This window comes from Lacerta agilis, chromosome 13 (genome assembly GCF_009819535.1).
Source record: "Lacerta agilis isolate rLacAgi1 chromosome 13, rLacAgi1.pri, whole genome shotgun sequence".
NCBI lineage: Eukaryota > Metazoa > Chordata > Lepidosauria > Squamata > Lacertidae > Lacerta > Lacerta agilis.
The window spans coordinates 34867318-34983101 of NC_046324.1; the positions used below are offsets into that span (position 1 = coordinate 34867318).

At 45.5% G+C, this 115784-nt stretch overlaps 1 protein-coding gene across 2 annotated transcripts; it reads left to right on the plus strand.

Annotated features, from left to right (window-relative positions):
* Positions 1 to 3304: 3304 nt before the first annotated feature.
* CAPN15 (calpain 15) lies at positions 3305 to 62601 on the plus strand. Of its 2 annotated transcripts, none has more exons than XM_033168030.1 (12): positions 3305 to 3465; positions 41704 to 43165; positions 47989 to 48197; positions 51383 to 51566; positions 52488 to 52711; positions 54356 to 54481; positions 56005 to 56157; positions 57303 to 57464; positions 58903 to 59132; positions 59965 to 60131; positions 60919 to 61097; positions 61989 to 62601. In XM_033168030.1, the coding sequence occupies exons 2-12, from the start codon at positions 41726 to 41728 to the stop codon at positions 62164 to 62166; spliced, it is 3252 nt and encodes a 1083-aa protein (XP_033023921.1). In that variant the 5' UTR covers positions 3305 to 3465; positions 41704 to 41725; the 3' UTR covers positions 62167 to 62601. The 2 variants fall into 2 exon arrangements, with proteins under 2 accessions (XP_033023921.1, XP_033023922.1); XM_033168031.1 differs by lacking the exon at positions 3305 to 3465 and adding an exon at positions 31748 to 31953 and having other exon boundaries at positions 61989 to 62166.
* The last annotated feature ends 53183 nt before the right edge of the window (positions 62602 to 115784 follow it).

Consider the following 115784-nt stretch of genomic DNA (forward strand, 5'->3'; position numbering starts at 1 on the left):
GGGGATGGACTTGGGGCATGCTGTGGAAGGACAGTCAAGAGGGTGGGTGAGTTGTAAGGGGAGGAGATTTGGTCAAGTGTGGGGGAAGCGCAAAGGGGCAGGCAGGTGGGTGAGCAGGGGTGGTAGCCACTAGTAAATAATGTAGTGATGAAATAAGTTGGGAGAATAGAGGTTGAGAGAGCTATAGCTTTGTCTGTGGGTAGACAGGTGTTTGATTCTAGCCCTCACATATTCAGGTCCAGCGCCCTGGTGGCAAGATGTTGTGACTCATTTCCCAGGCCCATATTTGCCAAAACTCATACTAGTCCATGAGCTCCCTCTGATGGCAGTAGAAGTGGAAGGAGCAGATATTGCCATGCACATGCTGGGAGGGAAGCAGCCTGGAGGGGAGAGATTTCTGGGAGCATCATCATATTATAGGCTGTTGTGAACAGTAAAGAAAAGCAGAACTAGAACTTGTTTTTAAATGAAACCCATTTAATGCACACAATTGTGGTGTCAGCCATCTATCGGACTGGCACTTGTTATATGGACTGAAGAGTGGGAATTACTATATACCAAGTTCCCTTTGGGAACAGCCTTGGCGTTGAAAATCTTCCATGTGAGCAGCTTTGTATCAACCCCTTTCATTGCAAAGAGCCGCTATTGCTTGAACATTTCTCTTATTTATAGCTCATTTCTTACCACAGCTCATTTCTGCCTCTCTCTCCAAATCCTGGTGGGTAACTGAATAAGCTCAACAGTGGCATTTTTTCTTCTCTTCCTCATTTCTTTATTTTTACTGTACTAATTGTTGGCTTGCTCTTTTCCCTTCCAACACAAATCTTGACACTAAAGGTTTTCTCCCCCGCCCCCACATAAGAAAAGGCACCTGCCTATTCTCACATACCTATTTAATCCCTGATGCTGCCCTTATTTTCAGAAAGTTTGACTCACTAAGGTGTGAGTCAGGAAAATAGAAGCAATGTGGGCCTGCTTGAAATGCTTACTTATGTGGCTAAGCTAGGTGGTTGGTGGCAGTTTTATACATTAGCCAGGCACCAGGCATGTTTTGCTACTGGTGCGGGTCCAATTGTGAACATGTGGAGATCTCTGGATGCCTGGTTGGCAACGGACATCTCCATCTGGCAGGCCTCTCCAGCTTTCTTAAGCAGATAATCAGGAGAGCTTATTTATTGCATTTATCTCTGACCTTTTTGCTCCAAGGAGTACATGGTGAGCTTCATGACTCAGTCGGTGTTTGAACCCTGATCTCCCAGGTCCTAGTCTAACACACTAACCACTACACCAAGCTGGCTTCATAGAGTACTTCTGCTATGGGGCAGCTCTATAAATTGAGTACCGGTAGGTAAATAAATGTGAGGAAAGCAAAATGTCACTTAGAGAAGGGTCTGAAATATTTTCCTTGAAGCTTGAATTTGTTTTCTTCTGGATTGTTTTATTTGGTAATTTAATGTGTTGTAAACCGCTTTGAGATTTTTCCTTTAAAATATAAAGCAGTATAGAAATTAACAACAACAACAACAAATTTCACTGGAAAAAGGTGCCCACACATTCTGTTGCGGCAACCATAACCTCAGTTTAAGGTGCCATTTGGCAATTAGTTTCTAACACTGGTTGGTGGCAAACCTGGGTATAGGAACTTGGGCTGCTGCTGCAAAGCAAGTATTGTGTATGTTGATGCCACCAAATTTCCAAGCGGCCATGGAGTAGTAGTAACACTGAACTTCAGTGGTGGCTGCTAGAGGTTTGAGAAGCCCTGAATCTGCTGAAAGTGTTCTGCACTTTCCCAACTCCTTTCAGCTTCCAGCCTGACTCTTAAATACATGTGCAAATCTGAGATTGTTAAAGTGAATCCAGATGTTTTTGTCCTGCCTGTTAGCCATGATCCAGCTGAGCTGGTCCATACAACTCTTGGAAGGGAAGGAAGGAAGCAGCAGATGGAGTGCACTCTCTTCCATAATGCTGTTGTGCTTCCTTCCATCCATCCATGGTGGTGAAAGGACAGGTCAAGCCATTATTTTTTTTCGGTGTGGTCAAGCTTCATCTTCCATTTGGGTCTGCTCATGAGCAACAAGCTCATCCTGCCTTTAGGGGAATATGTACTGCATAGGATGAGTGGTGTAGCAGGCATGAATTAATGAGATTGAGTCTTGCTATATGCATGTGCATTTTATAGCTACAGGTATATAGAATCATAGAGTTGGAAGGTCCACAAGGATTATCTAGTCCAACCCCCTGCAATGCAGGAATGTTTCACTCAGCTTGGGAATTGAACCCACGGCTCTTGAGATTAAGAGTCTCATGCTCTACCAACTGAACTATCCCCCAGGGCATATGCATGCTCACAAGATGTTGGAGAAAGACCATTCTACTCATTATCCATCATATGTGAGACATTTTGTTATTTCTAAGTGCAGGCCCTTTACTGCTTGCAATATTTATATAAATGCTACCGGAAAATTGGCATTTAGTTCCCCATATTACTTAATACTAGACCACCAGACCTCCTTATATTTGATTGGCTACCCCAGTGGTTTTCAAACTTTCTTCTTTCAGGAAACATTTTCCAAACTGTCTAGGTCTGCTGAGGAACCACAGTACATCTACCCCTGAGTGTTTCAGAGGATTCTGGGAGTGGGATGGGTTGTTGTTTTTAGGGTGTCTTCCATTCACACTGGTTAGGCTTGCTAAGGGCCATGTGAGTTTGCCCACCATTTTCTTGCTACTGTGCTGTTTTTCAGGGAGGTTTGTCTGCCATTACTGACCTTCCCACTGAGTTTCCCCTGTATACATCTAACACAGTTTGAAGCACAGTTTGAAAACCTCTGGGCTACCCTGTTCTCACATGCAAACAGAAGAAAGAATGGTTAAATTGGCCAACAAAACTTGGGAATAGGCCCTTTATATTATGTAGCCACAGTAGCATCTTCCATTCTCTTCCTCTGACCCCTCACACATTTAAGTTTGTATAGACTGGCTTCCTTTGAATGAAGTGTGCCATGTTGGTAGGCTAGGGTACCACCTCTGTTATTAACAGGCTTTTAGAAATGTCACTTCATTGGTTTAAATCATACCTTATTTCTTTCTCTCTCTCTCTCCTCTCCCTTTCCTCTTGTTTTGTGTTCTTCTTTTTCTTTTTTCAATCAGCACCAGCTTTCCTTTCTCCAGTGTTGGGAACTTTTACGCCAGTCCATGCTGCAACTCCTCACCCTTGCGGGCCGACTGCTCATGCCTCTGGCTTGGACCTAACCTATAAATCTTGGCCCAGCCAGAGTTGAGGGGAGCTATGGGCAGCTCAGCCTCATCACTGGCCGCCGAGACGGAGTCGGACCATGGTTTCACTGGCCCAACCTACCCAGGGCACCTGGCTGCAAGTTGGTATAGGAGTAGCCACAGTGGCCCTGTATGGGAAAGTGCCCTTATAACACGGCAGCATCAGCACGTGAATCACCGGGCACGAAGGTAAGAAAGCAAGGGAAAGAGCTTGATCTCATGCCTCTCAGCTCGGTTTGAAACCTAGGATTGTATACCTTGGGGTCTTATAGGCTCTATCCATGGTCCAGTTGAAGCCACACCAAAATTTCCACTAACTTCATCTTAGCTAGCTTTGAATAATTGCCATACTTGTATCGACAAGAAGCAAAACCTATCTTTTGTTCATTGACCAATATCCATGATGTCATTTCCCCGCAAAGCAAAAATAAACAATTCCTTTCAACATTGAGACAGTGGGGCAACTGAATTAATAATGTCACATCCTCAACTCGCTGCTTTCACAGACACAAAAACTGCAAGTTGTGTGGAGCGTTTTGACACCTGTCCTCCAGTACTGAAGTAGTCATTAGCTGAAATTTTAGTAAAGCCCACCCTGAAGGGGAATTTATCCACATCAATCAAGTCAATTTTTCAGCTCATGGCCTGGGAACTAATTCTTGCCTCTTAGGTCAGTGTTTTTCAACCACTGTTCCGTGGCACACTAGTGTGCCGCGAGATGTTGCCTGGTGTGCCGTGGGAAAAATTGAAAAATTCAAGAGAATTACTTTATATATAGTCAATATAGGCACAGAGTTAAAATTTTTAACATTTTCTAATGGTGGTGTGCCTCGTGATTTTTTTCATGAAACAAGTGTGCCTTTGCCCAGAAAAGGTTGAAAAACACTGTCTTAGGTTTCAGATCCCCATTTTCTCTAGCAGACAGCCCAGACTGAGGTACCCTGTGTTGGAGAACACCTTCTCCAGGTCTAGATTTGGATAATGCCACCTGTCATACCCAAGGCTAACAGAATTTATCTTCAGATTGGAAAGGATATACTTAGAAGGTCCCCATAAACTACTAATATCTAGAGGTGTTGTTTTCATGACAAATGTTCCTGACAAGGCAGAATTGTGGTGAGTTAACTCTCAAGATTTTACCCCTTGTGAAACCTACTAATCAAACTGCTGGCTAATAATAATTTAAAAATGCTTGTTCACCTCATCACTCCCTCCAATGAAGGTTTGCCTTCATGGTTAGGGGCTTTTTTTTGAGGTTGAGAGGTATGTCGAAAGCATCTAACAGTGTGCTGCCCGAGGAGCCTTGGCTGTTGAAAGCTGCCATGTTGTGTGTGCTAAGAATATTGGAGCCTCTGATTAATGCTTGCTTTTTATAGCTTTTCTTCCTGCTTGTTGAATGACTGTGTGCCTTCCTTAGCCTGTATGGAGACTGCCATCTGTTTAAAAACAGCAGCTTGCTTCTGTCTCTGAGTTGCTTGGGTTGAAAAACATTTGCTTTGTGCTGTGTGTGTATGCCTTATGCCTGTTGCTTGTGGTCTCTTCCCTGTTGATGCAAACTCCAAGGATTTTGCTGCTTGCATCTTCTCTAGAACAGGCTTGGGGGAGTGTCTTTGGCAAATTAATCCCACAGTTTTGCACTTTACAGCTTGGTCTTGAATTTTCTGCCAGTGTTTCAGTGGTTGCAACTCTGGCATGTTTTGTATCATGTAACCAGCATGTTGGTAATATTAAGAGGAAGTTTTGTATAACTGCTGCTAGTTCCCTGTTATGTGCCTTTTGTATTGCTTTCCTTTTTTACTGGGCTTTTAAAACTTCCTGTGATGAAGAGAAAGAAGCAGGACACAGAGGAAGTGACAAGTCCTACAGAAATACACTTTTGAAGACTGAGAACTGAGATGGGAAAAGCATAGAGCATAGCCAACGGGGTAGCAAATAGCAATAAGTTTTAGCAAGAATCCAGGAGTTTTGTCCTTTGTTTGTACAACCACTTTGGATTCCATGGGTAGCTTTTGCTAGCAATTCCAAATATCAAGTTTTGTGTGCTTAAAAACTTGTATGCTGATGTAGGGCATTGTGGGACACTGCAGTTTTGATTTAAAACTGCTACCTGCTTGGCTTTGACAGTGGCAACAGTGTGAATGCTGCCTATAAATGCATCTAAGACTAGTTTACTTGTGGGTGAGGTGTTTTCCACAACTTCTGGGGAGAGAAAAAGCTTATTTGTCTGAGTATTGTATCAAAGCAGAACTATTGATGTAACATGAATTTTGCATGCTGTAACATGAATTTTCCATGCATCTTACCTGCACAAGTTCAGGCCAACTATCACAGGGAGGTTTAATTGATTTTTAGCCTTCATGGTGGCTTGCTTGTTCATTTATTATGATTTGATCTTGCCCTTCTTTGAAGGATCATGGTGGACACTGTGTACAGTATTGTTTTCATAGAGAGCCAGTGTGGTGGTGTGGCTTGAGTGTCAAGCTAGGAGTATGGAGACCCAGGTTTAGTTCCCAACTTTGCCATAAAATTCACTGGGTGAATTTGGAACAGTCCATGTCTGAACCTACTTCATAGTGTAGCTGAGAAAATATATGTCACGGGGGGAAATGGTTTCTCTCCTCATAGTTTGAAAATATGGCATCTATTTGTTCAGTACTAGTAGGAATACACAAATTCCTTTTGAGGCAGAAAACAGAAGTAAGGAGAAAGACAATAGGCTTTATATTAGCAAGGCTGGAGATCAGTTTTAGGGGGCAATAGGTACAGAGTCGTTAGAAGTCAGTTTGGGCAATATTAGCTTGTAGTTGAAAGTTAAGTACTGTATATTCTGGTGTATAAGACTACTTTTTAATCCAGGAAAATCTTCTCAAAAGTCAGGGGTCGTCTTATACGCCGGGTGGAGAATCTGCAGTCGCGTATATCTCAAACTCTATATTTTAACTGGAAAAGTTGGGGGTCGTGTTATACGCCCAGTCGTCTTATACGCCGGAAAATACGGTACTCCTCTTCCAAAGTTAAGTTCCATATTCAGGTGGTAGAATATCATTTTTTCAATTGATGGTGTATATTTATGTTTTAAATAAAAATAAATGATAAATAATTGGGTGAGTTCAGTTTGCATTTCAAGGCAGCTGAGATGGTGGTATGGAGTACTTCTTTATGGCTTAATCAAGATCTATAAGCAATGACTCAAGTTTTTAAAAGCCAAGCAGAAACAGTTTTCCTTTCAACTTTTGTTAACCTGGCTTTTGAATTACTACTGTGCAAGTCAGCCTGAGGCCAGAGATATACTTGGCTATTCCTGTGAATCTCTTATGATTCAGGCCACCTCCAGGAGTTATTCTGCAAGTCTAGAAAAGACGTTTCTAATCATTGTTTTTCCAAGGATTCATTAGAACAGTGTTGTGCAATGATTTCCAGGCAGAGCTTGATAAGGGAGAAGATATTCTCCATTTTGTGTTAGACTAGGATAATGCAGACGTCGGGAGGCATCTTGCTTCAGCACAGAGACTGCACTGGAAGCCAATCATGAGCCAGGGGGCAATAGCTAATTTGCATACTCATTGCTACATCATTTGCATGGGCGTGGCATTATCCTTGGCCCCTCTGTTGGGGCACTGTGTTGATCAGCTGATACGGCTCATCCAAAACATGGTCTGAGACTAGAAGTGGTTGCTAAAATATGTTTTCCTGTAGACAGAACACTGTCTGATTAACTTAGGCTACAGTAGAAGATGCCTCTTATTCATTGTAGTGTTTTCCTGTAACTAGTCTGAGGCACTCTGAGCAGCATATGTGTTGTTATATCTCTCCCCTTTTAGACTTAGGTGGAAATGTGCAAGCTCCACCTTTAAACGGTTTTGTTTGGAATTCTGCATGCAGGCAAAAAGAGGTCTCTTTCAGAAAATAATGTCTTGGAATATGTGGGTGTAAATTTAATCCCCTATCTCAAGAACAGATACTCTCAGGAGGCTGTGGACTCTCCTTCATTGGCTGGCCATCTGTTATGGATGCTTTAGAATAGAATAGAATAAATCTTTATTGTCGTTGTCCCCTTGCGGGAAACAACGAAATTCCTCGTTTGCTTTATCAACTTCAGTTGAGATTCCTGCATTGCAGGGCATTGGACTAGATGACCCTCTGAATCCTTTCCGATTCTACGATTCTATGAAAATGAGGGGATGCCCATACTGAGGGGGTGTGGTGGTCTTAAGTGATGATTTACCACTGGTTCCTGTGAGCTGTAATACTCCTATGACACCAGGTTGCTTTTGGCTGTCTCTGTTGACTAGTGGAGTCTTCATGTCAAAGAGAAGTGCAAGACTCTTCAAATATTTTCTTGGCTGTTTGCTTTGATACCATTATGAATGTTAAATGTAAAATTGGAGAAGTGGAATCTCTTTAGTGTTCTGACATCTCTTGGTGTGGGGCAGTGATTCCTACATTGTATGCCCAAGTTCATTGGTATACCATGAGAAGACTGAAGAGTACATGGAACAAAATAAGACATCGTGTTGGATGCAGCCACCACTGGGCCCCTCAAGGTGAGGAGCCTCTGTGCAGCACTGGTTTCCCTGATGCAGCCTGTGCTGCAGCTCATGGGCATGTGAGCATCCCAGATGAATCAGTGCTGCCAGGAAAGCATGGTGCCATGCTGAACCTGACATACAGGACAAAGGGAGAGGGCAGCATGCCAAGAGAGCAAGTATTATTAGCCAAGCTATTCTGCTATTGCAAGGAAGATGCCTGCCCATTGGCCTGCAGAATGATTAAAGAAGATAGACACTCTGCTTCCACAATACTTTTTTTCTTTCCTTTTTCTTTTTGGAGTAAGATATGCCTCCAGTTTTAATTCAGAAAGAACCAAGCACCTGTGCTCCCGGTATCAAATTAAGTAGAATAGTCTTCCTGTTGAGTCAGAAGTCGTGCCTTTCTTGTACTCCTGCTCTGAAACTGCCATGTTCACACATGAAATACCTGAATTGCCTACTGAAAAATCTCATTAAATAGATGTAAAATAAATCATCACCAGTCAAACAATGCAATGAACTTGGACACCTACTGTGGCCTCCCAGTTTTTTAACCTCTTGTAGCCTTAGTCTTAAAACTTCTGGAACCGTAAGAGCCATAAACTGTTTTTAAAAAATTTAAAAAATTGTTGTTCCCATTCTGCTCTGCCCTATTTTAAAAAGCTCTTCTGTTGGTGAGAGGGACTATTTCCATGTTTTTCATTTCAGCCACCTTGGCTCTGGTACTCTTCATGCATGGCTAAATATCTGGCTTCTATAAAGGTGCTTTGCCTATATCTTTAGTCTCTCTGAGCAAATTGTTTTGCACCTTCGCCTGACTTTTAATCTGTTTATTTTAAATAGCATGAAGCCAGGTACGTGCTCCAAGGCAGGTAGGGCCCTTGTGGAACCCATCAGGAATATGTGTTTCCCTTCCTTCCCCTAAAAGCTTTGGAGTACTCAAGTGAATCTGTCTGCATATGGGCAATGCCAGCCAAGATGTAAGCATGCGTAGGGGGATTTTGCAAATCCCTTGGGATATGCTGTAATTGGCAAATGGCCTCTGCATCTCCCTGCAAAGAACTGGATGAACCCAGGGGGTAGAGAGTGATTTGAATCAAGTTTGACATAGTATGTACCCAGGCTGTGCTGAGTAATCCTGCAATTTTTGATGCTCCAAATGAAAAAACAAAAACAAAATAAGTCTTCAGATCTAACACTAAGATCACATGGAGAACTGGACAGGTCTAGAAGGTCTCACTTTAGCCCACAATGAGCATGTAGTGTAACCAGGAAGCTCCTGCAGCCAGTCGGAAGCCGCAGAAGCCCCATCAGACATTCGGCTTCCAAAAATAGTTTGCGATCTGGAATGCTCACTTCCAGGTTTGCGGTGTTCAGGAGCCAAAATGTTAGAGAACTAAGCAGTTTAAGAACCAAAGTACGACTGTAATAATAATAATAATAGTAAACAAACCATTGCTTTCATCTGTGAATCACAGCAGTGTCAATTACATGGTTGGTTGGCCTCTTGATCAGCAAACCTTTACTCTTTTAAAGCTGTCAAGTTTCTTTGAAGTTGATAAAACTTTGGGGTAGCCCTCAATACTTGAACAAACCTGAGACTTTGAGACTGCACAGAGTTCCTACACAGTAAACTGTTCTTATCTCTCAGTAATCTTCTGAAATAGGTATCTAAAAGTGTGGAAAATGAGATTAAGAGTGGGAACCAGTGTGGTGTAGTGTAGAGGCTGGAATGCCACACTATGACCAAGGAAGTTCCAGGTACAAATCCTGGCTGAGCTGTGAAGCTCACTGGGGTCAGTAAATACCTCTTGGTCTCAAGCCAGTCTTCTATACCTTGGTGCTCTCCTGGTGATTTTAGACTACAGCTCCCATCAACCTCAGCCAGAATGGCAAATGGACAGGGTGTTGTATTCTATCAGCATCTGTAGGGCACCGGGTTGGAGAAATCCAGTCTCAGCTATCTCACAGAGTTACTATGTTGATAATGTAGAGGGGATGGGATGATGAGATGTATTTATGCTGTCTTGCGCTCCTTAGAAGAAGGTCAAAAAATACAATGATCTTCATCTTTCCTGAGGCTTTGTTGGGGCAGCAGTCTGAGGTAGCCTAGCAATCTGGGGCCATGAGGCAGCTCAGTACAAGTCCATGAGCAATCACGACCAGAAAGAGCAATCCAGGAAGTGGCACCATAAAGCAAGCTGGGAGTCAGGACCAGAGAGAGAGATACCAGAACTACAGGACCTCCAAAAAGGTCTGGTAGCACTGGAATCACTTGCAAGTGTATTGCATAACTATGTTTGACATTTGAGCTTATCACATTGTTCCTTGCTGTCAACTTTGGTAACTGTGGCTAATTTTCAGCTTAAATGGACATTTGACAACGTGTTTCTTGTTGCCATGGGTACTCTGTTGCTCAGAGAGCTGGAAAGTGAACCAGGCACATGTGGAAACCCAACATTTGAGAGATAGCAATTTGGCCACCCAGTATGCAAGATGTGGGTGTCTGAAGCAATGAGTGATGCACTTCTGCTTAATTTTAATCATTGGCTTTAAAAGTTTCCCAGTTCTTGAGAATGTGGCTATTTTTAACATAAAGCTGGGGAAGTTTCCTGAAGAGAAAGTGCTAATGATATGGCTCACAGGGATAGTCAGAGGTAACATGTGCTAGTGACTGATGTTGACTTGATAGTCTTGGAAAACAGAAAGTTGTAGTTCTGTCCACTGATGGGAGAATATTGTAGGAACTGATACCTTCTCAATTGGCACTGAGCGTGTTTACACAGCTTTTATTTAGAGGTACTGCTCCAGTGCATTTGAATTTTCCACCTGCTTTGCATATCTAATATAATTCAGGCATTTCTGTGTGTTTCCTTGATTGCTTTTCTGGTGTACGTATGTTTACAAACTGCTGAGTAAGAGGAAAGGTTAGTACTTTGCACTCTGCTTATTAGAGGGGATCGCTAGAGCATCTGTATGCTATGTTCCTGGGTTGAAGCAAAATCATAGTGCTTGCCTAGGGGTTGGGGTGAGCTTTCAGTTGTCAGAGCTATCTCATATCAAGTTGTCTTGAGAGAAATAAGCCTAGTCTGAAATGAGACAGAGCAAGACACCCTTGTTGCTCAGGTCTGTGATCCAGACTGACCTTGCACTTTTAAAAGTGACTAATCTGACTGGCTTCCCTATAGGTCCTTCATTTCGTCACTGCTGAGTAGGTGGGTGGCTTGTAGGCTGACTCCCCACCTGACTTCTATCAGTCTTCAGATTCATTATAAGCTTTGAACCCTGAAACTGATTCCCCCCCCCGCTTCTTTTTTTCTTGGTCCATCCCCTTTGAAGCACAGAGGATGACCTGGACCAGGAGACTCCATTCCCCTACCTGGTTCTCCCATATCAGAAGTCATGGCTATTTCAGGCTCCTCAGATACAGAAGATTCACTCTGGGGTAGCTCTCTTCATCCCCATGCCATAAGACTCAACAGGTGCAGAGCAAGGCAACAGGTACTTAAAAGGCAGGGATGGGGAACCTGTGGCCACTGATATTTTGGGCTCCAGCTCCCATCAAACCCAGGTAGCATGGCCAAGGATGATGGAAGTTGTAGTCTAGCAATGTCTGGAGGGCCTCAGATTCCCCATCTCTGCTTTAAGGACACCGACAGCTCTTCAGGTGAAATGGGGTCAACTACTCTGGGACTATACTACCCCATATATCCCATAATGCAGCCATAGACCACTTTCTTGGGAGGTATACAACAAAAAAGACCTCTTCCTAGGACATTTTCTATGTTCCTTGTTATGTATTCCACAGCACTGTGCCGGGATTATGAGAAGCTGCCATATCTGCATACTATATGGCTTCCAATTTAAGTGCTTTAGCCGCAGTAGACTTCACAATTTCAGCAGCAGTACTTTTATTAGAATATGATTTAGGTAGTGTTAGAAGGAGGCAGCAGTTGTTTTGAGCATCCTTGGAGACAGTGCAGGTTGTCCTGTATTTGAAGAAGCGCCTTAGCTTTCTTTGCCTTTTCTTTCTCTTCGCGAGTAGTGATATCTGTTTCATTGTTGCTCTGTGTGTCTTTTTACAGGCCTCATTGCTTGTGCATCTTTAATGCTGAAGGCCAAAAGGGACTAAGATATACATGAAGGTCAAGGATTCTGTGCCAAATTCTCATTATAGCTTTTTCTAAGGGCTCTTTTTGTTGGTTTTTTAAACAGCACCAGCAGCCTCAGCTATATAGTGCATTGCATCTGCTAAATTCTGCATGGTATGCAAGATGCATAACTGACTTAGTCAGTAATGAAAGCCTAAGTAAAAGGGGCATCTGTTATAGAACCGGCTCTGCCTGTTCAAACTGTTTCTGCAAGCATTCAGACCACACAAAGTTCTTTGGGCATGACCATTTACCACAGGATTAAAGTAAAATTAATTTTCTGTTCTTAAGTCATACAGGCTTGGGTGGCCTGATTGCTCTGAGACTCAAGGAGGTCTCTGACCAAGGTAGTTAATTGGATTGCAAACACCCTAATTTGGCCCAGTGAAAGATTCCATCTTTTATCTCTTTTGCACCTCGTGTGCTTTAGCAGAAGCAATGTCCCAGTTGGTTCACATAATTATCTCTGTACCCTAATCCAAAAGCTTCACTTGTATAATTTTATTCTTGCAACAACCCTGTTGGTTAGGCTGCAGGCTCATATACAAAAATGAGATTCAGAGAATGTTTTCTCAGGTTCCAGAATACTTCAGCTTGCTATGCTTGCTGACTTATCTCTAATTGTCTGCAGGTAGCTGTAATTTCTCTGTGGAGTTTTGAATCCCATCCAGTAGAGATGATCCTGCTGCTGTTTTCATGACCCCTTATCCCAAGTGCAGGGAACACCCACCCACTGGCGGAAGAAGAGGGGGGGGAGCGAGCGCATTGCCCCCGGCAGTGTGATCCTGGTGGGGTTCCATCGTGGCTGTCCCCCCTGCCACACCCTGACAGGCGGCGCACCACGCCCCAGAACGCGGGCTATGCCCCTGCAGGTGGCCCACCCTGCCCCGGGAAGCACGCCAACCCCGCCCCTGCCTGCTCTCCGCCACTGAAGCTCCACCACTGCACCCGCCCACCCCAGATGTTGCTAAATTGCAACTCCCATCGGCCCCAGCAAGCATGGCCAGGGATGATGAGAGTCATTATGTTTCAGTGAAAGGTTCCTTGTACCTGCCTTGTCCAGAGAGGATGAGGAGGGCTCCAGGTTTTTACTCTTGCCAAGGATATCTGATTCTCCCCAACTCCAACTTCAGGAAGCAGTTACTCCAGGATAACTGTTCCTGTAGGTAGTATCTGGGGGCTGGTTCATAGACTTAACACACGTGGAGGAATGGGGGAGCTGGACTTGTGTGCATAGTCAAAAGGAAGTACTTTTTCATACAATGCATGCCCTTTGCTACCAAGAGAGGCAGCAATGGCCCCCAACTTGGGAGGGCTTTAAAAGAGGATTACGGTACAAAAATTCATGTAGGATAAGGGTAACAATGGCTACTAACTCTTAATAGCTTTGTTCTGCCTCCACTGTTTGAAATAGTATGCTTCTGAATACCAGTTGTTGTGGCAAGGGTTCCTTCCCTTCTATTAAGCATGATTGGTCACTACATGTGCATACGTACATGCACACTTGTAGGATCTGTTCCCACCCTACCCATATGTGCCAAGAAGTGCTCTTGGCATGTGAGCTGCCCTCTTTGAGCATCCTCCCATCCCTTCCTGCTTGGGCTAATCAGAGCGGGGTGGTAGACAGCAGTGTCTAGTACGCTGGGCATGGCATAGCAATGCAAGGCTCTGGGAAGCAGGGAGGTAGTGACAGGCTCAGGTGCTCAGCATCTCTCTGCTGAGACTATAGAGTGAGAAGGTAAGGAAGAAAGTGGCTGCAATTTGGGAGGCCACAGAAGTGGATTGATAGGGATGGGGAAGAGAAAGCAGCAATGGGGGGTTGCTGCAAAATGAGGTGGGAAGGGGATCTTCCATGTGACACTTTAAAAATGCTTCACGATTATTTGACTGGCCAGATTACAAAAATGTTTTGATCCCCTGGTGTCCACCCCGTATTACTTTCTTAGTGTGTGTCTGCTATGTGCTTTGAGGGTACGTCTTCCCTTTACTTTGTGTAAGCAAACTCTTTTTTAGAATAAGGGATAGTAGCCATCCCTTCTTACATTGGATGCTTGGCACCATCTGAATTCTGATCAACCACAGTTAGATTTTAATGGGCAAGTAGCCTCATGCCCCCTTCCCTGGTGCTAATTCATATGCTCCTGATGAACAGAGAAAGCAAGTTGTTGTCAAGCCAAACCCACAGGCAGTGATGCTCTTCCTGCCTTCTTTTAGTGAGAGGTTGATGGGCTCCATGGAGATCTTCTTCAGTCTTGCCTGAGGGCGTGCTTTCCATACAATGTGGCCTGGGGGTTAGTGGAGACAAATTAGAGAGCTCCTCATTCGCAAAAGCTCTCTGAATCCTCATGTTCTCTGAAGGGAATAAGAGAAGGAAGTGAAAAATGCAGGCAATGATGACACTATAATGCTGCTTACTGTTAGCCTCTTTAGATTTTTATATTCAATTTCCATCAGTTTCCCGTGGGCTAGAAAATGTATTTTGCATTCCTAGGCGCCAGTAGCCCATTTGGCTGGGGGGGGGGGCAGCATCATATTTCTTGGCTGTGGGTGTCTGGGATTTCCCCATCTTTTCCTCCTTTGTGTAGACCCTACAATTCCCGCTCCCTGGCTTTCAAGTATAAAATCGCCTTATGGAGAGGTGCCCCAGAGGAGCTAACTTCCCCTTTTAAAATATTGGCAATATCCCATCTGTGTTTTCTATACACAGCCATATGTAACTCGTGTAGCTGGTAGAACTAGGCCAGCTTCAGTGCCTGACTTGTATGCTGCCGTCCCTCTGCCAGCAAAATAAATGTTTCCCATTCAGCTGGCACTGGATCAAGCAACTAAAGAGAAGTCCTTATTAACTACTCTGGAAAAATAAGCCTCTTTCATTTGCATCACAGGCCTTTAGTGTTCCAAGTGAACATAACACACATCCAGATAGCCTCTGCATCCACGCTTAGGGCCCTTTTGAAGTCTTTGCTCTTTGTAGAGCAGAGAACAAGCTGACAGTTTACCTGGATCCCAAACACCTGCCTGATCCCAAGCAGAGAAGCAGCTGCTCTTCTATATTGATGTATGTTACAGCTTCCCAGCTGCAGCACTGCGGCTGTCTGGCCATGCTGAGACGTCTGTAGCTCCCACTAGCTAAACCTCCTTATTAGTTGCCACCAGATTGTGCAAGGTGCAATAATCCCGTACAAACAAACACACCATCTGCTGGCTAAACAGTCATAACCTGTGGCTAACAAAATAGGCAGTGCAGCTTGTCACTGTGCATTGATTGGGAATTTCTGTTGAACTTGTGGAGCTCCCCCCACCCCACCCCCAGTTAATAGCTCTCTGCAAGATGCAAAACTGCACTAATAACTGGTTTTTGTATTTGTCTCTAGAGATAGTCAGGACTGAAAGTACATTGATTTGAAGCAAATAATGTTTTTGATATGAAGGTGTATAAAGCAACCCTGGGACATATAAGACTTGATTGTTATAAGGCTTAAGGGAGCTGCCTTGGCACTCAGTGGAACTATGGTCAAAGAATATAGTTTTCCATGTTTCCCTTGACAATAATGTTGGCAAAGTCCATGAATATCTGGTTCAGAATGGTCATGTACTCAGCTTGTAATGTTTAGAGGCACTACAGATCAAAGTCTTTCCCCCAAGAAGCTTTTCTCTAGCTCTGAATGTCAAAATGTGGTGCTTCAAATGACCAGTCAGCTTTCAGTCTGAACAGGCTGCTTTGTAGGAGGTGCATGTGCAAAAGTGTGTTCAGTGTGAGAGAATCTTTCATTCAACAGCTAAGCAAATTGTGCAGAAATTGAAAGTGGATTGTTTGCACAGGTCTGTCTGAGCTGCGATTAGTGCCCAAGACGTTGACAAAAAGAATTGATGACATTTTGAGGGGTGGTTGAAAATGATAAGACAATACAATAATGTGCAGCAAATGTTATGAGCTGCGAGAGAACTCTCAGAGAAAGGTGGCCTTTTTCAAAAGAGTCATCTGAAAAAGCTCATAAATAATTCTGAGCTGGTTCCAAATTGAGTGAAAGGGGTGGTGGTTTAGGCATTACTGGTCTCCCTGTATGCAAAACTAGGCATAATCTGACTGCTGACAAAGAACCCAGACACACTCAGCCATTTCTAATAAAAATAACAAATATTAAAAGCAAATATATGAACACTTGCTTAGTGGTTATGGTGATATGTGTGAAACATGCAGGATTTACTTGTCAAAGGCCCCATGTTCATAGTGAGGAACTTTTCGGTTGCAACCCACAATTCATTTCCTGAGCTGAACCACTTCCACTTGCTCAACATAACTTCCCCCCTCTCTCCTTTCTTTGTGCATCCCCCCCCCCAAAAAAAAACCATTTCCTCTGAGGGTTATGCAAACTTCTGGAACAGATTGGGGGCTGGGTGTGGGAAGAGAGGAAGTTTTGTGTGGGTGGAAGTTGTTCTACCCTCCCACATAAATCCTGTTGCTGTTTTCCTCTCCTGGGGGAAGGACTGTAACTCATTGGTAGAACAAATGCAGAAGATGCCAGGTTCAGTCCCTGGCATCTTCATGTAGAGCTGGGAAAGACTCTTGTCTGAGACACTAGAGAGCCACTGTCAGTTGGTATAGACTGTACTCAGCTAGAGGGACCAGTGATCTGACTTGCTTATGAGGCAGCTTCCTATGCTGCTGCTCCTACCACCTCACCATACCTTGTAACGATTAAAAAAAAAATCAACACCAATCATGAGTTTAGAATAAGCACATCTGTATGCTGGTGAAGTCCATGTGAAACATACAGGCCTGTATATAGAGCTTCTTGGAACAGTGAATCAAATCTGTCTTGTATAATCTTCATTTTACTGCTCTTCATACCCAAGGGCCCAATTTTACTTTAATAACAAGCTCTCCATAATTTATATACTCTCTTCGGCTTTATAAAAATGTGGGCAAAAGAACTAGCACAGAATTTGCATAGTTTAGCCTTAATTTTCATTGTGTGGCCATAATTTTTGATACTGAAGTCGTGGTTTACTTCTCATGGGAGTGGGTGCATTTCTTGTGTAGCCAAATGTCTGCCTTGCCTTGAAATCTGTTTGCCTTGGGACTGTCAAGAGGCAAGGACTCCTATGCATGGGGGAAACAAAATGATTCCCTCGACCCTGAAACTTGAGTTTCTGGGAATGCATTTGGGAATCCCTGCACAAGCAGAGCATTTTCTTTCTCACACACATATAATAAGGACCCCCTCTGTTTAGCTCTGGCAGATAGATGTAGTATAGTGTATATTACAGTACTTAAGCAGATGATAAAAAAAACCTGCAGAAACCTGCTCCGCTGCTATTGATTTATTGGATAGTAACAAAATAAATATGAGTGCAAATGTAAAATTTTGTATTGCTGACATTCTTAGGCATAGTTCTGTTCAGATGGACTTTAGGGCTGTAGTAGAGAGATGAGCAGGCTTGAAAGACTGTAAATCAATGACATGATACCTTTCCAGAGGTAACATCTGTATTTTAAAAGATTGCATTAATAATGTTTCTGGGACTGCAGTGTTCCTCAGGTGCTGGTAAGATCTCATTTGGAGTAAAGCTCCCACCACCTTCACATTTGGAGGCACCAGCATTGAAGAGGGATATTGGAAGCTTTGAAGCAAAGGAGAGGTACAAAGATAGTAGCAGAGTCTAGAAGTCACACATACCAAGCAAAGTACACTACTTTTAGCACACACAAAAATACCGAAGGGAAACATGTTGATTTTCACATTTTGTTTTTAAAAGGTAAGACATGAGAGAGCCATTATTTACCCATGTCTACTAGAATAGCAACACTGGATTTAAACTGTAGACGTGTAGATTTTAAGTTAAACGTTAGGGAAGCCTTTCCAAATATAAAAAGAACTGCCTGTTTATTCATTCTGTTATTGAAGGGATTTCTTTCCCACTCTTCAGCTTTAACAAGCCCTCAAGGTGGCTTATAAGAGCAATAAAAGCAAATAAAATAGGATTAATTAAAACAGGCAATAAAAATGCAAATGAGAAGCACCAGCAACCAGGAATTGCAAATGCTATTAAAAGCATGGGCAAACTGGATGGACATATCCTGGTGTCTGAATGATGGCAATGTCAGTACTAGGAGAAATTTCCTAGGGAGGGAATTCCACAACTGGGGTGCCATAGCAGAAAAGGCCCTCTCTGCTGCTCCTGCAACTCGTTCCACCTCTTGAGGGAGGTACCTGGAGAAGGACCTCAAATTAAGGTTTTAATTGATAGACAGGTTCATGTAGGAGAAGGCTGTTCTTAAGGATTTTGTTTATGCTGACGTTTTGAAAGTGTGGATGGGCAAATATCAAGTCAAGAATGGCTTAGCTATAGGATAGCCTATTTTAAAGTAGCAGCATAGACTAAGGCATCGGGGGGGGGGAGCTTTTAAGTTCCTAGATATTGTGATGCTTGTCGTTCCTTCTTCCCTATATTCTGTGTTCACCCATAGGCTGGCACCAGTGCCCATGGTTTGCAGACACTTTCCGTGGTAGGATAGCAAGGTCACAGTGGATGACAGCACCCATCTGTCTAGCAAAGCTTTAAGTCTTTTGTTGGCTCTCCATATGTGACCTGTAGGCCTACAGCAGCTCATCACTTGGTCTCTCCCCCCCCCCACCGTTCCAAGCACATGTACTGGCTTGTGCCAAGATTACAAAAGATTTGTTTGCAAGAGGCTGTGCCTGCAACCAGAGTTGTGACCTGCATTTAATCCTTACCACTACTGTATTGCTGACCTTGTCTGTGTTCTGCACATGGGGAAAGGTTAATTGTGTGCTTAATGGCTAGGGAAAGAATTCGAGAAAGTTGTGAGTGGTCTAGGCATTCTCCAAAGTACATTTGTTGCAGAATTCATAAACAGCTGCAGAACAGTTCTCCCAGCTGATGGCTGGAAATGCAGCTGTCTGAGGAAGGGCATATAAAGTGTGAAGGGAGTTGATAAGAAAGGGAGTCTACTTTTCTGTTATCAAGGGTTTCACCTATTGCCAGAATCATCATACTTCTCAATGTAGAATGCCAGCTGTCTGGATAATGGGCAGCAGGTGGATGGATGGTTGGTGTCTGTAATGCTGCATTATTTTTGGGGAGAACCTTTTGGAGATTTGTGAGCAGTGGGGAGGAATGACTCACCTGCCCATCATTTAGGCACCTCAAGCTGTCCTCACAGCTTGGCCAGAGCAGCATCTGCAATTCTGAGCTGAATTTCCATTTCTCCTTGCTTAGCTCGCAGTTTGAGCATCCCTTAACCTAGGCAGTGTTTTTTTTTTTTTACATTCTTGTGCTGGCTCTTAAAGTACTGGTATCTGATAACGGTGCTATTCCTGGAGCTGCTGTGAAGGGACATTTTGCTGGCACTGGGGAGGGCATAAGCTGCTACTCAGAGGCTGTACTTAAGCCTCTCTAAGAAATGAAGGTAGGCAGGAGGAAGGTAAACAAAATAATTTTGTCTTACGTAGTGTTCAAACTGGAGAGAAGAAAACCCCATGAAGAGAGCAACAAAGAGTGCCACTCTGGATAAAATTGTCCTAACCTCATAGGGCACAGGTTGCCTCCAGGTGCCCTAGACTCTGAGCATTTTCTTTCTTTCTTTTTAAAAGTAATTCTTTAGCCCTCTTCAAAAGAATGTTATGGGACAAAATGTGCAGATACCTTCTAAGCAATTTCTTTGAAATCAGTGGGGTTTTCCTAGTACTGAGGAATACTCTGTTATTAGACAGCCACAGCCTCTCTGTGTTTGTGTGTGTATAAGAGAGGGATGTGGTGTCTTATCTCCACAACAACCAACAGGACGTAGGTGACTTCCCATAGTAAGATTACCAGGGGTGGTTACCTCTCTTAATTTTGTGTTCTCCTACACTTCCCAGGTCAATCATTATGTATTATGCTATGCCCCTTCCATGGCAGCCATCTTGTGACTGGTGCCCCCAGAGCACTCTCAAAATTCAAAATGTGCCCACTATTCAAAAAGGCCCCTCTTGCAGGACTTTCCTGGAACACCCTGGCTGTTGATTTGCTCCAGAGTCAAAAGTGTGTAAGCCTATCACTTACCTATTAGGACAACAGTTCATGATGGGTGTTCACATATCTGAACAGATATAGCATGGCAGGTGGAAGTGGTGTTACAACTTTCTGTTCACATGTTGTGTATTTGAGAATATTTTAAATGGATTAATTGCTCCCTTGATCCAATATGCACACGTCTTCCCCAGTCAGAATGGTTAAAATGAGGTAAAAGACAGCCAGTGCAATGTAGTGGTTGGAGTGTCAGACTACAGTGGGGAGACCTTGGTTCAAATCCCCAGTCAGTTGTGGAACTTAGGGGGCAACCTGGGGGACGGGAGACTACCTTAAGCTCTTAAGAAAGGCAGGATATAAATGTAATAAATATTAAAACCATCTGTTCCTTTCACTCATCCCCTTTCATTCCACAACTATGTGTAATGTGGATTTGAATGGACATTTCTCATTATGGGTGGGAAAATCAGAGAGTTGTGCTGTTTGTAGTTACTCTGCATTTTAAAAGCCACTGGCAAAATTGTGTGATCTTGTGTGGGTGGGCCTACCTGCCACATGCAGCTTTAGCTCTGTCGTGATATTGATGCCTGTAGATCATAAATTGATGATCCTAGTGCTGGCTTGAAATGGGCCGGGGTGTGTGTGATCTTAGTTCAGGGGCCTCTGGTTCGAGTAGCTCCTGGCTGACAGACACTGGCTCAGGCTGGTGTTGGAGCCAGAGTCTGGGTTCAGCACCACCGTGGCTTCTGCTCCTGGCCTGCTGATTGCTCCTCCTCTGTGTGCCCTGGTCATGACACTACCCAAACATGAATATGCCCAGCCTCGAATATGCCCAGCCTCTTTGCCATGGCAGCTTCCAAAGTGAGAGACAAGTGCATGCTGAGATTTGGAGGCTGAAGTGCAGCGGTTGGCTGTACTCTTGAGATGTATGTAGCGGAGGTGTGAGTGATCCAAGCAGACAGCTCTGCTGACCCATTTCCCCCTCTGCTCTTCCTCTTGACTTTATTTACTAGCGCTACAGATTGCAGTGTAGACCCCAGCTGAATAACAATCTAGGCAGCCAGTCGCTGGCAAAAAAAAACCCTTCATCCTTTACAAGCCAGGGTTTACCCCTCTAGGTTTGGCAAGTGGATAACTAGATTCTTCAGGGAACCAGACATCTGTACCGGCTGCCTGTTTTGTGGGTGCTTCAACTTGGGAAAGATCTTACCTGAACTAGCTCCATTTCACCCAGAATTCTAGACTCTTTTCCCAGAAGCCTTCTTCATATGCACATTTGAGCCTGGTTTATATGTTATACTCATCATGTGGAAAATAGCCACATGTAAGCCAGGCTCTGAAAGCTGAGGATTCTGTGTTATCCCACATGCAAGCAAGGGGGACTATAGAGCCATTGATTGCTTTTCTCCATCTGCTGTTTATCTCAGGCTATCCTATCCCTCCCTTAGTGACTAATTGCCCCTAGGTGTTGAAGTGGGGCAGAGCAAAGATAATTAGCTTCTTTTTGCCTTATTAATCAGAAATATAGGAGTTCTTGAAGTGTAATCGCATTTGGTCTGAAACTGGAAAACCTAGAGTGACACATCATTCAAGTCCTTATTTGTACTTTCTGTCTTAAATTGAACTGGTTTTCCACACTAGCTTTTGCTGCAAAACAGGTTGGATTTTCACTACACAGATGCTGAGATTTGGAATGGCTCCACTTTGTGCCTGTATAGAAGCTCCAATGAGCTTTCAAGCTGCCACTCTTAACTGTTTCTATGTCTAGGAAAGACCATGGTCCCAAACAGCTTGTCAGTCAGTGTGGACAGTACTGAGCTAAATGGATCAATGGTCTGATTCTGTGCAGGGGAAGGGCTTGGGAGAAGTTACAGCATGCTTTCTGCTTTATTTGGTTGGCATAAAAGTATTGGGCTACTATTGCTTTCAAACTTGGGTGCTGCAAGAAGGTGGCTAGCTTATTGTGGCTTGAGTTTTCATAGGGAGGGTTGGAATATATCCAAAACTTCCAGTGGGACATTTGCAAATCAAAGCCCCTTGGCTCAAAGCCACTGTCCGCAGTGCTAAAATATGCTTGGAGGTTGATTCTAGCCCATTGAACACATGGAGGCACTGAAGCAGTTCAGTGTTCTGCTCTTTGAGAACTCTCTTCCCTTAATTGCACTAATAAACCATATGTCAGGGTTGCTTAAAAAATAAATAAATAAGAGTTAGAGAGGCTGCTTAGGAGGCTAGGAAACTTCACTGCCTGTGGAAAAATGAGCTATCAAAGGAGTTTGGGGGGGGCAGTGGGGGAGCAAATTTAAAGCATTCTTTGTGAATTAAGGATTTCAAACTTCTGCTCTTCCACCTGGAGCCGTTCTGAAGTGTGTGAAGGTCTCTGGTGCCTCTGTGTTCGTGCTAGGAACACAGGATATAAACCTAGGAAGCTACCATATACTGAGTCAGAGCATTGGTCCATCTAGCTCAGTGTTGTCTACACAAAATGGCAGCAGCTCTCCAGAGTTTCTGACCCAGGGGTTTCTCTCAGCCCTGCCTGGAGATGCGGAAGATTGAAATTCGGACCTTCTGCGGATATGGCAGATGATGTACCACTGAGCCATGACTTTTTCCCAAGAGACTCCCCCCTGGTATCAGAAAAGTTTGTCCTGGAGAAGCTCAGTCATTCATTCAAAATGTGCAATTTTCATTGCACAGCCAATGAAATCTGTTTTGGCCAACATTGTCCTCTTACCTCATCAAGAAAAGCCAATGAGATGCTGCTGGACCCAGGAGATATTACCCTTTCCCATTGCTGCTGCCTCTGAGCATTGTGTCATACTGTACAAAGGCAGAGAGAAAAGAACCACAAGAAGCTTGGCAAGGGGATAGGGAAGAGGTGTTCTTTACCAATATGTATTGCATAGCTTAATTAAAAAAAGAAAGAAAACACTTTGGAGAAATAGAAACTGTTCGGTTGAATACTTTCTGTTGGGATGAGTATCTAAAATTAGCACGAGAAATTAAAATGCTCTTACAATTGGCCTTCAGCCGTTTTTCAGAATTTTCCAAAAATATTTAGATGCAAGTGTGTGTGTGTGTGTGAGTGTGTGTGTGTGTGTATTTACAGTGGGCAGTGTTAGAAGCCTGGTTCACATTCATATTAGCCAGCAGCACATAAATTGTCTTGTCTTGAGTCAAGGTGCGGAAATCACCCCAATTATAATTTACAGAATCTCGACTTCATTTAGGTCTGAAATGCCCCAGAGGGTAGCAAAACCAGGTCCAAAGTGGGACAAAAACAGCATGCCAGACTCAGTCTAACAAATCACATTTTAAAAGGCATAGCAAAGGCAATAGTTTGCATGGTGGCTACAGGAACTCATACTTTTAATAACAAATGGTAGAGATCTGCAACTAGTATGGTATTAGTTGCTTTGCATTACTTCTTTGATTTGGTAGCAGTGAGATGAAATGTACGTAAAAGAAGCTTGAGCTAAAACAAAAGACATGCCGTTAAAAAAGCTTGCACTACAGAAGCAGTGAGCAAAGTGACTAGTTGTGCTGCTGACATACCAGTAGTGGTGGTTAAATGACCTGGCTTCCCCTCAGCACCTTTCTGTATGCCTCTTGATTCTAAATGCCGAAGACTCAACATGCTAAATCCACTTGACTCTTCTCTGCACATTGCATGTTGTTGTTGTTTTTTAAACCTCGGTTAAAGCATTGTGAAGCTTCTCTTGGAAGTTAAATCTGGCAGTTAAATTATAAAATATGTATATGAGGTAAACAAGCGTAGTAATATGTCCTTTAAGAAAAAGTGCTTGGTATCAGAAACTAAAAGCCTGAACTTAACACTTAAACCCTTACAACACTCAAAGGGTTAATTGAATTGGAGTTCTCTAAACATAATACTCTGGTGGGTGAGACCAACCATTCACTAAACAGTGGTGAGATTTCCATATGCCCTGTTTACTTTCATGTTTTGTTTTGGGGATGTTTAACCTTGTTCCTTTGAGGCTACTCTGACATGTCCAGCATTTGGTTCCGTTATTTAGTTGGTAGGTTCTTTATGGGTACATCTTTTTTGGACTTATGGTCACCTGTGCCACCTTCTTGTCGTTCTTAGAACACAAGGTGAGTTGCATCAGGCTCGTAGCATTTTTGTTGGTTCTTCAGATGTGGCACTGTCAAATTAGGACCTTCTCTCCCCTATTATTAATGCAGGTGCCATTCATGGGACTCTTTGTCAAGGCCATCCTTCTCATTAGTATCCAAGTCCTGTACTTCAGTTGTCTTATCAGCAGGTGCCAGAGTCCTTAACCCAAACAACCTTTGTTGTTGCACTGAAGCTTCTCAGTGTGCAAGGTCAAGGCACATCAAGCCATACTTTGTTCTTGTTTAGCTTTCACAGCTTTTTAGTTCCAAGGCTCATGAATATAATCTGAGTCTGAGGTCTAAAATATGAATCTGACGGCATCTGAAATATGAATCCAGGGCAGGAATGGGGAGTCTGTAGTCTCCCAGATATTGTGGACTACAGCTGCCATTAGCCCCAGCCAGCATGGCCAGTGGTCGCAGATGATGGGAGTTGTTATTTGAAAGGCCACAGGTTTCTTATCTTGGCCTAATGTCTTTATGCATGTGAGTCTGGGATCTTAAATATGAGCTTTTGACAATCTTAGGACCAAAGTGATCATACAATTTACCGGTAACCTTTTCAGGACTGGATTGACAAACATGCAATGTACTTTTTTTTTTAATTAAAAAAGTATCAAAGCTCAGTTAGATAAGGAATATATGAGCCCTCTTCCTTGCCTTTATATTCAGGATTATTCACATGCTATCTCATGTTCAATGTAAGTATATAATGCAATAACTGGAGAGAGAATACTACATTTTGCATTGCACGTTGTTCCCTGTTCACCTCTTTGAAGGCTACACATTCTACGTGGATCTCCCATAAGGACTTGCTTTCTGCTCAAAACTGCCTGCCTTATATGATGATGATGATGATGATGATGATAATAAGAATAAGAATAAGAATAATAATTTATTATTTGTACCCCACCCATCTGGCTGGGTCTCCCCAGCCACTCTGGGCGGCTTCCACCAAACATTAAAATACATTTAAAATATCACAGTTTAAAAACTTCCCTGAACCTAAATATGAAGTTAGGTGAGGACCCAGTGTGCTGGAAAAATGGGTTTGACCGTTTTAAAATCCCCATATAGTTATACACTGTGGGCCTGAAACCTCTGAATGGCAAAATCCGGTTTCCTACGTGTTGATCCTTGGGCAGTAAATGCTTCCTAGGAACAATCTCATTTGGCTTTCTCTCTTGTCTCAAATCCCAGTGCCAACTGTGGCTTGTTCTTCCAAATTGTCCCTTTGGAGCGCAGACATTTACTAAATAGCTCTGTGAAGTAACTGAAAGGAGAGATCATTAAAATAGGTTTGGTTTCCTTCTTGCCTGCCGAGAAATAGTGGCCCACTCCTTTGCAAGTTGCCTGTTACAGCTAGCGCTAAACTAGCCTTAGCAATTTTTTCCCCCTAGAGAGCGATGCAATTGCTGTCAGATTTAGCCATTTGCTGTAGAGAATAACTTTCCCACTGCCTGGTGGGTGGAGGAATGATCTTTCATTTCTGCAGTGTCTGTAACAGCTGCATGTCCCTTCATCCCACCTCCCTCCCACAGGCAAGGCAGAGGCTTTCAGCTGGTTTTAAGCATGGCAACAGGCTGCACTCTGCACTCCTGCTGTTGAAGCAGCTAATTTTGTATGTGCTTGCATTTGCCCTAAGATACTTTCAGGAGCAGGAGGGGGAAAGGGAGGAGAGGGCGAAGGGGAGACTGTGAGCAGGGCCGTCTTAAGTAAATCCGGTGCCCTGGCGCGAAGATCCCTCCAGTGCCCCTCACGCTCTGCTGGGCAGGGCCAGTTGCAGCGGGCAGCTGGAGGGCGCGGCAGGCGGGGATGCTGAACTCGCGCTCTGCTGGGCAGGGCCAGGCGTGGCAGGCAGCTGGACGGCGCAGAGGGGCGGGTGGGGACGCTGCCAGCTGTGCTCCGCCTCCACTTGCTTGGCCGAAGCGGCGGCACGGCGCTGCTGTCCAGGGAGCCCTGGCTGCAGCACCGACGGGAGGCTCGTCGACGGCCTCCCTGTGTCCACAGCCCGAGAAAAGGTGGGCGAGAGCCGGCGGGGCTGGAGGGCACAGGCGCCCTCCTCAGGCCCTTGCGCCGGTAGCCTCAATGGCTAAGACGTCCCTGACTGTGAGGTTAATGGAGAACACTCCAAACAGTCAACTCCCCTCTGAGCTTTTCCAGAGTCTAGAAAACCAGACAGCTGTTTCAGTTATTCTCTCCCCTGGCACACAATTCATGCTTGTCCTTGGAAGACTGATGGTGCTCTGGTTTTGGTGGTGTCCTCTGACAAATGGTGTAGGATATAATAAGGGACAAAATCTTATTGTGTACTGTGGTATTAGATGGGACATTTTTGTTTACTGTAGCAAAGAGAAGAAGCCAGGATGCTATCTAAGCAGCTATTGTGGAATCTGAACTTTCACTTTCTTTGAACAGCAGACGGGTGCCATATCACAAAATCACTCTTGAATCTCTCTTCTGTTTCAAGAAGAGATTTGCTGTGCTGCATCAAAGAAATGCAATGCCAGAGCCTCCCTAGGCAGTGCGAATAATGCACTCAAAAAGTTTTGAGATACATTCAGTTGATGGCAATTTTAAAGGTTTGCAATGATTTGTATTTTTGGGGACTGTGTTTCTACTACCGATAAAATAACCCTTGCAGGTAGCCATAATGAAAACTGAGCTATAAAATAACATTTTGCAAGTAGCCCTCCTGTCCCATTTAAAAAAAATAAAACCCAAAAGTGACTCTAGATTAATATCTGCATTGAGCAAAAGTGAGAAAACTTTCAGGTTCCACAGAATTCATCAGGCTGGATGTTATGCTGGAAACAAAAAGCATGGGGGAGAAAGTAAAATATCTTAAGGTCCTCAAGTGATAATCTTTTGGAGGTCCCGAGCAACAAAGACGTTAGGTTGGCCTCAACTAGGGCCAGGGCCTTCTCAATATTGGCCCCGACTTGGTGGAACAGCCTATCACGGGAGACCAGGGCCCTGCGGGATTTGGCATCTTTCCGCAGGGCCTGCAAGACGGAGCTGTTCCACCTGGCCTTTGGGTTGGTTTCTGTTTAATATTTATGCTTCATCTTTTATTGGTGGGTTATTTTGAAATTGAGACCTGCAGTTTTAATTGAATTTTAAATTTGTATTTTAATCTGTTATTTTAAATTGATCGTTTTTATGTTTTTTGTTGTGATTTTAATTGATGTTAGCCGCCCTGAGCCCGGTTCTCTGGCTGGGAAGGGCGGGGTATAAATAAAATTATTATTATTATTATTATTAAAATATCTTGTGGGCTATCTGAAAAGGTAGTTTGTAATAATCTTTAAATGGAATGATGGAGGTATTGCATTAGCTAGGTTAGGCAATGCTTGAGGTTTTAACCTTTTTTGCTTACTATCCAGCCCAACTGAATAGTTTTAAAGAATATGAAAGTTTGTGAAGTTCATTGCAACCGTTTCATTGGTTCTTATAATGGTATCGCCCTGTTGTTTCTATTAAAACCTAAGCAGCTCAAGTCCTACGTAATAAGGCTTTTTATCTATGCCTGGTGACACACACGCTCTAGTGGGGGGTGTCTGTGTACCATTCAAATACTGGTAGCTGTCAGCCTGCCTCCTGCCCAGTACAGGAAAGAGCAAGGCAGAGGCAAAAGGAGTCTCTCAGTACAAATGAAGCTGTAGAGACTGCCTCTTGCCTAGAGTAACAAGCAACTCTGATCTAAGGAGTACTTCATGATCTGCTGTATTGTTAAGAGCCTATTCTTCTCCTCTGCCCAGAAGTGGAGGACCTTCTCCAAACTGGTTTGGGCATACATTTCTCAGCTTAGACAAAATAGGGACGCGCCTTGTGCCCACATGCCTTGTCCTCACACTGCCCCTTCCCCCTCCCTTCTCAGAGCAATGCAGTTCAACACTTCCTGGATTAATTGACCACAGTTTCCCATGGCATGAACAAGGAAACTGGTTACCAGGCTGGAACAAACCAGGTTCTTAAACCACTGTTTAAAAACCTTGCGTGTTCTGAACCGGTGAGCTTGTGAGAGCTTATACTTGTCTAGAGCTGGTGTGCCAGACAGAGATAGAAAATCGGCAAATGGAAGCAGGTGGGTGGCCCTCCTTTTAAAGTTAAGCCCATATGGAATCAAGTAAAAAGTGAGAAGTTAATTAGCATTTCCTCTGCCTTGGGTGTGATAAAGCTTTGTGATGGCCTGTAGGGTAGCTGCGCCCAGCAGGATTCTGTTATTGAAGATCATCTGATGCTGTTCTATTTCCTCAGTTACTGTATGTGACTTTCTTTTTTTTAATGTGCCTCAAAGGCAGACAGGGGCTGTGAATTTCTGTCTCTAGAATTGAGCAGATTTTCAACAAAAAATGCTCTTAAATTATGGACAGTATTTTGATTTTCATTGAAGCAAGGAATGAGGTTAATGCTAGGGAATCCCCTAGGTTTGCTTTCTTCATGTTCTATGTGTGCACTATGTGTGAATTCTTCCCCATCCCATCTTTTTCTATGCCTTGCTCACCTTATGCACCCATAAAATTTAAATTCTTTTACTTTGATATTATGCTAATTTACCAAATAAGCACAATTTCTTATTTGGCATCATTTGGCAGTTTTGCTATTTTATTCTGCTTCTGCTGGTGTCAGGAGCTGCCAGGAATGTGTAGATTTGTCAACTTTAGGGCCAGCAGAGGCTGAAGCTCTCCATATAGCTGTAGTGTGGGAACTGAGAACAGAAGCAAAATTTCCTCCTAAAATGAGAGCTGAGCTGAACTTGGGACCTTGTTACTATGAAACTTATGAGACTCTTCTGGCTGGCAGCTCTCCACCAGATCTTAGGCCTTTCCCAGCCCAAATACCCAAGATCATTTTCATTGAAGATGCTAGGGATTTAACCAGGGACCTTCTGACTGCAAAGCATGAGGTTTACTTCTGAGCAATGGCTTTTCCCACTGATGCAGGATGCATCCGTAACTTGGAATTGCATTTTCAGCAGTGCTTCTCCCCATCTCATTCTCCGCCCCCCGCCCTGGGCTGCAGCCAGGGTGACTCACTTTGTGCAGCAATTTGGCACCAAATCAGCCGAGGTGGGCACATGCTGAAATGCTGCAAGGACTTCAATGGCAAGTCTGCGAAGCTGTCATCCTTGGCTCTGAATCGCTTTGTCTTTGCTTAAAAGTAGGCAGTTTGTGAAGTATTTTGTAAATCTGCTCAGTTGTTTGGTCTTTTGCCACTTTTTACTTTGAACCGGGGCAGCAGTAATCAAGCTCCTCTTCAGAACTCACCTTTCATTCTGAGATCTCTAAAATGACAGTGTTTGTTAATGGCATAGGCTACCACTTGCCCACTCTTTTCAGCATAGCACACTGATTTTCTGTCATCACTAAAGTGCTGGGGTGCTGTGATCCAGAAACCTTGTCATGTTACGTGAATGCGGTGGGTGACAAATCCTTGGTTTTTGGTCCCTGCTTATAAACTGTTTGCTTCCTGTGCTTTTGGACCGGGATTAGTTCCCTCCTAAACTTGATCTAAAGATGAACAGATACCAGTAGGCAGCCCACTAATTTTGATGGTAAAAACAACAGCAGATGTTCTGGTTAGGTTGGCCCAGCAGGCTGCTGACAGCATGATGCTGGGCAGTCTCCCAGCAAAGATCACAGCTGTGTATTGCGCATGTGCTGAAGACCACTTTGGACCCTGCCAGATGCCAGTGAGGCTTGCGGAGAAGCAGAAGCTTCACTGCGCATGCATAGCAGACCATGCACCATTGCAGATTTCTTTATATTTTTATTTATTCATTCAGTTTATTGCCAAGAACTCCTCGAGCATGGTGGATGCGGGTATGAGCAGTGAACCTGGAAGGCCATTATTCAGATCTAGCCTCTGTCATCACCCCCTCCAAATGGTCAGGGGGTTGTGCAGAGCTTAGTGATCACAGACTCACTAGGAGGCCTTAGGCAAGCTACTATTGTCTTGCACACTCCCATCTGCAATATGAGGATGTTGATACATAGGAAGCTGTCTTATACCAAGTCAGACTGTCAGGATACCTAGCAAAGCCTCCTGCTCCCCAGCTGAGGGAGCCCAGATCCTTCCCCTGATCGAGTGCAGTTGCAAGCAGGAGAGTTGGGGGCTCTGTAAAAAAGATAACGCAGTTGGTTAGAGCATCACGCTGATAAAGCCAGGGTTGCAGGTTTGATCCCCACATGGGTCAGCTGCATATTCCTACATTGCAGGGGTTGGACTAGATGATCACCAGGGTTCTTTCCAATGCTATGATTCTATGCTTGAGAGACCAAGCTGGTGGGCTCTTGCTGCAGCATTAGGCTTTAAAAAACTAGCCGCGGAAAGCTGTGAAAGAACAATCTAAATGTTGGTTGTCAACTGAAAATTGCATGAAAAATATAGCTTTTAATTTACCAGTAAAAAGATATTGCATCCTTGGCAAAAGGCTGATACCACCATTTGGAACACTGTTCTTGATACCATCTTCATGTTCCATCTCATTCACAAACAGTTGCCATTTAGAGGGGCAATTTTGAACATAAACATGTTTCCCCCCTGTGCCAGTGATCACTCCATAACTCAGCCTCTACTGTCATAAAAGTCAGGAAGGCACTTAAGCAAGGGTTCAGGATGTAAAGGGCACCCTTGTGATTTTATTCCTTCTTTGAGCTCATTTGAAAGAATTTTTCTTTGCTGGAGTTGCAGTATTGAATTTGTTTTTTTCTACTCAATGATTCTATAAATTCTTCTGTTGAACTTTGCCACATTTCCTCTCCACTCTGGCCAGATAAGCAGGTGTATCTTGGCCATATTTCACCCTTCACTGTAGCATGTGGCTTTTGCTCCTTGATCTGTCTTGCCAAGTGTTTTTCTTGTCTTACAGGCATGGCCTATATTGGGCTCCCTTTTCTGCTTGTTATCTGTTCTTTGATATTGGATAATTGATGGGAAATGTTTCTGGATGTGGGAGAGTGAGAGATTAAACCACAGCTTGGGGCTAAGGGATCTCCTACGTTCTTCTCCTGCACAATAATTCAGTGACAGGATTTGGGATGATGCCAAAGAGAAAAAGGACTTTGGAAGAAGCATATAAATGCATGTCAGAGATGTGAGTCTCCTGAACTTGTTTACTCAGTTCAGGCAGCACGTTAGAAATTCTCCAAAGCATGGTATGGAGGATTGAAAGTGTGTGGTGTGTTGACATTCACCCTCTTCCCTCATATAGACCACAACAGCTTAGTCTGGGAACTTACGTAGAAGTGAAGGCTCCACCCCTTCCTGGCTCTCAATCAGGCCCTGATCCATGTTTCCATACACTTCCCCCTAAGTAGCCTCATCAGCCAGCCACTCTGATGGAGTTGCTAAAGTTCTTGCCTGGCTTGCTGTCCCTTCTGCTCCTGTGACCCTACGGAAGACTAAACCTCTTGAGACTTGGCAACCCTGGTATGACACAGGAGGACAAGGAGAGAGCTTTAGTTTTGAGAGATTTCACTTTTTACCTCTTTCATGAGATTTGGTGCCTCCAGGTGTGAGATCGGATCCCTGAAGGTAGTTCAACTTCGTGTCCTCCCAAGTTAAACTGAAATCTAGGAAGAAGAGCAGGTAGCCTGTGTTGGCTTAAATGCAGTGCAGGGAGACTGGTGACATCACAATGTAGTCTCCTCCTGGTAGCCTAGCTGAGCAACTGTGCAAAATGACAAGTCCACAAAAGAAACTCAGCTGCTGAGCCCTGTAACTTCTGCCTAACAGACACACCATGAAGGGCTATGGTCAAGGGGCTGTGCAGAGCTTAGTGATCAATCACAGGCTGACCAGAGCTAGCGAGCTGAGAGGTAATGTGGGCACAGCGGGAGAGAAGGCAAAATGGGTTTAGCAACAAATATCAAAAGTCTGCACCAGGAGAAACTGGATTGTGCAATCTGTGAATTATGTAGGTCAAGGAATTGGCATATATTAATTTACATAATTCTGCTCCTAGTAGCCATGGGTGAGGATGAAGAAGCTTTGTCCCCTAAGCTACTAGCAATCCTTTTGTGCTCTTCAGTGCACTTTTGTGTTCCTCCCCATTAGCATAAACTATAGTTTGCTGCAATGTCTGAATCAGCAAATTGTATAGCACCAAACTACAGTCAGAAACCCACCTCATAATACTAACAATAGTTTGCTACAGGTAGGTAGCCGTGTTGGTCTGCCACAGTCAAAACAAAATAAAATAAAAAATTCCTTCCAGTAGCACCTTAGAGACCAACTACCAGTAAGTTTGTTTGCTAATTTGGGTAAGAGTGCTTCTTGCCAAAGGGAAGAAGCACTTGCCACTGGCGAGTTAAATTGTGGTTGATTGATTACATGGAAAGCAAAAAGGCAGTCCAGACAAAAGAACTAACAGCAGGGTTGTAGGACAGGCAACAGCCTTGGTCAAGGACTCAAAATATAGCCAGGTAATATGGATCCCAATTACAGTTGTGAAGTGGGGAGAAGCCTGAGGAATACAAATTCGGCAGGACTTAGTTGTTTGTTGAAGGCAAAGCAAGGCCGACATTTCCATTTGAAGCCTATGCCAAGCCAAGAGGATTTGCCTGGGATGTGTTGTCTGTCAGAGAATTCCTGCTTTATACTTTGTTAACAAGAACAATTGATTTTTTTTGCACTAGAGCAAAGCGAGACAATGAGGTTTAAGGGCTTTATGTGTTTTGAACTCTGGAGGATTTTGTTGTTGTTGAGAGAGAAGATCTGATCTGGGAAGCAGCGATCTGTAAATCAGCCCAGGTGACTTTGTGTGGGAGATGAATGCATCTCACACCTTTATGCCTAAATGTCTCTACCCTCATACCAACCCAATGTTTTTAATACTCCCTACATCTTCACCTGAAGTGAGCATGTTCCCAAATAGATATGAAAAAGACAGCTGAAATTCTTTTGTGAGGAAAAACCCCCATTCATCACTGTTCTTTAATATTGTCCACAAAAGTTAAAAAGAGGAACTGGCCCTTTGAAAACATTGGATCTGAAGAACTATGGCCAAAGGGAAGTAGTCACTAGTAGCCTACTCTTCCTACAGCCCTGTAAGAGGCTGAGTTTTTATTTTAAGCACATAATATTTATATATGCCCTCTTATAAAAGAATCAGGGTGGCATACAGGAATATAAAAAACCCTTAAAAGCAATATAGACCAATCATTAAAATTATTCAAGAAAATTTTAAACAACTGCATGGGCCTCTTGGCATAAAAAAGTCTTTGAGAGATTCCTGAAAGAAGGGTTGCACAAGCAGAAGAATCATTTTGGAATTTAAGTTTCGTTTGTCTCTCACAGTGCTCTCTAGCACAAGGTGTAAAGCAATTCTGCGCATACAAGGGCACCTTTGGATCCAGCCCATTAAGTCACAGTCCATGTGATCATAAAGTAAATGAATAAATATGTGCTGCCCCCCCCCGGTTTTTTCTTCCCTATTCTAAATTTTCAAAGTCAATTCTGTACTTCTGAGGTACGTGAGCTCTTAGTTCCTAAGTTGTTTCTGTTGTCTGTTGCTCATTCCTCCGGGAACAAGGAGGATTTTTACTGGGGATTGGTCTTTATTTGAGGATCCATAAATACGACAGTGGTGATCCATGTGTATTATATTTTATATGTCTGACACTTGTAATTATTTTGTCAGTATAATTTGGTTTGTTCATTTCATTTAATAAAAAACGTTGAAGCTCAAGGGAAAAATGTGAATGCTAGCATTCTAAACAAATTGGCGAGCTGCCCAGAAATACCTCAGCAACTATAAGTACACTTCCCCGACCACACACTCAAAATATATTAGGCCCTCCCATTCTCTAGGGCAGCTTCTGTGACAGCTTTTTCTTTTTAGTAAGAGTGGTGCACTCTGTCATTTTAGTGCATCCTTCTGTTTGTATTCATGTCCTTGCCCTCACCTGCCCTCAGCACTCAGAAGTTGTTACTAATATTGTGAGCCAGAGATCAGACAGGGATATATTCTAGAGGAATATTTCTCTTTTCTTTCTCTCTTCTTGAATTCCTACTGATTCAAGCACTTGGGGAATTTTCAAATCTTCTTTTTGAGAAAGCAAACACAAATGTTCTCCCCCCCACCTTTCCCTGAATAAATTGTGTGGGTGGAAGTGGGGGCTTGGTGGAAGACACACACACACAAACAAACACACACACACATTTTAATCAACCCAATAACTCTGTCTTGCCTCTCTTGCAATCCTAAAATGACCTTCATCCTCCTGGCAGCATGTTATCACTGCATTTTAAGACAATTCTCTTGCTTCTTCCAGTTCTCAGGCTTTGTCACCAGCTTGCCAGATTTTGTATGTGCTTTTGCTTTATCACCAAATTGTCTGAGCCAGCTCTGCAAGACACAAATTTTGAAGAGCCCCCCTCCCCCCGGTCCAGGTGGCTTGTTGGTACATGTGACCGTGGCACCATCTAGAATAATCCCTTTATGTGTTTTATTTTTAAAATTAGAAAATTAACAATATAATTAATATAATAATTTAGAAAATCATTAATAGTACATGCAATACAATACTAATATTATAATAATTTCAAAAATTGCTGGAAATCAGCATGAAGCAAATGAGCAGAATCTATCAGAATGTATTTAATTTTGAAGGACTTATGCTTTTGTAGAAATTCTCAGCTTTTTTTGCCCCAGCTATGTATTTCATTCCTCACTCCCCGTCCCCTACATGTTGGAGCAGTGTTTTCACCCCACCCACATCTGATTACACTGGGATTTTGTGCTTACACAGAGCTCCCATGCACATCATTGGAAAGAAGAGCTCTATGGCTACAATTGGCCCTTGCACGGAAATGAATGGGAGAACTATGAGAGTTTTGAAACCCCCACATCTGCAGCGAACAGTGGAATTGGCTTCCAGTTTGTTTCTGGGCTCAGTTTAAAATTCTGGTTTTGATCTGTAAATCCTTAAATGCTCTGGGTCCAGGATATCTCGAAAAGTAGCTTCTTCTATCAGAACCTACCTGAATAATCAAACAATCATTGAAGAGCCTACTCTGTCTCCCTCTGCTTTCAGAGGTGTGGCTGGTGTGCATGATGGACAGGGTCTTCTCCGTTGTGGCACCAAAGCTATGGAATGTCCCCCTGAGGGAGGTTCACTTGCACTTTCAGCAGGACATGAAAGCCTTTTTATAGTCATTTCAAACTTTTTATTTTTATGTGCTGAATTGTCTTCAGATTTTTAAACAATTTATTATTTCCTTTCATTTCTATCACATCTTTCCTAGACATGATCTGCCCCCATATGATCCTTGCAACAACCCAGTTTTCTTTTTTATTTTACTTGTCTTTATTTGTGTTTTTATAAATTCATGTTAGCTGCTTTGATTACCTCTTAGATAGCAAGATAGTTATTATTGGAGATAAAAACCAAATAAACTGTGTACCCTAATTCAAATAGACTAGGGTGAGTAACAATCTCTGTAAGATGCCCTGCTTGGAATCATTTCTTTTCTGGCTTACAGTCAGATTAAAACACAAGTCTCTAGCTCTCATGCTTGCGGAAACAAGTTTTTAAAATATGGTGACAACAGAAGGAAACAATTACAAATAAGCTGAAATTCACAGTAGCTCTCCATTTGTCAATGACTGACTCATATTTTTCACATTGGTGGCAGATGAGCCTTCTTGAATATAAATGTTATAGAATAAATGTAACGCCCACCAATTGTTTATGATGCCTGCCATGCCATTGAAGATAGTATGCAAATTACGTTAATTACATGCATCTGAAATATGCAGATTAGTTTTGGTTGCTGCCTGGTGACATGTTTCCTGACATATCCGACAGTGCCAAATTAACACCAACCTACTAAATTTCTAGGAACCATCTCAGCAATTAATTTGCTGTCCCCTTATGGTACATATATTACTGCAGAAAGCAAGACTCGTATTGACATTCTGCAGACATTTTTCCCTACTACATTACCTTTTTCTGTTCCTGTACATTTCCTAGCCTGTTGTTTGAATTTGGGAACAATCTTTACCCTTCTTGTCTTCTAAGGTTGGCTTTCAATTTCACAGAATAATCGCTAGAAAGAACAAAAGACCAAAGTTTGGAAGAGCCACCCTTCCTCCAAGAAATAGTACCACCTTCAGAAGTTCTCAGCTGAACCTCTGGATGCCCTTTGGTGTTGAATATTTTTAGGCTTTGGTTTTCTGAGTTCCTGTGCAAGGAAGTATAACAGGGTGGTCACAGGAAGGCAACGTTTTACTTCTAAAACAAGTTGCTGGAGGCAGGGAGTGGACCATCCGATCTCATCTGAAAGACCTGCTTTAATCCCAGATGCATGTGAGCTGATTGTGAAGGGTAAGGCGAGAGCTTTCTGCACATACTCAGAGATGCTCTCCCTTTTTCCACATGCTTCTGGTACAAAGAGGAAGACCTGTGCCATAGTAACTGGGACAGCGCTCAGTATCTTCATGACCTGTGGAATTTGGCTTCCTGAGAATCTTAGCAAATGTCTGGAAGTATAAAGGGTTTGTACGTTGCTGGCTGTACCTAACTTGAGTCGGCTTGTTTTGACTGTTGCTTCCTCTGTTGTATCTGTGGGGCCAGTTCTATCATCAGCCAACTTGAGCTACACATAAACTGCTAGTAGCAGCGGTGTAACATGAGAGTGAGATCATGACAGCTCTTCCCTTCACTGGGAAATTGAAAATTCCAGTTTGCTTTTAAGTCTGCTACCAAGCTAACACACTGATTTGGGAAATATGTAAAGTAGTAGTGGTGTTAACTTTGAATGCTCACCTTTGTTATTCCTTTGGTAGGACAGTTGCAGGATGAATCCAGAATAACAGAATACTTTTTTTTTTTTAAGTCGGGTAATCTGGATTAAAAGGCACCTGCGGTTGCTACGTAGCTGCAAACTGCAAACTATAATTTTTGGTTCTTGAGAGGGTTGTCTAGCAGTGCCTTGCGCTGAGGTGGGGGATAGAGGGAGGGAATAAAAACTCAAACTGGACACCTCATCTGAAATCCATTTCCTTTTTGTTTGTATGAAGAAAGAGGGTAACATATTTTATTGTTGCTGTTTTTGTTCTGTGAATATACCTGTTTCCCTGTTACGTTCCTGTAGGTTGGCTTGTTTATAGACCAGAAATGTTTTCCATGGCTGTGATTTCTAGTATTGTCCTTTGATGGGGAGCTTGAGGGGAGTATTTATTTAATGTTTTAAAATATATGTCCTGCCCTACTAGGCCTATACCTTACTCAGGGTGGCTTTCAACAATTTAAACTTCAGAAGCTGCAGCAGGAGGAAAATGTGGTCTGCACCATACTTTATTGTATTGCTTTGTAATGCTTAATGTTTCCATACTATGTTTAAGTGTATGAGGTGCTTCATGGGTGCTATCTAGTTGTAATTATTCCAGCGATCATGTGTGGCAGGGGTTCTTAACTTTAGGTCCATGTTCACTTAGAAGATTCCCCCCCCCCCAGAGTTCACAAATACTATTTTCTTCCTGTTACTTTAACAATTGGCTTTGTGGACGGGGTGGGGGCGGAGAATTCCATAGCTTTAATCATATTCTTGAAGGGGTCTTTGACACAAAAAGGTTAAGAACCGCTGCTGTAAGGTAGGTCCGTGTTATTATTCCCTGCATTGCAGATGGAAGGAGAGGCTTGAGAATGCTTGAGAATGGCTTGCCTCAGGCCAGCCAGTGAGTCGTATGACATAGGCAGGATTCAAACCAGGGACTTCCTGATTTATAGCTCAGTCCCTTAGCCGCATTGCTACCACTAGCACTCTGTATGGCCTTCTCACTCTAATATTTTAGCTAACTGTTAATGAATTTAATACAGGAAAGACAGGGGCATAAGTTAGGCATGCCCATTAATTTCAATGGCTTTACTCTGAGTATGACTAATCTTGGATGCAAGCCAGAATTAGAATCTGGACTTTTGCAAGACTAAGGAAGGGCAGCTTGTTTGGGTCATAACTCCTGGGCCATGTCCAAAGCACTGACCCTTGGAGGACACACACACACACCCCAAGCTGCCACCAATATTTCCGTTTGTAATGGTGTAAAAAAGACTTCCTCAGCCTTACTGGTTGAGACTGGTGGAAGGGCCCCAGATTGGGGAAGGTTGACGTAAAATGTTAGGTTTGAATCACAGGAGCATTTGATGCCTGCTGTACCCTGCCAGCTATGATTGACATCAAGCAGAAATAACTCTAGAGAAGCAGGGGGATCCTGTTTTGCTGCTGTCCATGTGAACCCAGCCAAAGCAATGGATCAAGTTGGGGGAGGCTGATTCAGTGGGCTCACCTGGTGGTCCTTGAGAGCCAGTGTGGTGTAGTGGTTAAGAGCGGTAGACTCGTAATCTGGGGAACCAGGTTCGTGTCTCCGCTCCTCCACATGCAGCTGCTGGGTGACCTTGGGCTAGTCACACTTCTTTGAAGTCTCTCAGCCCCACTCACCTCACAGAGTGTTTGTTGTGGGGGAGGAAGGGAAAGGAGAATGTTAACTGCTTTGAGACTCCTTTGGGTAGTGAAAAGCGGGATATCAAATCCAAACTCTTCTTCTTCTTCTTCTTCTTCTTCTTCTTCTTCTTCTTCTTCTTCTTCTTCTTCTTCTTCTTCTTCTTCTTATGTTAGCTGGATGTTTTAGCCACACTTTGGCTTAGGCCCTGATGGAGGAAAGCAAACTGAGACTGTGTCCTAGCATAACCGAGGCAGAGTGGAGTGTGCATCTCGGGACTTCCCCTTCCCCTTGCCATTCCTTCCTTGCTGCTAGTCAGACATCAGGCAGGGTGCGCATAGCAGACAGCGATGTCCTTGTAACTAGGACAGCAGCAACCCAGGGCTTGAAAAATAATTGGCCAGCTGGAGACAAGAGGGGAGGGAGAGGAGTCCTGTGGAAGCAGCAGAGTGAGGAGAAGGGCAATGACAACAAGAAGGATGAAATGAATGGAAGAGTGGGAGACTGCATAACCTGATGCCAAGCACACAACTGGTTTACCCCTTCACCACCGCCCCCTCCAAACAGATCACTGACTGTTGTTCTGGGAACACAATTAATTTCCACTGCTGAGGCTGTTAGTTTGACAAAGCACTGAAGTTTTAAGTTCAAGTCTGCAATGGTTAGTGTGGGAGACTCCAGGCGACCTTATGCATCTTGCAGCAGTGTGACTTTCTCACAAGAACATAGGAACCTGCCTTATACCAAGTCAGACCATTGGCTCATCTAGCTCTGTATTGTCTAAGTCAGGTATCTTCAACCTTTTCAGACCTAGGACCCACTTTTAATTCAAACATGCATTTGGGGACCCATTTCTTAACCTTTTACCTTATATATGCATGGTGGTAGTTTTCCTGTTGTGGCCCTCCTGGGGTCAGGCCATGAACCCATTAGGGAGTCCTGACCAGTGGTTTAGGCCAACTGACAGCAAGTCTCCAGGGTTTCAGACAAGGATTTTCCCCAGTCCTACTTGGAGATACAGGGTATTGAACCTGGGACCTACAGAGTCATAGACCTTCCCCAGGCAGTTCCTCAGTATGCAGAAGGACCCAGTGTTGATTCCTAGCATCACCTGGTAGGCTGGGAAAGACTCAGGCCTTGAGACCCTAGAGAGCTGCTCCCCAAAATCACCCCTCTGCTAATGCTCACGCTGAAGAAGCAGGGCTAAAAACTTATGAAATGTCATTCTATGCTTACTTTTGCTGGCCGACAGCTCTTAAAAGGGGTGTGTGTGTGTGTGTGTGTCTGTGTGGAGACAAGGAGATAGAATCATGGAAGAAAAAAGATCCTCTTTCCTGTGCTCCCTTGCCTCCTTCAGCTGTTTCCATAGAAGGAAAGGGGTTGGCAAATTAATGGCCAAGTGGCTCGTCTTAAGGGGCCAGGTCTAGTCTGGAAATTGCCACTTTCTGACCCCCATGAACACTGTGCAAATTTAAGTGCAGATTTTCCTAGTGGTATATAGAAATGTTGAAAGCTGCCTTCTACTGAGTCAGACAGCTGGTTCGATTTAGCATTGTCTACGTTATGTTGACTGGCAGAGACTTCAGGATTTCAAATGAAGATCTTTCCCACTTCCTCCAGGAAATATTGGGAATTGAACCTGGAAACTTCTTTCCACATGCAGAACAAGTTCTCTACCCCTGAACTACATCCTTTCCCAAAAGAATCAGTAAAGTGAGTGGACAATTCTGGGCCAAGGATTAACTCTTTCACTATCCAAGCCCTTGTCTTGAATATAAATAGTTTGCAATGGATAGTCCGTCCAAGGCAACTTCCTCTCTTCTTTTTAGCACTGAGCAAGAAAATGTGAATTTGGGATCCAGCAAGCCCAGATATCTATACATTTGCTACATTGATGCCTAAGAATTACCAGTGCGTGCTCAGATTTCTGCTGGGCTGGCTTTTAACAATTTGATGCTGGCTGCTAGGCATTTTTTGTACAGTGGTACCTCGGGTTACATACGCTTCAGGTTACATACTCCGCTAACTCAGAAATAACACTTTAGGTTAAGAACTTTGCTTCAGGATAAGAACAGAAATTGTGCTCTGGCGGCGCAGCGGCAGCGGGAGATCCCATTAGCTAAAGTAGTGCTTCAGGTTAAGAACAGTTTCAGGTTAAGAGCGGACCTCCGGAACGAATTAAATATTTAACCAGACTTACCACTGTACTCTTCTACTTCGGCTACCCAATTTCCTTCTCAGAATGGGGGTAAAACAAAGCAGGGCAGCACTTGTTTACTTGGCCACTACAAGCAGGCCCCTAGAAGTGTGTCACTGGTAAAAGTTAGCATATAAGAAAAACTGCTACTGTTGGGTAAGGTAGCAGCCTGCTTACCATGCAAGGTGAGCAGCCGATAACTTGAAAGTGTAGTTGGTTTCTCTTGCTTTGTCCTCTGAATTGGCAAGGCAGAAGTAGAGACTTAACGAGGGCAGATTTTGCCATTTGTGTAAGGGAGATTGTGTCTGCTGCTTCTTTGCAGGGCAAGGAAGGAGCAGATGCTTCCAGTTTGTTCCTCCTTGACCTGGCATGCTCCTGTATGTTCCATGAGTGCAAAGAACAGTGCAGGAATTGCTCTGAAACAAGGGCCTGGTGGGCAAGTGGATCTGTCGCATGGCTTGGTAGTTAGAGTACATGCTTTGAATGTAGAAGGCCCCCTGATCTCAAAGGAACATGATCTAGTCTGGATCCCGTTCTGTAAGTTGGGAGTTGCCGACTTTCCTAGGCCTGTGGGCACATGCAGATTTTGGGATGGATGCTGTGATCGCCACCCCCTCTGGACACTTCAGTATAATTAATCAGTGCCTTGTAAAGTGCATAGAACTGAAAGAGGAAGTGAGAAAGTGCTGGTATTTTTTCCAAGGGAAGAACATAACTATCCTCACCACCTCATGATCCAAGGGGCTGTTGTGGGGAGGGGCGGTTTCAGAGATATTGTAGGCATTAGGAGAAGAACTCAGGGGCACCCTTACCCTCATGGGTACGCTGTGGGTGACCCCATGCTGTCAGTAGCAGGAGGCACCACTTCCCTCTGCTCCCGTCTTACGATGTCAAGTAATGGTTGCCTTTCTTTCTTGTCTGTTGCAGCCACACCCACTCTTCTGGTTCTATGGCCGCTGTGCGGGAATGGTCTTGCACCCGCTGCACGTTCCTGAACCCCGTAGGACAGCGCCAATGCTCCATCTGCGAGGCCCCACGTCAGAAGCCCGACCTCAACCAAATCCTGCGCCTCAGTGTAGAAGAGCAGAAATGGCCCTGTGCTCGCTGCACCTTCCGGAACTTCTTGGGCAAAGAGGCCTGCGAGGTGTGTGGCTTCACCCCTGAGCCTGGGCCCGGGGGCTCCCCACTGCCCATCATCAACGGAGTCCTGCCAAAGCCCACCACCTTGGTAGAGCCCAAGGGCACCAGCAAGGAGGAACTTCCCAAGGCCGAGAGCCCTGGTGAGGACTCTGGGGGGAAGAGCCCAGAGGAAGTGGGGCTGGAGGATGGCTGGGCCTGCCAGCGCTGCACCCTTCACAACACCCCAATGGCCAACTCGTGCTCGGCCTGTGGGGGCCCCCGCAAGCTCTCGCTGCCCAAGATCCCCCCAGAGGCGCTGGTCGTCCCTGAAGTCATCGCTCCTGCCGGCTTCCACATAGCACCCACCACCCCTCAGCCCAGCGTTGCTACGGACAATCCCGAGAGCCATCCCATTGCCAACCCAGGTGCATCCACAGTTGAGCAAGAGAGCCAGAAGATGCCAAGCTTTAGCCTTTTCTCCCCCGGCCTCCAAAACAACCCCGTTCCCCGCAGCCGCCGAGAGGTGCCCCCCCAGCTGCAGCCACCGGTGCCTGAGACCTCCCAGCCAGCCTCCCCACCAGCACCTGTGCAAAAGGCCATTCGCTTCCAGGAGCTGATGGCAACAAAGCGGCTGAGCGTGCTGGAAGAAGAAATGGAGGTGAGCCCATCGCCCTGGAAGTGCAGCACCTGCTCCCTTCTCAACACCTCGGGAGCTGGCACCTGCGAGGCCTGTAGCACCCAGAAGGGAAGTGACACCATTGACTTGACTGGCGATTCTGTGCGCTTCACTCCCTGCGGTCCATCCAGCCCCGATTTCACCACCTGGTCCTGTTCCAAGTGCACGTTGAAGAACCCCACAGCCTCTCAGAAGTGCAAGGCCTGCGGCTCCTCCAAGCTGCATGGCTTCCAGGAACACGGCACGCAGGGAGAGTTGGCTCTCAAATGCCCTGAGTGTGGCTCAGACAAAGGCAGTTGCCCAGCCTGCAGCTCTAAGGCCCCCTCGGCCCGCAAAGTGGCCCGCCTCTTCCCCTCGCAACCACCTGTGACCCCAGAAAGGCCCAGCCAGTGGCCTTGCCCAGCTTGCACGCTGCTCAATGAGTTCAAAGCCAAGCACTGTGTCGCCTGCCACACTCCCCAGGGCTACCTGTTGCAGCGCAAGGGCGCCAAGCCACTCAGGCGCCGGGAGAGTATGCACGCAGAGAAGCGGCGGCAGACAGATGAGGGGGAGGCCAAAGCCCTCTGGGAAAACATTGTCTCCTTCTGTCAAGAGGTGAGTTTCTCTGAGTGTCCTCTTGCCTGTCATTACACCATGTAAAAGTTTGTATCCAAAAGATAAGTCCTTTTTATTTATACAAAGTAAGTTTCCAGACTTGGCTACTCAGTAGACAGGCAGGAAAAGATATAGGCAGTGCTCTTTGAAATCTTAGAAGTTGGTGCAGAAGAGGACTGGGCAAAACGCTTGAGTTTTCAGTGTGTGATCTCCATGTGTTCCATATTTTCGTGTTCTCCGTTAGACCAAGGAGAGTGTTGGAAGATCCTTTGAGAGTTCGTGTAGCAGTCCTATCTGGTCTTGCTTACTACCTACTGTACAGTGTATGCTCGGGTTGCAGACGTAATCCGTGACAGAGGCACGTCTGCAACACGCAGCGTTCGTATCACGCAGCGGCACGTCTGCACACGTGTGTGATGTAATTCGGCACTTCTGTGCATGCGCGAAGCGTCTAAACCCGGAAGTCCCCCGTTCTGGTACTTCTGGGTTCACACAGAGTACAAACCTGAAAAGACATAACCCGCAGCGATCGTAACATGAGGTATGACTGTATTTGCCATTTTTAAATACTTGAGCGCCATCAACTAACATTCATTGTTTTTTTATTTGTATCTTTTATTGTTATTTAGCTTTCAGTTGCACATTTCATATTTACACACTGCATTTGTTGTCTTTGACAAATCTTCTTATGCTTTTAATATCTTTTGGGTGGAGGGGGAAAGGGACATGAAGTGCTTCGTCTCCTTGCTCCTATTTATGAGCTATTTATTTATTTATTTATTTCATTGATATTCTGCATTTTCCTCCAAGGAACTCAAAGCAGCATCAAGGTCATCCCATGGGCTCCATTCTGAGTGGGGATTTGAACCTGGGCCCCTAGTGAGACACACTCATTGCAACATCATGCAGGCTTTCAGTGATCAGTCATCTTTGTGATGTTCTGGCCCTGAAATAAGCAGCAATACCAAAGCACTTTAGGAGAATTGGGTTTAAGTTCAATCTAGCAACTGATCCATGTTCATACCAGGAATGGTCCTCCTTCTGCCCTGAGTCAGTCCACTCAACGATCCAACCCCTGAAGTGCTCTTTTAAAGAATTCAGCGAAAGGGTGCTCAGCCCAAGGAAGAACTTTGGGATTTCACCCTGTTTAATTAGCAAGAGCAGGTGTCCTCTGGGTCCGCTTGGCAGCCTCAGGAAAAGGCCACTCGCCACGCTCATTAATAACTAATTGTGCGGTGGCTTTAATGATCAAGTGCTGTTTTATTTCTGAGCAGGCTGTGGTGATTGAAGCCACATCAAGCGGGTGCCTGAAATGAAATTTAATCGTGTTAGACTTCTGAGGGAGCAATGCACAGGCACAGCAGGTGGCCTTCATGCAGGGCATCCAAATTTCCAGCCAAGGAATAGAGGAGGCCTTCTCTCCTTCTCTCTCTCTCTCTGTCATTGCATTCCCTCAAACCCTGACACACACACGCACGCACGCACACACACACACACACACACACACCAGCTCCCAATTCTTGCTGAAGCACAAAATCTATTCTCTCTCTTCCCCCAGATTTTATTAATTTAATTAAATTTCTATCCCACCCTTCCTCCCAAATGAGCTCAGGGCAGCAAACATACAACCAATACAGTAATGAAAACATCTAAAAACAATTCCCAGTGCAGATGCAGGCTACGAAAGATACCTACTTCAAAGACTTGTTGAAAGAGGAAGGTCTTTGGTAGGTGCTGAGAAGAACAGATCTTCAGGTGCTGAAGTGACTTGAGGGATTCGTTCCAATTTTGTGTATTATTGGGGTGAGGGTGGTTGTGGCACAGCGCCTGTGCACTTGCTTGCTTGCATGCAGCAGTGCTAAAATAAGAGTCTATATATTTTTATTTTATTTCATTTAAAATGTTATTAGGCTACCCTTAGGTAAAATTGTGAAAGCAGCAATGAAGAAAATAATTTTTTAAAAATTGGCCAATATAAAATCACAATAAATAAACACAAGGAAAAACAGCGTGGAGAATATCAGCATGATTTATTATTATTATTTATTTATTTAAGCATAGCAGATAAAGCTATTTCACATAGGCCTGGGCAAAAAAAATATGTCTTGGGGTGGTACCAGATAGACAAAACAATGGATGCCAGATAAGCTTCTTTTGAAAGGGTGTTTTCATACACAAGCTACTACAACTGAAAACTCTAGAAAATTTTCAAAGCAATTTACTCCAAGCTCTTGTCCTTACAACAGCTCTAACAGGTAAGCCTGTGGTTCTATCCTTATATTGCAGATTGGGACTGTGTGTGTGTGACAGGTTTGAGACTGAAAGAGAATGTTTTGCTAAAGGCCTTCTAATGAGTTTTATGGCAGAGGTTCAAACAGGAGGCTTCTGGTTCTCAGCTCAGTCTTAGCCACCTGCCCTCAAAGTACACTAGTGCTTTGTTGGTTCAGGCCTAATATGAGTATGAACCCTTCAGAGGGCACATCTTGTGCTTGCAGCTTATCACTGTAGCATGCACCCAGGAGTTCAAGAAACATGTGCCTTGAGAAACATGTACATGAGAAAGCCCACTCTGAGGCAGTAGACAAGTCCATACTTTGTCCTGAGTTTTCCCGTCTTCTGCTGTGGAGGACGGATTTGTATTGAAGCATCAGTATCCAGACTCTGGAGCTAGAAGCCCCAAAGGCTGGTCCCCCAAAGGAGAGGCAGTTTGTTGTCTGCCAGGGATTTGCATGCCACACACACACACACACACACACACACACACAAAACCAATACATCCACACTTCTCCTGGACTTAGTCTCAGTTCTCCTCTAGCTTGCTAATGTTTTTTCCATGTTTCTTTGGGAAATGCCATCCCTTCATCTCTGCTGCTTTCTTGGGAGAGCCTTCAGCATTAATCACATTGCAATTCAGGGACCTCAAGGGAGCATCTGACCCCAGCGCATGCCTTGGCAATGGTAGCACAGTGAGCACTGAGAACAGGCTGTTTGGGGCAGAAATTTGCTGGGAGGTTTGAAGCTTGAGGGAGCTTCAGTGGCTGCTGCCTGGACACAGCAGCACAGAGGGGAAGGGAGAGATGCCAACTGTGCAGTACAGTCTCCTCCTTTGCACATTCATTTCAAGACAAGTCTCACTGAGTTCAAAATGACTTCCTTCCAAATAAGTGTGTGTAGGATGACGACCTTTCCTCTAACTGGAAGAAATGTATTGCAGGAAGCCTGCAAAGCGAGGAATCATGGATGTTGATCTCCAGTTCTCTTCATAGCAGCTGAAGTGGGACAGATCAGGTTGTCCGACTCTGAAACATTCTTTTTAATCACTATTTCTGAATAGGGATACAATCAGGGACTTTTACATTCTGTGACCCAAACAAGCAATGCAGAACTCAGCATCCCAAGTACCTCATTCTCCACCCCACCCCCACCTTCTAATAAATAAATCAAGTTTCTAGCCCTTATTGTTGGAGACAAGTGCATGAATCATGCTTAGTAAAACCAAAGAAGCCAGACAGGCTGCTAATTTGGCTTTCCCAGTAATTAAGAGCCGTATTTCATAGCTCTGTAGGACACCTTCTCCATCCTTCTGCAAAGCAGAACATTTTGCATAGCAGCAAATGTACACAAGTCACATACCTGCATTGCTTGGTACAAAACTGGGTTATATTGAGCTAAAATGTCTTACCTGCATCAGTGCAGAGCTAAGCTTGAAAATATGAAAACGGGGCTATACTGGAGGATTCAAGTATTCTGTCACCCGCCTGGAACTGTACCAGGTCTAAGTCTCACTATTTAACATAAGAAGAGCCCTGCAGTTGAATCAGATCAATGTCCTCTCTAGTACAGATTCCTCCCCCCCCCCCCCAGTGGCCAACCAGATGCCAATGGAAAGTTCACAAGCCAGGCATGAGGGTGATAGCTCTCTCCCTCTGTTGCTCCCCAGTAATTGATATTCAGGGTATTCTGCCTTCATAGCAGTTCTTCCTTGGTTTTGCTTACATGTAAAGTGGGAGCTATGACAGATTTAAGGAGGAGAAGGGGTTGACTGTACTGGGCTACTCAACCTGTTACTAAGTATGCACAGGTGCTTAACTCACTTGTCTGTTTACCTTCGTATTTCATCAGCTGAGGTGCCCATGGGTGCTGATCAAGGAAAGGATGTTGGCAGTTTCATCCTCCTTAGTGGGCAGAGGTATGACTCACTGTATGCCTGCCTCAATATGCAGGCTAGTCCTCAGATAGCAGGAACTGAGAAAGACATTGACCTGTAACTCTAGAGGGAGCCAGACTTCAACAGTACTGTGTTTGATGGATAAGGAGCAGCTTTAGCTATTGTTTAGTCTGTTCTAGAATATGCACAGGAAAGAAAGTTGGAATGAACTGAATTCTCACCTGCACTTTACATTTAAGGCAGTATCATACCACTTTAAACATTCATGCCCCCCCCCCCAAAGAATCCTGGGAACTGTAGTTTTAGTGTGCTTAGAGTTGTTAGGATACCCCTTTTCCTCTCAAAGAGCTTCATTTCCGAAAGTGATTTGACAGTCAGTCCCTCTTCTCAGGAAACTGGGCATTGTAGCTGTGAGGGGAATGGGGATCTCCTAACAACACCTCTGCTACAGTTCCCATAATTCTTTGGGGGAAGCTGTGACTGTTTAAAGTGGTATAGTACTGCTCTGAGTCTATGGTGCAGAAGGGACCTGCGTGCCTCTAAAGCAAGACTGCCAGCATGTGTCCAACAGTTGCTGCAGCAGCCCCTGCTTTCATGTGGAACTGAATATCAGTAACAAGGATGCCCTTGGGCTTCTTGAATTTTGTATCTGCAGAACAAGGTCAACTTTGTGGATGACAGTTTCCCTCCAGGGCCCAAGTCAGTTGGCTTCCCCGAAGGGGACAGTGTCCAGCAGCGAGTGAAGCAGTGGCTGAGGCCTCATGAAATCAACTGCAGCATCTTCAAGGACCGTTCAGTCAAGTGGTCTGTTTTCCGGACACCTCGGCCCTCTGACATCCTGCAAGGGCTCCTGGGAAATTGCTGGTAAGAATTAAGGGCAATCGGATTCAACTGTGGCTTTTAAGGGGAATTAGATATGTGGGGACCCCGTTGCTAATGACCATTATACGCAAGCAGAGAGTGTGGTTTGGACTTGGTAGGATCCTGACACAAGATTCTGGCAGGTGCATTTGCAGCCATCTCATCCAGCTTCCCAGCACCGAGTGGGAGGACACCCTAAGGCCTTTACTTTTCTACTTTCAGAGCTTTCTTTCTTTCTGCTGGCTACAGATGTTGGCTGCCCTCTGGTGGCATGCAAGAGAGATCTGAAAAACCAACCACTTTCCCCCAGCAAGAATAAAGGAGCTTTCCCCCTCAGCAGGGACAACATGCAGATCACTTTAGGGCTAAAAGATGAGCTACAAAGCCAGGACCTCAATGAAAATGTTTCTCATGAGCGGGACTGTACTTAGCATGTGCACATGCACATCACATTTAAATCTTTTGAGCCCTGTGATTTTCTCATGTTATAATTCAAGCAGCATTTTTCACAGTGATCAATCTGCTGAGGCACTCCAAAGGATTATGGGGTCATATTCTAGGACTGTCTTTCCCAGATCACATTGGACTACAACTCCCATCATCCCTGACCATTGACCATGCTGGCTGTTGGGAGCTGGAGTTCTACATAACCTGGGGGTGCAAGGTTGAATAACACTGTTATAGAGCATGGACAGTATTCCATGGTCAGGCTTGTTGGGCCTTACAGTACTTTCCTGCATCTGTGCATTACTAGGGAAGACAGGAGTGGAAAAAAAGCCTCTGGAGTCATTTTTGCGGGCCAATAGCATGGCCTGCATCACAATTCCACTTTCCCCTGTGTGAAATATGAACCATAATAATCTCTGTTGGAGGCTGTCAAGTTTCAAGCCTTGAGAGAACACTTTCCACATCAGTGTGTCTGCTAAGGAACTCTGCATGCCTGCCACAAACCCTGACATAGATTTTAGACCATATATTAAGGTACATGCTCAATTTGCGCAGAATGCTGGCCAAGTCAAATGAAAATAGGCGCTCCAGAATTGTACCCACCACTCACCTGCGGCTACATGATGACTGAGCAAGGTTGGTCATAGCAGGCAAGCTGTCTTTCGATTAATCTTGTCTGTGTTTGCCGATCATCTTGTTGTAATGTTCTTGTTTTATTTTGTTCTGTTTTAATTTGTTATAAGATGATTTGGGAACCTGAAGATGAATCAATCAAATAGATTCCCATTGAACTCTTGATAAGCTTCTCAGGATTCCCCAGAAGTCTGAAAGCCGTTGCTGTAGCCTCTTAACAAGTTGTCATATTGCCGTTTCCTGGTGGAATGATGCTAACCAGATACCAGAAGCAATGAGCTCTGGTTGGAGGGGTACATACTGATTCCTGGGGATGGGATGCAGTCCATAGATATGGATTAATAAATTGCTTACTAGATTCAAAGGGTGGTATAAGTGAAAGTGGGTAACCTGGTGGACTCCAGCTCCCACCATCCCTCACTTTTGGCCATACTGGAGGACTGCAGCTCAGTATCACTGAAAGCTGTGGATGTCAGTAGATGAAATCTCAGAATCCAGTAGAATCAGCTGTTGGGGAAATACGACTCCAATAAGGATTTTCAAGAGAGGGAAACTTTTCAGTTAGTAGTGCCATGTTATGAATAAAAAAATAAAAAAATAAAATCAATTCATTGTGGTCTGCACACGCAATTGGTGAAAAATTGGCCTTTTAGAGCGATTATTCCCTGTAGCCTATGACTTTTTAAATTTTGCAGTCATGCATCTATTTTTATTTTAAAAAACCACTTGTTCAATTAAATGCTATTAAGCCACCTTAAATACCATTTACCACAGAAAGACAGCATATGAGAAATGCTATAAACATTGGATGGACACTGTTCACTTAGACCAACTTCCCAAGTTAGGTGCCTTCCTGGTTTTGAGGAATGCAAGTCCCAACCAGCATGGCCGGTGGCTAGGAATGATGGGAGTTGTAGTCCTAAAGATATATTGAGCCACCAAGTTGAGGAAGGCTTTCCTAGGGTATGCTCATTTATCCTGTCTTAGTTGTTTACCACCTAGAGAACGTCAAGTTGTTAGGCAATATAAAAATACTGTTAATCAATAAACAAATATAAACCCATGAAGCCCTGTTTCTCACACATCCTGCACAGATCAACATTTTTGAGGCGCTCAAAAACTTTGTTGGACTACAATTCCCATCATTCCTGGCCACTGCCTATGCTGGCTGGGGTTGATGGGAGCTGGAGTCCAGCATTTGGAAGACACATTAGCTACTCCTACCTACAAAGAAGACCGGCACCAGTGTAACTGCTCTTTCCAATATGAACTCGGTGGATCAGTTCAGCAGACCATGTACACACACACACACACACAGAGAGAGAGAGAGAGAGAGAGAGAGAGATATTTCTATTTTACTGTATTTTCTTACTGATTTTCTTTCCAAATAATCCCAACTTTCTAACACAAATACATCTGAAGAATACCTTATTATAGTTCGGGGGACATTTAAAGTTGATTTCATTCATTCTATTATTAATATATATAATATATTTTTAATATATATATATATATAATTAATTTGCTATCTCAGCTTATATGCAGTTTCTTTATTTTGTAAAATCAAATTATGTAACTTCCAATCTGAGTATTTATTAAATAGATCTACTCAAATTTCACTGGTGCATGATCTGCATACAAAATTGAAACATTCTTTATTTCTCTAGAGTCTTTAATAATACCTGGAGAAGTAAGAATATAATCCGCCACTGAATATATTTGATTTTTCTTGGAAAAGAAAGTATAATTCTTATCTTGTATGATGGAAATACCTCCAGAAATCATCGAGTGAACGATAGTGCAAGCCAGTTTCTCAGCTTGAAGCGTAATTAATTGCCCCTCCTGTGCCTTGTAGATTGTTATTATCTATTGTTAATAACGCAAATGTTAAGTACAGCTCTTGCTTCATATGACACAGGAAGCTACAGTTAACCAAAAGCAGGAATGAGTGCCATACAGAAGGAGGGGAGGAGTGTGTGAGAGTTCAGGAGGAGACTAGGCACATCACATGAAACCATAGTCTAGAATGATATCTGAATGTGGTCATTGACTTGCTGGTGAGCAGCCCTCCTGGTATTAACTGGCTTCATCTGGCACCTCCTTTTCAGGTTCCTCAGTGCTCTGGCTGTGCTGGCAGAAAGGCCTGAGTTGGTGGAACGGGTCATGATTACACGGACCATGTGCCTGGAGGGAGCCTATCAGGTGCGGCTTTGCAAAGATGGCACCTGGACCACTGTGCTGGTGGATGACATGCTGCCCTGTGATGAGTGTGGCTACCTCCTCTTCTCTCAGGTGGGTGCTGGGATTTGATACGGCTAGCATTAGCCATTACAGCAGGGGAAACCACAGAGGGGGATGTGCCAGAGGTTGGGAACAGAGTTGTGCGAAAGTGTCTCTTTTATAGCAAACTGAGAGATGCTGTGCTATGTGTCCTGTAAAAGACTCTACATGGGGTCTCCAGCTTAGCAGTTCATTTAGATGGGAAACTTGCAGCCCCCCCCAGATGTTGTTGAACTGGGAATGGCTGGGGTTGATTGGAGTTGTAGTCCAACAGCATCTGGAGGGTCACAGATTGACCATCTGTTCTAGAACAAGTAGAGGGCTGAATTCATAATGTGGCTTTACAAGAGTGAATATGTGCTGGTGGGTGCAGAATTTAGCTTCCTGAGAATTTCAGCTTTTATTTTGTTTTGCTTTTAAAAAAGGTTTCTAGTTCTTATCCTGCACAAGAATGCTCAAAAAATATTCGGATGATACATACTGAAATTTCAGGAGCCACAGAGAGGACTGAATAAGATTTTAAGGGTTTGAGCGACATGGCTGAAGTCTCCTTGCTCTTCCTGTGACTTAACAAAGTCAGACTATATTATGATTATAACATTGAAAAAGCAGAATAAGTTATGCATTTGCACTCAGTTTGCATAATTTATATAGTTGCAAAATCCACTTTTCCTTGGCATAGATCTTGGATTGCCTGGGCTCAGAGTTTTCATTTAATTACATGCAGAGTACACAAAACTCTAGCCAAGGGTGTCCACCCGTTGTTAACGCTTGTGCTGTAGGCGGATAAGGTCACCCTTAGCCCATCTGTAGCATGCAAATGTATTTAAATGCAATTAACCCAGTCTTTTAAAATAGAAAGAATCAATTATGAACTCTGAAGTTGTTCGACAGCCTTGTTTGCATGCATTGATTTGTGTCCTTCTCCCCCAGGCCCAGAGGAAGCAGCTATGGGTGGCCCTTATTGAGAAGGCCCTGGCCAAACTCCATGGTTCGTACTTTGCCCTCCAGGCAGGGCGCGCTATTGAAGGCCTAGCTACGCTAACCGGCGCCCCCTGCGAGAGCCTGATGCTGCAGGTCAGCTCCACTAACCCTCGCGAGGAGCCCATTGACACTGACCTCATCTGGGCCAAAATGCTGAGTTCTAAGGAGGCTGGGTAAGACGAGGCAGGAGGGAGGGCTTTCCCCTTCAGCTGTGAGGAGCGTAAAGACTGATTTGGCATCTGCGGCCGGTCGGGCCGCATCTAGACCAAGGGAAAAGTGGAATTTCATTGAGCTTACTGCTGTGGCTCTAGCAAAGAAAGAGAGCTAAGGCGGGCCACTGAGGCCTGTTGCTGTAAAATGCACCCCTTGGCTACCCTCATCCTTAGTAAGCTGGAACGACAGATAGACTGAAAATCTCAGAATGCACTGCTCTGATGAGCTGCCTTGGAGAGGCTAGTGTCATGGGATGCTTTCTGTATTGGTCCAAGATGCCCATGAACACTCAGAGCTAGGTACAGCATGTGCCATCAGCCCAAGAGAAAAGTGAAGCCCCAAGCTGTTCTGTTCTATGCTTCTGTTGCATGGACTATTGAATTCTCAGTTGGAGCAGTTGAGTACCCAGGATTTGGGGGGGGGGGAGCCATGTGCTTTAAATGTATGGTGTGGATGTGACCTAATTCAGAGCCCCTGTTAAAGATCATACCGTTAAAGCCCCAACCCAGTAGTATACGAATGTTAGAACTCCTGCCATTCACAGCTTTGTCTGCCTGTGTGCAATACTCTTCTGCATGCAACAGCTGCTGAATATAGGCCACCTCCCCGCTTTGCTCCACCTGCCAAGAGTGCAAGGCTGAGTAATTACTTCAGAGGCAGAGGAGGAGTGTGGCAGGAAGGTGGGTGAGGGTTATGTTGCATGTAGTCATTGCATGGGGAGCAGGGGGCTGGAAAACTGAGTGTAAGCGGCTCAAAAGTGGTGTCACGTGCACAGTTGGGAACTGGGCATTCCTGCAAAGAGGCTTTTGCTACCAGCTTTTAGCAGCACTAAAGCATCAGCTGCAATGCATGTTTGCCAAAGTCCCTCCTTACTACTGATATGAAACAAACCATGAATTAACCTAGAAACCCAGGCCCAATCACATATTTATTATATTATATTATATTATATTATATTATATTATATTATATTATAATCAGAAACTTAGGCCTAGTCTACGCAAGCAACAGAATCAAGTGGTAAAATAGATTGCCCTACATCAGACTATAGGTACAGGATCATATTTCTGATTGCTTCTGTGTGTAAAGGAAATCTTCTACAAGTAGAAAAATAGCAGAGCAAGGAGTGGATTAGAATATTTTAGCCCGGCATGCTGTTTCCCGCCCGCCCCCCAAAATAAATTATTTGCAGGGAGTTTTTCCACAACAAGGGATTGTTAAGAAATGGCACCCTCTTCCCTCCTCCCCTTGCAGTCTGATACAGTCCACTCTACCATGCCAGGATTGTCCCATCTCATTTTGCAGTATGTGTAGACCAGTCCTAAAAAGCGCAAGCAGTTCCTGCATCTGCAGTCCCTGCATCTTGCAGTGGTGGTAGTTGTACCTCTCTTAGCCTGATGGCAGACTAGCTTTGTATTTCTGCATGCCATTAACAACCTTTCCAGCTTATGCAAAATGTGGGTTGATACATGATACATACCTTAAGATAACTTTAGCTCCCCAGTTATCCTCCCATTGACTCCTAATGCTAAGCCAGGTAGTGTAACTCTTGTGTTGTGTTTCTCTTATCCCCTCCCCACTCCCTTTTATTTCCCATCCTTCAGCTTTCTGATGGGTGCATCCTGTGGAGGAGGCAACATGAAGGTGGATGATGCAGCCTACGAAAGCATGGGCCTTCGTCCACGGCATGCGTATTCCATATTAGATGTCCGAGATGTGCAAGGGTGCAGGTAAAAATGGCCAAGAAAAGATTGCTGGCTCTTAGCTAATTAGGCAGGCTGCTTGTTTGGTTTAAAGTAGGTGTGCAGGAACCTTTGTTCTTCCAGATGTTGCTTAACTAAAACTCTTATCAGCCCCAGAAAGCCTGGCCAGTGTCCAGGAATGATGGGAGTTGTAGTTCAGCAACATCTGGAGGACCAAAGGTTCACCACATCTGATTTAAAATGTTGACTCGTGGATTGTTGTTCACTTCAACTATCTGCCCATAACATCACTGTAAGGCCGTATGGAGATACACTAAGGAAAGATGCAGGTATGAGAACTAAAGAATATTGCAGATATATTTCCCGGAGAAGAGCCGGGAGTTTAATACAGGGTACGATTGGTACTTCGGTGCTCCTACTTAGCTCTTTGCCTGCCTCCCCAAGGTGAAATCACTTTGAGAGGAAGGCAAAGAGGTGAAAGGGCCTCAGAATGACACATATTAGGCTCTGCTGGACCTTTGTGAGTGGCCATCTGAGAGCAAGAGAGATGAGCATGGGCAGGAGATGACTTAAGGAAGCATTGCAGATTGGGGTTAAAATTGGTTCTGGGTTTATAAAGTTCAAAACAGACCACTTCCCTGGGCCCATCAACCCTTGGGGAATGAGCACCTCTCCCAACATGTGCTCATCCCACCTTCTGTCTCAAAGGGGAAGCTCTGCTCCAGGAACCACCATCCATCTATGCCTGACATACTCACTAGACCTCAAAGCAGGGACAGGTTATTTTTCACTCCTCTGCTGACGTGTGTGTTTGTGTGTTGGTTAAAAGGTTGTGTTTTTTTGTTTTTGTTTCTTACATTACTTCTTAATCAAACAGAAGCCCAAAGCTGTGTTGGGTGATCTCTCTTCTTCCCAAAAGGACGGTGTCAAAGCCCATCCTTCGTTATCTTCAGGAAATGTAATCTAACTAGGTCTGCAAACTTAGTTGATTGATTTGTTAGATTAATCCATTTAAAAATTCTGGATTGGTTGAACAGGTTCTCAATTAATTGGGCAGGCAAAAAACAAATTAGAAGTTCTTATTAAAAATGCAGGTGTTTTAAAAGAGGCATTCTTCCTCTTTTAAGGTGAGAATGGCTTTTCTAGGATGATGCCTCCTACAGCACATGTATGCATAATCTGAAAATGAAGTCCACTACTATAATGTACTATAAAGTCCACTAGATATAATGTTTTAACACACATTCATATTTGATTGATTGATAATTGATTCATCAACTGGAACTAAAATGATTAACTGATTCTAAAATCTTTTAGTCTGGTTCCACCCTTCATAAAAACTGTTTATATTCCTGCATACTTTAAGCAATTTAACTTCCTGATTTATCTGATTTGTTGTTCTGGAAGAAATGTCTCCATTGTGGCTATTGACGAATGTTGCTCTGTTGTAGGCCCTCTTTAGGGTTTCTTTTTAAAAGAGCAGGCAGAGTAGAATTTCATAACTTAAATAAAGAAGCTTAAGTTCAGTTCTGTCTTGCTGCTTCTTTCAGGCTCCTGCGACTCCGTAACCCCTGGGGCCGCTTCTCCTGGAACGGTAGCTGGTCTGACGAATGGCCCCACTGGCCGGCACATTTGCGGCATGAGCTGATGCCCCACGGGAGCAGTGAAGGGGTCTTCTGGATGGAGTACAGTGACTTCATCAGGTACTGGCAAAATTGCACAGACTATCCTGTGTCTCTGGGTCCTTGCTCTGCTGCCTTTAGAAGCTTGGATTTGGCTGGAGTGTGAGCTCCTGCTTCTGATGCAGATCTAAGGCATAGGCACATGTACTGCTGACTTATCATGCTTCAATGTGTACAAGCAGAGTGCTCATACGCACTGCTCATTCACTCCCGCTTTGCCCCTTCCCTGGTGCGAATGGGACGAACCAGGGTTTGTGGTTTGCTTCTCCCTAATAAGTCAGGATGACTAGCCAATTTTAAGCCATGGTTTATTGTTAGCTTGCTGATCATGGCTTGTTAGGGAGAAACAAGAACTGCTGCTCTTTTCCATTCGAAAAACAACACAGCACCTAATGGCAAAATAGCATTGTTGCTCTGAATCCCCTGTCCTTCTCATGAGTTGTTAGTTTGAATTTGCTTCCAGTTCTTTGGGGGCTGTGCATTCTCCCTCTACTGTGATGGAGCTCACAGAAAACTAGAATATTTTAAAAGTGTGAGACCAGAATCAGGCACACCAAGCCATTTAATGTGGGCCACAAGCTCCCGGCAAAATTCGCAACTATGGCGCTGAATGTGGGAACCCCTGAGTGCTTCATTGCAAGCAGGTGGGAGTACTCTGGGAACAGGAAGAATCACTCCTTCCAGTTTTCCAGAGCACTCTGACCTGTTAGCAGAGGCGGCATGCAAGAGAACAAAGAGGCACTTTTACAGTGTCAAGAAGGCCGTCGCATAGTATGTTACTGCACATTCCTGGAAGGAGAGGAGAATCTTTCAGTTCATGCTATGATGGGAGAAAAATCCTCCCTCCATCCTCCAGCTGATTGGCACTTATTGGTTGAGGAGCAGTTTGGAGCTTTGTCTGTGCTGGGTATGAGAGTGGCACTACCCCCTTTTGCATTTTGCCCTTGGAAGCTTGGGTGTGGTCCTCAGGTCATAAAAGGTTTGCCACCCTAGTGTAGAGGGAAGAGAAAGATGGACAGCAACACAGCTGTCTCTTCCACAAAAAGGTGGTCCTCCTTTCGCCACCCCCAAGAAACTGTGCCATTACCAATGAAGATTTTACAGGGGTGTCTGGATCTTGGCTACAGCTGCTTCCGGGGTTGACAACTGCCTGTTCCCTTGCCCAGGTATTTCGACTCAGTGGACATCTGTAAGCTCCATTCAGACTGGCATGAGGTTCGTGTGCAGGGCACCTTTCCTAACAAAGCCAGTGGACCCATTACCGTCACCTCACTGACTGTGCTGGAGCGTGCAACTCTGGAGTTCGCCCTTTTCCAGGAAGGCAGCAGGTGAGGTCGCAGATCACATACATCAGCCACTGAACAAAGATTCAAAGCTCTTGCACACTGTTTACATCACCCTAGTTACTCTAGAACCAGCATAGCGTCTTGGCAATCGTCACTTGTGCATTGACCCCTCTTTTGTTTAGTCCCATCTCCAGTTCCAGCTCAACTGTGCTATTGAGCTGACACATAGCATGATGGTGGTGGCACTGCTATCCTCTCACAGCATAAAAGCCATTTCCTGCCATTCGTCCTGCTCTAACATGACTAAGGAACAGAATGAAGGTTGCAGCTGTCCAGATGGGATAACTGTGGCTAGACAGTTAGGGGCATTATTGTTTCTCAATGGAACAGGTTTAGCCTCTGCCGTAATGATTGACCCTGAGAACGTCCCTTTCCTTCTATATCAGTGGAAGGCTGCCACTTAATACTTATCAGGAAGGTATTCACTGCCGAGAAAATCTGGTCCTCAAGCCATGACACTGGCCCTCATTGAAAGGTGTGGTGTTTATATATGTGCTGCCTCTCTCCCCTGTGAGTCCTTACAATAGACAAGTCCTCTTCTCTCATCTTCCCATCCCTCATAGTGACAGGCATTTTTAGTCATTAGTTTCTGTGATTTTCAGGCTCAGAACCCACTTTTAACTGCTACAAACTTCACCACAGGACCCAGTAATGGGATGTTGGTTTTTTTTTTTTTTAACATGCTCATCTGCCCGCTTTTTTCTCTAGGGTGGCCAGATGTGTAGCAGAAAGCAGGACCCTTGTACCTAGAGAGCATAGGAAGCTGCCTCTTACAGAGTTTACACCATTGATCCATTTAGCTTTAGTGCTGTCTACACTGATTGGCAGCAGCCCTCCAGGGTTTCAGGCTGGGCTCTGTCTGTACCCCTTAATAGTTGTGCAGCAGATGCAGCTTGTTGCCCAGGGTGTCATTGGAGAAGCTAGGCTCCCATCAGCTATTAAAGGAGCAGAAGGGCTACCCTCCTTTTGCCTCGGATCTTTCTCTCTCTGCCGCTAGATGACCCTTGGGGTCCCTTCCAAATCTACAATTCTATGTTTCTCTGAAGACAGAAACTCTAAACAAAGAAACGATGGAAATGGTGGTGAGGCCACTGCTGCAAGCCACTATTACCAAGACAGCAGTTTGGCAAGACCCGTATTTTTGCCCCCCACCCCATATTGTTTGTGTTATCCTATTTGGTGAAAGAGCGTGGGTACAGCGGCTTGTGCAGTGACTTCTGACTGCACTGCACTTCACAGGAATGTAGGGAACTCCTTTACACCAGGAGTCTAGCAATTGGCCCATCCAATTCAGTGTTGTCTACAGCAACTGGCTGCAGTTTCCCACAGACTGATTCCCAGCCCTGCCAAAGATTGGACCTGGCACTTCCTGCATGCTTTCCCAATGAGCCATCGCCCCTTCCCTCCTTTCCCTTGGCAGGCGCTCGGACACAGTGGACAGCCACTTGCTGGACCTTTGCATCATGGTCTTCCGAGCCACCTTCATCAATGGCAGCAAGCTCAGCCTGGGCCGCCTGATGGCGCACAGCAAGCGGGCAGTCAAGAAGTTTGTCAACTGTGATGTCATGCTGGAGCCGGGCGAGTATGCGGTGGTGTGCTGTGCCTTCAACCACTGGACTACCCCACTGACAGGCACCTCCTCAAGCCAAGGTAAGGGTTGCGTGGCAGGGTCTACTTCTGCATTTCCTAGGGCAGTGGAAGGGGGGGTCACTGTTAGAAGAAAAAGCCACATGTGTTTTCAGAGCCTGTGATCCTCCAGAAGTTGCTGGGACCGAAACTCCCTTCATCCTTGACCATTTGCCATCCTGGTCGGGACTGATGTGAGTTGGGAGTCTCATCTGGAACCACACAGATTCCCTTCCTCAGCCTTAATTCTCGGTTGAAAGTTGCCTTCATTGCATAGCTGTCAACTTTCCCCTTTTTAGAAGGGAAATTCCCTTATTCCGAATAGGATTCCTCGCAAGAAAAGGGAAAAGTTGACAGCTATGCTTCATTGCTTAAACATTGGCTTCTTGCAGATTGCAGTCCTAACCCCAATCACCTTGGAGAAAGCCCCATTGAACTCAGTAGAACTTCCTTCTGAGTAGACAGTACCAACAATGTATGTAGTCATTTGAAGCTTGTTGTCCAAGTTCTCCAAATACCCCTGTGTGTAGGGGGTGGGGACTGGGTTATTTTACACTTAGGAAGGCTGGGGCTTCTCTGGATGGCCTTTTAGGTACTTTTTCTGCTTTTTACTATTGCACAGTTCTGTACTTCCTTTCAAGAATGCAGGTCTTGGCTTGTGTTGCAGTCTAAATACCAGGCCTGTATTGCAATCAGGAAGGCAGTTCATGTTCCTAAGCTGGCCTCTGGAAATGCTTGAGTGAGGGAGAGGCCACATAGCAGGATGGGTAGGGATTCTTGGGGGTGGGGACTCCCTTGTGGACAGGTGGCCCTGCAGCCTAATGCTGCCTCACTTGCTTATTTCGACCTCTACTAGTTTCCAGCCCTACTACTGGCAATGCATGCCCAGCTGCTGACATCTCCAGCTACATCCTGGCCATCTACAGCTCCCGCTTGGTGATGGTGGAACAGATCGAGGCTCAGTCCACCACACTGGCAGATGCCATCATTCTTCTCACCGAGAACAAGGGCGAACGGCATGAGGTACGTGCAGGCACCAGCCCCCACCCCACCCGGCTGCTTCAGAGAGTCTGATCTTTCCTGCTTCTCACTATCAGCATATTGGCCAGAGCTGTCAACCTTCCTTTTTTTTGCATTGGGAAACGGCCATAATTGTCAACTTTCCCTTTTTTTGCAATGGTAAACGGCGCTGCAATAAGGGAATTTCCCACAAAAAAGGGAACGTTGACAGCTATGATATTGGCTACCATTAGAGGGCAGTGAGGGATGGGGGGGGCGGGCTGGACAATCTCCCAAGGGCCACATGCCACTGGTAGGCGGGGTCACAGTAAATAGTGGGTGGAGCAGCAAATGCAAACTGTCTGCAGTACTCCCACACTCCTCTCTGTCCTCCCTCCAGAAAAACAAGAGGTGTTATCTGAGTCCAAGGCAAAATATTTGGGGTGCAAAGCAGGCTCAGGTGACAGTGTCTTGTTTAAGACCACCTACAGAGTCCATAGCAGGCGGAAGGTTAGAGTTCCTTAATTCCTAGCTTACTAAGCTACATAAAATCCTACAGCTTTCTGCAGGCAGGTGTCCTGCTGTTAGTTGAATGGGTGGGTTTTGTATGTGGATGTTCTCTCGGGAAAGCAGCCAAGCACCTGCAGCTGCGCATGTGCTCCTGGGAACACACATCTTCCCAAAGAGTTGGAGTGAGCCTGGGCCTGAGTGTTGGAGGTTGGGACTCTGTATTTCCATGCGGGGGTGAGGTAGAAGCAGGCAGGATTCGCCGGTCTGGGGCTGAGACTGACTGGCTGATTTGCTTCCACAGGGGCGCGAGGGGATGACTTGCTACTACCTGACACATGGCTGGGCAGGTCTCATTGTGGTGGTGGAGAACCGGCACCCTAAATCCTACCTGCACGTCCAGTGCGACTGCACAGACAGCTTCAACGTTGTGTCGACACGAGGCAGCCTCAAAACGCAGGACAGTGTGCCCCCTCTGCACAGGTGAGAGGGAGGCAGCGGGGGGCTGAGAGAACTAGAATTAACTTCCTGTTGGTGTGCTTAAGTTGTGGAATTGCAATATGTGGAGGGAGTGAAGCAGTTTGCCACCTTGTAGAATGTAAGGAGGAGGACCACCCTCTCTCCTCAACTGACTGACAAGTCCAGATGCCTTCACTGTTTTTCAACCTCCAGTTTTGAGAAGTTCAAGGAGCAGCACTGGGAGGGAGAAGTAGATCCCACTGAAACCACTGCTAAAATGGAGATTCCGCCCCATCCTGATTTGGACAGTAATTTCAATAGAAATCTCTTCCCCTTTCTGAAGCAAGGCACACCCACACCACCCATCATCTGATGGGCAATAGGAGCATGCCTCCGTCCATCTCTCCTTAAGCTCCCGGTTGGTCCTTTGATGATTTATTAAATTTGTATACTGCCCTTCATCCATAGATACAAAAAACACAAATTACACAATAAAAATAAGAACAAAAACAATGGATGGATGATATCACTTGTAGGCTGGATGGGCATTGCTTGTCCCAAATGACTTTGTAGCCCAGGTGATGAGGCCTGGTGGGCCACATTTGACCTGTGTGCTGGAAGTTTTGCACCTCTGTGCTTCACCTGCTTAAGAGATCTGGAATGTTAAGTCTGTGCCAGGCCAGAACATTGATCCCAGAGAGTGTTTGTGTACTGGAAGCCTTTGGGAAATCTGAGACCTTCCTGCATGATGAAAGGGCTACTTGGAAAGCCAGAGGGCTGTTGCCCAATTAGAATTGTATTCCTACCATTGCTCTTGGGCCTTCCTTTGTGGCTGTAGACTCGTGGGGGCAAGGGTTAGCACTATTTTCCTCTCTCTTTCACTGACCTATCTGCTTTCTTTTTGTTTTCTTCCAGGCAGGTTCTAGTGATTCTGTCGCAGCTGGAAGGCAACGCCGGTTTCTCCATCACCCACCGCCTGGCACATCGCAAAGCCACCCAGGCCTTTTTGAATGACTGGATGTCGACCAAGGGGACGCACAATCCGCTGCTGACGCCCGAGGTGGCGGGGCTACATGGGCCCCGGCCGCTATGACAAATGGCCCCACACTCCCTGCCGCTCTTCTCCTTCTGCCTTTTTTCTGGCCCCACTTGTCTCAGGCGTTGCCCGAGCCGCCATTACTGAGCCATCAGGATTGAGAAGGATGGACAGACAGACTGGGTGTCTCAAGCCAAGCGCCTTTCCTCCCATCCCCTGGGGTCAGGCAGGGAGCTGCTCAGGTTCCCCCTCCCTTGAAATCCTCTCTCCCTCCCCTCCCCACCTGCCTCCCCACAGATGATGCACTTTATCCAGAGCTGCTGTCAAGATAGGAGAGCAAGGGAATGTCACAGCACTGGAGAGGGACGTGTCCCAGCCCCAGGTGCAGGCGGCGCTCAGATGCTCCCAGGCGCCAGGTCCTGGGACTCGACCCTTCCCACAGCCGCCAAAAATCCTAAGGCTGTTGCAACAATAATATACCTCTGGCCAATGTGTCTGTCTGTGTGTGTGCCTCACCCCACCGTTAAAAATGTCAGCTGGCTGCTGCAATGGGGTCGGGTGGGGTCTGGGATGAGGGGTATGTAGGCCCATCCTGTCTCTGTCTCTCTCACGTCTGGAATTGTCATTGGCAGGTGGAGGGGTGATGACTTGTAAGATGGACTTCATCTCCCTTCCAGCACTGGGTTGGCTAGGTGATGAAGTTTTTTGTTTTTTGTTTTGCAGACTGGGTTGCCGGAGGGGTACAAAAAAATGGCAGAGCCATTGTGCTGTTAACTGCAAACTAGCTAAATATGTGTTAAACCAGTGTTTTTCAACCTTTTTTGGGCAAAGGCACACTTGTTTCATGAAAAAAATCACGAGGCACACCACCATTAGAAAATGTTAAAAAATGTTAAAAAATTTAACTCTGTGCCTATATTGACTATATATAAAGTAATTTTTCAATTTTTCCCACGGCACACCAGGCAACATCTCGCGGCACACTAGTGTGCCGCGGAACAGTGGTTGAAAAACACTGTGTTAAACTACTCACCTAGTGTGAGCACCATTTTTCTGCAGGACGAGTGGCAGGCTAGACTCAACATGCAAGCTATCTTGCAACACATATGGTGGAAGTGCTGGCTATGAAAATGTTATTCTTACTGTTTTGTATTTTTCTGCAAGATTGATTTAAGCATGAGCCGCGGAACCTGCTACCAAATTTATGTGGTGTTTGGGATAAGAGTCTCTGCCTGCTTTCTCTGCTTCTCTTCCTGCCCCTGTGCCCCTCAGAAAGACTGGCACCACAGTCTTGTGTGGAGGAACAAGTAGTAACGAAGTCTAGAGAAGCACATTTTCCCAAGCAGGCTTCAAGCCATTTGACCCACCCACATGGGTATTGCAGGAGATGTTGCCCCTGGGGCTTATGTTTAGCACCATGGTATTTTTGATCTGTACAGGGGCTTGTCTGTATATATATATATTGCTGGGGACACTTGGTTTGGGGAGGAGTGGGGCTTGGGGACATGGGTGTAGGCTGCAAGGAAGTGATTGGGAGTCTGCAAGGGAGGCACACAGCTTCCTGGGTGTTTGAGAAGGGCTTGGAAGTTCATTCACACTTGTGGTCCCTGCAGCTCACATGATACAGAGGAGCAGGGTTGCTCCCAATTTCCCTTCCTGGCAGTCTGCAGCCCAAAGGAAGAATAGCCAGGGGTCAGCAGCTGTGGTGGAGGAAAACAAGGAACCCTTTACCGACTGACCTCCCCTTGTGCCTTCTGGCGCTTCCAATTTGGCGCTGATTTGAAAGCTACCCGAAAACCTTTCATGTACAGCTCGGTCAATTTTAGCACTTTGGTCTCCACCAGTTCTGCTTTGCAGTCAGATGCTTAGCCTCCAGAAAAAAAGTGAGTTTAGAAATGCACCAGTGGAAATTTCTGTACTCCTTCCCCACCCAAGGAGAATAGCCTTATGCTGGAATCTGGAGTATGTTGTGCCTCTGGAGCTTATCTGGACCCTCCGTAAGGGAGAGGTTGGTCTCCGTCGTCACCCTTAAAGAAGATTCTGGATGGATCGCCAGTGGTACACATGCTCACCATCATTCACTTGGGACAGATGCATAGTTGAGGTTGACAGGACATGACTTTTGCCCTTCAGGGGGACCCAGGGTGGGGCTGAGCTTGATGGAGATCTGTGGAGTTGGGTCTCGGTAACAGGGTATCAGGGACAGGGTTTCTAGTCCACCTTGTGGGCTCAGGCACAGGGTAGCAGGGATGGTGTCTTCCTGCCAACTTCATTGGTTCGGGCACAGGGTGAGAGAAGGGCTTCCTGGAAAGCTGTGAGGGCTCATCACCAGCAGTGTCTTCCCCATTATGTTGCTCTATAAAATGAGTCCAAGCCCTGTGTTAGGAAAGGGCCTTGCTGCCAGTACAAGCAGTCAGTCAATAGCCTAGTTCATTTGTACTCCCGCCCACCCCTGTCTACACATGTTGACATGTAGAGCACTGTGAGGGTGAGTGGGAAAGTGGGAGGCTGGGTGGGACAGGATTTGGGACATCAAAATGCCCACCTGGGGACATTGTGGATAATGTACTCTGGGCTGAGCCTGCTCCCAGTCATTCCTTTCACTTCCATATTCAGGGAGAAATATGACAACATGCCAGTTGTTGTCAGCCCCAACACCACTGGCCTCTCCTGCTGCAGGGAGCTCTTGGGCTCGTTGCCGCTTCAAGCAAAAAAGTAGGAAACATGAATGCTCCACCACCATTGACTGCTCAAAGGTAGAACGTGCCATGTGTGGTGCACAACCAATGCCAGGCAAGTAAGAGCATAGTGATAATAACTTGGGGAACCATAAAAAATGCCCCTCTGCACCGTGCCCTTGCTCTGCATATGGCAGCTTTCAGCTGGGAAATGGAAATTAAGTAGTGTGTTGTCCTGGATGCATCTGTAGCTCTGGTTTAGAGTAGCTCCCAACCATTGCTTGTTTGCAGGCCCCAATCTTCCCCGCTTCCCTCAAAGAAGGAGGGATGCAGTGGTGACAGAACTAGTGAGAGGAAGCGTGTGTTCCTCCCCTCCCCTCAAGCCATGCTTTATTTTGCCTTCCAAGAAGGGTTGCCATCTCCTCCTCCCCTTCTTGTGGCAGATCTCCAGCAGGCAGAAATGGCAGTAGTTGTGAGCCTTTATCGAAGCACACAGATGCAGTGACCAGGAAACAGTTCACCAATTTCTGCCTGCAGAAGATGTGGGGAGCCCTGCCATAAGAAGGTGGAAGCCCGACTTTAAATGAGGTTATAAGATTTGCACTAATTCCTCCTACAGTGACTTCTGAGGAACATAGTTTGCTGGAGTATAGAAGCCAAAATGACATGGCTGCAGGGTGGGTCAGCAATGTCACATGAATCCTTTCCAGAAGCCTCTTCCTGCAGAGGGTTGAATTCCTAAGCTGCAGGGCTCAGGCACTCTCCATAATCGGAAAATATGGATTTCCACAGCTCATTGCAGTGTGCTGTGAGGAGAGAGCGATCAATGCAAGCTATTGTGTTGCAGCCCCACCCTTTCGAAGCAGCTCTCATAGGGCGTATCTTCACTATGGAGTTAAACTGGTTTAATACCCCTTTCCTCTTTCCAGGGAGCACTGGGGAGGGATTGCTTAACAGTTGTTGGCATCCATCTATCTCGAGAGACAATGGAGTGCGATTTTCTTAGGATTCTTTGAAAGAAGCCATTAGGGTTTAAGCGAGTATAAAGCCAATGTGCTGGTAATGCAGATGCACCCTTGCTGTCTCAGGAGGCAGGGGTAGCTGGGCTTTTTGTTCCCGGGAGCATGGCCAAGCTGGTGTTGGTGAGCTCAGAAAGGCAGGGTGTGGCCAAGTTGAGGGCTAAAGTGGCATTGCAAGGACCTTTGGGGGACAGGGTAGCAGTGCCGTCATTTTATCATGCCAGTACATTACCTTTCCATCCCTACTCCCCCATGTCCCGTTCCATTTTCTCTCCACCTAATCAAGTAGCAATGAACAGAAAGTTGATTTTTCTCCCCCTTTCCTTTGACCAGTCAGTCTCCCCCTCCATCTCCACTATCAATCAGTGTTCACTCTGCATCTCCTTTCTCCTTTCCCAGCTCAGTCATCTCAGGCCAGGGAGTGGCTGAACATATGAGATCCTCTGTATTTTGTTTTTACCCCTGTCCAAAATGTCTCCTTTCATTTCCCCCCTCTTTTTCAATGTTCTTTTTTTGTGTGTGTGCGTGTATGTGTATGTGTGTCTTTCTGTTCACTCTCTTCGAGCTGTGAATAGTTTTTAACCATGTAAATATTGTCCAGCTCTTAAGAAAACATAGGATATTTTATCAATTGTAAATCAAATCTGTAATCAGTCCCTGTATAATACGAATTATCCCATGGGTGGTTTTCAAACTCAGGTTCCAAAGGACCAAATAAAAAATTTTGTTTTTTAATTGTCTGCCTTGCTTGGTATGATAGCAGCACCATAGACTGGAGGGGAGGGTGTGGTGTCCTTCACATCTGCCTCTGGACATAATTCATGAATTGATGAAAACTTGGCATTGGGTGCTGTCCTTATTGTGTTCCCCTGACTCTTTCTGGGCAGAGAAGGGAGAAAGAAGGTTGTTGCAGTTCACCAGGTCATGGAAACATAGGAATATAGGAAGCTCTTTTATATCACACCAAACCATAGGTCCTGTTGTTGCAGGGACGCGGGTGGCACTGGGGTCTAAACCACTGAGCCCTTGGGCTTACCAATCGGAAGGTTGGCAGTTCAAATCCCTGCAATGGAGCGAGCTCCCGTTGCTCTGTCCCAGCTCCTGCCAACATAGCAGTTCAAAAGCACACCAGTGCAAGTAGATAAATAGGCACTGCTGTGGTGGGAAGGTAAAGGCGTTTCTGTGCGCTCTGGTTTCCATCACGGTGTCCCATTGCGTCAGAAGCGCTTTAGTCATGCTGGCCACATGATCCAGAAAGCTGTCTGGACAAACGCCAGCTCCCTCAGCCTGAAAGCGAGATCACCACCGCAACCTCATAGTCGCCTTTGACTGGACTTAACCGTCCAGGTATCTCCAGAGTTTCAGACAAGGGTCTCCTAGCCCTACAAGTAGTTATGAGCGATTAAATCTAGGACTTCCTGCATTAATGTTGTCCATGTAGATCTCAACAAATAGAAGGATGGGGACAAAAGTAGAATGAGTTGGCTTTGCCTGTTGTTGATCTGGCTCCCATCTACTCCCGCCCTACCCAGCTCTCTGGGCATCTGTCACCACTGGCTGCGGCCCTCCACCAAGGACTTTTGACATGACCAAGAAATGGAAACGTCCCACTGCCTTTTGATTTGCTTGACTTTTAGGTACATGTTCACTCCATTTCAACCCTACTCTTTACTAAGGCAAGTAGCAGCTAAAATGAGGCTCAAAATGAGAGTCTTGTGGCAACTTAAAGACTACCATATCCATTATATGGTGTAAGCTTTTCTGGATTTAAATCCACTTCATCAGATGTGTGAAGTGTAATCAGTCCATAGCTGGCAAGCAAACACAAACACACACACAGGTGACAAGGGGGAGAATGTAAAGAATGAAATGGAATGCAAAAAGATCAAATAAAGCATAACAATTACTTTAGATAGCAGCATAGTCCAAAGAAATACATATTTTATTGAAAAGGGTGTGCATGTAAAACTGCTTAGAGGTTCTATTTACAATCAAGCAGTATATAAATTTTGTTAAGTAACTACTTGAACAATATAAGCACAGTGACAATCAGCAACAGCATACATTAATAGCACCAATGTTGATAGGTTGGTTAATTAAATGGGAAAGAAAACTAATGCTGTATCACAATTCAAGTCACAGGTTATGGAATTAAGATGCTTTGTTGAAGATTTCCCCTCATTCTAGTCAACAGGACTGGAGGCCAAAATGTTCTCCCACTTCTAGGTATTTCCTTGTCTGATACCCGATTGGTGTCCCTTAATTTGCTTTGAGACTTATGTGTCCTATCAGCAGCTGGCATGAAACAGTTATCCCATCCCAGCCCATTGAGGAACATCATATAGCACTTGAATGAATTATACAGAAATGGGAATTCAACAACTTTGGGGTGGCCAGGAAGAGAGCTTTTGTGCCTGTCTTGCTCTTTCCAACTTGGCACATAGGCTGGTACAATTACAAAGGTGCTGAAGATTTTTGCAAAACTGAAGAGAGGAGGAGTTACAACTGCGCCTGCCCACAGTAACACATTTATTTATTTTTGAGATGTGGGCATGCAAATAGATCGATCAACAGAAGGTGGCAGCATTAGCCAAAAGAAAGGTCTCTGTGATTTAATCCCAAGCCTAGTCAGAAGAGGGAGCTGTTAGCTTTGAGATCAGAAGAACACATTGTGGTGGTAGCGCAAGGTTACCAGATTTTTTTTTCAATGAATCCGGGGACACTTTAATCAATTAATTAAATACTACACGTTCGGGACGTTGATTCTGCAGCAATGGGGGTGGCAGAGGGGCGGCGGCCGCCTTGACCTCAACCGCCATGTTTCTCCTTCCTCCGAGGCTTCTATCTCCTTTCTCCATGAGCCTGGGCAGCCCCTGAGTTGTTGGTTCTTTGGTGTGGTGGTGGTGGGGAAGCAGTGCGCGGTGGGTCAGGCATGGAAGGCAGAGAAGGAGGGACGAGAGTGGTGGCGGCGGCAGCGATACTCGGGCAGCGTGATGCCTCCCTTCCCATCGGAGGAACCCCAATCCCATTCCTACTTGCATGCAAGCAGGAGGGGGTGGGGATCCCACAGCTGGAAAGGGAGGCTTCTCGTTGCCTAACTGAGAGATCCCTGCCCCCTCCTGCTTGCACTCAAGCTCTGGTAGGCAGCGTCACAGCTGAGAGATCCCCACACCAGCGCCCCACTCCTGCTTGCACGCAAGTAGGAGTTGGGAGGCTGCTCCGATAGGCCTCCCTTCACAGCTTAGTTGCTGGGGTCAGGGAAGGTGGAGGCAGCCCGGAAGCTGCATCTTAGAACCCCTGCACCACCGTCATATGGGGACTTCCAAGCAGCTCCTGAAGCCAGCCAGAGCCAACTGCTCCGGGCTGTTGAGAGACTGCTGCTGCTGCATTTCCTGGGGACATTAAATTAAATCAGGGGACATTCCGGGGATGGAATTTGTCCGTGGACTTATTCACAAATCCGGGGACTGTCCCCAGGAAACGGGGACATCTGGCAACCCTATGGTAGCAGAGGATGAGGCGCCGGCAGCGATGGGTAGGGGAACTACATGCTATTTTAGCCATCTGAGTTCTAGCTGGCTTAGATGGTAAACTATATTATAATTCCCACCTTCTGCCTCCTTACAGGCTCCATGAATGTTAGAAGAGTTTTGTTGGGATCAGACCGAAGGTCCATCTAGTCCAGAGATTCCTGATTACTTCATGTGCTTCTGAGCACTAAGGCTATTTATTCTGAGGATTCACTGGGAGAACCTTCTGTAGCTGTGTCCCTTTGAAAGTTGAGTGCAACTGCATGTGATTGAAGTTGACTCTCTTGCACCCAACGTGCTACTCTTGAACTGAGTCAACTTTTTATGTTTTTAAACTAGATTTTCTTTTAGTCATTTGAAGTCTGCCTTTTAAAATATATATTTCCCATGCTTTTACATGCTTAGCAAATTCTAGTTTGATTAAATATGCCAGGAGCTGTGTGTGCACCACAATTTCCACAGAAGGGCAGAATTTGGGTATTTGTACCCAAATAAGGTATTCTGAGAATTTCCACTTAGAAGAAAGTCCTTACTGCTGCAATGATAAGCTTAAATACATCTGGGTTGTTCTCGCAGAACTATGATAATTACCGTATTTTTCGGTCCAAAAGACGCTCCGGACCATGAGACGCACCTCATTTTTAAAGGGGGAAAACCAGGGAAAAATATTTTTTCTGGTTTTCCTCCTCTAAAAGGCTGGGAAGGGGAGCGAAGGAGGCTCACCCCTTCTCACCGGCTCCCTTTAAAAAAAAGCAGGGATAAGCCGATCTGAAGGGGCGCCACGCACCCCTTCAGACGGTTCATCCTCGCTTGCTTTGAAGGGAGCTGGGGACAAGGGGTGAATGCTCACCCCTTCTCCCCGGCTCCCTTTAAAAAAAGCGGGGATGAGCCACTCTGAAGAGGCTCACGCACCCCCTTCAGAACTATGATAATTACTGGTATGCATCTGAGCTAAAATTGCAGACTGTATTATGCAAATGTATTTAATTTGTGCAATTTACATGGGTTGCAAACTCTACTTCCATTTCATGCAGAATCTGGATTAACTAGATGGCCAATTTCATTATTATTTTTTAATGCTTTTTTGGTTTTAACAGTTTACACACATTACACACTACTGGTCTTCAGCTGGTGGGTGAAGAAGACTAACTGCCAGGTCATGATGACCTGATCTAAGGTGGGTCACAAAAGCAGCGCTACCACAGTATGCAAATATATGGTAAAAATTAATAAATGCAATGTTGGGTTTCCACTTCAAGGAGTCAAATTCAGAGCAGCTCGGCATTGACACATTTTGTTCTCCTGCCTTCACAAAGGGCTCAGTCCCTGTCTGGAGGCATTGGGCATTATGCAGTCCAAAAAGGGGGTGGTTATTTTATGTTACATTATACTAACAATTCAACAAAAGGTGGGCACTTTTAACTCTAAAAATTTGGGGGGGGGGGTGAGGTACAAAAAGGTCAACCTAAGAAGATCCGAAGACTTAAATCACCTTCCATGTCTAGAAAGGCGATGTCATCTGCGACTTTTCAACCTAGGGAAAAAAGTGATTAAGGGTGGGATTCTTAAATTATGCCTGTATAAGGTGGAGACAATGTTAGAACTCCAATGAAACTGATCAGCACACAGTCCTGGGCAGACAAAATGTGGTGTCCAGTGAAATAATTGAATCTAAGTTAGTACAAACTTCAATGGACCTACTTTGGGCAGGATGAGCACTGGATACCACCCTAAGTATGTATTTGTCCAGCATGTGCTAACAAATGGAAAAGAGGTCCATTGCCCTTGTGCCTGGCTTGTGGGCTTCCCAGGAGCATCAGATTAACCACTGCAAAAAAGATGGACCCCTGGTCCTTATCCAGCAGAGCTCCTCTTAGGTTCTTCAGCATTTCTTTAACCCTCTTGTCAAAAATCAGTGGAACATCGAATTGTTTTAACGTGGCATGATCCAGCCCACCACATTTGCAGAGATAAGAGCTTTCACAAGCAACAGCCCATTTTCTCAGAATCGGATATCAGCTAGGTGAATTTTCTCTGCACGGAGGTGCTGTGATGCTGGTAAAGGGAGCTGGGTGAATCGGCTGCTTCCCGTTCTGCGTCTTGATTCCCCTTGCATAGTGCACACAGCCCAAGATGGCCCAGGGTGTCCTTGGTTTGGAGGCAACAGCAGGCCAGTGAAAAACAGCCCTGTGACTCAGTGCTAAAACACGTTTGTCAGCCTGTCAATCAAATCCCAGTTGCACCTTTGCAGGCCATCTGGTGCTATGTGTTGTGTGCATGGAACAGACGAAGCTCAGCTGCCCTTGCCTATCTCCACCAAGCCTCCAAAGCTACTGTCCCTCATCTTAATATTGGAAGGGATGAGGAGAGCTACTTTACAGAGCACATTCCTTTGTCTGAAGGGCTATCCAGTCCACGTTTGGTTTAAAGCCAAAGAACTTGAAGAAGAGGGACCGTCAAGGGCCTTGAAGTTGTCCATCTTCCATTAGCAGCATGTGGACCACACAGACTGAGCAGGAACCCCCACATCACCTGGCCACAGTCTTCGCCACAAGGGTGAGAGGTATTCCTGTTTAAATTACAGTTCCTATTTCTAAATGTGTCTGTTTGTCTGTATGCCTCATACTCAGCATTGCTTGGGAATTCTGCAAACCAAAAGTAACCAGTGCCGTTCTGAAATAGGTGGTTAGAATCAGTGCAATTTTGAAAGGCTCTGTCCGCCATCTTGATTCAGAATGGAATCAAAATGTAGTGCAGATCCCCCCCCCCCACTTAAATCAAATAAATCAATAAAAATACTTAACTAGCTGAGGTTTTGCCCCCTGCAACATAAATCCTGGCTACGCCCATGCCGCTTATGTCTTTGGTTTTTTTTTAATGCTTTACAGTGTAGTGCCAGTGTGGTGTAGTGGTTAAGAGCGGTAGACTCGTAATCTGGTGAACCGGTTCGCATCTCCGCTCCTCCACATGCAGCTGCTGGGTGACCTTGGGCTAGTCACACTTCTCTGAAGTCTCTCAGCCCCATTCACCTCACAGAGTGTTTGTTGTGGGAGAGGAAGGGAAAGGAGAATGTTAGTCGATTTGAGACTCCTTTGGGTACTGCTAAAGCGGGATATCAAATCCAAACTCCTCCTCCTCCTCCTCCTCCTCCTCCTCCTCTTCTTCTTCTTCTTCTTCTTCTTCTTCTTCTTCTTCTTCTTCTTCTTCTTCTTCTTCTCATGTTTTCATGCATGTGTTAATTTTGTAACCCACCCTGGGAATTGAAAAGTTTTTTTATTTTTATTTTTAAAAATCCCACTAATGAGCAAGTGGGAAAAACCCCCGATGCCTTTAAAGAACCAGCAGGTCACCATCCTCCTCAAATCAAGCACCTTTTGCAATCTTGTCACATTTCAGTAGGGGAAGGATTTGAGTGTGTGTGTTGAGCTCACCCAGAGAATCTGTTGAGAGATCTGAAAAGTGCTGAACTTGGGTTGGATTGCACCCCTCACCGTGTCCTGTTGATGGCTGGGAGCATTGAGCCACAGGGTTGGGGAGCGGGTGCTCCATTTGCTAGGGAGTTACCAAAGCTCCAGCTCCCTCCCAGCTGAGTTTTCCGGCTGAGCAGAGGCAGCAGCCCGCTCACCCATGCTGGGCCTAGTCTCCCTGCCTTGCCTGGGGTGGACACCTAGAGAGACCAGCTCGGCGAGACAGAAGGAGAGGATTTCTGCCTGTCTTAGAGCAACTTGTAATAGATTTTCTGGGCAAAACAGCTTTGCATTCAGGAGGCCTTGTCAGAAGCCATCAGCCTCAGCCGCAGAGGAACAGATGGAGAGTTAATTTTGGGGGGGGGGGGACTTGGGAAATGGGAGGGGGAAGCCCTCTTCAAATTGAGTCTTTATCTGCAAAAGGAGTGACTCTCCTTTTCCTCCTTGTTTCATGTGTTGTTCTGTTACAGAAGTGAAATATCCCAAACTAAGAGATGAGCCCAGAAATTTGGTAGCTTCCATGTTCTCGTGGTCTAGCAAGTGCCTCTTTGCTTACTGTCTTATAGGTGGGGGGAGAAATTAAATAAAGTTTGCCTTTAAAGGCAAATCAACCAAAAGCGCACTTTCTCGGGAAAAATATGTGACCCGAAACACAGCTATCATTTGAAATTTTGCACTTCTCTCAATTTTGCAGTGCAGTTCGCCAGCCATGTAATGTGTACAAAAATGCATGTATTCAGGTGAAGTGTGTCTATAAATGCATGTTCGTGAAAATAACATAAAAATGCATTGTTTGGCAAAATTGCATTCCAAAAACGACCATGTTAGGAGAGATTAAAATGCTGATGAATTTTCATAAGACTTTTTTTTAAAAAAAATGTGGCAAAAGACAATTGAACTTACAAATAGAAAAAAATGAAAACCATAATTAACAAAGTAATCCATTCCTAGCAGCAACCTTAAGAGCTGTAAAAGCCAATAAAAGACCAGGTGCCATAAATCATACAGAGTGGGCACCAGGCTAGCCTCTCTAGGGAGAGCATTCTATGACTGGAGCCACCACCGAAAAGACCCTCACCCTGGTAACCACTTTTGGTAAGGGACCTACATAAAAGCTTCAAAAGATGCTCTCCAGGGCCAGCTACAGGTGAGTAGAAAAGGGATCCTGAGCTGTTTGAGACTTTAAATAGGAATAGGGAACATTTTTTCAGTCCAAGGGCCACATTCCCTTCTGGGCAACCTTCTAAAGGCCACATGCCAGTGGTGGGTGGGGCCAGAGGCAAAAGTGGGAGGAGCAATTAATGTAAACGTTGCCTTTGTACAGTTCACTAGTTTATGCACACAGTCACCCCCGCACTCTCCATCTAGGCAAGAAAGGAGCATTATCTGAGTTCAAGGATTCATTCCAGCCAGGCAAAAGCACTCAAGGAAGGTGCAAAGCAGGGGCAGAGAGGGGTGTGGCCTGGAGAGAATTCCAAGGGCCAGAAAGAGGGACATGTTGGCCCCTCGACCTGAATTTCCCCATCCCTGGCCTGTGGTACCCAAAGCAGCTGAGAGCTCTAAAAGAATCAACTTCTTCATCTGGTGCTTAAGTGTCAGGAGCCAGAGTCAGCAATAAAGCAATAAAGTACCTGGTGTCAGTGATGTTAACTCTTTGGTCAATGAAACGAAACAGCTCAGACCTAGTGGTCGCAGCAACCCTTCCCAGTAGGTCTTGCGCCAATGAGGCAGTTTTGAGGACCAAAGGTCCTCGTCTTTTATTTTTATTTGTTTATTATTCTTATTCTTTGTTGGTTGCTGTAGCTTGCCCACGGCAACCCAAAGAAACAAACCTGTCTTCTTGTCTCCCGTTGCTCCACCCTCTTCATTTTTATTTCTCCTTTAAAGTGGGTTTTTTGTTTGTTTGTTTGCAACAGAGATTTTTAATTCACTTTATTTGTGCAAACCTAAAGTTCCAAGACACGCTTGAATCCCTCCTGTGAAATCCCGACACTCTGGAGGCACCATTAGAGAGGTGCTGACTTAAGAACATAACAAGAGTCCTGCTGGATCAGGCCAATGGCCCATCTGGTCCAGCATCCTGTTCTCCCAATGGCCAACCAGGTGCCTGAGGGAAGCCCACAAGCAGGACCCACACATAAGCGCATTCCTCCCTCCTGTGATTCCCAGCCACTGGTATCCAGAGGCATATGGCCTCTGACAATGGAGACACAGCATAGTATTTGTGGCTAGTAGCCACTGTTAGCCTCATGAATTAGTCCAATTCTCTTTTAAAGCCTCCATTCATTCATTCATTCATTCACACACGCACACACACCTCAGAACCATTTTGTCTCTCCCCTTTCTGTCTTCCTCCCGAATGTTTATCACTCCTCCTGAGAACTTGTGATTCAAATGTGCGTCCTCTTTTTTTTCTTTTCTTCTTTTACAAATTCATGAGCTAATGGCTTTCTACTCCCTCCCTCTTCCTGACCGCCCCCCACCCCTCGGCAAGCAACCACTGGTCAGCCATTGGAGGCTGCTGGTTGCAGGATGGGTCATCTGAGAACACTCCATCTCCCCGCCCGCCCGCCCCTCTTCCCACTTTGCTATGCTGTTGAATGGTGGCCATGGCTGGGGAGCTTGTACCGTTTACCCCATTAACGAAAAGCACCGGGGGTGGAGGGTGTTGGAGAGCTTGGCGGGCATCGCAGGCCCTCTCTGCTTCTTCGCTCGGCCTGCCTAATCTGCTTTGACTAAAATGGGAGCTGCTGGTGAATATTTGATGGCTCCCAACGGGCAGATAGAACATATTGTGCATTTTACAGCACAAATCTCGGCCTAAAGACACCGTGCTGAGGCTGCGAGAGAACCAGGCAGACATTTTCTCTGAGGGAGGTGGGCAGGGAAGGAGTTGTTGTTGGGGGGGGGGAGGAAGGAAGGAAGGAAGGAAGGAAGGAAGGAAGGAAGGAAGGAAGGAAGGAAGGGTTTTGCGATGAGACCAATTTGTCCCTCACAGACATCATGAAACCTAGTCTAAGGTTACCAGATTTTTTTCCCCCAATGAATCCGGGGACACTTTTCAACTTCGATGGATTTTGTATGGAGAGTGATTTGTAAATCGGGGGACTGTCCCTGGGAAACGGGGACATCTGGTAACCTTAACCTAGTCGCTTTCCATTATTCCATGAAGCTGAATGCTCAGAGAGTCAGGACAGATAAAAGAAAGTTCTTAATGCAGTGCATAGTTAAGCTATGGAACTCCCTCCCACAAGAGACATTGATGGCCACCAACCTGGATGGCTTTAAAAGAGGGCTGGGCAAATTCATGGAGGAGAAGGCTGGCAATGGCTACTAGCCAGGGGTGAATAAAATATTGGGGAGGCCCAAGTAAGCCTGTTGTCTTTGTCCATGGAGTTTTCTTGGCAGGGATACTGGAGTGGCTTGCCGGTTCCTTCTCCAGGTGGATCACGTTTGGTCCAAACTCTCCACTATGACCTGTCCATCTTGACCTGTCCATAGCTTCCCTGAGTAATTCAAGCCCCTTCGCCACGACAAGGCAGTGATCCATGAAGGGAGGGCACAAGGAGAAGGGGACGACAGAGGATGAGATGGTTGGACAGTGTTCTCGAAGCGACTAGCATGAGTTTGGCCAAACTGCGAGAGGCAGTGAAGGATAGGCGTGCCTGGCGTGCTGTGGTCCATGGGGTCATGAAGAGTTGGACACGACAGAACGACTGAACAACAACAACAACAAGTAAGCCTGCCCTGCACAAGACGCAGTGCGCACACACCATTTGAATGGCAATGCTCATCAACTTGGGGTTGGGCAGCCCCGTAAATATTTTATTGGGTCTGCTGAAGGGACCTTGACCGCTAGGAGTTAGCTCCTATGCTCCTATGCTTTGCTCTGCCTTCATGAGTGGAGGCAGTAACATGGCTGAATGCCCGTTGCTGGAAACTGCAAAAGGGGAGAGAGTTGTTGTGCGGAGCTCCTGTTTGCAGGCATCTGTCCCATGGGCCTGAAGTTCTCCCCAGTCCAGATGGAATCCTTTAGAAAGGGCACCTAGGGCCCCAGCAGTCACAAGGACGTCACTGCAGTTCATCCCCATAAGTTAAGCAACGGCACACTACAAGAAGTGGAACAAGAGCCTGCTGGATCCAGCATCTTGTTCTCACAGTGGCCAACCAGATGGGAAACTGGCAAAAGTCACAATAAAGCATAACTGTAAAATGAAATGATTTATATCAAATAAAGTAATATTCAACAATCTATTAGAATACAATGGCACACAGTAAAATTAACTCTCAAAACATCGGTGAATAATAATTAAACAGAAATTCATTCTTAACTATTACAACAAATAATTACTGAACTATGATCAATAAAAATAACAGCAAGTCGCACTGGATAAAATACCACAATACATACAAAACCATGTAAAAGGATCAAATTGAGAAACAAAGACACACAATTTATAAAACTTGCTTTTAATCACTAAACTCCTCTTCTCTCTTCCCAGCTGCCTCTGCTGTTCTCTTTTAAAGTTGGTGGCCATCACTGCCTCTTGTGGGGGTGAGTTCCATAGATTAACTATTTGTCTGTCCTGAATCATCCAACATTCAGCTTCATTGGTCCACGAGTTCTAGTGCTACGAGAAAAGGAGAAAAGCTTTTCACACTGCTTGGACTTGTTGGACCCCAACTCCCATCAGCCCCAGCTATCACGGCCCACAGCCAGGGGTGATGGGAACTGTAGTCTGGCAACAGCTGGAGGCCCACGGGTTCCCTGTTCCTGAAGCTGAAAAGGCAGCCTCTCCGCAAACAGGACTTTCCTCTTCAAAGTAGGGCGCGTGGCTACCCAGCTGACCTGCACCCGGTTACAAGGCCTGGCAAGTTTTGCAAGCCTCCCCAGCCCACCTTTCCCTGGGTGTTGTCATGTGGCTTTGTGGAGTAAGCAGAGTGCTTTGCCTGGGGCCCGCCCGGTGTTTGGTGGTTGCAGCTCCATGCCCTTGTCAATAATGCAGATGGCGGCTAATGGGCCTTCGGGGTATGTGCTTCTGAGAGAAACACTGCCAAGCTGCTCCTGTTAAGTTTGGAAATCCTTCCTAACATTTTCCTCTGAAGTCTGCTTTTCTAAAGCTTTAAAGCCAACACTTCTCACCATGTTCTCTAGGGACTGGCTGCACTGCGGGTCTTTTCCTCTTCTTTCTGACATCTCATTAAATGTTTCCCAATGGTCCACATCCCCCCATTTTTAATTTTGTTTGTTGGTCGGTAGGTAGTGTTGCATGCACCCCATTTTCTGAGCGGGGTTCAGTTTCTTTGGAATGAAGGTCACTGGAGACAGTGGGGTCTTTAGGATATGTGGGTTTATTTACACTTATATACAACCTGAGCATAAGGTGGAAGGGCTCACAGCATTCATGCTCCAACAGATCTTACTTCCAAATTACGTTTCTACAGGGTTCCCCATGCCATAGTTTTGGGTTCATCGCAGAGCAAGACAAGCCACTGTGTCTCCAGCTTCCAGCATCCACACAAAACTCAAACACACACCCAGGACCACTTACTCTATAGCTCTCCACCCTAGAATGATATGGCATTCAGCCAGGGGAGGTGGGAAAAGGCCCACCTATTTGTCTCTATGCCAACAGGGCAGCCTCTTTGGACATGTAAATGGTGTTACTAAATGGGCAGCTAAGGCCATTACCTTAAAAAAAGAAACTGGTTTGGCTGGTTCAGCAGATTTCTTCTAATAGATTCTAGCCTTGCAGATACACATCACGAGTTTGGAAGGGACCCACAGGTATCCTGTAGACTGCCCACCTCCAAAACCTGTAACACTATTTTCCAAAGAAGCAAACAACAAAACTGAGCAAGACAAGACAAAACATGAGGATGCACAATCCCTCTCTTCCCCTCCTTTCACAATGTGAGCTACTGGTCGTAATGAAAACGAGTAAGAGGGCATTGACTCATTGCTATTATCATAGAAATACAAGCATTTCTTTCCAAGCCGAACTCTTCCCTATTGGAGTTCCAATACTCCACACAGCTGTGTTTACAAAATATATGGCTGGGAACCAAATAGAGTAAAATGCATTGGGATCAACTAATTTCCTTAAAAGTCTATTATTCTATGTCAGTGGCAAAACAGAGTGTCTAGAATCCTGAGCAAGAAGCACTCCCCCGCTGCAACATTTTATTGCAGCTCCCTGACTTGCTTGGCCTATGCCAGGTTGGACATGTAGGAAATCTTGGCAGGTGTTGCCCAGGATGTAAGGGGCCAGACAAGCTGGTCTAGTCTCAGGCTGGGAGGGGTAGCCTCTTCCTGTCTTGCTAACATTCTCTCCTTCCAAAGCCAGCTCCGTATCCACAGCCCTCTAATGGAGTTTCCAGCCTGCAAGGGCTGCTGCCGGCTGTGTGTCTAATGGATCCCTGTCTGCAAAGATGCTTGAGGGGCAATCTGTCCCTCCTGGCTGGGGTCTGGAGTGCTGGGTTCAACCAGGTACAAAACTTTGCTATCAGTGCTGGGAGTTCTTTAGATACTTCCCAGATGCAAGAACACAAGGGAACAGATGGAACAACCACCGGATATGAAAAAAGGTCAGAGTGTTCTGTTATATACATGTTATTAATTAAAACAATAAGCCAATTTAAAACCATAGTTTAATGTACTGGCTTACTCCGAAGTGATTGACCATGGTTTCCTGGTTTGGGCATGCTGGGACATTGGGGCTAATGCAAGACTTCCTGCTTTGCTGTAAGTTTTCACGAAAGGAGGAACAAATTGGCTTATTGAGTCCAGATATTGATTGTCCAGCATTAGGGTTGCCATATGTCAAAAAGTGAAAATCTGCACACAAAGGTTGTAGAGTTGGAAGGGGTCTGGAAAGTATTCCGATGGTCATCTAGGAACCACAGCTGAAGAATCCCTGACAGGTGGCCATCCAACCTCTGTTTAAGAACCTCTAGTGAAGGAGAGTCCAAGGCAATCCATCCCACTGCAGAACAGAGAGTGGAAGGGTAAATTTTTCATGTTCATTTTCTGCAGTTATATTGTCTTCTAATGTATTAACTCAATGCAAATTAATTTTTAAATGTATTGTATGAATGTGGCTCAAGTCAAAGTTGAGTGGAGGAATTGATTTTAGCAGTGGAACCCACGGGATGACGACGACGACGACGACCCTGTTTTGATGTGGAGGTAGGGTGTCAGAGGTAGGGTGCTGTTAAGGCTTTGTTGTTGTTCAGTCGTTCAGTCGTGTCCGACTCTTCGTGACCCCATGGACCAGAGCACGCCAGGCACGCCTATCCTTCACTGCCTCTCGCAGTTTGGCCAAACTCATGCCAGTCGCTTCGAGAACACTGTCCAACCATCTTATCCTCTGTCGTCCCCTTCTCCTTGTGCCCTCCATCTTTCCCAACATCAGGGTCTTTTCCAGGGAGTCTTCTCTTCTCATGAGGTAGCCAAACCCCTTCATGGATCACTGCCTTGTCATGGCGAAGGGGCTTGAATTACTCAGGGAAGCTATGGACAGGTCAAGATGGACAGGTCATAGTGGAGAGTTTGGACCAAACGTGATCCACTTGGAGTAGGAACCGGCAAGCCACTCCAGTATCCCTGCCAAGAAAACTCCATGGACAAAGACAACAGGCTGTTAAGGCAGGCTTCCTCAAACTTGGCCCTCCAGATGTTTTTGGCCTACAATTTCCATGATCCCTAGCTAGCAGGACCAGTGGTCAGGGATGATGGGAATTGTAGTCTCAAAACATCTGGAGGGCTGAGTTTGAGGAAGCCTGTGTTAAGGGCAGAAGGGTGGGAGACAGGCATTGCTGGCCACTCTGGGGCGCTTGACAGGCCTCCCTAGAGAAAGGAGTTCTGTACCACAGAGACAAAACGACAAGGGTCCTGCTAATCCAGGGAACTCACCGAATGACCTTGGGCCCAGTCCCTGTTTCTCAGCCCTAACCTACCTCACAGGGTTGTTGTGAAGATAAAACAGTGCAGGCAGGGGAAGAGCCCTGTTTGCCACTCTGAGCACCTTGGAGGAAAGGAGAGATATCAATGCAATAAACAAATAGAATCCTCTGTAATGGGAACAAGTATCAACCGACAGCATAAAGGCAAAGAGGCTCTGCAGCGCCGGTTCCTTTGCGGCTCTCCTGAACAGCTGCGGGTGGACGAGAGTCCCTCTGAAGGCCGGAAGCCTCTGAAACTCTCTGAGCTCCTCTGCTCGCAAAGGGAGCTGGGCAGCTCGTCCTGTTTGATCCCTCCTTTTTTTTCAAAGGCCGCCAGGAGAGGAGATGAATGTGGGGCTCCGTCCCTAGCTAAGTGGGGACAGTTGGCAGCGCTGCAGCTGCGCAGCCGAGGCTGTCAAGAGCCGGGCTATCGAATCTGAAAGCAATTAAAGACATCAGCAGCGCTCGCTCCAGGCAGGCTCCAGGCTGCAGGGAAACTGCCACAACGCATCACGCGCTGGTGGATGCTGTCCCCAGGACCCGGAGGCAGCCGGTGTGCTCTCTGCCTCCCACCTGCCTGGCAGGGACGGCTGGGCCTTCCCCAGCAAATCCCCCTTCGCGGCTGGATAAGCGGTCTCCAAAACGGTCTGTCAGAACAATGTTCTGCGGCCTGGCAAAGGCTGGGCTTAGGAGCTCACCAGACAGGGAGAGAGACCTTCTGGCTGTCCACTGTCTCGGATCCAGGCCAACAGAGAAGCCGGCTCTGGATGCTTGTGGGTTTGGCCCCTCTGTCTGTCCATAACCTTCTAAGAAATGCTCCATTTGTGCCCCTAGTTGGAAGCTGGTGGTATTTAAAGCCTAGGAAGTTGAAGCTCATCCATATTGTCGAGTGTGTTTCCCTCCCACACACAGAGTTGCTCAAGTGGTGGGAGGTTCCAGGGGAAATCTTTTATGACAAGAAGAGGGGACCTAAGGCCTCTTGATGTGGCTCCTTCCCACTGAGACACTGGCCATGCTAGCTGGGAACAGGTAGAATCATAGAACTGAAGAGTTGGAAGGGACCCCAAGGGTCATTCAGTTCAATTCCCTGCGATGCAGGAATCTTTCACCCAATGTGGGGCTCAAACCTGCAACCCTGGTGTTAAGAGATTAAGAGCCTCATGCTCTCCCAACTGCATCCCGACAATGTATGGAGAGCTGCAGGTTCTCCGTCTGTGTTTGGCAAGTTCAACTTTGTAATGAGCAGAAAGTACTGGAAATTTAGTGTTGTTTTTATTTTATATGCTGGTTGAGCAGGAAGGACCAGGCAGATTGTGCAAGTTGGTAATGTAGCAGAAAGCCACAGTCATGTCTACGGAATCTGCCTGCCAGCTGTAAAACCTCAGACTTCTGTTGCCTTTACTGCCTGTCCCAATTGTTTCCTTCCATCTTCACCCAGGCTGGTGTGATGTGTCTTGCAGCTAGAAGTCACCAGCCATCAATAGCTGTCAAAGCTCATTTAGCCAAACACCCTTTAGCAACCAAATAGTCATTAAAGCAACATATATAGCTGTGTAGAAACTGCCCTAGAAGTACAGAGTATTGAAAGGTGCAGAAGGTCAGTGGGAGAGCGCTCAGGTTCAATCCCTAGTATCTACAGGTAGTGCTGAAAAAGGCACCCGGCCTGAACCACTGGAGAGCTGCTGCCAGTCTGTGTAGATGATACTGAGCTAGATAAGCCTATGGCTTGACTCAGTATATAAAGTAGCTTCCTGTCGTGTGTTTGTGTGTGTGACCTATATATATAAAGAATTCAAATTCTTACAGAAAAGCTGTAACCATTTTTTGCTGCCCACAGCTAACAGAAGGCAAGCCTCTTTTGGTGTATTCTGGCGTACAGTCTAATGCATAGGGAGGAAACTCATGAAACTCTGCAGATCGGTCAGAGAATTGTAGAGTTGGAAGGGACCCCAGGGGTCATCTGGTCCAACCCCCTGCAATGTGGGAATCTCAGCTAGATCATCCCTGACAGATGCCCATCCAAGCTCTGCTTATCAGACTCCAAGGAAGGAGAGTTCACAACCTCCCAAGGGAGTCCGCTCCACTGTTGAACAGCTCTTACTGTCAGAAAGTTCTTCCTGATGCTTAGTTAGAATCTCCTTTCTCATAAGGCTTGGTTTCCAGACCAGTTGGTCACCTTCCTCTGCACACGTTCCAGCTTGCCAATATCCTGATACCAGTGAACAGGGTGAACTGACCAGTTTCAGGTGGGGTGGAGGTAATAGATGAAGGTAGTAACTTGTATCCTAGACCTGGTGTCCTCTTGACTAGTCGGGGTGGTGGTGGTTTGGCAGTATATTCTGCAATATGATTAGTGGTGGGTCCTCAGCATTATTTGTTGTTCTGTGATGTTTCCCCAGTGTTACTGCGTTATTGTGTGGAGGGGCACTCCCGCAGCATAGCATGACAGAAGGGGCTCAGGGCCTGACTCATAGAATACCCTCTCCTGGGCCCCACCCCCCAAATTTCAGGTGATGGAAGAACTACCAAGAAGAACCATGTCCATCTTCCTGTTAATTCAGAAAAGAGTGGAGCCAAGACCAGAATTAGGTGATTGCCTGACGTTGGTTTGGGTTCCCAATGTCCTCCCCTACTAGCCTCAATGGCCAACAGCCACCACTGACTTATTGTAACACTCAGGGCCGTCTTAACCATTGAGCCTACTGGTGCAAGGCGCCAGGGCGCAATGGCCTGGAGGGCGCCTCCGCCCTCCAGCCCCGCCGGCAGCGCCCGCCAGCAACACCCTCCGGCTGCCCGGTGGAGTGCGGGAGCGCAAGTTGGCTGGCCACGCTGCGCCCTCCGGCTGCCCGGCGGAGCGCGAGTTGGCCGGCTGTGCCGCGCTCTCCAGATGCCTGGTGGAACGCAGGAGCGCGAGTTGGTCAGCTGTGTCCTCTGGCTGCCTGGCGGAGCGCAAGCTGGCTGGCCGCGCCGCGCCCTCCGGCTGCCCGGCAGAGCGCGGGAGCGCGAATCCGTCGGCTGCGCCAGGGCACCTCATATACTTAAGATGGCCCTGGTAACACTCTAGAGGGTATGTAGGGAAAGGGGCAATTTTTTAGATATTTTGGGGACTAAGTCATTTGAGGTTTTAAACACTTGTATGAGCTCCCTTGAAATGGCCTGGAAACGTAACAAAAGCAGGAAAATCATTACACAACAAACCAGAAGAGGAAGTTGAGGGAGGTTGTAGGGGGGAGGGGGGCAATGGGGGTTTATGCATATATTTGAGGTGATAAGATTGTGATGAAGATAAAAAAGTAAAAATCAATAAAAATGAGAGAGAGAGAGAGAGAGAGAGAGAGAGAGAGAGAGAGAGAGAGAGAGAGAGAGAGAGATATGGCCTGGAAACCTTAGTCTCAGTGTTACAAAACTCAGCAAGGAGAAGAATAGAGACAAGATGAGAATTAGGTGATTGCCTGACGTTGGCACAGGTTCCCAGCGTTCTCCCCTACCAGCCTCAATGGCCAACAGCCACCACTGAATTAACAGGAAGATGGACATGGTTTTCCTTTTGCTGTTTCTAAAAAAAGAAAATTCTCTCTCCTGGCATCCTTCTCTTTTGCTCCACTTTCCCTCGGTAAGCCTCCTGAGCTCCCAGCATCCCTTGGGGCTTAGCAGTCCCAGTGTTGCCAAGCGTAGGGTGATCTTGTAATTCCTTGAATCTCCTGTAAACAGAGGCTTCTTCATAGATACTGTAACTTTCCTTGTGTGAATCATGCTTTCATGCCGAAAGCAAATACTTTTAAACTTGACTGCCAGCTATTTCTCTTGCAGGGCTTGCTTTCGTCTTCCTCCCTTGTTTCTCCTCCTCCACCCTCCCACTTCTGGGCCTGGCAACCTCACTGGCAGAAGCAAAACACACCCCCAGAAGTTTCGAACTAAGACTCCCATCAGCACAACCATGCTGGCAAGGGCTGGTGGTAGTTACAGTGCATAACATCTGGAGGGCACCTGGTTGGCTATGGCTGCCCTAAGATGCCTCCCCTCATATGCTGCCCAAACAGGGAGCTGCCATTTAAACCCCAAAGATGTCAGATGAAGGGTCAACTCACCACATTGATTATCCTCACAGTCCTAGCAGGTTCCTTGTGACACAGGGTGGCATTCAGCTAAGTTTTACTCAGAGTAAAATTAATTAGCATGGCTGTTAGGTACATCAATTTTAATAGGCCTACTTTGAGCAAAAATTAGTTGAATACCAAGCTCTCCTCCCCCTGCCCCACTCCTCCTATGCGGCAATAAAAACATGTGGGGATGAATTCAACAGCACACTAAGTTTATTCTTCCATCACTGCAATTTCCAGGGGTGCACGGGGGAGGGGAAGCCCCATATCACAGGACTTCCACTGGTGGGGTTTGTTAGGCGAACCCCACCTTTAATTTTAATCATTTGTTACATTTAAACAACAGCAACAATCCCATGCCCGTCTCCCTACCAGTTTTACCCTCAGAAAAACCGTGGGAAGTGGTTTAAACTGAGAGTGAGAGAGATTCATGGTTGACCAAAGATTTCAACCTGGGTCTCAGTCAAGCCCTCTGTCTGCTGTGGGTGAGATTAAGGTAGTTTCGACTCTGGACTGGCTGTAGCGTGTTGGAAGAGCATCCGAAGGTCCCCGGTTCAATCCCTGGTCTCTCCCAGCCTGAACTCATGCAGAGGGTTCCAAATTCAACCCACAGCATCTCCAAGTAGGACTCAGAATACCCCTTCCTGAGATCCGGGACAGCAGCTGCCAGTCCGTGCAGGAAGTGCTGAGCTAGATGGAACAATGGTCTCAGTCCGAGTCTCTATAAAGCAGCTTCCTATGGTTGGCGGGGGGGGGGGGAACCCCTTACTTCACACTATCTTCTTACATTAGATGTCAACATGTATTGCTTGCCTCTGTGGTGAGCTACCCCAGCTGCATTCTGAGCTGGGCTCTGGCTGTCTGCCTTGAAGTCCTACCCAGTTGGTTCTGCTGATGCTACACTAGCCCAGTGAAACTTCCGGAGAGCAATTCTGTTTAACTCCGCTTCTTCAGCCTCTACTGGCATAAATCCACCAGAGGAATTTAACCAAGGAGCAGGTAAGAGAGATGCCACTGTGCCTTTCACACTCTCGTAATGGAATATCCTCCGCAGGGGCCCCTGTCCCTTCCTTCGGAAGCATATCCTGCCCGGTTCCCTAATTGTTACAGCTGTACAGTGACAAATGTCTCCCCCCCCTCCTTCCAGTCCCTCTAGGAAGATTAACCTGCGGGTCCTTCCTGGAGAAGCCTCAGCTGCCTGACCTGCTATTTGCCCGCCGTGAGTTTGCTCCATGGACAGAACCAACCCCCCTGTCAAATTAGTGAGTCAGAAGACGTAAGAGAGACCACCGCTGCTAATTTGTACATTAACTGGTTCTGACAGAAATATTTCACAAGTGAAAAAACAGAGAAGGAGCCTCAAGTAACTGTTCAGCATCCATACCGCCGACTTCTGCTTAACTGTTTCATGCAGGGTGGACTCAAGGGAGGCAGGAAGGAAACGTTCCCCGCTCTCCTCCACTCACCCACTTGCCACCATCCCAATTCATAGAATTGTAGAGTTGGAAGGCACCCCAGGAGTCATCTAGTCCAACTCCCTGCGATGCAGGAATCCCAACTAAAGCATCCATGACAGATGGCCACCCACCCTCTGCTTAGAAACCTCCAAGGAATGAGAGACTGCCACCTTCCAAAGAAGACTGCTCCACTGTCAAACAGCTCTTACCCTCAGAAAGTTCTTCCTGATGGAGTTGCCTTCCTTCTAACTTGAAGCCATTGATTCGAGTCCCAGCTTCCAGAGCAGGAGAAAACAAGCCTGTTCCCTTTTCCATGTGGCATCCCTTCATATATGGCTATCATATCTCCTCTTTTCCAGGATCAACAGACCCAATTCCTTCAACCATTCCTCATAAGGCTTGGTTATCCCTGGGTTTTCCCAGGGACCCAATTCCTTCAATTCCTTCAGACCCAATTCCTTCAACCATTCCTCATAAGGCTTGGCTATCCCTGGGTTTTCCTATGCTAGCCCCCCCCCCCCAATTTTGGAAAGATGTGGGCCACATGTAATGCCACCCAATAGACCAGGTACAGAAATCATTTTAGAGCAATCCAACTTTAGGTGGGTTTTAGTGATGAAACAGTGTGGAGAGGAACTGCTCTCCATCTGCTGCTACACCTCCTCCTCACCACTTCAATTTTCTGGGGGTTCTAGGTTTACATTTATGTGGGTTCTAATGCTCTGAGATGCAATATTTGGGGAGGGTCTGGAAAGCTTTATTGGCAAGGCCAGAAACTGGAACATAGGGTGCCTGAACATTGGTCCATCTAGCTCTGTATGGTCTATCTTGAATGGTGGTGGCTCTCCAGGGGTTTCAGGAAAGAGTATGGTTAACTCAGAACTAGGGTAGCCAATGTTGTTGTTGGGTTATAGGTCCCATCAGCCAGCATTGTCAGTGTTGAGGTATGATGGGAGTTGTAGTCCAGCAATATCTTGAGGGGGGATGGCATCATCTACCCCTCACTCAGAATTACCACCTTTAGGACCTCACTGTATGGGGAAAATAAGTAGGAAGACCTGTGATGTTATTTACTGGTTAAATGTCACTGCTGCAATCTGGATAAATAATGAGTCTGAATTGAATCGTTCCAGTGCCACTTTTTGTTTGATTTGTTTTTGCATAATGAATCAGTCGTTTAGTTGAATGCACCCATCAGAACCATTTTCAGGCACATGCTTGTGATATCTGAAAAGTGACAGTCCAATGGCCAGTGTCCAACCAAGTAAACTCAGCCCTGGGGTGAAAACTCTGATCAGAACCATAAGAACCCACAATGCGGACCTGAGGCACAAGTCTGGTTGGACAGATGTGCATTGCCTTGTGCCCTGAAGGTCAACAGATTTTGGCTATTAGACCATGGAAAAGGGGGAGGCGAATCTGCAGCTCAGGGACATTGACTGAAAACAACAGGACCCAGACTTGCAACCAACTGCACAGCCATTGATTTGTACAGGTTCACAGGAATGCAGACTTTGAGAAAGTTGCTGGTATAATTGAGACAAAAGGAGGAGAGAAGCATCTGCACTAGATACAGAGAGAAATTGGTTGGGTCAGGCGTGAGGAACATCAAAACCAGGGACTGAATACAGATCCCCCCCCCCCGCTCAGTGGCATAGTGTGGGGAGGGCCACAGGGGCAGTTGCCCTAGGCACAAAATTGCTAGAGGTGCAAAATTTCAATACCTGGTGCTGCCTCAATACAGCTGCACACTTCCATAGCTGGGCTCCATAGAAAACAGCTTCTCCATGCGAACTAGGAAGTGACCTCTCCAGACAATGGAACGACTTTTCTTATCTCTGTAGCTATAGTCTCCTAGGTGATGTGGATGCCTGTGTACTCCGGTCGTTTCCCTCCACGCAGCCCTAAGGACTGGAAACCCATGCTACACCACTGCCCCAGCGCTCTCTCTCTCTCTCTCTCTCTCTCTCTCTCTCTCTCTCTCTCTCTCTCTCTCTCTCTCTCTCTCTCTCTCTCTCCCTTGGGACTCTCTGCAGCCAAGCCATCTTTTCCCAGACCTCACCCCTCACCAGCCCTGCTTTAATGTTTTTGCCCCTCTAGAATGTGCCCTTGAACTCTGGTAATGCCTCTTATTTGACTGGAGGGCAGAGAGGGGTGTGTGTAACATTTACAGTGTGGTGTAGTGGTTAAGAGAGGTGGACTCATAATCTGGTGAACCGGGTTTGCTTCCCCGCTCCTCCATATGCAGCTGCTGGGTGACCTTGGGTTAGTCACACTTCTCTGAAGTCTCTCAGCCTCACTCACCTCACAGAGTGTTTGTTGTGGGGGAGGAAGGGAAAGGAGATTGTTAACTGCTTTGAGATTCTTTAAGGGGAGTGAAAGGTGGGATATCAAATCCAAACTCTTCTTCTTCTTCCTCCGCCCACTTTTGCCTTTGACTCTGCCCACTACTGGCATGTGACACCCCCCCCCAGGGCAGCTCAGAAGGGAATGCGGCCCTTGGGATGAAAAATGTTCTCCACCTGGACACACAAACCAACAGGGACCAGGGCCAAGAGCAACAATATGAATCCTGCTGAATCTGCCTCTTCAGCATCTTTAAATAGCAGACATAGAAGCTAATCAAGGAGCTGTGTGACACTGGCAGGAAGAGAGGATTTGTTAAGCAAGAATTTGGGTGAGGGTCACGGGCATGCCTGCTGCTAAAATCTGTAAAAATGTAATTTGAACTGAAAATTGCTCTTGCAGCATTTGAAAACCCTCTTTCCAAAATCGTGGTTTCTCTTGGTGTACAGTCTCACAATATTTCCCTTTGTACTGAATCATCTCCTATCTTCTCATCGAATCCCTCAGTATCAGGCGTAACCTAAGTTGAAACAGACATGCATATAAGAATAGTGAGTTTACTCTGCTTTGAAACTAAAACTACAAAGCCTATGATGCACTGTGAGTTTCAACAAAAAAAAATATTTGCACACACATTGAACCCACAAGCAAAATTAAAAAATGGACTGGTGGAAGTATAGGCAAAAATATCTGGAGTCTTTCAAATGAAGCAAGTAACTGACATTTTTATGAAGGAAGGCATTAGCCAAAACTAAATTAAGCAGATGAATTTCCACAGAAATCTGTTGCTCAGCATTCAGAAAGAGAAATTTGTAAAGGGATTTCCTCCACAGCTTTTGCACAGCTAGTATGGAAGTACAAGCAGCCTTGTACCCAGTGCTGTTTGGCAATTCAAAGAAATAATAATAATAATAAACAGTGCAATTTTGAAAGCAGCATCCTGCCATCTTGATTCAAAATGGCCTCCAACTGTATCCAAACATAGATGATCTCAGCAAACATCGTGCAAAATTTTGTTAAAATAAATTAAGAAGTGTCTGAACACAAAGTGAACTGACAAACCACATCCCGAAATAATTAGTAGATAAGTACCACAGATCAGTTTGTAGTGACAAAAGATTAGAAGCATCTGTTTCTTGAAAGAACTACATTGGCTCCCAGTACATTTCTGAGCACAATTCAAAGTGTTGGTGCTGACCTTTAAAGCTCTAAACGGCCTCTGTCCAGTATACCTAAAGGAGCGTCTCCACCCCCATCATTCTGCCTGGACACTGAGGTCCAGTGCCGAGGGCCTTCTGGCGGTTCCCTCGCTGCGAGAAGCCAAGTTACAGGGAACCAGGCACAGGGCCTTCTCGGTAGTGGCACCCGCCCTGTAGAATGCCCTCCCACCAGAAGTCAAAGAGAAAAACAATTACCAGACATTTAGAAGACATCTGAAAGCAGCCCTGTTTAGGGAAGCTTTTAATGTTTAATAGACTGGGCAACTTCCAACAGAATATTAAAATGCAACAGAGTGGCTGGGGAAACCCAGCCAGATGGGTGGGGTATAAATATTTATTTATTTATTTATTTATTTATTTATTTATTTATTTATTATTATTATTGTTGTTGTTATTATTATTATTATTATTATTATTATTTTCTCTATGGAACTCACTGCCACAGGAGGCAGTGTTGGCCACCAACTTGGATGGCCATAAAAGATTAGTAAAATCTATAGGAAGGAAGGCTATTGATGGCTGCTAGCCACAGTGGCTACATCAGAGGCAGTGAACCTCTGAATACCAGTTGCTGGAATCACAGGTCCTGCTTACAGACTTCCCATTGAGGCATTTGGCTGTCCAAGATGCTAGCCTAGATGGGACATTGGCCTGATCCAGCAAGCCCTTCTTTTGTACATTTTACGCAAGGTGCATTGTTGGTGAGTCTTATATCTCCCACACCCAAAATAACTTCATATAGGATCTGGAGATGCACCTGGCAAAAAGAAACCCCCTGAACGAGGCTAGCCTTGGAAGTTCTTCTTCCAAAGCCAATTCACAGCTCCTCCTAGTGTTTCCACGGGGTCTATCAAGCAAATCATTCTCTCTTTGCTGAATGCCCATCGTTTACCTGCAACTCAGTCACAAGGCAGGCTAGGGCAAGCCAGGTTCGTGATGTTTAGCCAATACTTTTCAAAGCATCCTAAGAAGAAGGGAGTTGACGTCTTTCAAGAGCAGCCTGTATGGAGGAGGAGGAGAACTGAGCTGTTGGGATCTGGCCTCCCCCCCATCTCTCTGCTTGTTCGATTCCCTTTTATCCAGCACTGCAGGGTTTCCCAGGCTCCCTACCAGGGAGGCATCGGGAGACCAGTGGAGTCAAGAATGAGAAAAAGGGAGATGTTTAGCCAGAGGTTGGCCCTTCTTCTGAGTAACAGGAAAACATGTGCATGTAGGGTGACCTTGGCTTGGTGTTTGTTCTTTGTTTAGAAGAGTCACTATGGAGCCTGCTCACATAAACCAGATTTCAATTATTCTTCTTTTTGCTTGCCTACCTTAAAGGTATGATCCAGACATATTGTTTTCCTCCTTCAATAAATGTGTTTCCTTCCTCTCACCCTTTTATATACTAGAACACCGTGGTGGTTATCGCCCATAGAGTCATTGACCATGCATAGAAATAACATGAAAGACAACTGGCTAACATATAGGGACTTGGTGGAGGAAATAAATAATTGCCCAAAAGTGAAAAAAAATTGAAGAGCTAAAACAAGGAGGGATGAGTTGGTTAGAATTTTATCAATTAATAACAACATTTGAGAAGGATAAAAAATTAAAGGGCTTTGATAAAAACTTATTGGTTTGGGGGAAAAGAAATATTATATAGTAATCAGAAGACCATTTCCAAAATCTATAAATTATTGCAAAAAGGACAATCAGAGATGGAAGAAATGGGAAGTGTCATTAAGAAATGGGAACAAGATCTAGGTCATGTAATAGAATATAAAGAATGGGAAAGGTTATGGACAAAAACTGTAAATTTTACGGTATGTTATTTGATTAGAGAGAATCTTATGAAAATGTATCACGGGTGGTATCTGACCCAGGAAAAGCTGGCAAAAATGAACAAAACATACCAAAATAAATGCTGGAGGTGTTTGGAGGGGGAAAAAGAGGAACTTTCTACCACATGTGGTGGACATGCCCTGAGATTGGTAAATTTTGGGGCAGGATTTATGAAGAATTAAAGAAAATATTAAGAACCAATCATAGTAAAAGCCCAGAAGCATTTTTATTAGGAACATTAAATAATGATATTCCAAAAAATAAAGCAAAAATCTTTCTATATGCAACAGCTGCGGCAAGAATATTGGTGGCAAAGTATTGGAAAGGGAAGCAAATACCTACCAGAGAGGAATGGTTGTGTAAATTATGTGAATATTTGGAATTAGCCAAATTGATGGATATAATAAGGCATAAATCCAAAAGCTTAGTAAAAAAAGAATGGGAATGCCTGAATGAATATTTTAAAAAACAAGTTTCAAGATTGAATATCTGGTTGAGCTTAGAATGACCCTGTGAAGAAAAAAGAAGATGGAATGATGATTTATACAATATAAAGCGGTTTAAGAGGATAAGGAAAACAGAAGAATGAAATGAGGAACAAATGATGTGTTGGGAGGTTGGTGGAAGTCTTTATTTCATTTAGCATGATAATGTAAAAAAGATCAGGGTACTGAGAAGAAATATTTATTAGTTTATTCAAGTCTTCTTGTGCTATATTGGTTGTTTTTCTTTTTCTTTTCTATCTCTTTTTTCTTTTCTTTTCTTTTTTTGTATTTCTTTCTTTTTTTCTTTTTGATTGTCGTATTGCTGTGTTATGTTGTGTTATGTTGATATTTTACAAAGTGATTATCAATAAAGTTTCTTTTAAAATGTGCACATTAGGGGAAATTGCACACCAAAAAATGTGCTATAACGAATTTTCACAGTGCCTTCATAAAGAAAATCACACCATATGGAAATGTGAAGAACCGCATTTAAGATGGGAGAACTTGAGAGAAACCAAAACTGCCAGGTTTGTCTATCCCTAGTCTTTGGAAGTTAAATTATAGGGAAAGGGAGAAATCATGGTGCCTGGTGTCTCTTGTGCATGGAAGCATAAATGCAAGCACATTGGCAGTAAGGTGCCATGCAGTGTTTCATGCGCTCCAAGTGCTGGAGTATATTTTGCTGATTGCGTGTTGTAAGCCAGCTATGCCTTGTTTTATTCATTTGCTCATTAAAAACATACTGAAGAACAATCACCCTTTTATTTACTTTTTTGATATTTCAAGAAGAGGAATGCCACACACACAGCAGGCAGGGTAGAATCTCGAGGGCCGTGTAGTGATGTGCATATACCTGAAAGGAGGGAAGCTGACTCGGGCTGTGTGAGGAACAGGAGCATGAGAGAAACCCGTGGCCTGCTTTTCAAGGCTGCCATAAGCGTCACACGGAGAGAATGCACCTGGAAGGCTTTCTTCAAGTCTTACAGGTGCCAAGTAAGAATATCCTAAGGACGAGGCTGCAGCGGCTCTTTCAGGACAGGTGCCGGTGCTCAGCAGCTCTCACTTGAGCTCAGCAAAAGGAAGACCCTCCGGAGGACGGCACGATTCAGGGCGCAGGCGATTCTGCGGAGAAGGCGACAGCCACGCCACTCAGGCAGTGCAAATCAACTGTGACAAGCCCCACAGAGGTTGAGCCCGGCGGGTGCAGAAAAAGACAAGTTTGTTTCCTTCCTCTCACCATATGGTCCCTTTCATCTGTGTGCTGTGATCATTATTACAAACCACTTGGCCGCTTTGGGATTGGCAGGCAGGCAGGCAGGCAGGCAGACTGGCTGGCTGCAGGAGCAGCGGTGTCCCCGTTCTGCAAGGGGGGAAAGAGCAGACCCCAGGCTGCAGCAGCACTGCTGGTTCCAGGTTATTGGGGAGGTAGGGTAGCAGCCTGGGCAAAATGCCTTGGGTGGGCCCTGCTCCTCCTCTCTGCTTCCAGTTCCCTTGCCTTGTCCCTCTGTGCCTGATCAGGCTCTGGGAAGGGCTGTGGCTCAGTAGTACAGTGCCTGCTTGGCATGCAGAAGGTCCCGGGTTCAATTTCTGGCATCTCCAGGTAGGGCTGGGAAAAGAGCTCTCTGAAGCCTCAGAGAGTTGCTGCCAATCACTGTAGACAAGGTGGGAGGGGGACCTCAGGCCTGGGGACCAGTTGCAGCCCTTGGAACTCTCCCTAGGCCACGCCTCCCTCTGCCCAGGCAACCCCCCTCACTGGCTGTGCTTTGTACCCTGAGCATTTTTGCCTGGCTGGAATGTGTCCTTGCACTGGGATCATGCCAAATAGAGAAGGGTGTGTTAATGGGTGCAGAAATCAGCCTGTTGTACAAAGGTGGAATTTGCCACCAGGTGGAATTTGACCCAATTTCACCTCTGGCCCCACCCGCCACTACCGTTTGGCCTTCGGAAGGTTGTTCAAGAGGGAATGTGACCCTTGGGCTGAAAAAGAAGATACTGAGCAAGATGAACCAATGGTCTGGCTCAGTGTATGGCAACTTCCTATGTCCCACCCAGAGGGAATAATAGAATTACAGAGTTGGAAAGAACCCTTTCCAACTCTATAACTGGAAAGTCACTGTGGTGTAGTGGTTACGAGTGGTAGACTCGTAATCTGGGGAACCGGGTTCGTGTCTCCGCTCTTCCACATGCAGCTGCTGGGTGATCTTGGGCTAGTCACACTTCTTTGAAGTCTCTCAGCCCCACTCACCTCACAGAGTGTTTGTTGTGGGGGAGGAAGGGTAAGGAGAATGTTAGCCGCTTTGAGACTCCTTTGGGTAGTGATAAAGTGGGATATCAAATCCAAACTCTTCTTCTTCTTCATCAACTCCATCCTCCTGCAATATGTAACTGTCCCATATGGGGATCAAACCTGCAACCTTGGCATAATCAGCACCATGCTCTAAGCAACTGAGCTATCCAGGCTGAACATCTACTATATCTATCAATATCATCTATGGCTTCTTGCCAAAAATTCCAAGAACTGTAGTTTATCCCTCACAGGGTGCCAGTTCCCAGCACCCTTAACAAACTACAGTTCCTTGGATTCTTGGCAGGAAGCCATGTGCTTTAACTCAGTGTTCTTCAACCACTGTTCCGCGGCACACTAGTGTGCCGCGAGATGTTGCCTGGTGTGCCGTGGGAAAAATCGAAAAATTCGAAAGATTTAAAAAAAAAAAAGTCAAAATTTCGCCCACTAGGCGGGCGCCGGACTGTGTCCTGGGTATGGGGGGGTGGGGTTTTTGACCCCACCCTCGGCCAGCAGGGGCGCCGAATGGCGCTACCTAGGGGGACACACTCCACTTTTCTAATGGTGGTGTGCCTTGTGATTTTTTTCATGGAACAAGTGTGCCTTTGCCCAAAAAAGGTTGAAAAACACTGCTTTAACTGTTATGGTGTTGATGTAACCAAAAACAGATGTGAATATTTCAAATCTCCTCCTCATACCTGCACCGGAGGAAGAGGAGGCTGCTGTTTAAACTGTGGTGTTGTGAATGAATCTTAGATTCATCACTACTCCCCCCCCCCCCAGCATGGCTACGACGAGATTTTAAGTGTCTCTGTCTCTTTTTTATCACACCATCAGGGCTGGATTTAGGTTTGATGAGGCCCTAATCTACTGAAGGTAATGGGGCCCTTTATATGCCCAGCTGTCCTTTGCCAACAACAAATTGTCACTGGTTTTTTGTGTTAAATATATGCTATATGGTAATTTATGGACCTTAGTAGTTATCTAAAGCCAATTTTTTTACCTTATATTTTGGAAATGTACACCCAGTTTCCCCCCCTTTAAATTTTTAGGGGCCCTCAAGAGAGTGGGGGGGTCCTAAGCTATAGCTTGTTTAGCTTATACGTAAATCCGGCACTGCACACAATATAGTTTATTGTGACATCAGAATGCAGCCCAGATAGGTTATTTTGCAACCCAAGTCTTTGTTTTCCCACTCGGCCAGCCTTGGCTTCGACCCAATCCCGCTTGATGTCAGAGCAGCAGGGCGCCATAAGACTCCAACACACTGAAACATGTACAGGGATGTGGTGAGCTGGCGGGGGGGGGGGGAGGTTCCTTCCTGAACGATGCTGCTTCTCCCCAGATTGCAGCAGCAGCATCCCTTGGAGACGTTGCCAGTGTCTTGTCAGTGACCTGCGCTCTGATTGGTCCCGCTTAGCCAGTGGAGTGAATCACTGACTCCTTAAACTGGTTCTCCGGCTAAGGACTTAATCGAGTCACCGCGCCGGGCCTTGGATGCTGATGTGATGTGACAGCAGCCCCACACACCTCCCCGAACGCAGCCGCTCGGGGCAATGGCCGGCTTGCTCCTCCAACATCCCGGAGAGTGATGAGGAGGCAGCTTGTTGATGCATGGAGCTCTAGCCGGCTTAGAGGCATCCTCCACCTAGGGATGTTAAAGGGGGACCAGGGCAACACCCCTCCGTCTCCTACGCCCCACCTGTGCAAGATGCTGGGAGGGAAGGAGAGGCACGGCTGGTGGTGACAGTGGAGATGGAGTCCTCAGCTGGTGCCGAGGTGACCTTTTGATGTCACTGGGAAGCAGTTTAATGCCTGTCAATGGAATGGAAAACTGTCTGCTTGGCCCCTCAGCCTTCCCTTGCTTGCTCCCTCCTTCCCTGTCTTGGTTGAAGGCCTCACTTTAATGGCATTAATGAAAATGACAAGCTGGCAAGGGATGGTATTTGGGATTATTAGTGAGAATGCTGATGGCAGACCCTCCCCATTAGCTCTTCGGGGGCCTGAGTGATTGCCTGGAAATGGGAGTGTGTGGCTGAGGGAGGGAGTGGTGGTTTGGGGGGGGGCATCCAATGAATAGTGAAAGATTCAGAACAAACAAAAGGACAGACTTATTTGCATGGCACATCATTGAGCTCTGGGATTCACTCCCACAAGAGGCAGTGGTGGCCACCAAAGAGGATTGGGCAAATTCATGGAGGATATAGTTATAAATAGCCATATTCTGCCTCCACTATCAGAGGCCATATTTGCGTGTTGCTGGTGATTGCCGGTGGGGTGAGTGCTTTCGTGCTCAGGTCCTCCTTGCTGGCTTCCTATGGGTATCTGCTGCTTTGGACTACAACTCCCATCAGCCTCAGCTGGCATGGCTAGAGGGCAGCAAGTTGGGGAAGGCTGAGCTAGACTTGTTGCGGTCACCACCAGATAAGCGAGGTAACCTTGTGCCCTCTGGTTGTTGCTGGACTACAAATCCCATCAGCCCCAGCCCAGCATAGCTGGTGGTCAGGGATGATGGGAGTTGTAGTCCAGGAGCATCTTTTCACTTTTGAGATGAGGCGTAAAGTACTTGCACTGGTGCACCTTGCCCAGGTCTTTTGCCAACCTGAAGCTGGCATTTCTCACCCTAATATTATGGAAGTTTTTGGATTTCCACTAAAAGAACCTGGATGCTGCCCCCCTGATAGAAGTGGCAAAGGAAACAAAGTCTGTACAAGATGGCTCAGTAATTTCAGCCACACGATCAGGATGTCTTTGAAAGTGGATTGGGGAAACTCATATAGGATAAGGCTATCAGTGACTTCTAGCCTCAGTGGCTGTGTTCTACCTCCACAGTCAGTGCAAGTAATGCTTCTGAGGAGCAGTTGCTGGAAACAGCAGGAGGAGAGAGGGCTCTTGGGCTCAGGTCCTGCCTGCATGCTTCCCACAGGTATCTGGTTGGCCACTGTGAGAACAGGATCCTGGACTAGGTGGACCACTGGCCTGACCTAGCTGGCTTTTATGTAGTGCTTTTTTTGGGGGGTGTACTTTTTAAAATAAAAATAAAAATGAGGTGCCAGTACTCATATATTGATAAAAGTAGGCTACTGAGGGTGCCAGTCCAAAATCGCTGCCCTGGGCTGCAGGGGAAAAAAGATATTCCAGTACCCTGTACAGATGAATGTTGTTGTTTAGTCGTTTAGTCGTGTCCGACTCTTCATGACCCCATGGACCAGAGCACGCCAGGCACTCCTGTCTTCCACTGCCTACTGTAGTTTGGTCAGGCTCATGTTGGTAGCTTCAAGAACACTGTCCAACCATCTCGTCCTCTGTCGTCCCCTTCTCCTTGTGCCCTCCATCTTTCCCAACTTCAGGGTCTTTTCCAGAGAGTCTTCTTTTCTCATGAGGTGGCCAAAGTATTGGAGCCTCAGCTTCAGGATCTGTCCTTCCAGTGAACACTCAGGGCTGATTTCCTTAAGAATGGATAGGTTTGATCTTCTTGCAGTCCATGGGACTCTCAAGAGTCTCCTCCAGCACAATAATTCAAAAGCATCAATTCTTCGCCGATCAGCCTTCTTTATGGTCCAGCTCTCACTTCCATGCATCACTACTGGGAAAACCATAGCTTTAACTATACGGACCTTTGTTGGCAAGGTGATGTCTCTGCTTTTTAAGATGCTGTCTATGTTTGTCATTGCTTTTCTTCCAAAAAGCAGGCATCTTTTAATTTTGTGACTGCTGTCACCATCTGCAGTGATCATGGATCCCAAGAAAGTAAAATCTCTCACTGCCTCCATTTCTTCCTCTTCTATTTGCCAGGAGGTGATGGGACCAGTGGCCATGGCCTTAGTTTTTTTTATGTTGAGCTTCAGACCATATTTTTCGCTCTCCTCTTCACAGATGAATAGTGACACAAAAAGGCCATGTTCTTACATATGTTCTTATATTATTTATAGTGACAATTCCTTATATTATTTTTAGAGACAATTCCTTGCAAAAAACATTGGGGTGGGAGATTAGAGATGATCCCTGGAGAATGATGTGAGGGGCTGAAGGCTGCCTGGCTGGGGAAGCTCCACCATGTTAACTCTGGTCTCTAGATGCTGAATCCAAACTTACCACTCAGTGCTAGAAGTAGAGGCTATGAGGCTTCTGAAGTAGTGTGTAGCTTTCATTCACCTTGGGGCAGCTGAGCACTGCAGCCTAGTCTCAATTCAGCAGCAGAACCACCAGCTTCCATCTCACAATGGTAATTATGGGGTTTTATTTTATTTTTATTTTATTTTTTCAACGTCTATCCATCTTGCAAATAATCTCCCAAGGCTTCCTAAATCCTCAACTGGGAAAGAAGGAGATAAGTCTCCATTTGTTCCTCATGGCACCACACAGGCCGTCTAGGCCTGGTCCTCATTACTGTTCTGTCCTTCTCTCCATCGTTTTATTTCCTCCATCACCTCCTCCCCACACAAACACACGCGCAACCCACAAACCGCTTTTCTCCATGACTGGCTAGGTGGACTCATCATTAGGTTTCCCTGGCCGCTTGTCAAGGTCGTACCGGCCAGAAAGTCGCCTCAGGCTCTCAAATAACAAACAAGTCACAGAAGATTTCTTGAGCTTTCGCTGCCTTAATTAGAGTGTGGCATTGTTTTTAGGGACATGGTGACTGTCCTGTTGACTGCACAGAAGGCGGAGGCAATTTAGTTAGAAATCACTCTTCAAAGCACCCAATTAAAGCCGAAACGTGTAGGTGAGTAGCCAGGAAGAGGTGTAAAGGGTGGGGGTGGTGTGCATCCCTCCCAGACAAAGCCAGCCTTGGAGTTAAACTGAAAAGGAAGACTTCACTTCATTGCGAGACAGGCTTCACTAACCTGGTGCCCTCCAGGTGTTTTAGGACTACAACTCCCATCAACCCAGGCTAAGGCTGATGGGAGTTGTAGTCCAAAACACCTGGAGGGCACCAGGTGGGCAACAGCTATTCTAAGGTGCCTCCTCACTCCCTCTAGACTTTCCATCTTGTTGCCCACCTGCCAGTCACCTGACATCACAAGGAAATCAGGTGGAGCATTTTTCTTGGCCCCCGGGGTTGAAAGCCAAACCATATGGGCAGAGGTGAAGCATATGGGCAAAGGAACCAGACTTTGAGGGGACTGACAATAATCTGATTGCCATCTCTTGCAAAGCTCTGTGCCGGCACCAAAAACCAGCCAATTAATGGTAACCGCAAACCCCACTTTTGGCAAGGAGCCTAATAGCATGTATGGGATTACCTGTAGTAACATAGCCATGACATTTATGTTCTACTCTGCTGTCAGAGACAGCATGCCTCTGAATTCCAGTGGCTGGGAGGTTGCCATTACAATCAAGTCCTGCTTGCTGGCTTCCCAGAAGCCTCTCGTTGGTCACTGTGATAACAAGGTAACTACAGTAGGTGATAACTAGGTTGCTCTTGGGCTGATCCAGCAGGTTCTACCTATGATAGGTGGGCAAGGCTTGGTTCTTGGCCAATGGGGAAGCCAGCCAGGCTTCATTAGGCCCATGGGCCAGAGCTTCCCTAGAGCTCTAATGTAAGTCATTGTGGTTTAGTGGTTAGAGTGTTGAAGTAGAACCTCGGAGACCAGGGTTCAAACCCCTACTAAGCCATGAAGCACACTGGGTGGCCTTCGGCCGGTCACTGCCTCTCAACCTATTCCAGTACATTTCCGAGCACAATTCAAAGTGTTGGTGCTTACCTTTAAAACCCTAAACGGCCTCAGCCCAGTATACCTGAAGGAGCGTCTCCACCCCCATCGTTCAGCCTCCAAGGGCCTTCTGGCAGTTCCCTTGCTGCGAGAAGTGAGGTTACAGGGAACCAGGCAGAGGGCCTTATCGGTAGTGTCACCCACCCTGTGGAGTGCCCTCCTATCAGATGTCAAGGAAATAAGCAACTATCTGACTTTTAGAAGACATTTGAAGGCAACCCTGTTTATTTTTTTAAATAATATTTATTAATTTTTTTACTAAAAACATACAAAAAGAAAACACAACTACAATGAAAACAGACATAACAAAAATAACATAAACAACAACTTATACATTTCTTAAAGCTAATATTCCTTCCTCACATCATATTGGGACTTCCTCCTGTCTCCTCCTCCTGCATCCCTTGTAAATACCTTTTTTTTGTAACTTCCAAAATTTTCTATAATTCTATTCTATTTTTAACATCAAATTCATTACTATCTCATACCTCTTAACTTATGTTATAACATTGCCTAATTAATGAAACTTATATTTTATCTTAATCCTTGTCATCTTCTAACTTAATCATCTATCTTCTGCTCTACAGCCTACCTTATCCTCAGGTTATATCTAACTTTCAATCATACAATGATCTTTTAAATACAATTTAAAATTCTTCCATTCTTTCTCCACTTTCTCTCTCTGGTCCCGGAGTTTCCCGGTCATTTCTGCAAGCTCCATGTAGTCCATCATTTTCATCTGCCAGAAGGCAACCCTGTTTAGGGAAGTTTTTAATGTTTGATGTTTTATCATGTTTTTAATATTCTGTTGGAAGCCATCCAGAGTGGCTGGGAAAACCCAGCCAGATGGGCAGAGTATTATTATTATTATTATTATTATTATTATTATTATTCCACCTCACAGGGTTGATAAAATGGGGAGAAGGCGAACTGTGTATGCCACCTTGAGCTGCTTGGAGGAAAGTTGGGACAGAATTTCAATAAATCATCATCATCATCATCATCATCATCATCATCATCTCAGAGTCTAGCAATTTTTAATGCCATAAGCACTTGTGGATTAGCATCCACTTGATCAGTGATAACTGGGGACCAAAATTGTTTTGTTTTGAGGAAGTCATCTGTTCCCCTTCCTTCTCTCCTCCTTTCATATGCAGCTGATTTGGCCATCATGGCCGCCTCCCAAAAGTTTTGAGAAACCAACTTGCTCCTGCACTTTGCAACCTGGGTGAACTCCGCTTGCCCTCTGCATATAGTCCTAGCTGTCACTGTCATGTCCAGGTCCAATTCTGTGCTGATCTGGGATTGCACGTTTGGGCAAATGCTTGGTGTTTACAGCTGGTGACAGCACAAAATGCCTGCAGCAAGGTTTTAGGGAATCTCACAAATAACCAATTGTTTCGTTCATGCCGCCCACAAGGTGTCTGCATGGCTGCAGGGTTCAGAAATGGACACAAGATTTCTGCTTATCTGCTGTCTTCCTCTCAATTGTTCATCATTGCCAACGATAACCCGGCCGTGAGTATTCTGCCGGCTGCTTGTAGTAACTATAATGTGCAGCTAAGGAAGCAGGACATGGGCAAATTGAGGGTGCAAATGGAAGACCACAATAAGAATATGCAGAGAAGTGGTAGAGCATCTGCTATGCATGCAGAAGGCCCCAGGGCCACTCCCAGTCATGGGAACATAGAAAGCTGCCTTAGATCAAATCAGGAAAGAAGTTGGAGTTCTTATTGCCAAATAAATTGTAATGAATCCAAATAAGAACTCTGGCCAAAGTTTTAACAAAAAAACATGCGTTTACTCATAAGTAATTCCAAACGTATTATCAATTCTGTAAAGAATTACAGTCTTAAACAACAATAGTTTCATATGAAAGTTTTCTTTAAAGTCTTTTAGAGATGGCTGTCAGGGCTTCTCCAATGCGTGTCAGGTGTAAACCAGGGAGACCAGGACAGGGCCCCGTTTCGGCATGGATGCCTTCTTCAGCTGGCAATATCAAATAGTATTAAATAGCATTAATTTTGAAACTTGATGTACTCTGTGCTATTTAATACTATTTGATATTGCCAGCTGAAGAAGGCATCCATGCCGAAACGGGGCCCTGTCCTGGTCTCCCTGGTTTACACCTGACACGCATTGGAGAAGCCCTGACAGCCATCTCTAAAAGACTTTAAAGAAAACTTTCATATGAAACTATTGTTGTTTAAGACTGTAATTCTTTACAGAATTGATAATACGTTTGGAATTACTTATGAGTAAACACATGTTTTTTTGTTAAAACTTTGGCCAGAGTTCTTATTTGGATTCATTACAATTTAGATCAAATCAGAACATTGGTCCATCTAGCTCGGCGTTGTCTACACTGACTGGTAGCGACTCAGACAGGAGTCTTTCCTAGTCCCTGTGGGAAATTGCAGTCAAATATAACTATGCAAGACTGCTAGTTAGTGCATGAAGGGGTTAAGACGACAGAGTTAGATTCCTAGAGAAAGGAAGTAAAGCCTTCAAGGATTCACATAAAGTTATGGCCCCAGAGGGAATTGATCCCAGAATGTGAGAGTCTTTTATAGAATTTTTCAAGTTTTTTGAAGGCATTTTGAAACATGATTCAAATCACAGGGCTTCTCCAGAAGAAGAGTTTTTGTTTCGATGGTTTCTTTTGTTCTGTTATGAGAGATTTAACTTTCCCTCCTTCCTCTACCACTCCAGCGCAAGGCAAAAGGTTTTTCATTTTCCTTTTGGGAGATTTTTGTGTGTGATATTTTCCATTTTTATTTTTGCCAGCATTTTTGTTCTTTTTGGAATTCCCCCCCCCCATTTTCCGTTTTTAAATGAATCTTCAGAATTCCATTGCTAATGAAAGCCCCAGATGGCTTAGCCTCATCCATAGCAATTTCATTCAGTGGAAAATGAGATTGGAAGCCAGATCAAGGGTCAGAGGAATTTTTGAGTGTGTTTAGGAAGCAAAACCCACAGAGGATGCAGGGTTAAGAAGGAGATTGCAACAGCAGAATGACCTAGAAGTGTCTATTATTCCGGACAGTATTTCAGATACAGTCGTACCTCGGGTTACGTTTTTTCAGGTTACGTACTCCAGTAACCCGGAAGTGTTTTTCACCCCGTGTGCGGTCCGCGCATGCGCAGAAACGTTCTGCACTGTCTGCGCATGCGCAAAGCGCGAAATCACACTTTCGCGCATGTGCGATATCGCCGTTCGGGTTACGTGCTTTTCGGGTTACGAACAGCACCCCGGAACCAATTAAGTATGTAACCCGAGGTACCACTGTACTCAAATGGTTCAAACCAAAAGATGTCATACAGTTGCTGAGATGCCTGAGAATTTACAAAAGGCTTATGGATGCAGAAGCAAACATTTTCATTGAGCTTGGATGATAGAGCTGTTTTTGGCCTACAATTCCCATCATCCCTAAGTAGCAGGACCAGTGGTCAGGGATGATGGGAGTTGTAGGCCAAAAACATCTGGGGACCCAAGGGTGAGAAAGGCTGTTGTATGCAGAAGCACATTTTATTAATGGTGTCTATGAACTCCAGACTGCAAATGTGGCACCCACGTGCCAGAAGGATGAAGCAGATGCAGAACTCTGGCACAGAAGGCTTGGCCACAGAGACACCAAAGCTCTTGTGAAACTGCAATGCAAGAAGCTTGCAAAACGGTTGAAGGTAATCCAGAATGTATCAACCACAACAAAGAGCATAAGTTGCATCATGGAGAAGAGTGTCAAGAGTATTTCCATCCATGGGCTCAGAAGAGGAGCACCAGAGTGCTAGATGTCATGTGCATTGATGTGTGTGGTCCCCTTAGTGTTCCCTCTTTAGCGAAAAATAAATACATTCTATTTTTTCCAGATGATTTTCCAAGATGCATTGTGTGTCTTCTAAGGGAGGAGAGTGAAACAGTGGAGATGTTCAGGAAATACATTGCCATGGTAAGCAAGAAATTTCTGAGGGAACCTGCTTCTCTAGTCGGCAACAATGGAGATGAGTTTTCTTCAAGCCACATGAGAACCCTCATAGGAGTGCCAGCCTCACTCCACAACAGAACTCAATTGCTGAGAGAAAATTTAGGTCTCTTATGGAGATGGCTAGGTGCATGCTGAATGACTCTGGACTTCCCAAATGCATGTGGGGAGATGCAGCAGCCATGGCAGTATATCTCCAGAACAGACTGCCAACCAAGGGAGCTACTTGCACACCTTTTGACAGAGCCTAGGGCTTGCTGATCAGAAGGTTGGCGGTTCGAATCCCCGCAACAGGGTGAGCTCCCATTGCTCGGTCCCAGCTCCTGCCCACCTAGCAGTTCGAAAGCACGTCAAAGTGCAAGTACATAAATAGGTACCGCTCCAGCGGGAAGGTAAACAGTGCTTCCGTGCGCTGCTCTGGTTCACCAGAAGCGGCTTTGTCATGCTGGCCACATGACCCGGAAGCTGTATGCCGGCTCCCTCGGCCAGTAACACGAGATGAGCGCCGCAACCCCAGAGTCGGACATGACTGGACCTAATGGTCAGGGGTCCCTTTACCTTTATGGAAGAGTACCTAGCACATTTCACATATGTGTTTTGCTTGTTGCCATATTGTGCATGGTAGTTTTGCTTTTGCCTATGTACCCAAGGTGAATAGGCATAGATCAGACTCCAGAGTGGAATAGACAGTTATGATTGGATATGGTATTGGAGGCAAAGGTTACAAAGTGATGAACTTGAATACAGGAAAGGTCAGCACAAGACATGCGGTTCATTTTGATGAGCACGGGGAAGCTGACAAGAGAGTAACTTTTCTGAGGAGTCAGAGAAAGAAACACAAGCCCTCGTGTACTTTCCTGAATTGACGTATAACAGTCCAAATCTGCTTTCTACTGTCACACCACCTAGCATAGATGATGAAAAGGGAGGAGAAGCAGGATTCCAAGTAGCAGCACAGCGGGGGAGACTGATGGTGAGATGCCTGCACTGCAGGGTGATTAGGAAGCTGATGCAGCTGCAGAGCCAGAGGTCAGACACACATCGAGACCCAACAAAGGCAGTCCAGCTCTGTAACTGTCCTACTTCGCAAGTTTGGTGCAACTCCTAGAACAGGCATAGGCAAACTTGGCCCTCCAGTTGTTTTGGGACTACAACTCCCATCATCCCTAGCTAACAGGACCAGTGGTCAGGGATGATGGGAGTTGTAGTCCCAAAACATCTGGCGGGCCGAGTTTGCATATGCCTGTCCTAGAACCTTCCACCTGGGAAAAGATTGATGCCACCCGCTGAAGCTCATCTATGGAAAGATGCTGCACAGGAGGAGGTTGGAGCACTGCACCAAAACAAGACCTGGACTTTCACCAAGGAATTGGAAGCACGTGGGTCTTCAAGGTAAAGTCAGGGATTAGTGCCTTTCTTAAGAGTGAAGATGAGTCTAAACTCATGCCTAACAACAACCAGTACAAGTAAGCTATAGGAAACTTTTGTACCTGACCACAACTGCCAGACCTGAGTCCTGACATTGGCAAAGCAGTGGGAATCCTGAGTACGCACACTGAGAAGGACTGGATTGCTGTGAAAAGAGTTGTCAGATACCTGAAGGGAACAATGGTCTGTAAACTTAAACTGGCAGCTGGCAGCAATTGAAAACTGCTGGGCTCCATGGATGCTGATTGCGCCACAGACACTAAGGAGCAAAAGTCAACAGGGGGGTTCCTCTTTATGTTTGGAAAATGGTCCTATTTCCTGAACCAGTTATTAACAAGGATGTGTAGTTTTGTCTTCCACAGAATCAGAGTACATCGTTGCAACTAAGGCATGCAGAGAACTGCTCTGGATTGACCAAATAACGATGGACTTTGGGTTGTTTTGGGAGAAGTCTGTTTGACTGATGGAAGACAACCAGAGCTGTTTGAAACTATCTCAGAGAAAGAAGTTCCACGCAAGAACCAAACACATTGGGAGAAGTGCCACTACGTGCATGATATGATACAAGACGGACTTGTTGAATTGCTGTTTTGCCAAACCAAAGAGATGACTGCTGACATTCTCACCAAACCTCTATCCAGAGACAGTTCAAGTCAAGATGGGACTCTGAATGGTTTATTAAATTGTACATGAAATTGTTATATTTATCTGAGAAGGGGTTTGTGGGAAATTGCAGTCAAACTTAACTATGCATGAGTGCTAGTTGGTGCATGAAGGGGTTAAGACAACAGAGCTAGATTCCTAGATTCCGCTAGGTCACACCCTCTCTTCTCTGATTAGAGAGGAAGTGAAGCCTTCTCTTCCTGTTCCCTCCATATGTAACTGATAAAGGAAGACGTGCCTAGGCAAACTCCAAGCTGCCCTTATGCTACTAATTGCTTTGACGTGTGCAGAACGTATGGTTGCCACGTATATTATTGATTGGACTAGAGATGTCAGTGAAATTCTCCTGAGCCTGACCTGGGGAACTACTTTGGGAGCTTGTAAAACCTGCCAAAAAACAAGTGACAAGACTTGCAGTTCTTCTCCAACTTGGATCACAAATTTCATTACATGAGCTTAGGGATGGGTGAACTTGTCAATTTGGTTGTCTCTCTATTCCCCATTTTCCCAGTCTTAAGGTCAGTTCTCCACATTTCCACTTCTGTTGGCAGTTAATAATACAGTAATAATAATAATAATAATAATAATAATAATAATAATAATAATAATAATAATAAAGTGCACATGCACATTAAAATAGGCTTTAAAATAACAATGCTGGATTTCTTTTTCAGTAACCAGTTCCCCGCAGAAGAAAACAACTCACAGAGAGGCAACAATTTCTTGCTTACCCTCTGTCAGGGTTGAGCCAGATGAGGAGGAGTGGTGGCAAGCCCCCCCCAGGCGAGGCTACACCCACGGAAGAACCTGGGGAAATGGAGTAGTTCATACCTGGAGAAGACTGGTGGCGGCACTCCTCGGAAGAGGAAGAGTCAGATGGAGAGGGGGAAAGACCAGAACAGGAGGAGGAGGAAGTCGAGCCAGAATCAGGCCCTTGTGAGGAGAGAAACAGGCAGGGCCCTTCCCCTCCTCCCTTCTCAGCTGTAGAGCGTAGAGCTGAGAGACGCAGGGAACAATTAGAGGCAGCTGCAACTCAAGAGACGCGGTTACAGGCCAGCTACTTAAGAAAGGCTGGCTGCTCCCTTCGCTAGCACCTGCAACTGCTATGCTGAGTGCGTGGTTGCTCTTGCCTGTTCTGTTCCTGACTCCTGACTTGTTCCTGACTCCTGGCTTGTTCCTGACTGACTTGGCTGGTTCCTGACTTGGACTGTTTCCGACTTCGGCTTCTCCTGACCCCATACTGATACCTGACTTCAGCTGGCTTCTGACCCGGACTGTTCGACCTCGGCTTATCTGACTGACTGCTGCACTTCAGCACGCCAACTTGTTGGCGCCCTAACACCCTCTTTGAGCAGCTCTTTATCAATATGAATAACTGTGTAAGACTTGTCAAAACAGATTAACCATCTGCTTCCCTAAACCAGAGATACCCAATTCCGTGCCCTCCAGAAGTTGGTAAACTACAATTCCCATAAATCCCAGCCAGTGTGGCCAATGGTCAGAGATGATGGAAGTCCACCAACATCTGGAGGGCATTCCAGTGACGGTCCCTGTTCTGTGTTTCTATGTTCACATGTCAATGGCGGTGTTTGCTATCTTAGGGTGTGTAATCCAAACCTTGCGAGTAAGCCCCGCTGAATTAAATAGGACTTAACCTCTGAGCAGATGTGGTTGGGATTGCAATGCTGGGTGCTTTTTAATTGTCATGTGAGCAAAAGACAATGGATGAGCATAAGCACTTTTTCCTGGAGCATAAGCAGGAAGGGTGAATCTTTTCCAGCATTATGGGATGCCATGGGTGCCTTTGCAAGCTGCCCCTAAGCAATCAGTTTCAAGAGTGATATTGCTTAATTGCAGAAAGTTCACTGCACTTGCTTCTGTTGGGTCTTGTCACTCAGAAAACAGAATGTTAGTGACAGCCAGGAAGCAGAGACAAAATAATGTTGAGCCGTATCATAATGTTCCCATAGAAATCCGTGATGTACACATCCATATTTAGAAAGTGCAGGATACGCTTCTGGCCACTGTAAAACAAACAATTAATTTACACTTGTTTTTATTTGTTTGGTTGCTTGTGACATTTCTATACTGCTTGGTACCAAGTCCTCTGGGTGGTTTACAAAATGGTAGCAATTGGTAAAATGCAATCAAAAGTAAAACAATATCAATATAATACTGAAAACCACTTTGAAATCGGCAGAAAGCAAGATGAAATCAGCGCAAGTGGCATAAAATAAAATATAAAAGCCAGCCTTTTTTATTAAAAGAAAAAAGAGCAAAGGAGAAAATGCTATGTGCCAAAGAAATAAAATGCATTACAAATTGAAAAACCTGAAGGAATAAAACAGTCTTCGCAACATACCAAAAGGCAAACAATGTGGGGGCACCTAAAGAGCCATTTAGGGAGGTTGTCCCAAAACAGGTGATAATAGCTAACAATAGACACAAAAACTTTGCTCTTCCTTTGATATTTGTATTGTTACGCCAGATTTCCATAACCTTGGTGCTTCTATGTGGCAGGGGTGACCGGTGAAGGGGGCAGGGGAATGTGGCTTATTCTAAAATGTTTGTATTTATTGCATATTATATGTCAAAATAAAAGTGCTTATTTTTTAATCAGGGTTATTGAATGAGATCCATCAGCAACTTGAATGGCAACCAAGTCTGGAATTACGTGGTCAAGCCTGGGTTGGAGGTATGATTTTAGGGCAAGTTCTGGGATTCATAATCCCCATCTCCATTTCAACCTGCCTCTCTTCCTCCACAGCTGCCCTCAGCTTTGAAAAGTTTCCTGGGAGTACTCTGGAAATTCCCTCAGAGTTCTCTGATTGCTAAACCACTCTGGAAATTGTCAGTCTAGGAGGAGAATAGGGATCTCCTAACAACTCTCAGCACCCTTAAAAAAAAAATACAGCTCCCAGAATTCTTTGGGGGAGAAAGCCATTGCTGTTTAAAGCGGTATCATGGAGGTTTAAGGGCATGGTGAGAATGCGGCCTATGTTTGATATCTGTAGGCTGCATGTGGCTGGTCGGAAATTCCCCACTGATTTTACCGATGGGAAATCAGTCCAAACTCTTTTCCATAGATTCTACCAATGGGAAAGTTAGTCAAAACGTTCCCCGCTTCCTCCCACTCTTTTCCTATCTCCCACTTTGGTCCCATCTTGCCCCCACCTCCCTCAACACACACACACACACAAATACACACACTCCCCATCCCAGTGGCAAGAGGAGATTGTCAGAGTTGGGAATGCTGATTGGGCCTGACAGCTTTGCTCTTTTTCTCACGACCCGTAGGTTTAACTGTGAGCGAAGGGTTTAGCCCACACAGATATAATTATCCACTGAACAGCTCAAAAACTCCCCCTCGCCATTGCCCTCCCCTTTCCCCGCTTCCACCCGCAGGAGATTGCTTTCCACTCAACAGCTGTTCCATGTCATATTGAGTCACTCTAACAATGCAGACGCAGACCGCGTACCTCTCGATCAGGCTAGTGCTCCGCGGCGCACAAGCACAGCAGGAGCCCATCCGTAGCCAGAGCCGTGTGGGTGTGTACGTGGGGAACGCCAGTGCCTTGGGTACCTGTTTGCCTCTTCCCCTCCTCAAGAGTAGCTTTGCACATTTCCCCCCTATGGTGGAAGAAGTAGCTCAGTGGCGGAGAACCTGGTTGGCCTGCAGGAGGTTTATTCCCCGAGAGCCGGTGTGGTGCGGTGTTTAGTCTTTAGAGTGTTGCGCTAGAACCTGGGAGATCAGGGTTCAAGTCCACACTCAGCCACGGAGCTCCCTGGGTTATCCTGGGCCGGTCATTGCCTCTCGGCCTAACCTACATCACAGAGTTGCTGTGGGGTATAAAATGGAGAGAGAACCAGGAACGCCACCTTGAGCTCCTTGGAGGAAAGCTGGGATATAAAGGTAATATATCAATTAAGGCACCTTACAGGACACTGAAAGAATTGCTGGGGTAACTTGCATGAAAGCACTTGCAATACATTCTATATAAATCAGGGGTGACAAACCTTTGACCTTCCAGATGTTGCTGGACTCCAGCTCCCATCATCGCTAACCATGCTAGCTGGGGCTGATGGGAGCTGGATTCCAGCAACATCTCTTGGGCCAAAGGTTCCCCATCACCAATATAAATGCTGAGTACCATTATTATTACCACTGACTTGCTGAGCAGCCTTAGGCAAGTCACCCACTCTCTTTCTTCGGTTCAATTCAAAAGATAACATTGATAGCCCACCTTGCTTCGAAAGCAAATGCCATAAATATTGCAAGGTCCTTTTCATGTTAAAGCAGCATAAAGGCAAGTACTATCATTTACTACACGTGCATTAAAAAGATCATAGTTGGAAGGGACCCAGAGGGTTATCTAATCCACCTCCTGCAATGCAGGAATCTTGCCCACATCTATCCCTGGGTGGGCTTGAACTACCAACCTACAGCCAAACTCACTGACCCCTTGAGCCACCTGAGGGTCGTTGCACCTCCAGATGTGCCTCTTTTCACTTAGCCAGCCCAGTGCTTGGAACGAACTACTTGGGTTTAACAAAACTCACTGAATTAGTTCAAAAATCGCTGAGTTACATCTGACAGCAGCTCCCTTAGCTGTAAAGTGAACTCCACATGAATTAAGTTTGGGGTAGAACTGAACTTTTTGGTGGAATGGCCATATAATACAGTGGCAAGAGCATCCGCCCTGCATGCAGAAAGTCTCAAAGTTCAATCCCTGGCATCTACAGAGAGAACCCACCCTGAGACCCTGGAGAGCTGCTGCCAGTCAGTGTAGACAACACTGAGCTAGATGGACCAGTGGCCTGACTCAGTACAAGGGAGCTTTGTGTGACTTCTAGTGCATCTTCAGATTCATTCTATTCCATGTGTTTTTCTTTACTTGCTAGACTCCTTGGGTCTTTAAATTCAAAGATCATAGTTGTTCAGAAAGAATAAATCAAACAACTTACGTTGCATTGCATCTGCATTTATGTCTTCTGAGTTTTCATAATAGATTTTAAACTTCAGCACAGCAGCTTGTAGCATTCTGAATGCTGCAGGAAATAAACCCGCAGAGGGTGAACTTGAACAAAACTGAACTGAACGTGAAAATATCTAGCTTGTCTGGGGAAAGGACCAGTGCTTTTTTCTGGGGGTACACATACCCCTAAACATTTTGTGAATCTTTGTACTTTTGTCCATTTACTGTATTTATTTCCCCCGATTTGAACTATAAAATGGTGGTTTTCTTGAGTCAAAATGAGAGTACTCCTAAACATTTTTTTTTTTAAGAAAAAAGGCACTGGAGAGGACCACCATGAACTGAAATTAGTTCCTTTTCCAGCATCTTGAACTGAAACTAGTTCCGTTTTTAAAATTAACTTTCCAGGCTCTGAGCTGGGCATCTAGTTTTGTTCAGCACACAAGCAGTTAAATGAAGGGAAAGCAGGAGGGAGGGAGAACACCTTCCAGTGTCCTGGCCTGTCCCCCTTACTCTGCCCCCCTTACTCCAGTACACCCACCTGAGGGCTCGCTTGTCTGTTCGGTGCAAGAGCGCCCCCTCCATTTTCCTTTATAGAGCCAGGCTGCCTTCAAGAATCATTATCGACAAATGTAAAGGAAGAAAACCTCGACTCCTCCTTATTTGTTTGTTTTCATTAATGTTGGATCTGGGAAATTTCCATTCCTCGTTGATGCCCTTACCTGTGAATTAAGGGCATTCCAACTGGCCCAGAACTAAGTTGAGGATGGATGGAGACATGTGGACTCCTTTATCCACTAGGGACAGTCGCAATGAATTTTCAGGTCCGTGATCCAGTTAAATAACTGCCCTGGTTCTCTCTTCCTTTTCCCTTTCCATATGCCTTGTGCTTGTAGAGCCTTATTTTAAGAGACGTGATGGGAACCGTTTGTGTGCCAATCTCTCTTCTTCTATTTGCTTTCATTTATACCTTGTTCTCTCACACGTTTAGTTGCCTATCTGACCTATCTGACTTTTAAATGCCGTGCAATTTTGTCAACACAAATGAAACTGCAAACCAAATAATAATAAAATACCAAATATGGCAAAAAAATGCAAGAAAATGCAAACACGTTTAAAAAAGGGCTAAAATAGCCCCATTGGAGTAATAAATAAATAAATGAGTGTTCAACATAGGAAGCTGCCTTCTGCAAAATCAGACCATTGTTCTGGCTAGATCAGTATTTTTAAGAATAAATTTTATTTGGAAATAACATGTGACAGAGCATCCGTTAACAACCATTGCTAGTAATACACACATACACAAATAACTTTTTAAGCTAGATCACTCTTCATAATAAATCAGTTATATATGCTATTACAAAACTATTATATATAACTAACACATAAATTAAAATTAAAATGTTAAGAATAAAATAGGCCTTACTTAATGTACCTCAGATGACTACCGTAAGAAAGACGTATAACCACAATCTAAATTATCTTCCTTAAAATTTGTAATACTACAATATGCAACTTCCATCTCTCAAATACTTTTGCAAATGTCATCACTGCACTTCAGAATTACTATACCCAATGGTCCATAGCTGTCAACCCTCCCTGCTGTTCCCCACTGCTATATACATAGCTGTCAACCCTCCCTGCTGTTTCCCAATGCTATAATAAGGGAATTTTCCGCAAAAAATGAAAGGTTGACAGCTATGCAATGGTCCCCACAATTTCCTGAGCTTTCCACATTCTGGCACACCCAGCCCCATAAAGCCCTTGCAGAAAAACCAACACATCCCTCTGGGCAGTCTACCTTGAGTCTCCTCCTGGTCTTGATCACTGCCTTACGTTGTGACGCCCACCTGCGGCCTGTGATCTTGTATCTACTCCTGGGGTCTTCAACCCTCTGTTGCTGCCTTGAAACTTGGTAATGACTGGCTCTGACTCCCCCTTTCCCTCTGGAGCTTTGATCCTCATTTGCCTGATCTGGTGCTTGGCCTGCCAGGCCATCGTGAGCATGTCTATTGTCCACCTGCTTTTCTTTTGCCTGCACTTGAACTGGGCCCCAGCTCCAGCCCGTCTTTCAGCTAGCTAAAGGCCTGACACTGTGGGGCAAAAGTGAAAGAGTTCTCTTGCCTTCATGTCCTGTTTTCTGAAGGCATCTGGTTGGCCAGTATATGGAAAAGGATGTTGTGCCTTTGGTGTGATCCAACAAAGTTCTTTGCCCGTTCTTCTTTTATTCAGTGTGTAGTCTGCCCAGTCCCAAGGGCTTGGAGCAAGCATTAATCTCAAAAATCAAAGCACCTTAGTTTAGGGGTAGCGCATCTGCTTTGCATGCAGAAGGTCCCAGGCTCAACCCCCAGCATCCCCAGGTATGGCTGGAGGAGATTCCCTGCCTGGAACCTTGGGCAGCTGCAGGGTAGCAGTTCCCAAACTTTGTTTCCCTCCTAATTGTATTTTATTGTACTACAATTTGAATTCCATGGAATTGGAACAGTAATACAATAAGATACAATATAGCAAATAAAATAAGCAAAAACAAACAGACCCCATTTAAAATCAATAGGCATATTTAATGTGTTGGATGGGCCGTGTCCCGTCTTGAACCACAAATCCACAGAGAGGCCACAACCACCTGAATGAAGCTCAAGGACCACTGGTGGTCTGCAGATCACAGAACTCCTGGGGCAGACAGTACTAAGCTAGATGGACTAAAGATCTGACTTGGTAGAAGGCAGGTTCCTGTGTTCCCACCTTTACCCTTGGACCATGAAAGCTGATTTGAATAAACTGGTCTTTTGCTTCTTCTGGAAGGTACCTAGAATTTCCAGGACAGAGCTGGGGAACCTACAGACCTCCAGATGTTGTTGGACTCCAGCTCCCATCAACTCTTAGCCAGCATGGCCAATGACCAGAGAATTATGGGTCTTGTGGTCCAGCAACATCTGGAGGGCCACAGGTTCCCCATCCCTATTTCTGAGGAAAGTAATTCCAGAATAGTGGGGAGGTAGCCCATAGTTTCCACACAGTGCTCATGGCACACACGGGAGGCTTAAGAGTTTAAGGATCATGGTGGGATATAGGGGCAGAGGTAATTTCTTAGTTATGGTGGGCTCAAGTGATTTAGGACTTTGTAGGCTATGACCAGAACTTTGAATTGAGCCCAGAAGGCAGCTGGGACCCTGTTGCCTCGTCTTCCAAGGGTTCTATGCCTGTCAGAAGGCAGACTTCAAGTTGGGTATCTACTCTAGGGCATCTTCCTTCAAAACTGAAGTTGTTTACATCCAAAGATGGACTCTCTAATGGACAGGGAGCACATGGTTTCAGCCTCGAGTGTGTCCAAGTTGACCTCATATCCAAAAGAAAATAATATATGGGAGGAAAAACCATACCAGGGGAAGAAATCAAGAGTGGAGTAGACAGCAGTGCTAAGAAAGGACCAATATTCCTTACCCATGCCCTTTTATTTTATGTGGAAGAAATGGATGGAAACCATTCAAACTATCTCTATTGACCCACATTCCCTTGCAGTCCAGTCCTGTATCCTTCCTTTCAGTCTTCAGAAGGTCCTTTCCCTCACCTGAGTCTCAATAGCCTGGTAGATCAACCTCAATTCATTAACTGAGTTGTGTCTACTGGATGGACTTTGGTTGGACATAGGTCATCATCCGCCCATCTGCTCCTATGGTAGGAATCAATTTTGGGGTACCTTGTCCTCAAAGTCCAGCTTGCTAACTACCATGGTCCATTCATCAGCCCTCACCTTCTGCCCCATCCTTCTCCAATGCTTCCTGTTTTTGTCTGCTTCTATCTCGTTCTCTCATTCCCGGGCTGTGTAACAGTTTCCTCGGGAGTGCTCAGCTAGCTGACACATTTGCCACAGATGGATGGTGCGTGCAGAGACAGCTGTCACTCCCGATTTGCAGCGGCCTGCATGACAGCGGGGCTGATGAGTCCTGAAAGGCCTTCTCGCGGAGCACATGCACTATGACATTCTCTGAGATGAGCCCTACAGACACCTCTCGGTGGACCTGGGGAGAAACTGGCATGCTCACCGTTTTGCCGTTCCACCTCCCTCCCACCCACCCCCTCCCCGAAGCAGCCTCCAGGCTTGTTGAAAGCATGAGCACGGTGGTGTGTGCTGCTTGCACACATACATGCACAAGGCAGATACAAGCCAGGCCCTCCATGCCACCACTGGCTCGGTATGGCAGGTGCTAGGATTGTGGTCAGAGATGGTGAAGTTTCCGACAGTGATTGAGGTAGAGCTAGTCATTTGGCCTTGAAAACGAAGCGCACCCAGTTCTCAGGAGACCACGTTAAACAGCCATGCAATGTCCTTCACACCCTCATTGTAAATAGAGTGTTTCCCTCTGTACAGGATGGTTGTGTCATACAGAAGCACTCATCCTTCAGAGCTCTATAGACACACATTGTACAGGTCTTTCTGCAGCTCTCTCTTTATGCTTGTGTGTAACTTTTAATACAAGCCCCCCTGCAACACAACGGAGGAGCTGATAGTTCTAGCTCTTAATTTCCATTGTTATTACACCTGTGGAGCTTCTG

Bases quoted from the DNA above. Each gene is read 5' to 3' on its own strand.
- CAPN15 (XM_033168030.1), top strand. From the start codon at position 41,726: ATGGCCGCTGTGCGGGAATGGTCTTGCACCCGCTGCACGTTCCTGAAC. The intron at 43,166-47,988 runs GTGAGTTTCTCT...TTGTATCTGCAG, and splicing joins TTGTCTCCTTCTGTCAAGAG to AACAAGGTCAACTTTGTGGA. The intron at 60,132-60,918 runs GTACGTGCAGGC...TTGCTTCCACAG, and splicing joins ACAAGGGCGAACGGCATGAG to GGGCGCGAGGGGATGACTTG.